A 144179-nucleotide genomic window follows, 5' to 3' on the forward strand; every position below is an offset into this window, starting at 1 on the left:
TGTAATTTGACTATGCTGTTCATGGGAATTTGATGATATCCTTGTGGAAAGCAGTGGAATTTTACTGTAAACGATGTCTTTGTGGGTGCAGAGCTGGTAATAGCCTGTGGAAGTTTTGAATTATTTCTGCAATTTTCTGTAGAAAATTCTTTTCACATTTGGCCATGAATGCGCCTTATTTTCATCCTGCAGATTATGAATTCTAGTCTCTCAAATTTCTCTCAAGATCATTGCCCAGGGTCTGCATCCTATGATCTTGCTTTGTGAAGGGTCTTAGAGCCTACCGGGCTCCAAATGTGACACGGAGTGCGTCCTCCTAACCAAAACTGGTGTTTTCAATCATGAAATGCAATGGAAAGGAGGAACTAGAACTCTTAGAGGGGAACTGTACAAAACTTTTCATACATGCTGTTCTGCATCTTCTCTCTACTTGTTTCTGCTTTATTTGATATTTTATTTTATTTTTTTCTTTTAATAAGACATATTTTATTGAATCACCGTGGAAAAAAAATTACAAAGCTTTCAGGTTAAGTCACAGTCAAATACTGATTAAACCCCATCCCTTCACCAGTGCATATGTTCCACCACCAAGAACCCCAATAAACCCCCCTCCACCCCACTCCCCATCTAAGTAGCTAATGATATTCCCTTTATTCTCTATATATTTTGAGTGCATTCCATATTTCCATACAGAACTCACTATTATTGTTTGGAAATTTTCCCCAACAATCAGGCCTGCTGAATAGGCATCATCTAATAATGTCTAATAATTTCTCTTCATTGCTGAGAGTGAAGACTTTGATAGCGGCCACGTGGTTTTGGGTTTCTAATATTTTAGCTCAGTTCACAGTCAAAATGGATGGCTGCAAGAATCCGCTCTGGTGCCAAAATGGGTTAGGAGACCTCAGGATCACAGTCTTTAGGTGCAGAGGGTCTGTTTCTCGTGCCGCAGCTCCGGATCATCTCTGGGCGGAAGGCGTGCTGGGAACGCCCCCCCCTCCCAGGACCACCTACAGGCTACGTCACTAAAGAAATTTTTTTATCTTTGATTTTATCTTTGATATTTTTTTATCTTTGATTTTTCTGTCATCTTTCTGCCTGTCTTGAGGGTGGTCCCTCAACAAGGGAATTGTTTTCAAACCAGACAACCTCAGGTGTCAAGCACCTGGACGGCTTCTTGCAACGCAGACCACAGAGCTTCTCGTCCAGAGTTCTAACTCATTAGGTCCAGGGTGAACTCAAGGATTTTGGTTTCTAATGAACTCCCAGGTGAGACCGAGGCTGTGGTCCCTGGCTGCCCGGATCAAAGGACTGTGCTCTCTCATTTGAATATATTCATTTATCATTTACTCAGTATTTATCAAGACATTAATGAGCCAGAAAGTGTCTTAAACACTGCATCACCCTACCCTCAGCAGAGCCAACTTTAATGACTGGTACTTAGTGAGCCATTAATAAATTGCCTAAATGACTTATGTTTCCCCGAGTCAAGTCTCACTAGCCTGCAAGTGCCAAGCTTTTGTTAATAAGACTGAACCAAGCTGTCCTGACTCTTACCCCTTCCTGTGTAAAACAATCTCTAGCACTTCTCCAAAGAGGTACTTACTTTTTGCCCATGGAATGCCAGGTCTTATCATCAATGTGCTCCTAATATGGTAGATTTGGGTACCACGGACTAGATTCTCAGGGGTCTGTTTTTATCAAATTTATTTTTATTTCAATGCTGTGATCCACAAAATAATTTATAATACAGTTGCTTCAAGCATATAATGTTCCCAAACCAAGCCCACCACCAGTGTGTCCTTTCCCCCCACCAGTGCCCCCAGTTCCCTCCTACTCCCAGGCTGCCTGTTTGGCAGACATATGACAAATTTATTCCACATTGCTTGCTCCAACAAAACTTAAAAGGAACGGCAAATGGAATTGTCAGAAAACAAATCGATAGAAGTCAACTTTTGATGATTGATTTCTATCTGATTTAACCTATGTGAATTGGTAAATTCAAAGAATTTAATAAAATATAATATGATTCTTATTCTCATGAACAAAAATAAGTTTTCAACTTTGGCATCAAAAATATATTGCATTGGAGCTGAAGCGATAGCATAGCGGGTAGGGCATTTGCCTTGCATGCGGCCGATCAGGGTTCAATTTCCATCATCTTATATGGTCCCTCAAGCACTGCCAGGAGTAATTCCTGAGTGCATGAGCCAGGAGTAACCCCTGTGCATTGCCAGGTGTGACCCAAAGAAGCAAAAAAAATTATATATATATATATATATATATATATATATAGCATCAAATTTTATTTTGTACTTGGATCTTGTGGAAATAATCGGAATTTCCTGTCATAATTGTTTTATACTTCTGTGCCAATATATTTTAGATTTTCATGACATATGTAAAACTTACAAATGTAAAATTTAGTAAGAGTGAAGTTACTAAATTAAGAAAATTTACACAGGGAAATCTGAATAGGACTATACAAGTACAGAGGGCTTTATCCTAAGAGAGGGAATATTGGTTTTATATTAGAAAGTAGTATATTATAGATACTGCGTAGGCGTCCACATTATTAAGTAAAAGATTTCAAAAACCCTCTATGGATATAAAAAGAACTTATCAGACATAGAATAATTGATATAAAGGGGATGTTAATTCATTGTTAAAAATCTTTGCATAGCTTATCTTGGGAAACTTATTGCTGACACAATTATTTCTGCTGTAACCTAATACGGGAATTGTACATTCCACACTAGGGGAATGTCTACCAGTGATCCCCACTGGGAAGCAGATGATGGAATGCTCCCTGACCATGGATCATATTTCCTTGCTTGGAAAACAAAGCATGCAGCTGGTGCCTCCAGATCTCATACAACATCAGGACTGTTTGCTGCTGTTCTTCCTTGGGATGAGTCGGTGGGCAGCGTAGGCGGAACTAACACATCCTGTCTTTTCTAATCAAGCTTCTCTATCAGGTCAATAGCCAGTGTGCAGATAATGTCTGCACCCCAACTGCTTGTCAGATAGGCTGCAAGTGTCTGAATCACAGAGGGGAACAAAACAGTCTCAAAATTATTAGATATAAATTTAAAAAAAAATCTCAATTTCCCTGTCTCCATTTCTTGCATTTATGTTTTTAGTTATAATTTAAAAACATTTCCAAGACATTTGGTTTAATCCAATGTCGTCAGAATCAGTTCTTTCCTTTATGTATATATTTTTTGGGGGGTATTTTGTTTTGTTTTGTTCAAATCAGGCGATGCTCAGGGATTACTTCTGGTTTTGCACCCTTGAATTAATCCTGGTGGTACTTGGGGAACTATATGGAATACCTTGGCTTGAACCCAGGTTGGCCATGTGCAAGGCAAGTGCCCTACCTGCTGTACTATCTCTCCAGCCTCCTCCTTTATGTACATTCAAAATGGACTGGAGAGAAAGCACAGTGGGACATGCTTGCATGCTGCAGTCCTGGACCTGGCTTCTATCCTGAGCACTGCATGTGGTCCCCGGAGGAATGCCAAGAATTTTCCCTGAGAACAGAACCAGGAGTAATCCCCGACACCACAGGATGTGGTGCCCCCAAACAAAAATATATTCTAGACTTATTCTTTCTGCCTATACAATAAGTTAGGTAAGAAGAGGTCATTTGTAGATCTGATCTTCTGCAAGAAATCCAAGGATTGAGGCATTTTAAACTCATCTTTACTTTTCAACACAGGCTGAAAAACAGTGTTCATGGGTGGTTCTGTCCTAAGCCAAGAATGATAGAAGACCAGTGTATTTATCCCAGCTTCTCCCAAATGTGTGGCCTGGAAGAGGAACAGGGCAGATTGTACTGGGACCTTCATTATCCAGAGTCTACATGACAAAGTTTAGAGATCTAGACTGTCCAGGACTTTAGAGAAGAAACTTTCTGGGAAGCCTCTGAATTACCTAATTCTTCTTTAATCCCACGATGACTCCATGAATTTTGGGATTGTAGAATATAAAACTCATATTGTCCTAAAAGGTATATGTTATCTTACTATCCAGGAATGGAATAATAATCATGTAAATGTGTCATTTCAAGTAAATGTGAAATTTACTATTATGCTTTTTTCCCCCCTGCTAATAATGATATTCTCTGTCGTGCAAGCATTGCTTAATTTCTGGTCACATGACAAACTACTATAATGCAAACACTATTTGAAATAAGCAGAATAAAAGTCTTTAAGGACTTTGTGTAAGTAATATTTATATGTAAGTAATTAAATGTTGCATTAAAGAACACATATTTGGGACTGGAGAGAGAGTACAGTAGGTAGGGTGCCAGCCTTGCCTTGTCGGCAACCCACCCTGATTTGATCCCTGCTATCCCATATGGTTCCCTGAGCCCCACCTAAGCATTCCTTTGCAGCCTAGAGTAATCCACAAACACTGCTGGGGTGACCCCAAACCAACAAAAACCCAACAAATTTATTTTCCTTTATTTTGTAGCTATAAATTAGATGACATTGTTATATTAACATTTATAGCAGTGATGTAGAGTCACAACCGAAGAAACACACATGTTTCCATAAAATATAACAAACTAGCTAGAACTTCTTCTCTATAAAGTTTCAAAGACAGGTAAAATAAGAGCATGACTTAAGAAAATCCTTAGTGCTAGTTAAACACCTTTATGACAACATTTCCAAGACAATAAGACAAGTTAAGCCCTGCTCAGTGGCAGATGGGCTGTTCAGGTGCTTCTTTAATATAGAATGGAGAATAAAAGCATTAGCAAGTGTTATATGGCAAGCAGGTAAAAGGTCACACTGCAGAGCCTGTGTTAGAGTCAGGAATACAGTTCTCGGAGGGTTGATCCTCGAGGTGAGCAGTGGAGTGAGTTAGGGACCCTGTGGACGGATCTCCTTCTGCACAGAAGGAGGAAAGTGCATCTGAAGAGCCATCATAGGTAACAATTCTGGGTCACCAACAGCAAGACGATCTGAATACTTAGGTTTTCAGTTACTTCTAGAAACTTTCTAGATTTCTTCTTATTTTCCTAATGGCTCTTGGGAAGTGTGTGAGCTCGAGTCATGGCCAACAGTAAACTTGATGGGAAGGGGGAATGAGGAGCCCGTGGGGATGGGAAATTTGGGATCCTACTGACTGAGCTGATCCCAGGATTTTCCTAACTGAAGGAGAAATAGCCTTTGTCACTTGGATCTTATCATCAGAAGCTTTCAAGGACTTTAACTTCATTGCCGAATGAACCTAAATAAGACTTAGCATTTAACTGCATAAAGGAACTCATTTGCTTCTAAAATGAGCCATTTATATTTTAGGAGAGCGAATTATAACTTTTCATATTAGTTTATTTCTTTAACTGAATTCCTGAGCTCCACCTCAGAGTAAAATCTTCAAGGGAGATAGGTTGAATTTAAGGATCTCTATGCTTATATTTTTTCATAATATAATTAATTTTTATTGTTATGGGGGGTTCACACCTCGAAGTGCTAAATTATAGAAACCAAACCTGTGGTATCTGTACTATCTTCATTCTTAAACTTTTTGCTTTCTTCAGTTTTAGTTTGGACTGGAGTGATAGCACAGCAGGTAGGGTGTTTGCCTTGCATGCGGCCAACCTGGGTTCTATTCCTCCTCCTCTCTTGGAGAGCCCGGCAAGCTACCTAGAGTATCCCACCTGCAGGGCAGATCCTGGCAAGCTACCTGTAGTATATTCGATATGCCAAAAACAGTAACAAGTCTCACAATGGAGACATTACTGGTGCCTGCTCGATTAAGTCAACGAGCAATGGGATGACAGTGCTATAGTGCAGTTTTAATTTAGGCACTATGATTTACAGTACTATTAATGATAGAGTTTTATGCAGTGCCCTAACACCACAGCCACCACCAGCGTTCATTTCCCTCTATTATAGTCTAAAGTCCCCTCCCACCCCCACCCCTACACTTTGGGATCCTCAGTTTTGGAGACTGATTCCCAGGGTCTGTTGTCAATGGCCACTTGTTATTCCTTTGCCATATTTCTTTCACATCCACATATGGTATTTGACCCTTTCCCTCTTCACTCAAAATTATATCCTCTGGTTCCTCCAAGTATCAGTGAATTACATGTTTTCATCTGTGTATGTCTAGCTATCTATTTATCTAATCTATTTATCTAATCTATCTATCTATCTAATCTATCACATTTCTATATTTACTCATCTGTTCTTAGACACTTAGGTTGTTTCTAAATCTTGACTGCCATGATCAACCAGTATTGCTACAAATGTAGGTGTGCAAATATTTTAGAAATAGTACTTTTGGGGTCTCTGGGGATAGATGCCAAGAAGTGGAATTGCTGGGTCAGGGAAAGTTCAATTGTTAATTTTTTATTGAAAACTTTCTATACTATTTCTGCAGAGATTGAAATAGATGGCATTTCACCCAGCAGTGTATGTTGGCTCCTTTATTCCCCTGCCAACGTCAGTTGGTCAGTTGTTTCTACTCTTCCTGATGAATACCACTCTCATTACTGTGAGGTGATATGTCACTGATATTTTGATTTACATTTCTCTGATGATAATAACGAAGAGCCCTTTTTCATACTTACTTGCCATTTGTGGGACTTATTTGAGGAAATGTCTGTTTAGTGCTTCTCCCTGTTTTTGGTATTTTTTGCTGTTAAGTTTTGTGAGTGATTCCTAGATTTTTCTATGTTAGTCTCTTATTGGACGTGTGAATATTTTCTCCTAGACTATAAGGGTAAGCTTTAACCTTAGTATCTTATATTTAAATAACTAAAACATCATAATTACTCCCCAAAACACTGCTGGTATGGCCATGTTGGTCCCCAGAATCACTAGGCACCTTACCTGGCCCAAACACTGAAATGTTGGGTTTATCCCATCAGTACAATTGTCACTGGCTTGGTCCCTGGAACTTGAGCATTACTTGGGAGCCCTCCCCAAATTCACTACTCTACTGCATTTCTATATCAAGGATAATTGTATATATAATATAGAAATAATATAAAATCAACACTTTGCTTATCGAAGTCTTTCAATTGTTATTAAAGAAGATATCTGGGGAAGTACAAAAATCATTCATATAAACAGCTAGCTAATTATATCCCAAGATAAACATATTTTTTAAATAAATACCATATAATTCAACAAATTTGGGGTATGGTGCTGCCAGCAGGTCAACCTGTACCTGTGGGACGAGTGCATCAACAGCCTGATGGTGCCTTCAGACTTCCAGATACCCCAAAATTGCCGCTGTGCCTTTAGCCAGATCCCAACAACTTAGGGCCAAGTTTACCAAGAAATTAAATGGCCAAAAGTTAGGTATATAGGAGACACACTCACAAACCACCTCGGGCTTAGCTATTTAAGTTCACCTCTTGGAGAGCCTGGCAAGCTATGGAGGATATCCCGTCCACATGGCAGAGCCTGGCAAGTTACCCAGGATGTATTCTATATGCCCCAAACAGTAACAACAGTGTGTTCTTCATGTTCCTGAAGCGAGAAGACACCATTGGGCTACATTAGCATGCGACAGGAACAAATGGAGATGTTATTGGCACCTGCTCGAGCAATCAATGAGCAACAGGATGACAGTGATACAGTGATAGGTCAACAAACAAAACACTAAGCCTACTCTCTTCTCTTGTTATTTTCCATCATTTTCCCCTCTCTTTCTTCATAAAGATATGAGACAATTCTCCTGGTTTTTATTTAAAGAACATTAAAGCACGAATTCAAAGAGGTGAATGCACCTCTACAAACACTGCAGCATTATTTACAATAACCAGGAGTTGGGAGTGATGTATATACCTTTGCTTAGATAAATGAATAAACATGTGCTATGACACACAATGGAATACTACTCAGCTATAAAACGATGACATATTGCCATCCACAACAATAAAAATGGATTTGATGAAATTAAGTGAAATTAATCAGAGGAAAAAAGATAAGACACGCCATAATCTTGTGCAGAAGCTAAAGAAAGAAAAATCAATCAAACCAATCAAAATCTTAGAGTTTGGTGGTTAGATGAGCAATTACATGTTATGTTTAGAAGTCATATGATGGCAATAAATTTCCAAACTGCTACTCATTTGAAAAAAATACTTAATTTTTTCTAGAAGGAAATTAAAGTTCTCTTTGGAGTCTCAAGGTACCTGTTGGTAGAAAACACTTTTCTGTTCAGGAGCAAAAGATGGCAAGTATTTCCACATTCTAAAATGTGGAGTCACCTTGCTGAGGGAAGTCGGTCTCTGCTTTGGGTATCTGCTGCTTTCTGCACAAATCTCGTGCTAGTATCTTTTGGATCATGTGTGAACTCAACATACAGACCCAAAGGAAAAATTCAGCCTGGAGGTTGTTTTCCACCAGGCCTAAGAGAACCGCCTGAGGAACCCAGGTGACCCCAACAGAACTGTGGACAGTGGAAAGTCACTGAAGGCCCAGCAGAGACACTGACACTGATTCCTGCATTCTTTTTCTTTTTTCTTTTCTTTCTTTTTCTTTTTTCTTTTTTTTTTTTGCTTTTTGGGTCACACCAGCAGTGCACGGGGATTATTCCTGGCTCATGCACTCAGGAATTACTCCTGGCAGTGCTCAAGGGATCATGTGGGATGCTGGGACTTGAACCCGGGTCAGCCGTGTGCAAGGCAAATGCCCTACCTGCTGTGTTATTGCTCTAGCCCCTCAACAGTGCATTCTTTTAAAAAAGATTTTTAAAAAATTGAATCTCTGTGAGATAGAGCATTACAAAATTGTTTGTGATTGCATTTCAGTCATACAATGTTCCAACACCCCCCCTCCACCAGTGTAATTTCCCAGCACCAGTGTCCCTAGTTTCCTTCCTACCCCTTCAAGCCACCCTACCCCAGCCTGCCTCTATGGCAGGCACCTCTCCTCCCTCCCTTCCCCGACCCCATATCTTTCCCTCTCTCATTTTAGGAATTGTGGTTTGTGCAGATGCTGAAAGGCTATCATGTATATCCTTTTACCTGCTTTCAAGACTTAGTTCTTGTCCAACGTGATCATTTCCAATTAGTATTGTTATAATGGATCCTTTTACAACCCTCCATCTCCCACACCTTTGACCAAGCACTCCTTCTGGCCCTATACAGTGCATTCTTCAGTCTGCACCAATCCTTCCCACTGGAGAAGAGTCTGATCATATGTCTCCTATTTGCAAAAAGAGGCTTTTTGCAAATAGGAGACATATTGAGGGTGGGCAAGCAGGGCAGTCAATGAAACTTAACTCACAACTTTTATTCAATTCTTAAACATGTTCTGCTGAAACAAGGATTTTTTTTGTTTTTTGTTTTTTTGTTTTGTGATCGCTATCAGAGACTTCTCATTATAACACAGCCTCAGACTAAAATTTACTTTTAATTTTTAAAAGTCAAAAGATCTTAAAGGAGTCAATCCAATTAATACTCGAAACATACTAAATTATAAAAGCCGCAATAAGAGTCCAACTCCACCAAGATTTTCTTTCAAGAAGTTATCTTTTATTACTAAAAATAATAATTATATGCTCATGTGCTTAAGAGGGACGAAAAAAAGATGTTGGCTTTGGTGCGTGAATTCTGAAGTTTCCCTCAACTTTCTTTGGTATCTCTGAGCCACTGTCAACATTAGAATTGTTCTTTTTCCCTCCTTCATGGGGGCAGCTATGTTAGAAAGAAAAGGTGGACAGTGCCAAAGACTTCTATGGTAATTTTTGGCATTTTATTCCTTGGAAATTTATTCCCTACATATAGATTTTATTTTCATTGCAAAACGTAGTCGTTTTTCAGATTTGCAAACTAATCACTTACCTGCCCGTCACATTACAACCTTCTTATTGGTTAAAACAAATCCTGTCCCTGCTTGCCTACCTGCCCGCTGAGTTCATTTCCCAGAGCCGCAGAGAGACTCAGCCCCAGTGAGACCCAGAGGTCCTCACCCCCTGCCTTTGTGCCAGGACTTGCAAACTTCCTAAGCCAATCACTAAGCACCTTTAAAATCCCCCCTCCAATCAGGGACGGCCCACGACTTCTTTTTGTGAGCTGTCGCATCCGAGCAACTGCACACACACTATAAATGTCTTTTCCTATCTCTGTGCACTCCTATCTCCCTGCTCTCTGCTCTGGTCCTCTTTGTTGTTAACCCTTTCTTCTCCTTATGAACTTTGTGGGCCTTCTCAGAAGTGGCGGGAGACAAAAGCTCCTTTGTAGATGGTCAAGACGGTGAGGTGAGTTGGAGCCCCCAGAAGCACGGTGCTCTGATCCCGACTTGTGGGATGGGGTAGAGGGGCGACGACATTCCTCTCACCAGGTATTTATTCAGCCACCCTTAAGTAAACACTCAGTTCACGAAGGTCCGGAGACCAACTGATATTTCTGCGTCTATTTCTAAACAGGACACTAGAGGGCTCCCAGGGGTTAAAAATAAGCAGAAAAATGATTTGAATGAAAACTGCTGCCTTACGGCATTGTTTCTCCAGCATTTCAAAATAAAGTTTATTTTTTTAACTACTAAAAAAATAGAACCTTGCACATTTTAGAACTGGCTTAGCAATAGTTTACAAGTAAGCATTGTGCTTTGCAATCAGGTTTCAAGGGAGCTTTTTAAAACTCAGTTGAAATATTTGAAATGTGGAACACTCTTGAGCATGAAATATGTTCTACTTACATGCCTCAGCCTTTAAAAGTTCTTTGCATTAGAGTCAGGGATTACATTCTTCCTGGAGCCGAGCGTGGGGCCAGCTGAGTGAGTAAGGTTGCTTCCGAACTCTTCTGTTTTTCTTCTTAATCATATGAAATTGTTTTAAAAAATCGAGTTAGAGATCCTTTTGTTTCTTTCAGCTGACTTTGGTGGAAAGAAAAGAAATGAAAAGCAGTTGCATCTGTTATTGTGTGTGTGTGTGTGTGTGTGTGTGTGTGTGTGTGTGTGTGTGTGTGCCTATAACTGCTTCTAGGATACATGCGTATTATGGTTTCATAGTCTGGCAAGTCTTAGTACAAAATAATGGAACATATTATGAAGCAAAAATTGTACCATCGATTAAGAGAATATGTTTCTAAATTTGAATGTCACTACTCTGAATTAACTTGAATGTTAAAACTTCTGCTCAATTAGCTCGTCCAGGAAATTAAAAAATATAGAATAGTTGTACTTTAAAAAATGCTATGCATCTTAAATCATTTCTGCATTTCATATAAACGACAAACCTCAATTTGTTCCATTTTAATGCTTTTCCTTCTGAATCAGATGGCTGGACTTAACAAGTTGTATTCTTGAATATTGTGGCTTGTTCTCTCTAATGTAAAGAGAACATCAAATCTGTACATCTATCATTTGTCTTTTTCTTTTTCTGGCAACTCGGAAAAAGTCAGTGTCCATGTGTATGAAAGGAAAGGGTTACTTTTTATTTCCCCTCTTTTGTACTGAGAGGAACTGAAGTCGTTTGAGATTGTGACTCAGTTTAATTCTGTTTCCATTCATTCGCAGAAACCAGCCACACTTCTATTGGGGGAGGCTGGCCGGCGTTTGAAGCATTTCTTGGGGGAGTGTATCTGCGGGGCGGCATCAACTCCATCCCCAACCTGCATTCCTACCTCCACCCGTTGTGGACCGACACCCAAGCGAAGGCGACAGCCGGGGATCCAGGAAGCCATGCATCATGTCAGCTGGAGCCTACAGCCGACTCTAAACTCTCTTCAACATGTGGATGCGGCCGAGAGATGACCTGTCCAGACAAGCCAGGGCAGCTCATTAACTGGTTCATCTGCTCCCTGTGTGTGCCGCGGGCGCGCAAACTCTGGAGCAGCAGGCGTCCAAGAACCCGGAGGAACCTTTTGCTGGGCACTGCCTGTGCCATCTACCTGGGCTTCCTGGTGAGCCAGGTGGGGCGCTCCTCTCTCCAGCACCGACGGGCAGCAGAAAAGGGGCTGCCCAAGCTCAGCGACCCCAACGCTGAGCCCCCCTTCCCAGAGATCCCCTTAGACGGGACCCTTGCCCCTCCCGAGGCCCAGGGCAATGAGTCCACGCTGCAGCCCAACGTGGTGTACATTACCCTACGCTCCAAGCGCCGCAAGCCCTCCAACATCCGGGGCACGGTGAGACCCAAGCGCAGGAAGAAGTATGCAGTGGGGTCTCCGCTCCCTGGGCAGGTGCTGATGGACCCATCTCTCCCGCTGCAGGATGCTGCGAGGGGCGCTGAGGCCGAAATGCGTGGGTACGCCCAGGGAGGAAACCCTGGGGCCAAGCCCGGGGAACCACCCTGGAGGCTGCTCCGGGGTCCTGGAGGGCCGGGTGGGGGCTCAGATCTGCAACCTGCCAAGGTCAAGGAGAGCAACATCAGGATCTACAGCGAGAGCGCCCCCGCGTGGCTGAGCAAAGAAGACCTCCGCAGAATGCGCCTCTTGGCCGACGGGGCGGTGGCGGGGTTCCAGGCAGTGTCCTCCACGAGTGGAGTGCTCTTGCTGGTGCTGGAGCCCGGCGCCGCTGGCCCCGGGCCCGCCTGTGGGCCTAGTAGCCCCTGCGGACTGCTCAAGCAGCCTTTGGACTTGAGTGAGGTGTTTGCCTTCCACCTGGACAGGATCCTGGGCCTCAACCGCACGCTGCCTTCCGTGAGCCGGAAATCAGAGTTCATCCAAGGTAACGGGGCGTCCCAGGCTTTGTTCTTTGCAGCTGTTGGGAACCGGGGTGGATTTTCTTCTTTCTCCCGCTCCTTCTTTACGGAGTCGTTTTCTCCACCCACGGCTCCCATTTGGCCAGCGTCGGCGTGTCTTGCCAGACGCTTGGCATTCTTGACTTTCCCAGCCCTGGGAGGGCACGAGCGTCCCAGGAGATGCCCGGGGTTCCACTTGCAAAAAAAGTTAGGCCACGCCGTGTAATCTTTGCTCTCCGCTTCCCTCGCTGCACTTCCAATGGCTTATTAAATCTAATTAAAGCCAATGGCAATTTGCATGATGGGGAGAGGAAGCCCGGCGGAAGAACGGAGCTTGCTGACAGTCAAGCATATTATTAGATAGGTTACTGTGGAAGTGAGTGGAAGTTTGTTTGTTGGAAAATTTCAGAAGTTAAAGGGAAGTGGCTTATTTTTTCTTCCACAGATGGAATCTTTTTGAGGCCCAAGTCAGACCATTAGATTCTACCCCATGAACATATATATATATACACACACATATACATATATATGTATATATATATGTGTGTGTGTGTATACACACATATATAATTTTATTTACAGTGGCTTCATTTCCTTCACTTTGCAAAGAAAATGAGGCAAAGCAAAGATATTCTGTTCTTTTCAGTTGCCCCAACTGGCTGCATGGTTTCGTCCAGTCCATAGCTGGTTTATAGAACCTGGTTTCCAAGATCTCTCAGGTGCTACTTTTGGGCAGAGTTTAGGGTATGTGGTCAATCATTGGAGTACAAGCGCTGGTCTGTGCTCCTGTTCTTGCCATATATAGATACTTTCCGATTCTCGATGCTAGATGCTACCCCAGGCTTTAAATACAAATCAGGAGGGGGGCGGGGTCACTGGTTTGCGTTTAAATACAAAATATTCTGAGAAGTTGCTTTTGTAGATCTAGGTTGTCTCCACAGGTCAACAGAACCCCCAAGAAATGATCAATGAGAGGCTTATTCCCTCACACCCGAAAGGCTAGTACTTTAGGCAGTTATCACTGAGTCTGAACTAAAGAGGAGTAAAAACTCTTGGCTGAGAATCAGTTACATTTCCAAAGACTTCAGTATTCAAATGTTGTCTTAGACTCGGGTGATTCTGGGTGTAAGCGTGATTTGCTTACAGAGATTTCATTTTCTTGACTTACCCTGGTGCATGCCTGAGTGCTTCAGATTCACAGCTATGTTTTGACGCCTTAAGCTCACAAAGCAGTCTACCTTGATTATGCTGATGTGAGAAAGCCTCTCAAACATTTCACTGAACCTCTGGAAAAATCTAATTTTTACTGGTGCTTACGATTTGCTAAGGATTATAGTAATTACTTCATGCATTCATATCTGCATTGATTGCTATGGATCATATATTGTTGTTCAGGAATCAGTATTTTTATTCCTTTTAATGGATACAAAATAACAGGCTATTTAAGCAAAGGAATTAGCTTCAACTCCCAGACTAGTAGCCAAGTTGGGTTTCAAATCTAGGTGAACCCAATTGGAACAACTGAGTTTTAGCATCTTTTATCTTTTATGTTTGATTTTTTGGGCCACACCCGGGGGTGTTCATGGCTTACTCCTGGCTCCAAAGGAATGCTCAGGGGTCACTCCTGGTGGGGTTCAGGGGAACATATAGGTCCATATAGGACCATGTCTCAAACCCGGGTTGAATGTGAGCAAGGAGAGTATCCTACCAGCTGTACTATCTCTCTAGTTCCTTAACTCTCAAAAACTGAGGCATAGATAAAGAAGATATTAGTGACCATTGAGACCACAGCCATACTATGAAGCTGTACTGGGCAGAGAGAGGTACAGGGCGAAACTTGTGATTCTGTATCACTGCACTTCAGGTCTTAATTGCCTTTGAGAAGAGAACATAAACACTTGAATACATTCTGAGGGTTGAGACTCTAATAGGTCCATTGGATTTCTCTCGGATAATCCTGATTGCTGTTGGAAAAATAAAGCAGTGACTTGGAACCCAGTTCTGGAAGTGAAATACTTAGGTTTGAATTAACTAACCTTGTGTCCTGAGAATGTTGTGGTATCTATGCTTGAGTTCCCTCAGCTCTAAAATGACAATATTACTCACCATATTAATTTGTTGCTAGTTAATACAGGGAGAAAACATAGACCTAGAGCTCTTCACAGAGAAAACAAGTATTATTTATTTTTGTTGCTTACACTAAGCACCTGATGTACCATTTAACTGAGTTACTCACCTAGTTTCCAAGCCTTACAATCATTCCTCTGTCTGAGAGAACTCTAAAACCAGCTCTTTTGCAGCTAAGTTAAAATTTTTGGTAGCTGGACCCATAGAAGATGTTTTATTTTGTAACCACAATAACCGTTGTCTTGGGAAATAAATGAAAAGACTGTACTTAACTTGAAAGACAATTTATATTCCCAGTATAGTCCTGTACAATTCAATTCTGAAATGTTCTTTTGGATGTAAGTGATGACAGAAAGAAATCAACAAAGTCATATAGATAAGATGCTCAATATGGTGAATTAAATATTCATTGCAAAAATATCAGACTTTTTGTTTTTATGTCTTCTCATATGTAACTAGTCATAAAACCAGGTGAATGTTCTTAGGACTCTCTGAGATAATTTATAATATTCCTAAAAACATAACTCTACTCAAATAACCAATTATGCTGATGAAAAGTGAATAAACAACCTCTTGTTATGGTCAATATATGTACAGAGAGAGAAATCTCTATCTCTGTCTTTATGGAGAGAGAGTCACAGGTGTTGTTCAATTATTCTGTTACTAATATTTTCCTGCTTGGAACACTTTTTTCTTTGATTTCCATGGAAATCTACCTTTTTCCTGTGGGAACTTCCAATTTTCTTTTGGTTCAAACATCCACCTATGGATGTGATCTATCTTATTTAATTTTCTAGTAGCTATTTCTGGCTCATTCTCTATCATATCTTGGTATTATAAATGCTTGTTTAATGATCTGCACCTTCCCATTATCCTCAAGGTCTGTGAAAGCAGAAGTTTCCTCTAGTTCTTGTTGTTATTCTAAATCTTGGGGTAATCTGGCACCTGATAAGTGTTTTATATAAATATATTTAAAGAAATGTAGGTATTATATTCAAACTGTCTCACAGATTCTAAACAATAGACCTATATATGCTTCCAGTGCCCAATATTCAGAACAAATGCTATTGTTTTTAGCTCTATATTTAATCTTGGAAAATCTCATAGAAAACTTTTTGTGTAGGTAAATAAAAATTTTCTTAGCAATTTATGTATTATGTCCATGATAATGCTTGTGGGACTTATGTTTGTGGAGACAATCAAGGGGTCTGTTAGCCTGATGCTATCATGAGATTTGGTAACTAGTATTTTGTAGGAGGAACAATAGAATTTAGTTTAGGTTCATAGTTCATATTTCTCTGAAAGTCTTGTTTTTATAGCTCCTTCCTTCCTTCCTTCCTTCCTTCCTTCCTTCCTTCCTTCCTTCCTTCCTTCCTTCCTTCCTTCCTTCCTTCCTTCCTTCCTTCCTTCCTTCCTTCTTCCCTCCCTCCCTCCCTCCCTCCCTTATTTCCTTCCTCCCTTTCTTCCTCCCTCCCTTTGTCCCTGCCTCCTTTCCTCCTTTCCCTCCTTCTTTACTTCTACCTTCTTCCCTCCCTCCCTCCCTTCCTTCCTCCCTCCCTTCATCCCTGCCTCCTTTCCTCCTTTCCCTCCTTCCTTACTTCTCCCTCCCTCCCTCCCTTCCTTCCTCCCTCCCTTCCTCCCTGCCTCCTTTCCTCCTTTCCCTCCTTCCTTACTTCTCCCTCCCTCCCTTCCTTCCTCCCTCCCTTCCTCCCTGCCTCCTTTCCTCCTTTCCTTCCTTCCTTCCTTCTCCCTCCCTCCCTTCCTTCCTCTTTCCCTCCCTCCTCCCTCCCTCCCTTCCTCCCTCCCTCCCTCCCTCCTTTTTCTCTCTTTCTTTCTCTCTCTCTTTCTTTCTTTCTTTCTTTCTTTCTTTCTTTCTTTCTTTCTTTCTTTCTTTCTTTCTTTCTTTCTTTCTTTCTTTCTTTCTTCTCTTTCTTTCTCTCTTTCTTTCTTTCTTTCTTTCTTTCTCTCATTTTCTTTCTTTTTTTTGAATGCAAAAACAGCAAGACTCTTCACAATTCTAAGAGTAATGTTAATGTTATTCTATACCAGACACAATTTTAAATACTACGTATATATATAATTACCTCATTAAATATTCATAAATTTTTGTGAGTTGGGTACCCTATGGAAACATTTTATGGATATGCAAGCAGAGATCCAGAGTAATTAGGTATCTTGCTCAGTTATATAACTGCCTGGGTATAAAAAGGATAAATGAAAACAAAAGGAGATGTAATACAGGATCAGATGATATTATTCAAGTGATCCAGCTTTCTAGAAGAAGCTTTATGTTGATTCCATGCAAAGACAAATATCCTAATTATACATCTTATCTTTGGGTTAGTTGTTTATTTTTAATTAGTATAGCTGATGGAGGTGATCCTATCAGCATAGAACCTCTAGTTCAGACTTTATTCGGTACTGATCTTGGTAAATTGTAGGTGATTAGCCTAGAATACTAATACGTGTGTGTGTTTGTGTGTTTGTGTGTGTGTGTGTGTGTGTGTGTGTGTAATCAGGGGATTTACTGGCTTCATACTATATGCCAGGCCATTTTCTGACAAGTGTTTCTCCAAAGCTAACCCAGTACTGGACAGGTCTGCCTGGAGAGAAGTTAGGCAGTTAGGCTGTGATTAGGTGTGTATGTGGGGGGGGAGGGGAGGTGCAGGGAAGGGGGGCCTGCGGGCGCCAGTAGTCTCCCATTGCCAAATCCAGCAATTATCACTGGAACAGATTTTCATCCTATGCATACATGTGTGGGAAATGCAAACACAGTTGAAATATAATATCAAATGAATTTTTCACAACAGTTTTGCAGTAATTAAAATGTTAGTTGTGGATTGTATAAAGAAATTGGCGATGCGCAAAAGAAACAGCACAGGTGTAAGGCACTTTCCTTACACACACAGCCAAGCCCAGTTCAATTCCCTTGGCACTTCCTATGGCTCCCCAAGCACTGCCATGAGTGATGTCTGAGTACACAATCAGGAGTAAGTCTGAGTACCAGAGTGTGCCCAATCTAACCCCACCTCTTAAAAAATCTAGTGTGGTATATCAGAGTGTCTATGCCACACTTTCTGTTATTTATCTGCAATGTCATTCAAAATTCTACAGAACAGAAAGTAATGATATTTTAAATACAAGTATCCTGAAGTTCATTGCGGTTATAAAATTTGCTATAAAATAACAACTAGTTAGCAGGAGAACTGGAAATTATACCCAGTTCTTTCTGATAAAGCTTTCTCAGGTCTCATCTCACCAAAACCACCTCTTGAATAAGACTTGATATAATTAAAGCATTGTGACAACCTGGGATAATTTTAGCAAACTAGAATTTTTTTTTCCCCAGCAAACTGGGAATATTTTTCCCCAGCAAACTGGGAAAATTTTAGCCTGGCAATTTCTGATTTACAGCTATGTGAATATTTTCATTCATTTCTTTTCTGAAATCAACATTTTAATTTGACACACTTATTATGGGCTGGAGCGATAGCACAGTGGTTGGGTGTTCGCCTTTCATGCGGCCGACCCATGTTTGATTCCTCCGCCCCTCTCGGAGAGCCCGGCAAGCTACCGAGAGTATCAAGCCCGAGGGGCAGAGCCTAGCAAGCTACCCATGCGTATTGGATATGCCAAAAACAGTAACTATAAGTCTCTCAATGAGAGATGTTACTGGTGCCCGCTCGAACAAATCGATGAGCAACGGGATGACAGTGACAGTGACACTTATTATGCCCAGTAAGCATTGACACACCACTCTGAACACTACTGCAAGTTTCTTTTCCTTTTAATTGAGGTATCATGATTTGAAGTGGTATTGCTATTAATGTCTTAAACATGCAATGTTACTGCATCACACCCACAGAGAGCGTGCTAATATCCCTCCAAAGCTGGGTATTTTTCTAAATGCCAAAGATACTTATCATATTTTATTGCATTACCATGCTAATCATATGTGTGCATACACAACTGAACATATTTGTATGTTTTCTTCCAACCTATCCTTATTCGAGTGGCAAATTGTCTCAGAGGTCATCAGATATTATGGGATGTTTAGATCACTGCTTAATAAAATGTTTGAAGATGCTTATTTAAGATGAGGCAAACAGGGGCCGGAGCCATAGTACAGTGGGTAGGGTGTTAGCCTGGCATGCGGCTGACCTGGGTTCAATCCCCGGCATCCCATATGGTCCCCCAACCACTGCCAGGAGTAATTCCTGAGTGCAGAGCCAGGAGTAACCACTGAGCATCTCTGGGTGTGACCAAAAAGAAAAAAACAAAGAGATGAGGCAAACAGACCATGTCCATGTAAAAGTCCAGAACCTAAGAAGTCTGAGGTCTCCTGTGATCTTCAGTTAAGCAGCCTCGCCCAAGCTCCCCCGGCAGTTTGCACAGTGATGTAAAGGAATCCCCAGCGACAACAGTTTGGTCACATTTAAGCATTGTGCCATTTTTCATTCCCAGCATGGAAGATGCATTATGTATGCTTTATTTTTAGGATGCTGCTTTGTTGCCACCAAGCTGTCATACTGAATTAAGGTAGTCCGGTTCCAGGAATTCTGTATGTCAAGGCTGCATGGATGACAAACTGCAGGCACCCCACCAACTTCCATTTAAATTCATTGTCGATCCCAGGTTGCTCACTGTTTTCCAACTTGTGTTCCCGTGTCTTATTATAAAGTAGAAGAGAGACACTGTGTATTTTCCACTGTCTTTTTGAGTCCATGAGTACAACACGGAGTTGCTGGTCTGATGGAGCAGTTTCGAGAACAATGGGACGGTAGCTGTGTTGTTTTATGTGATTTCAGACTCTGGGGTCAGCACAGAGGCGTGTTGTAAAGAGCTATGAGAGTACTTGCCCCATAACCTGGAACCATCAGAATCCTTGACATTTGGGGCCGCTATGCAAACTTAGCCAAATGTTTATTTGGGCTTCTAAGCATCCTGTCTTAGTTTTTAAAAAGTCAAAAGGGGAAGTACATTGAGTTCTTGATCAGGAAATCTTTCTGGACATTTCTTCACAATCAGATTAAGTTTATCAGCTTAATGAATGAAGCTTAATGCTTTCATTCATCAGGGACCAAAGTTTTGTCGAGCATCCTCATTAAGCAGCGTTCATCTCGTCTTCGTGTCTGTTACCACGAGCCTTCATAGACGAGGAAGGTTCTGGGCGCCTTGTCCGCCACAGCTCTGAAACTCGGCTCCTGCTTTCTCACATGGCTGGATAGAAAGAATGAGGAGTAGCTGCCACAGTGCTCACAGGGTAAAGTGGGTATGCCTTGGGTTTGTGCAATCTGTTTCTTTCTACAGGATCACATTTATCTTTTTTCTTTTAAGAAATATGTCTTGAGCACCTGCTAAGGGCCAGCCACTTAGCAGATGTTACAGGTTGCATCAATGAACCAAACAGCTGAGAATCCCTCCCCCGCTGTGGACCCAATGCTAGTGGGCCCTGTGAGGCCTTTGGAATTACTGTCACTGATTGTAGGATTGTCTCTGGACCCACTGAGCTCATGATCATGTCCTCTTCATCAGCACTGGAGTTGTTGCCATCTATGGATTTGGTTAAAGACCAAACAGGTGAATAAGGACCAGAGCACCCGCTCTTGCCTTGGAAAATGGGCAAATGTTAGTCAGGTTAACTGTAATCAGGAGCACTTGGTTTGCAGTGTGAGGGGCTTGACAGCAGAGGGTTGAGCCTCCAGTTCACAGAGGAGTGGGGCGTGGCCCAGCCAGCATGCTGGTCAGCTAGGGCTGCCAGGATAACATGCACAGACTCGTGGCTTAAAAAACAGCATGAATTTAATCACAGTTCTGAAGGCTGAAAATCAAGGTGCTCCTAGCATTAGTTTCTATTGAGGTCTCTCTCCTTAGCCGGCAGGTACCTCCTCTTGGCCTGATGTAGCCCTTTCTTTATGTGTGTTCACCTTGGTGACAATCTCTATGCCCTAATTTCTTCATTTAAGACACAAATCAAGGTGGATCAGGCCATATTGTTACAGCCCCATGTTACCATAATTCCTGGCTTAACGGCCCTATCTCCAAGTATCTGAGGTTCTGGTGGGTGTTTAATACATCACCTTGGTGGGATTGGTGTTGGAACATTGAATGTGTATAACAAATCATCATGAACAACTTTGTAGAACCATTAAATAAAAAAGTAAATAAAACATCACCTTATGAATTTTGCTCCACAATTTAACTCATGGATACTGATAATCTAAACCCTGGAGTTTGAATCCTAATAATATGACTTACTAGCAGTGTGGACTGGAGCAATAGCACAGCGAGTAGGGCGTTTGCCTTGCATGTGGCTGACCCGGGTTCAATTCTCCCATCCCTTTAGGAGAGCCTGGCAAGCTACCAAGAGCATCCTGCCCATACGGCAGAGACTGGAAAGCTACCCATGGCATATTTGATATACCCAAAACAGTAACAACAAGTCTCACAATGGATACGCTAGTGGTGCCTGCTCGAACAAATCAATAAACAATGGGACAACAGTGCTACAGTGCCACTAGCAGTGTGACCTGGAATAATTAACTTTACTCTGTGGAACATATTTCTTCATTAGAGTATTAGGAGTGACAAGACTAATGAACAATAGTGATGATAACAATATTAGCTCATAGAGTTGTGAACATTAAGTTATTTGGCAAGTATTAAATGTTTTACAGCATAGTCTAACACATTTATTAATGCTACCCTTATTTCATTCATTTTCCTGGCTAGTATAGTTCTTTGCAATGGGTTTTCTTACATGTTCTTAGTTTTTTTTTCTAGATAGTTGTTTACCTGAACCAAGTACACAGTCCCACAAACGGTCATTTAGAAAAAGTACTTGTAGTTGACAGTGCCTTACTGATGCCTCACCTTTGTGGCATGCTAAGCATATAAAAAGTCATTAGTTTTCTAAATTTTATGCAGGCTTGATAGTCTTAAATGTATTTTCCAGGAAAAAAAAATTGTGCTCTAGCTTGTGTGTTAGTGTCTAACCTGGAGTGTTCTAGGCTAATCATACGTGCATGTGGCAAAGTGCTTTCCTCACTGCCTTGAGTCAGAGTGTTTCACTGCTCCTCTTCTCATGACAGTCATATGGAATCAGGAGGAAGGAGAGGTGTCTTTCTACCACACATGCTTTCATGATTTTAGTGTCTCATAGAACATGGGTACGTGGGAATGGTAGGACTATGGTAAAGTAAAATATGAGCATGGGAAGCTCTGTGTTCCCTAGATCTCTTACATATTTCTAGATTTCTTCTCACTTCATTTGGAGCAGTATTTGTCAATGATTACCCACCCATGACCTCTTCCAACCTTGTTTCATTTTTTTTCACTCTGCCCAGATAAGCTGGATGGGTCCCTAGTTTTATGGTATGCCACCCCTCACCCCCATTCACATGATTTTCATCTATGGCACCCCTGGAATATCCTGGGACCCCGTTGAGAAAAACTAAAACTAGGATGTTATGGTTGCTAAAATTTTATTCTGTGTCCATTGGATCCTAAAGGGTATCACTGTATCACTCTCATCCCATTGATCATTGATTTGCTTGAGCGGACACCAATAATGTCTCCATTTGTCCCAGCCCTGAGATTTTAGCAGTCTTTCCTTACTCATTCTTCCCAATGGTACCGCATTGGGGGCTCTTTCAGGTCAGGGGAATGAGACCCATCATTGTTACTGTATTTGGCATATCGAATATGCCACAGGGAGCTTCCCAGGCTCTGCCAAGCTTGCCAGGCTCTGCCCCTAAAGGTTATATGGATGAAAATTTAGGAATTATGAAAACTTTGCTTATTCATTAATTCACATCTCAAAACTTTTGAATGTTTTCTTTGGTTGCAAGCATTGTGTCAGGAGTTGGAGAACCAACTATGATCGGGAAATAATCTCTGTTCTCACTGGGTTTTCAGCTTAGAGGACAGGAGATGGCTAAGCCAACCCAGCAGAGCAGAAGGAAATGATGAAAGCCTCAATGGAGATATTTTTAGGAGGCCCTGGAGGCACGGAAAGGGGGAAATGAGCTCAGAATGTGTATGTAGGAGGGTGGGTGGGGAGACTATGAAGAACTTTGGAAGAGCTAATGCTGGAATTGGTAGTTAAAAGTGTTCGTGGGTGGAGTGAGACATGAGGTGGTTGGAGAAGGGGAATAACTGAAAAGTTGCAGCTGCAGTCTGTGTTTGTCAAACTATGAAGGGTTCTGAGAAAAAGATGAGAGGTGGGAGATTTTGGGGGGTGAAGTGGTGAGATAAAGCTGTGGCAAATGCCTTTAGAGCCTCTAAGGAATTAGAATCTTATCTTGAAGAGAATGGGGATCCTGGCGGAGTCTAAAGGAGAGGAATGACATATGAGCTTTGCTCTCTGGGAAGATTACTCTGGCCAGGAATTCATGATCCTTCATGTACATTAATAAACATTAAATTGCACAGGATGGGCTCACTCTGATGTGATCAAAATTTCCTTTGAAAAATGTGTTTGTGGAGGCAGGAACATGACTTTCCTTGGTCACTGCCCTTTGTAGACAAGTTGATTCTTGTTTCTGCTGTTGTTTTAATGAAATACAGAGAGAGAAGCATCTGGGAGTTTGCTTCCATATAGTGGAAGTCAGGGTAGCCCTAGGAAGCAGAAGATCCTGTCCCATAGAACAAAGAAGGACACTTGTTTTTTAAACTAAAACTGACAGCTTAGGTTGCTAAAGTAGCTTGTGGTGGCAGAGGTCACAGACTTGCCCCTTCCTGCCTCCTTAGCTTCACACATCTCTTTTTTTTTTCTTTTTGGGTCACACCCAGCACTGCACAAGGGTTACTCTTGGCTCTGCACTCAGGAATTACTTCTGGCCGGTGCTCAGGGGACCATATGGGATGCTGGGAATCGAACCTCGGTCTGCGCGTGCAAGGCAAACGCCCTACCCGCTGTGCGGGCTCCAGCCCCTTCAAACATCTCTTGAGGAAATTTGGGGATGCTTTTAACTCAGCCTAGAGACCTAGAGAAAAACAAGCTGTGAAGTGAAAAATAGTTTGCTAAATAAATAAGTACATCTATAAATTTTGGCTTGAGAAATGTATTTTTAAACACTCATCATTCTTGAAGTCACCCCTATACCCAGCAGTAGGTTGGTAGCATAAAAACTCCACGAATGAAATTAATTTTTTCCCCTTTTGCTCTTTCCTTCTTTTCTTTTCCCTTTTGGCCATAAAACACCTAATGTAAGCTTGAGAGTTCTGTATTTGACTAGATTTTCACATAGCTCGATGGGGCAGAATGGAAAATATCTGTTTTTGAAATGTGGGGCAGTATTTCTCAATCAGGAGCTGTATGGATCCCTTTCGGGCTCCCAGAATATTCCAAGGGGATGATGGGTAAAAATGATGTAAGTGGAGGCCCAGGGCATAAGACTATGGAAGCAGCCATTAGGAAGGGGATTACAAGGAGACTAGGTTGTAAGGGGAGCTCCACTGGAAAATTCGGAGAAATACTGCCTAGAGAACTTGATGCCTTAGTCAGTTTGGCCGAAGGACTTGGCTTAAGTCCTACAGAGACCAAGGATGAAGTCAATAATAGAATCAACACTTGTGACTTGTTTTCTACCCCACCCAATATTTTCAGCTCCTTTTCAGCAAAGGTTCTTCTCGTTAACTATGGCATTTCACCACATAACTATTTCTGTGCCCCAGAATTTCTTCATTTCTTGGCTCTACCCCCTGAGAGTTCAGTCTTTATTTTAGACCTTCACTTGTTTCCTCCAGTTATTCCACAGGCTGAGTTTCTACTTGATTGTCACTCTGTGAATGTAGTTGGGTTCTACTATACTGAGATGGGACTGAGGTCTAACATGACCTTCCTTCCCAGTCTGCCTTACTCTGACTTTGTTTCAAGATACATGTTAGCCTGTTGAGGATGATTTTAAGTGCCTATATTTTGAGTAAGTGAAGTAATGAATTTTGTTGACACAGACATAGGTTTAAACCGGGTTCATGTCTACTTACATGTTGATCTTTTGGTGATAAATGATGTAAACTTATAGTATTGATAAACACAATAAGGTATTCTGAGTGCATTTCCTCTTCCTTATGAATTTATAAGTAGTACTATTTTTCCTTTATGGTTTTTTTTCCAACAGAAAATCATTAGTCATTAATTTCAGGGAGTACAAAGCCACATAGATTTCCCGTATGAAGGAGTCAAGTGACCCTAATCACTGCGCTGTTCAAGGGTCAACTGTCAGCTAATTGTAACTTTATTTTTAAGTAAGGGCCACACCTAGTATCGTTTGGAGAGCCTACAGCTACTGAAGTTATGCTTCAGAATCACCAAGATTCTTTCTGGTGGTGCCTGGGGAACACACGATATCAGAGACCAAACTCAAGCACCACAATTACCAGACAGGTACTCTTTCATGAGAACCATACTGGGGTCCCACTGAATATAAACCTCTGAGCGGAAGTCAAAGTCCTTCTTCCCACAAAAAGATCACATGATCTGACATTCTTACTAACTTGTTCTCTAGATCAAGGCCAAGCCAAGAATGTTCACTGGCTTTTTCATTTCCATCGAATACTTTGAATGGCCCAAACCCAATGGCAATTGGCCCTGTAGGAAAGGGGACAGAGCTACTTAAGGGATGATTAACTCTGTACCTGCTATGCTGTAATTGGAGTTGAAACAACATGAGCAATTACCTAGTAGCAAAGAGAAAGCAGCCGCATCCAACTTCCCTTCAGTACAGTGTCAGTGTGGGCAGTTACAAATGAAACCTGTCAGAATGCTGTCCCCTGACAGACGTGCATCTCAAAACTTGATTGGCCTTTGTTTTTTATTTTTAATGGATTTTGTTGAGTTGTTTTTAATGAAAGCCTCTGAGCTCTGCTGTCACTTTTCTTTCTGTCTTGTTTGCAAGCTCTCTTGGAACATGGCCTGTGTAGGACTTTTTGATTTTAGAGCTCAGCACATTTATTTATTTTTGCTCAGTGGCAAATGCAGTTTGACACTCCCAGCTCCTGACAAATCCAGTCAGCCCATGCTTGAAATGGCAGGATATTTAATATATCTAAGCAAAGGAGATTGCGCGTGGCACTCATTCTTTGCTAAGTTTTGCATTCACTTTTTCAAAAAATATGTCCTCTGTGCTTCTGAATAAAGAACAACGTGGGAGAACATAAACATTCAGGGAAAATATTCATTTTTTTTTTATAAAGAGGAAGCTTTCCTGCAAGTCTCATTTTTAAAAGACAGCTGTGTAACCTTTAATTCACACGAACACCCACACACATCTCTTAAAGCCTGCTTCTTCACCGTTCTGACAGTTCGAATTTTATCTCTTCACTGTTAAGATTTCTCCAGAGAGTACAGTACTGCATCATTTTGACAAACTTGAATGTGAAGAGATGAATGTTCCTCATCTCTGAAACACTTCACAGCAAGTTGCTTTAACCGGTTGCCTTTGCTCAGAGGTTACATGTTGTCCCGCCATCCTTTTAGATATATCAACGTTCATTTGGTTATTATAAAAGCCAGATTTTATAAAATGGTGCGTTCTTATAGTTGGGCTGTGAGAACTGAGAAGCTGGAGCCACGTGGAACACCCGGAGGAACGCAGGGATTCTCCGCGGCAGCAGGGGAACTGCTCAGCTCCTCAGAAACCGTTCCCCAGCCTGGCCCGCCTGAGCATGCTGCGCGGCCGCCTTTCCTCTGCAGTTCCCGGAAGGTGCTTCCTGACAGGTGCTGGGTACCAGCCGGATAACATGGCGGTGCTCTATGTGTAGCATTCAAAATCCTTCTCTGGATAAGGATGCTGGGAAAAAATACAGGATGTTGGAGCAAAGCAGATAATTCCCCGCAACGGAAAGCTTCCATTAGCAGATTGGAAACAATTTTGGAAACAGTAATATAAGAAGGATGCTGTCCAAAACGATGGGCGGGAGTAGACCAAGAGGAAGTAAGATACAGGATACTTCGAGATTACCGCAGGCGTTGGCACCTACAGCCTGTGGGTCAAAGGAAGCTTAATGCCCGCTGTTGTATGGCCGATGAGCTACAGATGTAATTTTTATTTTACTGTTGAAATTTTATCACATTATAGCTTTACATAAATTTCAAGCGTCTATCATTAAAAAATCAATGTGCAGGGGCTGGAGCGATAGCACAGCGGGGAGGGCGTTTGCCTTGCACGCGGCCGACCCAGGTTCGAATCCCAGCATCCCATATGGTCCCCTGAGCACCGCCAGGGGTGATTCCTGAGTGCATGAGCCAGGAGTGACCCCTGTGCATCGCCGGGTGTGACCCAAAAAGCAAAAAAAAAAAAAAAAAAAATCAATGTGCATATTTTCCCCTCCCCCTCCCCTCTCCCGCTTCTCTCTACCTCCCCTCCCTTCCCCTCCTCTCTCCTGTCCCTTCCCCTCTGTTTCCCTTCCCTCCACTTCCATTGTCTTTCCTTCTCTTCCCTTCCTTTCCCCTTGCCTTGCCCTTCCTTTCTATCCCCCATCCTTCTTCTCCTTCCTTTGCCATAACCTCTAGACTTCATCTCTTTGAATTGTTTGCATACTACATGTAGCATTGTCCTTTAGTTGTTCATGGATTTGATTGAGCGGGCACCAATAATGTCTCTATTGTGAGACTTGTTACTGTTTTTGGCATATCGAATACGCCACGGACAGCTTGCCAGGCTCTGCCAAGCGGGCAGGATACTCTCGGTAGCTTGCCGGGCTCTCTGAGAGGGATGGAGGAATCAAACCCGGATCAACTGCATGCAAGGCAAACGCCCTACCAGCTGTGCTATCGAGTGAAATAATATAGCTTATCTTTCTTTGTGATTTTCTTCACTAAACATAATATCCTTTTGGTCCATCCATGTGGTTGCAAATGGTAGTTTCATCCTTATATTTTACAACCGAGTAATATTCCATTATGTGTATATAAAGTATCTTCATCCAAATTCTGCTTAGTTAGATTTAAAATGGTTGAAAAAAAAACTTAGAAGTCTAAAGGTCATTGCAGATGAGTCTGAGCATCATAAAAATTATATTAAATTTCTAAAAATAATTTACATTTTCAGGAATAAAGAAAGGGGATAGGAAAATACCACTGGTAAATAGGAAAATAACAGGATAAACCCATTTCAAGGATATGAGATTCTAGATGTTTGCATTTTCTTAGTTATACATTTAATGTTTTTCTGAAAATGATTTTCCTAAAATGATCTCATCTCCCAAAATGAGATTTATTTTTAATTACTTTTTAAAATAAGAAACAAATGTTCTTCAGGGGAAGAAAAACAGCACAGAAGTTTGTTAAATGTTTCTATAAGTCTTTTCTTTGTTGCTCTGAGGAACTCTTGGCCAGGGGAATTCTCTTGGCTGAGGGAAATGATCTTTCCCTGTCTAGCGCATTGATTTGTGCTGTAGTAACTCAGCGTTAGGTTTCCACTCCCTTTGAACAATTCCTATCTCTAGAATGCAAAGTGCTGGCTCTGTATCACTTTGGACCGAAAGCACTGATAAATAGGTTTTCTTCATGTTTATCTTTAAAAATGTAAAGTACAAGTCTTTGAAAACACTGTCTTCTACTAGCGTTTCTATTTGTGATCTATGCCTGTCTCCCAACTCATGATAAACTGATCTTGGTTTTTTGGTTATTAGAATTTTTTAGGGCTGGAGCGATAGCACAGTGGGTAGGGCATTTGCCTTGCATGCTGCCGACCAGGGTTCAATTCCTCCGTCCTTCTCGGAGAGCCAGGCAAGCTACCAAGAGTATCCCACACGCACGGCAGAGTCTGGCAAGCTCCCAGTTGTGATGCTCAGACTCATCTGAAATGACCTTTAGACTTCTAAGCTTTTTTTTCAACCATTTTAAATCTAACTAAGCAGAATTTGGATGAAGATACTTTATATACACATAATGGAATATTACTCGGTTGTAAAATATAAGGATGAAACTACCATTTGCAACCACATGGATGGACCAAAAGGATATTTCGATATGCCAAAAACAGTAACAAGTCTCACAAGGAAGACATTACTGGTGCCTGCTCGAGCAAATTGATGAACTGTGGGATGACAGTGACAGTGATACAGAATTTTTAGAGTGGTGTAGTATTTTGCATATATACATTAAGATAAATTCATCTGATACCTAAAAAGACAATTAGGTCCCAGTTGCTCCAACTCATTTACTGGTATTAGGAAACAGAAGGCAGAGGAAAAATGTTCAAGGTGAAGTTATTTCATTAGCATGAGTATTTCATTTTCTGTCATTCTCTTAATTGTACATTAATGACTATGGCTGGTTTCCATAGGCAAAGGGATTTTTCATCTACCTTGACCTAAATTGCAAGACTACAAAGAAAAAGATTTTTCTTTTGAGCAAAACTGAAAAAACTAATGATTAAGGGAATGTTATTAAAAATGGGGTCTCTGTAACACCAAATTCAAGAGAGGTTTATGATGGTGGCTGTATTTGAATGAAATGTTTTCTGAATTAGTAAGAACTCTATTAGGAGGCAAAGAAGCAGGGTAGTTAAATAAATGTCTTTAAGAAAAAAGAGTATAGCTATAGATTTAAAACCATTGAGCCTATTTAATAGGGCTTTAAAAAATTCCTGTGATGTGTCTGTACATTCCAGTCATAATTTCAGAGTCTTCTATTGTCCAGGCCTGTCAAGAATGAGTTAAGTGGTTTTTTTGATCTTTGTGACTTTTCCTTTTTTGTTTTCCCAAGAGCACCAATCTGATGTTTGAGATACATGTAGTTAGTCAGTCTCATCTCTCAGTGACATTATTTGGCAGAAAAGATTGTGAGAAGTGATGTTATTAGTGGTCAGTTTTTACTGTTTATGATGGCTTGAATTGGGGCCTGTCATTTTTTTACACAGTTTAGCAGTGACACTTCTAAACAATCATGAATGGAAAAAAAATTGAGTGACAGATTTTTAACAAAAATCATGTGTACATGTAGTTGAAATGACATTCACTGGAATACAGTTTGTGATGCTACTGGTCAATAAATAATTTGTATTCAAAGCACAGTTGTTTCACACACACACACACACACACAAACCACAAAGAAAAATAAAACCCTTTTTGCTTCTCCCACCGCCCCCCCCCACAACCACCACTTGGAGAGTTATATAGTTATACCGACTGGTTTAAGCCATACAATTAGAATTTCATTTTTAAACTTGTAATTTTAAAAATTATTTTTCTTCCTGGCATCAGAATGTGGCCTCTGAAAATCAGACAGTTTTTATTACAAATAAAGAGCAGCTCCACTCAGACATTGAATAGACAATTAATGTCTGGATTTTTTCTTTTTCTGTGGTGGCTGCTTTTAGATGTGGGATAAAACCACATGAACCAGAGGCCATAATTATTGATAGTTAGTTGTCTATTCCTGCCACATCTATAAAGTATCCTTTTTTTAAAAAATGTTTTTTCTTTTATTGTAGAGCAAAGGACTGGAGCGATAGCACAATGGGTAGGGCATTTGCCTTGCACGTGACTGACCCGGGTTCAATTCCTCTGTCCCTCTTGGAGAGCCCGGCAAGCTACCGAGACTATCCTGCCCACATGGCAGAGCCTGGCAAGCTACCTGTGGCATATTCAATATGCCAAAAACAGTAACAAGTCTCACAATGGAGACATTACTGGTGCCCACTTGAGCAAATTGATGAACAACGGGAAGACAGTGCTTCTACAGTGCTACAGTATGTGTAGAGCAAAAACTTTCTGTTGTGTGGCTTCTATCAAGAAGCCCCATAGCTGGAAGACTGCTTCATGAGCAGAGGGGAGAAGGCAGGTGGACTAGAGAAGGGACCACTAAGAAAATGATGGCTGGAGCAATCAGTTGGGATGGGAGATGTGTGCCTAAAGTATATAAAGGACCAAACATGATGACCTCTCAGTATCTGTGTTGTAAGCCATAATGCCCCAAAGTAGAGAGAGAGTATAAGGAATATTGTCTGCCATGGAGGCAGGGGGACGGTGGGAAGGGGGGGTATATTGGTGTTGAGGAATGTACACTGGTGGAGGGATGGGTGTTTGATCATGTGTGATTGTAACTCAAACATGAAAGCTTTTAAATATCTTACAGTGATTCAATAAAATAAAAAAATAAAAAAGTAAAAACAAAATCCATTTAAAATAAAAAAAATCCATCCTCAATGTGGTATAAAAATACTAAAATTTCAGAAGACAAAGGGACCGTAAATTATCTATCCCCTAATCAACTTTTGATTTTTACTGGTGAGTCTTTGAAAGAGTGAAGTAAGTACCTGCCCAAAGTCACACAGTGGGTCAATAGCAAGCTGAAAGTGCTTTTGTTTTTTGTATTCTTCAGATGGCCGCCCATGCCCTGTCATTCTCTGGGACTCCTCTTTGTCTCCAACAAGTAATGACACTCACTCATCTGTTAAGCTCACATGGGGGAACTACCAGAAGCTGCTGAAGCAGAAATGTTGGCAGAATGGTCGAATTCCCAAACCTGAATGGGGATGTACTGAAATACATCACCATGAGTGGTCCAAGATGGCGCTTTTTGACTTTTTGTTACAGGTAAGTTTGTCAAAGCAAATAAGTGATTGACTAAACCTGACTTTGAGTGTACAAATTTGACACGAGCAATTTTCTGATTCTGTAGACTCTATAAAGATAGTGTTGAAGCTCTGATCATTGTATTTAGCAAGTATATACTCTACAAAATGTGTTATTCTTTTGTGGAGTATCCTTTGGGGGAAGTCCTTCAGTCTTTTTATTAATTTTTGAAGATGCAATTCTTCAGTTCTTCAGTGCTGCAGTAGCCATATGCATCATAGCTACAAGTCACTGAGATAAATCATCGTTTCCGGGTCCATAGTCTTAATCCATTTTGGAGGGGAGTAAGATGAAATTTAGTGAGATTAATCCAAGTTCTTACAAACACTCAAGCTGAATCTCGGTCTCCATGAGATCTGTTGATGGTAAAAATTACTATTCTATTTATCATTTCACACTGTTAATATTAAACCTCATCACTTGTAGCCACAGTATCTTTCATTTACAGTATCTTTCAGATGTTTCACTACTGTTAGACATTAGATAATAACAACTGGCCATTTAAATAACTGAGTGACTCAGCATTCTGTAGGTTTCTCTTCTTATTTTCTTCCAATACAAGATCTTCTATCTTTCATTCTGATGTCTTTTCCTTTTTCTGTTTAAAAAGTGAATTTTGTCTTTCTGTTTTTGTGAATCTTGAAATTTAGAACTGCTTAGGGTACTTCAAAAGCATTTTCCTTTAACAAATATGTGAGTGAGACATTTTGGCAAGGGGAAGAAAAATGTAGGAAACCAGTTTAAGGCACAGTCATAGGAACTTTCAAGGGAAAAATGGTTGAGGCAGTCAAAATCAAAGCACCCCAGAGAGGAATGATCTGGGGAGCAGAATATTTGACTTGGCAAAGAGGCAGGGCGGAGTCACCAAATGCTGGTCACTGGTGAGTCCAGCTAAAGGGATTTCTTCTCATTTCCCCATTCAATTAACATCTTAACTCTGAGAAAGGTGAGCTGTCTCCATTTTGTAGTATGGAAATTGAAGCATAATAATATTCTCCATAACTGGGAAGAGCCTGTGCTTTTACCCTACTTGTAAGCTAACAAGTTAACCTTGCATAGCTTCATAGATGCTAGCAAAATATAAAGACTATTAGATCAGAGACAAATGACTCGATCACTCATGGTATGGCAGGTGAGACGAGTGTTATGCTCTGTTCTCCTCAAGTCCCATGGAGTGTAAAGTAGAGAGAGAATATGGGGAATATTGTCTGCCATGGAGGCAGGGGGAGGGTGGGAAGGGGTAGGTAAACCGGGGATATCGGTGGTGGGGAATGTGCACTGGTAGAGGGATGAGTGTTTGATCATTGTGAGATTGTAACCCAAACATGAAAGCTTGTAACTATCTCATGGTGATTCAATAAAATTTTAAAAAAGGAACAACCAAAAATAAAAAAAATAAAAAGAAATAGTCCCATTGGGGTGACAAAAAGCAGGCCTGATAACCAGTGTATAGTGAGTTCTGGTCAATGATGAGGAATCCTAACTTCTTCCAATCTTTCAGAAATTTTGGCTAATGTTACAGTGCATATTTTAAATGTTTTGGTCCAGAAATAGATTTTTTAATAATAAAATGATTTACTAATAGGGAATTAATGAAGGTTCCCAGGGTGTTGTACATAGGGAAACTCACTGTATTGCCCCAGATATTAAGTAACTTGTCACCATATGGGCTGAATTTTCTGAAATGACCAGAGAAAAAGGAGGAAGAAATCTATCATCTGCTTCTGATGTCTAAGAGAGAGAAATGACCTTGAGATTTGTAGCTGATGGTCACAAGTTGGTGCACAGTGAGAGGAGGATAAACCCTCTTAGAAGTTGTACTTAGTGACATTTGTTTTAACTCCAGATTCCTAAATGAAAGCTCAGACTATACTTCATCTTTTTCCTTCCCATTTTTATTGAGGGACATTGCAATATATTGTAGGATACAACCACAGAATAGTAGTGGTAGTATAAAATGGCCATTCTTGTTCCAGTCCAATATTAATTTAGTTGGGAAAAAATAGTACATGAAACAAAAAGGTAAATCCATGTAAGAATGGCTAGCTGAAATTGTCTAAATTCTAATTGTTATAAAATCAGAACAGGGAGAACACTTACAATAAAAGAGATTTTAAAGGAAAATGAGTTTAACTAGGAGTGTAGGCTGCAAAGGATGGAAAATGATAGGAGAAAACTTCAGGGAGAAGTGGAATTAGTGATATTCATATGGTATGTAGGGTATTATAAGTTATTATCTGAAGCAGAATTCTTTAGCAGAGAAGGCATTTAGGGAGAATAGTGATATTCTTGCCAACAAGAGAGACTAGAACCTGGGAAAAAAGAGATGCTTGTTCACTTTGTAACTCTCTTGGTTCATTACTCAGAACAACAAATTCTAGTTGAGCCAATTTTCCTTGATAATGGATTAGCAACTTTTATCATTGTGTCCATTCTCTGTGGCCTTGAGAAAGAATCTGGGTACTGTATTAAGTTTTCAACAAAGTTAAATATGTCAGTTGGAGGGAGAGAGAGAGAGAGCGCGCGCACACATGTGAGAGAGAGAGAAAGAGACAGAGAGACGAAGAGAGACAGAGACACAGAGACAGAGATACAGAGACAGAGACACAGAGACAAAGACAGAGACAGAGCGAAACAGAGACAGAGAGAGACAGAGAGAGAGAGAGAGCACACAGTAGGTAAAATGCTTGCATTGCTCTCTGTAAAGCAGGGTAATCCTCAATACTACATATAGTCCCATGAGATCCACTAGGAGTGAGCCCAGAGTCAGGGATAAGCCTTGAGCATCCCTAGATGTGGTCCAGCCCCCTTTCAAAGTTAAATACTTAAAATTCATAAACTTTAAATTACCTGACAATCACTAAACATTCTCGCGGTGTATCTAAGTAACAAATACAAAACACTAAGATGTTAACATACTTTATCCTCATAAGAATCCTTTAAAGTAGGTATATTATTTTTCCTATTTTAGAAATGAAGAAACCATAACAAAAAGAAATTAAGAAACTTGGTCATGGTCACGTGAACAAAATGCAGTAGATCCTTAAGTCAAACTCAGGAGTTCTAACATAAGAGACAAATTGCTGTGCAGTGCTATCTCTTATGCTTCATTGTCCAATTTTTCAATTAAAATATTTGGGTATGTTTTGTGATATTTAACCCTTTATACATACAGCTATAAAATTGTTGCATTTCCTAAATTTGTTCATAACAAATTTTATTTTAGATAAAGTTTATATTTTTCTAGACATAAGATATGTAAAAGTATATATTTTATATCACTGTATCACTGTCATTTCGTTGCTCATCTATTTGCTTCAGCGGGCACCAGTAATGTCTCCATTGTGAGACTTGTTGTTACTGTTTTTGGCATATCCAATATGCCATGGGTAGCTTGCCAGGCTCTGCCATGTGGGCGAGATACTCTCAGTAGCTTGCTGGACTCTCTGAGAGGGGCGGAGGAATCAAACACCTACCTGCTGTGCTATCACTCCAGTCCAATATTTTAGATATAAAGGAAGAATACATGCCTTACTTAAATGGTGCTTGAAAATGTATGAGTGTATTGCATGGATTTTTGGAACAATCTTAGAAGAGTAATGCCAGAGACAAACTAAAATCACTTGCTTTGTTACAACAAGGCAGAGACGAAAAAATCCAGCAGTTAATTTTCTGTACACAACGTTCTTCCTGTTTCACCAATTTAGCAAATCCACTTTCACAAAGCCTGTGCCATTTTACTGGGCCTGTAAAATGTTTTAGTGGCACAAAAAGTCTTTTATTCTTGAAGTGTGTGGGTATGAAATGCATAGACAAAAATTTATCTCCATGGGAACAATGAGAGTAATGTTCCAGAGAATATTTGTTTTGATCAAATTTATTTCAAGAGATTATACATAATCAGATATAATACAGGAGAAAGTTTTGCGTTGTAGGAAACTTGCTTCTTGACCCAAACATATTATGTATAGTGGTTGTGAACTGAGAATCCATAGCTAACCAGTAACACTTAAATTCCAGCTCTGCCAGTACTAAGTAATTTTTTTGACACTGGAAAGCTACTTAACCTTTCTCTGTTCAGTTTCCTTCCTTGAAGAAATTGTAAAACAGGAAAAAAAATATTGTTTATATATAGTATATTTGAGACAACTACATATTTTTTATTTACACAATGAACTTTGGTTACCTTTGGGTCACAGCTGACAATGGTCAGGGGTTACCCCTGGCTCTTAACTCAGGAATAAGTTCTGGATGTGCTGGGGGACCAAATCGGATACTAGAGATCAAATCCAGATCAGTCACCGAAAAGGCAAATGCCCTACCTGCTGGTATTATCACTCCCGCCCCAAATAATTTACACCCCATGGGGCTGGAGTGGTAGTACAGTGGGTAGGGCACTTGCCTTGCACACAGCTGAGCTGGGTTCGATTCCCAGCATCCCATATGGTCCCCTGAGCACTGCCAGGGGTAATTCCTGAGTGCAGAGCCAGGAGTGACCCCTGTGCATCGCCAGGTGTGACCCAAAAAGTAAAAAACAAAAACAAAAACAAATAATTTATACCCCAAATAATCCCTCCCAATATGTAGAATTCCATAAGTATTACTTAAACAAATTGATATCTGAAATAAGAGTAATATTAAATATTAATATAAAATTTTCATTTATTAAAGTACAAGACAACTTCCAGATTATTTTGTTTTTTGACATTTGCATATTTTATTTTTTTTAATTTTTAAAAAAAAATTTTTGAGTCACCATGTGGAAAGTTACAAAGTTTTCAGGTTTAAGTCTCAGTTATACAATGCTCGAACACCCATCCCTTCACCAGTGCACATATTCCACCACCAAGAATCACAATATAGCTCCACCCCGCACCCCCACACCCCTAGCCCCCCCATGCCCCTAGCCCCCCACCATTAGCCCCCCCCGCCTGTGTAACTAATAAATTTCACTTTACTTTCACTTTGATTGCATTCAATATTTCAACAAAACTCACTATTATTGTTTGGAGAGTCTCTCCCTAAAGTCGGACCTGCTGAAAAGGAAGCATTAGATAATTTGTTTTCCATTGCTGAGAATGAAGAGGCATGAGGTCGAGTGAAAAATTATATATTTTATTCTGACTAGTCTGACTTCTTTAGTAGAGTGAGTTTCTCAAGGGCAATTTTTTTTTTAATCTCATTCACATTTTTTGAGAATTTCTATTAGCAGCAGAGTATCTATAAATGTCGCAGTTACTCAGAAACTTATTTGGTTCATCACAGAGACTATCTCATTATATTATAATGCTAACATGACAAATTTTAAAAGTGATAAAATTGCTGGCAATGAATGTACTTATAGTACAAAATTGTTATAGGAAAAACTTTAGAAGTTTAGAAATTAAAATGGTTAAATGAATATATAATACTTAAGATTTTTGCTATTGAATAGAGTTCTTTCTGCATTTGTGTTTTCAAATAGCACCTACTTATTTAATGAGAAAACAAGAAATGTCTGCATAATGGGGGGGTTATAGTAAAAATGGTTTTAGTATTTTTTTCACTATCAACAGATTGAGCAACACAACTTTTGTTCCATTTGAATTTGGCAGTGTTTTTAGAGCTCTTGTGCTTTCTAAACACTTTAACAGCCTTATGCTGAGGAAAAGATGGATTCAGATGCAATCCTCTTCCTGTTCTCAGCTATTATATACTCTACTGGAAGAACATATAATCATAGCATAAGATTCCAGGAACCATATACTCAATATGTTTAATGTTCTATAGAAATTGAGATGCTATTAGTTCTTGTGGAATTAGAAATAAGAATGTAGATGAAGAATGTGGCACTTTAGAAATGGAAGAACATGCAGGAATCAGATGAGTACAAAATAGCAGGATCTTTATCATCATATTAAAACAATCCAAAAATTCAATGTTAAAGAGTTTTGATATATTATGCACACATATAGACATATGCACACGCATATATAATTGTATATTATGCAGCTGCAAGAAAAGATGAAATTGTGCAGTTTGTGAAATGTGATGAAACTAGGGGCATGGTATCAAGCGAAATAAGGCAGAGAAAGAATGAGTATAAGGTGATCTCATTCTTCTGTGGAATACAGAGAGAAAAAGCAAGGGAATAGACAGTATTGCACCCTGGCCAATGCTTGGCCTTGGCTTACCAAATTTATCAACCAACAGTGGGAGTGGAACAGAGAAAAGAGATTAAGATTGTACTCGAGGTGACATCAGAACAGTGGTGGAGGTTTATGGGCACTTCTGTGGTGATGGGATGTGATTACTTTGTATAGCAATAACATAAAGCTTAGAAGTATTGTCACCATGTTACTTATACTATAATAAAACAAAAACTTTTGAATGAAATAAACAGGAAGGGAGTTCTTTTGGGGGGAAGCTTTGCTTCTAATAAAGGGTGTTGAAAATATTAAAATGTTGACAAAGTGAAAGAATGATGCTTATAAGAAATTTCTTCTCAAGGTAGTTTCTTCAAGCTGATTATAAGTTTCTTCAACATAAAATTATTATTAAAAACAAGTCTCAATTGATATCCACTGGCCCCCAGGAAGGACTTTTTACCTAACTCTTCTCAACTAATTTTGAATGATTTTGTTCCTGCATAGAGTTATATTAAATAAATAGATTTGGGGGCTGCAGGAATAGTATAGGGGTTAAGGCACTTGTGTTGCATGCAACCAACTCTGGTTTGATCTCCATCCCTATGTACAGTCCCCTCAAGCCGCTCCATGAGGGATCCCTGAGTGAAGAGCCAGAGTAAGACCTGAGCAACTAGTGTGTCCCCAAACACTACAAGAAAAATTAATAGATTTTAATAGCGATAGCACAGTGGTTGGGTGTTCGCCTTTCACTCGGCCTACCTGTGTTCGATTCCTCCGCCCCTCTTGGAGAGCCCGGCAAGCTACCAAGAGTATGGAGTCCACACAGCAGAGCCTGGCAAGTAACAATAAGTCTCTCAATGAGAGACGTTACTGGTGCCCGCTCGAGCAAATATATAACCAATATACCAAATATAGTAACAATAACAGGCCTTATCCCCTGATCCTGAAAAGAGCCTCCAAACGTTGGGAAAAATGAATAAGGAAAGGCTGCTAAATCTCAGGGCTGATTTGGGCTGGAATGATAGCACAGCGGGTAGGGCATTTGCCTTGCACAAGGCTGACCCGGGTTCGATTCCCAGCATCCCATAGGGTCCCCTGAGCACCACCAGGGATAATTCCTGAGTGCAGAGCCAGGAGTGACTCCTCTGCATTGCCGGGTGTGACCCAAAAAGAAGAAAAAAAAATCTCAGGGCTGGGACAAATAGAGACATTACTGGCGCCCACTCAGTAAATTGATGAACAATGGGATGACAGTGATACAGAATATATAACCTATTACTTTAAACCACTTCCCCTCTAACTTAATGATATAGTAGTAGCAATAGTAAAGATTGTAACCAAGAATTACCTAAGTACGAGGAATCAATATTTTTATAAAGAATATTTATTTCTTCAAGAACATTCTACATGCTAGAAAAAGAAGGAATCCAAGTCTGACTTCCATGGTAAATTATGTCTTCCAAGTATTCTCTTTATTTTTGGGCCAGAAATGGGGTGGGGTTAGCGGCACACCCAGGAGTTCTCAGGCTTACTCCTGGCTCTGCATTCAGGGATTACTCTGGTGGGGCTCAGGGAATCACATAGGATGCTGGGAATTGAACCTGGGCAGGCTGTGTGCATGGGAAGTGGCCTACCCATCATACTATCCGCACTGTAGCACTGTTGTCCCGTTGCTCATCAATTTGCTCGAGTGGGCACCAGTCACGTCTCCATTGTGAGACTTCTTTTCTTTCTTTCTTTTTTTTTTTTTGCTTTTTGGGTCACACCCAGCAATGCTCAGGGGTTACTCCTGGCTTTGCACTCAGGAATCACCCCTGGCAGTGCTTGGGGGACCATATGGGATGCCAGGGATCGAACCCGGGTCGGCCGTGTGCAAGGCAAATGCCCTACCCTCTGTGCTGTCGCTCCGGCACCCATTGTGAGACTTCTTTTTTTTTTTTTTTGGTTTTTGGGTCACACCCGGCAATGCACAGGGGTTACTCCTGGCTCTTCACTCAGGAATTACCCCTGGCGTTGCTCAGGGGACCATATGGGATGCTGGGATTAGAACCCGGGTCTGCCGCGTGCAAGGCAAACGCCCTACCTGCTGTGCTATCGCTCCAGCCCCCCCCACCATTGTGAGACTTCTTGTTACTGTTTTTGGCATATGGAATATGCCATGGGTAGCTTGCCAGGATCTACCATGTGGGCGGGATACTCTCGGTAGCTTGCCGGTTCTCCGAGAGGGACTGAGGAATCCAACTTGGGTCGGCCATGTGCAAGGCAAAAGCCCTAACCGCTGTGCTATCGCTCCAGTCCAAACAGTAACAACCATAGTATCACTCAGCCACAATTCTCTTCTTCTACCCTGACTGTTCGGTAATCAGTAGACCCTCAGTCTCTCAGAAATTGGTGAAGAAAAATATACGCACAGTTAGGTGCTCCAACAGCAATTGCATTGCGATCCAGCGTTCCAAACACTGGGACTTCCAAAACACCATTGGATTAGTTTGTGTTGGAGAATAGAAACACTGCCAACGTGACCTCTTGCAAAATGTTCATTAGTAAGTCTAAACAGGCAAATGGTATTATTTCTCATTCGTTTACTCCATAACAATGAGGGGTGATATAGTCAGATGATGAGTAGATTCAAGTTGCAGAGAAATCTGGGATTAATTTGGGCAATGTTGGTAGCTAGGCTGGGTTGTCTGAAACTAGAGAACAGAGACTGCCAAAGATAAGAAGGCTTTGAGATCAATATATTTCTGCTCCTTATTGTTTTTTTTTCTGCTCTTTATTGTTGAAAAACTTTCATGGCTTATTGTTCTGGTGAGGAAAAGTTATTCACTAGATGAGAGTCATTTACTAAGGAAAAAGATGCAGGGAGTGTGTCACTATAGGCAGTGTGAGTGAAACACCCCAAACTGGCAAGTATAAAGTTGCTAAGCACTGTGAATGATAGAGCTATGATAGGTGAGGCACGTGTCTTACATGAGGCAGACCCAGGTTTGAAGCCTGGTACTGCAGATGGCCCCTGAGCACATATGTTATACCCCCTCCAAACATACACCAAAAAGTAACAAAAAATAACAGAACACATCCAAGTGCTAAACACTGAGATGCATTATGTTTACTCTAGAATTCTCACTTTGACATTGACATCATTTTTCCTATACATTTTTCACAATTTGCCATTAAGAGAAATCATTTTAGGTATTCATGATGTTTATTAGGGATTTCATTTTCTTCTGAGAGAGAACTGCTCACAATACATGAGCAAGTTGGCATGGACATTTGTTAGTTAATGGGTACTTAAAATATTTTTATTGCTTTCTGTGCATGTTGAGGTGTGTCAAGACAGAGAATGTGACAGGAAAGGACACAGAGATTGTTTCTGATATCTAAGAACATAGAGATGGGTTTTATTTATTTATTTATTTTGGAAGAAGGGGTATAAATGAAATGGGTAAACTTTGCCAAGAAAGTATTTTATCAATTTATCTATATATGTATTTATTTAATTTTTGTCTTTGGAGTCACACCTGGATGTACTCAGAACTTACTCCTGGTTCTGTGCTCAGAACTTACTCCTGGTAGGGCTCTGGGAACCATTTGCAGTGCTGGGGGGGAGGGGCGGTCAAACCTGGTTTGGCCGGATATAAGGCAACTGCCTTACTCATTAAAAAATAATTTTATATGGCATCCTGAGTACTGCCTGGAGTCATTCCTGAGTGCATGAGCCAGGAGTAACCCCTGTGCATCGCCAGATGTGACCCAAACACCAAAAAAAAATAATAATTTTATTAAATAATGATGTAGGACCAAAGTGATGTATAATGGGTAGGTGTTTGCCTTGGATGTGGCCAACCCAGGTCTGATCCTGGCATCCCACGTGGGTATCTCAGATGGTTCCACCCCCCCCCCACTCCCAGTCTGCATAGAAATGATCCCTAAGCGCTGAGTCAGAAGTAATCCCTGAGGACTGCTGGTGTGGCGAAAAAAGAAAATAGTCTTGAATTATTTAATTTAAGATCCACAGGAATTTGATTATTTTATTAACTATCCTATATTAAATTTTTGATATTTTATTCTTAAACAAGTTATAACTGGGTCGAGAGCGCTAATACATCATTTTGAAGCATGTGTAGCTAAATTATAATTTAGTCTAAATAGCTGGTTGTCACTTTAGTCTCTCAGATTTGATGTCTAGAAGCAACTTTGTCACCTTATCATCTATCAGTTTCCCTCTTGGTTTACCTATTTATATTCATGTCGCTACTATACTTAAAATCAGCCAGCTTGAAAATTTTGAGTCATCTTGGGATCTTTCTTTGCTCAGAGCTTTTAATTTAAGTGGCACTAAATCACCTTTTTGTGTTTTACACAAATGTCAAAATTTTGGCTGTTACATCTCTGTCATCATTTTGAATCAGGTGATTATCCATCATTTTGAATCAGATTTTGCATACAGTTTTCACATACTTTGTGAAGAGTATGTCTTTTAGTCTATAGACTGCACCTATGTCTCATTTTCCCCCTATCAATGTACTCACTAAAGAAACCAGATCATTTGTCTTATAGAATTCTAGATTCTGGATTTTGCTGATTGCACTTCTGAAATGCTTTGATACTCACATTTATCTATATTACCCATACAAATACTTTTGAGTTGAAAAGTTTATCAGGTTTAGAGTTAATGAATTTTGTCATTCCTTACAGATTGTGCTGCATTCTTCTACCAGGAGACACATAACAGTTGGTTAATCTTTCTTTTTGTAGTCTTAGCAGCAACTGATGCAGAATATTGATCTATTCGCTCAGGAGACATTGAAATATGGTGATATTGGGGATATTATAATTGCTACCTCATTTATTAGAGAATTTGTTTAAAGAATAATTTCTCTTAATCTCTAATCTAGTTGCCTGGTGGTAAAGTTTATGCAGAAAAAAAAACATTGCTTTTAAGAACCATCATAATTTGGAATTCTCACCCATTCATGGCCTCATCAGCCACATCTCTTTTAGAGAGTAGTTATATATGATGGCTGAGAACTCTACATGTAGCAACACAAGGTTGTATGTGTTGGACTGAAAGGTTGAGTGAGTGTTCTGCACTTGGTTTGTTTGTCAGTTGAAAATGTCCCCACACTCCTTGACACTATATTCACCATAGCAACAATTTTCCTGTTTTTTTTTCCCTATCCAGTACACTCTTACTTGAACATTAGCTCAAATCTCTATGGTTAAGTCCATACAGAAGTTAATACAGCCTTCTATACTACCTTAACAGATTAGCTCATATTCTTCTCTGAACATCTAGTATCATTAAAAAGATTCTGCAAGTTATGCTTCTATAAACCCTACAGGGTTGGGTCACTGGCACTGCTTACAATGTCTCAAGTCCTTCCAGGTATGCTCCTTGTGCACAGAGTCAGGAGTAAGCCCCAACCACAGCTGGTTGTGTTCCAAAAGCAAACCTGAAAACAAATCCTTAAAATTTCATTAAATTCAGAGAGAAATGTCATAGAACACTGTTTATGTAAAATAGACTTGAGTTTAAAATTCAGCTTTTTGAATAGTCTATAATCCTAAGCAATTTTATAATCTTTGAATTTTAGTTTCTTCCTTTCTTTTTTCGTTTTTGGATCACACTTGGCAATGCTCAGGAGTCACTCCTGGCTCTACACTCAGAAATTACTCCTGGCACTGCTCAGGGAGCCATATGGGATGCCAGGGATTGAGCCCAGGTTGGCCAAGTGCAAGACAAACTCCCTACCTGCTGTAATATGTCTCCACTCCCAGATTTTCAACTTTTTTCCCCCAATTTAAATGGAAAGTGATTTTACTACCCCTGGAAATTTGTTGTGAGAATAATATGAAATTATGCACACAAAATAGTTTAACATGGTACCTGGTTGCTATCAGATGGACTCTGTGCCAGGCTGTTTTCACTAGGGATGCCCCAGAGGGGGGCGAGTGAGAGCCCTCCCCACCCCAAGGGACCCAGCCCTGCAGCCGATCTCCACTACCCAACTGCCGCCATGCTCCAGGCCACTTTCCGGACACATTATAAGACACTTCCTACCTATTTTTCATAATTAACACACCATACTTGATGGAGTTCAATCAGTAGGCAACAAATCATAGGCAACAAACCACACACATACCTCTTGGGGAGCCTGGCAAGCTACCGAGAGAATTCCGCCCATGTGGGCAGAGCCTGGTAAGCTACCTGTGGAGTATTCGATATGCCAAAAACAGTAACAATAACAGGTCTCATTCCCCTGGCCCCGAAAGAGCCTCCATTCGTTGGAAAGACGAGTAAGGAGAGGCTGCTAAAGTCTCAGGGCTGGGACGAATGGAGACTCGAGTAAATCGATGAACAACAGGATGACAATGATACAGTGATACAGTGATACCTGGTTTCTATGGTCTGAATATTTGTATGTCCTACACAGTACCCTTCCCCTTAAATTATTCATTCCTCAAATTAATATGTGAATTCTGATCCCAAGGGCAGTAATAATAAGGGTGGCCTTTGAGAGATGGTTAAGTCCTGTGGCCACCATCACCTTAGGGCTTTTATGAGAGAAGCCCAAGAGAGTGTTTAGGTTCTTCTACCTGGTGAGGATACAGAACTTAGTAGTCAGTCCACAGTTTAGAAGAGGATTGATACCAGAATCTGACATCAGTCTTTCAGCTTCCAGATCTATGAGAAATAAAATGATAAAATGTTGCTGTTTTCAAACAACACTGTGTGGTATTTTGTTATAGGAGTTAAAACAGACTGACGATATCAGAGTACTCAGTAGATTAGCACAATTTTCATCTTGGATCACCCAATAGTAACAAATTGAATTTCTTATAAATATTTATTTGGCTGCATTGCTATGATTTGCAGAATCTTGAAGTACTGTGAGCCTTTAGTGGTTGGTCTTTCCTGAATGATCTGCAGTGCCGTGCTGCTGACTAGCTTTTGGTTCTGTAGCAATCATGAGATCACACTAAGGCAATTTCCATGGTGAGTTATTCAGGTCAGGTTAAGGTCACCGTTGAGTGGATAGGGGAACAGCCATGAACGCCTCCTCAACTATTTCCTAACTTCAGAATTCTCCGATGGTAGAATTTGGAAGCTAAATGAGATTTTGTTCTATTTAATGTCTTTATTCCCATCATTGAAACATAAAACCAACCCCAAAGAACAAAGACTGACAGTTAATCTCATGTTTCCACCTTCTAGAATTATTCTGTTAAATACCAGATGCTCTTGCTCAAATGTAGAGTATAAGCTATGAAGAACAGGATCAGACAATTCTCAATGCAAACAAACCATGTGATATGATTGATACAATTAAGAAACTGAGGGGCTAGTGGAAGGAGGGTGATGGGGAAAATCATGATATATTGGTGGAGGGATCTTCAAAACACTGGCAGAGAGATGGAATCTATAAAAGCTAATTATTAAAAAGATTTTTGGTGTTCTGTTTCAGGAATATTCATTTATGAATATGAATACATTAAAAGCTAAAGTCCCCTTTCACCATATACTCATGTCCTCTACTTTAAGAGTCAATCATTCTCATGACATTAATATGCATTTCTGGGCCAGAGAAGAAGTCTAGTGGAGAAGGTGCTTTGCTTTGCACGCAGCTGACCTGAGTTCAATCTCTCACCCCACCAAGCACTGCTAGGAGTCATTCCTGGGCACTCCTGGGTGTGACCAAAAATAAGAAAAAAATTAATAAGCATTTCCTCCATTGAAAATTTGTTTTTTATCTATAATAAGTCAATATCTGTGTGTTTCAAAATTTGCATATGGTACATTTTTTTATGCCTTTAGCTGGGAACAGTTATCGATGGGCAGGGTATAGCCAGTATGGTTTAATGAGACCAGCAATAAGGATATGGTAGGAGGATACGATAGAAGGTCTTGAGAATATAAATTTGTAAGGCTGTGATTAAGAAACTTTCTCTATGGGGGCTGGAACATTGATACGGTGGATAGGGAGTTTGCCTTGTCTGTGGGCGAATTTGAGTTTGATCATCCCCAGCATACCATCTGTTCCCCCAGCACTGCCAGGAGTACTTCCTGAATGCAGAGTCAGGAGTAGCACCTGGTAGTGTGGCCAAAAACATCTTCCCCCAACCCCCAAAACAGATTAGAGCCAGAATCTTGATGTGATGAATGCATGCATTTCTTGGTTTTGTCTACTTCAGCATCGTACAGACGCTTTACTTGGATTCACAAGTGTTTTATTTATGTAGGTTGCTTTCAAACCAGTTATTCTGTCTTTCTGGTCAGCACAGTTAAATATTGTTTTTTATTTTGCTTTATAAAAAAACCCCAAGAATTATATGCATACAGGAAACTGAGCAGAATTTAATTAAACTTAACAGACTTGAAAAATTTCTATGGTTTATCTAGATCATTCTCAGTCAGTCTGTGGGCCTCAGTCATCATTTGGAATTTGTGACTTGGCTCTTGATTCTGACTTAATGTCATTTCCATGCCTGGAAACTATTGCCCTTTGTTTCCAAGTGCAATTCTTTCCCAGATGTCTTCTTGCTGATCCACACATCCAATTCCACTTTAACTGTTCATGGAATACATCCCATTGGTCATTCTGGCTTCTTCAGAATCCTTTATTCATTCCAAAGACAGTCTGATGTAGGGAGTTTGTAAAATCTCCTCCTGCAGGAATTCACCTTCTGTACTGCACCAGCGGGCTAGAGCAATAGTACAGCGGATAGGGCTTTTGCCTTTTGTGAGGCCCACCCGGGTTTGATTCCTCTGCCCCTCTCAGAGAGCCCGGCAAGCTACCGAGAGTATCCCACCCGCATGGCAGAGCTTGGCAAGCTACCCGTGGCGTATTCAATATGCCAAAAACAGTAACAACAAGTCTTACAATGGAGATGTTACTCGTGCCTGCTCGAGCAAATCGATGAGCAACGGGACCACAGTGCTACAGTGCTACTGCACCATCATTCAGAGAAATTGGCCTTCTTTGAAAATATTAACAAAATCAGAGTAGAATTTTATTGACACTTATTTTAAATGGGAAATAGTTTCACTTTTACGGCCCCTAAAAGGAATGTATGTCTGCTACTAAAAATTGCTACAAGAATATGACAAAATGGAGAAAGTAAATACAAAAGCACTGAGCTATGATTCTCTTTTTGGAACTTTGACATCATTGCTGTAAACTGAATTTTATAGACCCCAATCTTTCCCTTTACAGAATTCAAATATTGGTTTGATTTTTCATGGAAACAACTCCGAAGAGAAAGAGTGCTATAAATACATTGACCCTCCTTATTTTATCATAGAGGCAGAACATTAGTTACCTGATCTCCACAAGAAAGTGTTTCTGGGCTGGAGAGATAGTACACTGGACAGGACACTTGCTTTTTATGTGACTATGCTTTGATCCCCCGCATAGTCTATGATTTTTCTAGCACCACCAGCAGTGATCCGTGAGCACAAAGCCAGGAATAAGTCCTGAGAATTTCCGGGTGTGGTACAGAAAATAAAAGCAGAATGAGTGGATACTGACCCCCTTCCTACTGAAATTTTGTGTCTCAAAGCGTTTGCTTCCTGTTAAGGAGCATACTTATTCCTCAGCCTCTGCCTGCCACTTGAAAGACTTTAAAATTTTACGTTCTTTGACCCCTACTGGTATCGCATTTTTCTCCAAGATGCCTGGCATTGATTATGCATGTGTTTAATTTGCATAAACATGACCTAGTAAATAGATTAACATATGTCTTTGTTCTTGTGCCAGTCTGAATTAAAGCAGAAAGTGTTTGGTTGAATAAATTTATATTTATAAACTTAACTTGCTAAGTGACAAGCAAATGAACATTTCTGGGTCAATTCTAATTTGATTATTACTCAACATCATAATATATGTCATTTTTTTTAACATTGCCATGGGATATTTGTTTATTTGTTTGCTTAATTTTGGGGTCACATCCGGCTATCCACAGGGGTTACTCCTGGCTCATGCATTCAGGAATTACTCCTTCAGTGCTCGGGGGACCATGTGGGATACTGGGAATTGAACCTAGGTCACCCGTATGCAAGGCAAACACCCTACCTGCTGTTCTATGACTCCAGCCCCCGCCATGCACTATTTAGATTCAGTTGGAATCTAAATTTAAATTTAGCTTCAGCATACTATTTATAATAAAATACTATTTATTTTCAATAAATAATAGGCTCCAGCTTCCCTCCCCACCCCGAGCAGAGCTCCGGGTGGCTGAAGACCACTGGAACTTAGCTACAGCCATGCTCGAGGCCCCTCTCCACATGTTCTGACAGGCCTCATGAAGGTACCGGCAGAGGAACCCAGGTGTGTGTAATCCCATCAATGGCCAACATCCAGAGAGAGACTTAAAAGCAAGCTCTCAGAAGTGATATCTTTAGCCTACTTCTTCCTCTAGGAGAAACTGGCAATCTTCTGAGAGTTTCCTGCCCACATGGGACAGCCTTGCAAGCTTCCCATGGTGTATTCATATGCTAAATCCAGTAACAAGCTGGATCTCAATCCCCTGACCCTAAAGAGCCCCCAGTGCAACATAGTTAGGAGGGCCGAGTCGAGATGGACTTCTAAGATGTCAGGGAAAGGACGAAATGAGATGTTATTGAGCCCGCCTGAGAAATCGATGATTAACGGGATTTCGTGATCATTCGTGAGTATGCTTCAATACTTAATTTAATTGTATCCCTTAAGAGATTAGGGATTTGAGAGAGTCTGTTGATTTTGTCCTTAAATTTTTTTAATTTAAGGATTGTTTAGGGGCTGGAGCAATAATTGCCTTCATGCAACCGACATGGATTTGATCCCCAGAATCCCATATGGTTCCCCATTGTATCATGAGGGAGTAATCCCTGACCACTGCTAGGCGTTGCTCCAAAACCAAGCGAAAAAACCAACATAAATTATTGTTTAACACTTTTTTTGAGCTAGATTTGGGGACAGGTTTCCTCACTAATCATCTGCCTTTATACTAAGAAGCTCTGAAGTACTTGAAGTGCTGAGGATTCAACTCAGGGCCTCACAGATGCAAGGCTCATGCTGTAGTGCTAAGCCACATCCTTGAATCATAGACAATTTGAAACCAACTATTAACTGCTGCATTTTAGAAAAACAGTTGATCTAAGCATTGTACTTTCAGAAAATCTATAGATATCAAATGAGGAAGCCAACGAAAAGTTATCTTGATATTTTCATCAGGCCCCAAATATTTTTACAGATTACTTTAAAAAAAACTCCTTTTCTCTACAACATAGATTCAGAAATGGTTGAGAGCCGGATTGTATGGATTTTATTGATCGTGTATTCTTCTAATCGTGCAGAAGTTGTTGATGATGTATCCAAATAACAAGAAATATACAGAACATAAAATAATGCCACTGTAAGCCCAGAGATATAGCATATGGTGTCTTTTATATTGCAAGTGGCCAACCTAGGTTTGTTTGATCCCTAGAACCACATAAAGTCTACTGAGCACTTCCAAGAGTTATCCCTGAGTACAGAGTCAGAAGTAACCTCAGGAGTAAAGCCTGAGCACTATTGGGTGTGCCCCCAAACTAATAAAGATATCACTATGGTCAAATTGAAGGGGCTGAATTGGACAGAGACTTCTAAGGCTCATGTTTGAGAATTCATGGGGACAAAATGACTTTTTTAATAATGTAGAGAGAATTTTGGCCTTTTTACACTGTGTTGATATTTGAAATAAGGATGAATCTCTTGGTGTTTTAATAATAATCAAAGCTGACACCAAAATAAATTCAATAGCATCCTGTTCTTCATTGTCTCTTTACTCACATTCACTTATTAGATATCCTTGCTAAATCAGTAAAAACTAGTTTTCTTGGACTGTTCCTATACCTTTATTTCTTTTTTCTTTTTTTTTGCTTTTTGGGTCACACCCAACGATGCTCAGGGGTTACTCCTGGGTCTGTGCTCAGGAACTGCTCCTGGCTGTGCTCGGTGGACCATATGAGATACTGGGAATCAAACCCGGCTCGGCCGCATGCAAGGCAAATGCCCTACCCGCTGTGCTATCTTTCCATCCCCCTCCTATATCTTTCTAAAAGTTTGTGGGATATAATCGGAAGAATACCTAAAACGTTTTCTATTACATCCCATAGTGTAGGGGTTATCTTGAGGAATGCCAGTCATATCAGTATTCTTCCACCTTTTACTGATCTTCTGAGCTTGCTTTCTTCCTGTGGCCTCTTTGTCTTACCCTTGGCCCTCTAGTCTTGTGTAATCCTTCCCTCTCCCACCCTCAAGCCTGTGATTTATGAGATTTTTCTCCTGTGACCATATGGAACATCCTAGGGGCCCGCAAAGAACCATATGGCCCCTAGCTGAGAGCACTGACTTAGGTGTTTGTTTAAATTATGAGCTGAACAAAAAGTGTTTTATTAAAGTATTTTAGCTTGAAAGAAAAACAATTTTATAGAAATTTCCTTTAGAACTGTGTCAGCGTGCAACAAATGTGGCAATGTTCCAGTTTAGAAGGGCTTACCAGCTGTGCTTGGGAGTCCAAGGTCCACTCTTGGTGATTTTGGATCTGGTGTTGTTCGGACTGATGTTGAGGTCCTTAAGTCTGTTAATGCAATGCCGCCTGGTCCTGGTGATCTTGGGACAGGAAAAGATCAGGACCACCACCAGGTGATGCGTAGGAACCACCAAGGCTGCCACTTGTGTACATTAAGGCCAGCTGATGCCAGGACTATAACTTGGGGGTCTCTCATATGCAATGTAGTCTTTATACCACTTTGAATAATCTTCCCTGCACAAATGTTCAAAATTTGAGCACATCCATAACCCTATCCAGTGTTAAATCATTAATGTTGGTGTCTCATTTTGTTCCAAGAAGGCATTTCAAAACTACTTATACTAAGGTTGTCTTACTCCTAACTTCAATTGTTATTGCTTAATATAAATTCCATATTATCAGTCAGATTTTCATAACACGTGAAATTGTTTGTTTTCTTAGTCTGAGTGCTCTATAGAAATCTTTGCAGGAATATGGGCATGCCTGTGGTGGGGACAATTTCCGTGTAACTCTGCTTGTGCAGATTATAGAACATGAATTTTCTTTATCTAAAAATAGATTATCACTTGCCTGGTGATGTTCTTCAGACTTTCTGTGGCAGAATGATATTGAGTTTCTGGTACTTTTTCCGAGGTGCAGCACATAAATTCTAAACTTGACATCTATAGAAATAGAACAGGCACTTGGTAGTATTTGACTATTTTTACTTATACATAAATAAATACCTTTGTGTTCTTATAATTCAGTAATGTGGAAAAAATAAGATTCTGTGTTAAGTGGACATGGGTCTTTTTAAAAATGGAATTTCAGAGTAATAACTGCTATTTACAGATTTACAGTACAGGAGCACAGGGGAGTTGATGCCCATTGTGTATGTGTGTGTGTGTTTGTGTGTGTGTTACATATATAAAACTGTTTTTACTTTGTCATGATCATCACTGCTCTGCTAGTCACATTTGCTTGCATACTAATTTACCAGGCATCTGTTACCATGGCAACACAGAACAAGACTGGATTCTATTATTTTATGCAGTGAAAATTCCTAAGTGATACAAGTGCAGACTGGTGAAAATACTTTTGTTTTTGTTTCATACTCGACCAACATAAGAGGCTAGGTCTTTATCAATGAGTACCATGGGGATTATGAAATTTCTCAGAGCTCTTGTGAGTGATCCGGGCTTCCTCCACACTGTCATTAAGATATAGAGATTCAAGTCTAGTTCCATTGGAAACTATATACTGGTTGACACGGAGACAGATGAGTGTAGGATTTCTTTGTGTGAGTTATTAGTTGACAGGCAAAGAGACCCACATGTTTTTGTATTTCTCTGTGCTTGGGGTACAGTTGATGATGGTAGCAGTTGTCACCGTTACTTTTTTTTCTGCATTTTGAAATTACATTATTGCTGAAGACAGTCTTTTCCCTTGCATACATTTTCTAAATACAAATATGTCCAAGAAGTAATTGGAATCTAAAGGAATCTTGTAGAGAACTGCTAATTATAGAAAAGACTGTCCTACTTTGTCATATGTTTGTACATTTATCAACTGTGAATGACATGCAAGGTGTTAAAGCAAACTTTGTCAGATAGAAGAACTCATAATCCATAATTAGTGAAACTAAACTCACTCCAAGAAGCCAAGCAAGATCAAATGGCAAGCACAAACAATTTTATCATTCACCCATTTACTCCACATCATTCATTGGGTATTACTTTAAGAATCCTGCTTACCATGTTATTATTTTTTTCCTTTCTGACAGAAGATATGATTTTGGAGGTGATTTGTAATAGAAGGCAACTGACAACTGTCAATGTGAATCTTTAAAAAAAAAAACGTCTTGAGTGCCTAGTTCTAATAGGGCCCTAATTGATTTACTTTGGTTGCTTGTTAAATTTCATTCATCATAAATACATTGTTTTGCATAATTCAGACTTTTTCTCTAAAAATGCAGTTTTTCTTGATGTAGGTGCAAGTATCAACTGTTTCAGCTACTAAAAACAGCTTGAAAAGAGAAGGTGAGAACCTTAAGAAAGTGACTTACAAAACCAGACACACACACACACACACACACACACACACACACACACACACACACACACACACACACCCCTTTGCAGAGGGTCAGGAAAACAGAGGTAGAAACATTTATGGAGTGATCCAATTTAATTGAAAGAAAAGAAAAATGGGTACATAAGGGAAATTTCTTCTTTGTCATAAAACATCTTATTTTACTTTATTCAACTTTGAAGTATATTCTCTGTTGGTTCCCCTAAAGTTCTATTCATTTGAAAGAAATTCTCTTAAACCTTTTTTATTGAGTCACCGTGAGGTACACAGTTACAAAGCTGTTCATGATTGGGTTTCAGTCATGCAATGATCCAATACCCATCCCTCCACCAGTGTCCATTTCCCGCCACTGATGACCCCACTTTCCCTTCCATCACCCGCCCTTCCCCAGCCCCTCTATGGCTCTATGACAGGCACTTTCCTTCTCTCCCTCCCTCTCTCTCTTTCTCGTTCCTTCTGGGCTGTATGGTCTGCAACACAGATACAGAGAGGTTATAAGGTTTGTTCCTTTACCTACATTCAGCACGCAGTTCCTATCTAGAGTGACAATTTCAAATATCTTTCTCATAATGATCCCTTCTCTATCCCAACTACCTTCTCCCCAGCAGTTGAGGCAGGCTTCTAACCCTGGACTAATAATCATCCTTGCCCTTGAGTCTACTGTCCTTATGTATTAGTCTCATATTATGTTTTTCCATATTCCAAAACCGAGTGCAAACATTCTATGTCTGTCCTTTTTTGACTCATTTCATTCAGCATGATACTCTCCATTTCATGTCTTTCTATTTATAAGCAAATTTCATTACTTCATTTTTCCTAACTGATGCATAGTATCCCATTATGTAGATGTACATAGATTCTTTAACCAGTCGTTCTTAACCAGTTCTCAGGAACATGGGTTGTTTCCAGATTCTAGCTATTGTGAATAGTGCTGCGATAAATAGACATGCAGATAGCATTTCTGCAGTGTGTTTTTGGGACCCAGGGTATATTCCAGAAGTGGTATTGCCATATCATATGGAAGGTCAATTTCTAGTTTTTTTGAGGAATGCCCATATTGTTTTCCAAAAGGCTGGACTAGTAGTCATCCACACCAACAATGAAGGAGAGTCCCTGTCTCCCCAAATCCATGCCAGCACTGGATACTCTTTTTTTTTTATTTTTTTTTATTTTATTGAATCACTGTGAATAAAGTTACAAAGCTTTCAGGTTTAAGTCTCAGTCATATAATGATCAATCCCCCATCCCTTCACCGGTGCACATGTTCCATCCACCACCAAGAATCCCAAATATACCCCCTCCCACGCCAACCCCCCAACTGAGTGGCTAATGATCTTCACTTTATTCTCTCTATAGTTTGAATACATCCAAGATTTCAACAGAGAACTCACTATTTTTATTTGGAATTTTCCCCCAACAATCAAACCTGCTGAAAAGTCATCATTTGATCATTTGTTTTCTATTGCTGAGAATGAAGATTATATGAGCTTGCGCGTGGCTGCTGTCTTTGGATTTCTGATATTTTAGCTTAGTTCACAGTCTAGATGCATTTCTATAAGAAGCTGCTGGGTGCCAAAATGGGTTAGTAGACCTCCAGGATCATAGTCTTTAAGGAGCAGAGGGGGCTGTTTCGTGCCTACTCTTGTTCTTTTTAATGTGTGCCAGTCTCTGTGGTATAAGATTATATCTCTCTGTTGTTTTGATTTGCATCTCCCTGGTGATTAGCAATGTAGAGCATTTTAATGTGTCTTCTGGTCATTTGTATTTCTTTCAAGTAGTCAAAGACACAAACATTACCAAAAGGAATACAAATTCTGTTGTCTTAACCTGATTCTCTGGTCACTTATCTTTTACCCTTCTTTCAACTTTAAATGAGATAAGGTTAAAACTTTCAGACATATATGACTTGTATATGTGTGCAGGGGGTGGGTTAGGGGCCATACCCATTGGCACTCAGGGCTTACGCCTATCTCTTTTCTCAGGGATCACTCATGGTATGCTCAGGAAGACCCTAATCAGTCCCAGAGATCAAACTGGGGTTGGTTGTATGCAAGGCAAACACCTTAACTCTCATTCAATCTTTCCAGTTCTAGATGATTTTCCACATAGGCACAATACACTTATTCTCTTATTCATCTTTGGTTTTGACTCACTGCCTTAATAGGGGCCCCTTTGATGGCCTAATCTTGGATGATACTACTCAAAATGCTGTCCAAGAAGCTGGGGGTGACAGTTCATACTAATTTATGATAAATACAAAAGTTTTTGTAAGTATTTATAAATGTTGATAGAAGTTTGGAAGAGAAATGTTATCATTTAGTAGATATTTAATTAATTGGTTTTTAAAATTTTTTGGGGGGTGCTACACCCAATGATGCTCAGGAGTTACTCCTGGTGGTGCTTGGGGGACCATATGGGATGCTGGAGATTGAACCCAGGTCAGCCGCGTGCAAAGCAAATGCCCTACCCACTGTACTATCGCTCTGGCCCTGATATTTAATTTTTATGAAAACTTTTTTGCAGAATTGAGTTTAAATCCAGAGCCTTAGACATGCAAAGCTATTGCTCTACCACTGTGCAATATCCATGGCCCAATATTTGGTATTTGTTTGTTTTATCTAATGATAAGTTATCTGTATCATTTTTGAAAACAAAACAACATTCCACATACATTATATGGTGAAGGAAAAGTGAAAACCATTAATGTTTCACTACAGACAGTTTGAAACCCACTGGAATCAGGTTCTTGTTTCCTTTAAGATGTTTTTTGAATTCTTCCCTTCATGCTGTTGCCCGTTTTTGCTTTCTTAAGTTAATACTGCCTAAGTCAACTGTAATATCTCCCTCTTCGTGAGTTTTTCCCTAACCTGCTCCACAAAAGTTTTGTGCATTTTTGCTAAAACATTATAATAAGTATTTATTGAATGCAGAATCATTAATCATACTTTATAAGTATACCTAAATTTCTGCAGTACTATCACAAAGATGACAGTTGAGAGATACCATCACTTGGCTAAGAGCATGAACTGTGAGGTCACAGGTAATCTGTAACTTTAGTTCTGTTTGTTGTGATTTATGAGCAAAGATTTCTAGGGAAGTCAGCTAGCTTCTTTATTTTCTAGTTTATCCAATTGTACTGTGAGAACATAGATATCTTAAGATTGTTCTGAGGATGAAAGAAAATAACAGATGGAAGAAACATGAGTGTAAAATTCCTGGCACATGTTACATGGATAATATTAGAAACCATTTAAGTAATTTTTATTGCCTTGATATTTTATTTCCTAAGATATAATTATTAATTTTGTTGCAATGTTTGAGGGACAATAATATGTGAAGGAAAACTAACATAATAGCTTTGAAAGAGTTTTATTTTGGGGGCGGGGGTGGGGAGTGCTACATCCAGCAGTGCTCTGGGCTTACTCCTGGATCTTCACTCAGGAATCAATCCTGGTGGTGCTCAGGAGACCAAATTGGGTGCCAAGGAGATAAAACCCAGGTTGACTACATGCAAGGCAAGTGATCTATCCACTGTGCTATTTCTCCAGCCCTGATAGACTTATGTTTTGAAGACAGATATTGGATGAATTTTATGTCGAAGGGTAGGCATCATTGGATTTTCTGAAGGTTTTTACTGAATTTTGGAGAGCATGTCTGAACAATAAAGACATCCTAGATAGGTGTAGTAAGCATTTGAGTCACTTAAAAGATTTTTTTCAGGCAAAACTTACAGTACCAAAAAAAAAAAATTGAATTTACAAAAGCTTTAGGATAGCAGAAATATATCTAAAAATATCGACCAACTCCCCCAAGGTTGGCTGGAACACTTGAATTTTTCTGAGTATAATTTTATCTATGTAAACATTTATCTAGGACTGGAGCAGTAGCAGTCCTAGTGAGTAGGGCATTTGCCTTGCACGCTGCTGACCCAGGTTCGTTTCCTCTGTCCCTCTCGGAGAGCCCGGCAATCTACCGAGAGTATCCTGCCCACACAGCAGAGCCTGGCAAGCTCCCCGTAGCATATCTATATGCCAAAAACAGTAACAAGTCTCACAATGGAGATATTACTGGTGCCTGCTTGAGCAAATTGATGAACAATGGGATGGCAGTACAACAGCGACAGATAAGCATTTAAAAGATACATTTTCTGAAGAGGAAAGAGTGGCTTTTATTAAAAATGACTGTTGGCAATAATTTTCACAGGCAGAATACTAGTTTGGTAAATGATTTTTCTTGCTTTAAAGTGTGAAAAGGCTGTGAATTTGAAGAAGCTATAAGTGATGAGAGTTCATAATGCTTAACTGACAAAATTTGAACATCAGAGCCTTCTTTTCAGCATAATTAACAAAGCACAGAGACACAGGTACAAACTACAATGCTCAATAATTCAATGATTTTTTGGGGGGGTCCTACTTGACAGTGTTCAGGGGCTACTCCCAGCTCTGTGCTCAGAGGCCGCTCTCTATGTGACCTCAGGAATCACACTCCCTGCAGTGCTTGGGATCAAACTGGACCTCCAATATGCAAAAGATGCTCTCTGTCCATTGAATGGACACTCTGCCCTTAAGTGATTGTTCTTATGTACAGAGTCAATACACATTTTAAAATCAGATTATGAGTTAATGGTTATCGAGAATATGTTTTATGAACCCGTAAAATATGGCAACTATTAAAAGCAAGAGAAATGTAATAAAATATGTAAGTAACTTAAATTTACACTGACTTTAAAAGGTGGAGTTATGATTACATGAACAAATAAATTTTAAAAAGTTGAATGTGAAATTAAAAAGAAGACTATGACCAACAATCTTTATAAAACTAAGGAATGAGATTTCTGAGCTACTTTAACCATTTCTAGACAAAGGCAATGACACAGGCATAATTTAATGTAGTTGGAGAATAGGGAAAACAAAGTACAACCCAGATTGCCTGAGGCTCTACAATCCAATTCTATTTATGTTACTTGTTGTTGTTGTTTTGGGATTTGGGTCACACCCAGGCCCAAGGGTCAAGGCATACTCATGACTTGTGCTCAGGGGCCCTTCTTGGAAGTGCTCAGCACACCATATGGGGTGCTGGGGATTGAACCCTGGTTTGATACAGGCAAGGCAAGCGCCTTATCCACTGTACTATCCCTCCAACCCCTCCCAATTTTTCTTTTAAAGGTAGAAGTAGAATCTTATTCATTCACACATATACATTAATATACACACAACACTTAACAATTAATATACACATAAAAATGTGCATAGACCTGAGAATAAGGAGTAATAAACTCCTTTCTAGAAGAGAAGTTCAACTGACTTCTAGCGTCCACACCTATTTTCAATAATAAGTATTGTTAGTCTTGCATGGCCTAGCAAGTCTATTGGAGAAGTGGTGAAGTCATAGACTGTTGAAGACTGTTGAGTGATTCAAAATTAGATTAGGCAAAGCATGTTAAAAATACACCATAGGAAACAATCCAATGTTGGGAAGGCAATAAAAAGATGACCTAAATTGGTCTTTCCTACCTCAAACTTTCCATGCTTTCTCATAGATTAAAAATAGAAAACCAAAAGTCCTGAAGGTTAAGGCCTCCACTCAAAAGTGCTATTTAACATTAGTTTACAGAATACTCATGACTTTGTTATAAAAACAATAGACTTGAAGCTAGATCCTTGTCCTTTCCCCATTACTATATAATCAAGGTTACTAACAATAAAGAGAAAGAGAAAAAAAAAGCAACAAAAATTTGGGGGGCTGGAGTGATAACATAGGGGGTAGGGTGTTTGCCTTGCACGTGGCTGACCCAGGTTTGATTCCCAGCATCCCATATGGTCCCCTGAACACTGCCAGGGGTAATTCCTGAGTGCAGAGCCAAGAGTGACCCTTGTGCATCTATGGGTGTGACCCCCATGCCAAAAAAAAAAGCAACAAGAGAAAGAGAGTTTAGGGTTCAGAGCAGTATTTAAGAAGTAGTTAGATTTGTTAAGGGTTAACTTTAAAACATTTATACAAGACAATAAACCTTGATATTATTGTCAAACTTAAACAAGATTTACTTTTATTCCTGCTAAGTAATTATAATAAAAATTAATAGAGATACTTTTAGATTTTCTAATTTATACAATAAAGTAATATTAGATGTAAAACAGCTTCTAGAAGAATTATGTTTTATGTTCTCCCTAACCCTGACTTAAATTAATTAGTTGGCTATCAGATGCAATTTCTTTTATATCATCTGCTTTCTTTTATATTCAAAGGCAGTCAAGGCACTACATAAAATCAATAAAATCCTTTCAGAAGAAAGGACTTAATAAATTTCTATAATATCTTAATTTATACTTTAGAAGATTGATTTTGGGTGGAAGTTGACAGTGGTAGTGGGATTGGTGCTGGAATATTGTGTGTCTGAAACCTAACTATTAGTAAATTTGTAACCAGTGTGCCTTAATAAGTTAAGAAAAATTATTTTTGATGTATTTTGGTTCATACACAATGGCACATTTGAGCATTTGAGTTGCTGTGCTTGGGGGAGCAAATGGTTTTGCAAGGGATTGCAAGGCAAGTAACTTAACTATCTGTAATATCTCTCCATCCCCCCCAATTTATGCTTAAAAAATGCTGTCCTATATGGGGCTGGAGCAATAGCACAGCGGGTAGAGCGTTTGCCTTGCACACGGCCGACCTGGGTTAGATTCCCAGCATCCCATATGGTCTCCTGAGCACCACCAGGGGTAATTCCTGAGTGCAGAGCCAGGAGTAACCCCTGTGCATCGCTGGGTGTGACCCAAAAAGCAAAACAAACAAACAAACAAACAAAAATAGTCCTACAGTCACTTGCTTGGGACACTGCTCTTGACCTTTGGGAAGTTTTTAAATTATCAGATCTCTCTCTCTCTCTCTCTCTCTCTCTCTCTCTCTCTCTCACACACACACACACACACACACACACACATACACACACACACACACACACACACACACACTAACTAGTGGTGTTAACTCCCATCCCTGGAGTCCTTCCATTTATGAACATTTGGATAAACCATGGGTGAAATATGTGGTGCCACCAGTCAGCTGGCTAGACCCAATCTTATCAGAGCCCCCTCTTATCTCTGCATTGTCTCTAGACCAGAAGTGCGTGTACTATGAGCTGTCCACATACTTTGTGACTCACCATTTGCCCATGTCCCCAGGTGACTGCTATTTTATAGTCTTCTACTTCTAAGGTTCAGGCAACTTTCTGTTTTGTTTTGCTCTGTTTGTTTTGGGGCCACACCTGGAGATACTCAGGGATTACTTCTGGCTCTGAGCTCAGGAATTACTCCTGATGGTGCTCGAGGGACCTTATGGGTTGTTGGGGATAGAACCCGGGTCAGCTGTGTGCAAGGCAAACACTCGACCAGCTGTACTATTCTCTCTAGCCTCCAAGCTAAATTCTTTTCTAATTCTTGATCTTTAAAATATTTTGTTTAATACAAAAAGCATTTACATGGTGGAGGTCGGGGGTGGGGGGTAAAAAAATATAAATAGCTAAAATTTAACTAAGTTACTTTTAACAGTCTGTCCATTCTGGAGTTCTCCACATTCCAATTGGGGACCATAAATTTTCTTCCTTTAACTTGAGAGACTTGCTCTCTGTTTCTCCTCTGGTATTTTTGATAGAATTATTTTATTTCAATAAAATACAAATAAATAAAACAGTTAAATTTCTATTTTCCTTGAAAATTTGTTTTGAGGCAAACAGCTCATGTTATGTGTGCATAGTTAGTAGGAATAACTGTTTTCATTTTTTTAGTATCTTTTTTATTGAGTTTTTATATGGAAATTGAGAGCTGGAAGGTGTACTAACATCTTTTTATTTAAAGTTTTTTTTTTAAATTTTCATAAAGTTGTTGACAATAATGTATTACATTCAGTATTTTGACACCAGTTCTACCATTGTTATACCTTCCCACCATCATTATTTTAAATTTTCCCGCTACCACTTAAACCAGTGGAAGAGGCAGATGCTAGATAATTTGTCTTGTATTGCCTGTTATGGATAGCATAAAATGTCATGTGGCTGCAAGGTGGCTGTGCTTGCTCCTGGAATTCTACAATTTGAGATAACTAGGTTCTGGAGAAATCTGTGCAAATTTCACTGCAGAGCTATTCCTCATTTTTGAGGCGTGGAGTTTGTCGCCACTGTTCCCACACACCTTTTCATTGGGTTCTGGAAGTTGGGGGCAGCTGGGATTCTTAGGGTGCAGGTTGAGGGATGACACCTGTTCCCATCTGTGGTACTCCCATGAAATCGGCCGGGCACAAGGTTCAGAAGCATCTCTGCAGTGAGCTGCTTGGTTCTGAGATTCTTTTGTGTGTCTCTGGATCATGGCTGTTCAGGAGCTTAAATAGCAGCTGGAGGCACTTTGTCGGTGTGACATCCAGAGTCCCATAGGGTTGGGGAGATGAGAAGGACTGGCCCATCCCTTATCCCTAGAGACCTGGAGTTTGCAGTCACTGATCCCACATACCTGGGCTTTTCATTGGTGTACCAACATCTTAACCAACATTTCACTCATTGCAAAGTGAATTGTGCATTCTTATTATGTAGGCAATTAAACAGAGAGCTGTAAAGAAATTACACAAGGTCACAAAGCTAGTAAACTGGAGAGTAGAGACTTATCTTTAATGTATCTAATTCCTCACTTCAGGCTTTAATTTATTTTGATTAATTGATTAATCAATATTATTTCTGTCCTTCCCTGAAAGAGATGGGAATAATTTTCCCCTTTCTATGTAATCCCTCCTCCCTCCCCCTTTGATGTTTGTTGGGCAGAACACAACCAGCAAAACTCAGAATTTATCACTGATTCTAGGCTCAAAGATCACTCTTGCTGTGTTTGGGGAACTGGATCCAGTGGTCAAGGGACCAAATGTGGTGCCAGGAAACAAACCCAGGTTGTTTGTGTGCAAAAACAATAGTTTCCACTGTACTATCTCTTTGGCCCCGATTTTCTTCAGCTATAAGAGATAGAGTCTTATTCTCATAATAAGCTTCATTATGCTGAACAGTTTGCTCATTCTGTTCATTTATTTATACTGTATTCATAGCTTTTCTATGAGCTGGACTTTAAGCGATCATTTTTGAATTCCACAATTCCACATCTCTTCAATATGTGTGATTTCTGATTAGATACGGAAGTATAAAAGCTCATAGAGTTTAGGAGATGTAGTAAAGTTCAGGACCAGTGGGAGAACTGAGGTTTTTCTGTAACCCAACCTGAGGGACAAAACTGGGTATAAACTCCAGCTATGTAAAAAGTACAGTGGTTCCCTTCTTCCATCATGAATAAAGACTCTCAGCCATGATCATAAAGATGGCATCCGTGGGAACTTTGAATGTTAAGGGTGGACTCGCCTAGCTTGGATGTCAACTTTGGATCTGTTAGAAGAAACTGGAAGTGCTTGTAACCATAACTTAGTCAGAAGGATATAAACCTTGGACTTGTTCTGAGAGTTGCCTTTAATTACAAGAACATGGCTCCTTTAAATTCTGGCAGACCTGCTATTTAAAAAGCCCCAGTTCTCTGGAAATCTTCTAACTTCTTCCAGTTTTGTTTTGACTTAGATTTTGTTTCTGTTTTCCATTTTTAGATTTATAATCGCTTAGATACAAATTGCTGTGGATTCAGACCTCGGAGGGAAGATGACTGCGTGCAGAATGGACTAAGGCCAAAATGTGACGAACAGGATTCGGTTGCTCTAGCGCATATTATCCAGAAAAAGCATGACCCAAGGCATTTGGTCTTTATAGACAATAAAGGTTTCTTTGACAGAAGTGAAGATAACCTAAACTTCAAGTTGTTAGAAGGCATCAAAGAGTAAGTTATACAATGTAATAGTCTCTGCAGGAGGGTAAATAAGGTTTTACCTAAATAAGGTTTTAAGAAAGGGTAAGGTTTTAAGAAAACACACTCTAAATGCCATGCATTTAAAGTCTGAAAGGAATAACAAATTTGAGGACTGGAAATAAGGGCCATCAAGGTGAAAGACACGTTGGAAAAACAGAAGCATAATGCAGAGAAGGTGTGACTGTCACCAAGCCATGTCACCTTCAAAGCTCCTGGTACATTTCACATGCCTCATGTCACTTGGCCCTCACTACGAAAATTCAAGTGGGTTATTCTGGAAGTATGCAGGGCTCTCGGGAATAAGAGCTGGCAGTGCAGGGATAAGCAGGTAGCAAATGCTGTCTTTAGGCAAGGGACAGCACATGGACACTAATGGTCATGCAGGTATTGGCATGGCAGAATGTCCAGAGACATTATAAACTCAAGTGATTTTTATGGACTGACAAATCAGTGTTAAGTGCAATTTCAAGGATAGTCAGCTATCACACTCAGGTCAAAAGATTTTTAGCATTTGAAAATCCTTCCGGGAAATATACATTTTGAGGGAAGTTATCTAACATCTGAAAGGGTGACTTATGGGGTTTGGTTTAGAAAAGACATATCTATGTTCAAGAGTGATAAGAGTTCAAGGAGACCTTGAAAAGTTTGAGATATTTGGCAAGATCAATGAGAATGCAGATTAGAAAGAATAATATAAAAGTAAAGAAGGCATCTAGCTCGTATGATGTCGACATGCACTACTTGGCAATTGCACGGTTAAGCTTACATTTATTTGAAAATAAAGCAAACCCAGACAATGTGGCTGAATCCCAGCCACACAGTCCGAACTATCTCCTACAGTGTTCATGTTTTCTTACATCACTCTTGTTAATAATACTCTAAGAATAATTCAGTGGCTCTTACTACGTATTTCAAGTGCCCATAAATTAGGTAATGTGGATTTTATGTATTTTTAACACCAGCTACCATGGTGTTAAACTCTTCCTTCAAGAGTTTCATGAGATACAATATCAAGTGCATTAGCTGTGTGTTGACCTGTTATTGTCTGTTCTTCCATCTGTTTGGGAATTGGAGGCAAACTTGAGGCACATTGTCTAAGGAAAATTTACATAAGGGAAACTTTATATACCAAAAGCATCACATCACAAGTTCATAGTACAGGATTTTCTTAAATTCCTAAATTCCTTTTTGAGGAGTTACTGAAAAATAGAGTCTGGTCATCCCATATTCTGATATAAACAAGAATACTATTTTATTAATTTTTTTTCAAAGATAATTTAACTTGAAACCCATTATAAGGAGTAATGAGTATAAATTAAATATACTTTGGATATATAATTCTCACATTGAAGGGCAAAAAGTGAAGGCTTTGCTAGTCTGATTTATGCATTGAACATTTCTTCTCATTAATATTGTGCAATGACTAGTACTTTTTGATTTTCCTTTATGTACATGATTAGTTACTAGGGAGATTGATGGTTTTAACAGTTCTATCTCATTCTCCACAAATAAATTAGTTGAAGGGTCACAAAATTTATACAACACGGATTATTAATACTTCACAGAGCAAAAACATACCTAATGTTAGTCATTAAATTATGTAGTACATCTAAAGTGAGCTCACAGGCTTGTTGTCAGCATAACTTAATGACATTACTTCATACCAGCCTCATTAAACACATCCAGTGTTTAGCCTTTGGCTTCTCTCTACCTCAGAAGTCCTGTGCTCGGACCAGGGTCCCTGACATTTAGGCGTCCCCAACTTGCTCCACTGAAACTTGGAAAAGTGTTCAGAAGTTCTGAAATTTCTGGAACAAAATAAAATTTCTGGAACAAAATAAAATGTTGAACAAATATATGCTGTTGCTTTGGATTTTGAGACACAAGTGTTTTTTACTTGAATATTGCTACTAAATTCTATGTTTTCACTTGTATCACTTGTCATTCCATTGATCTTCGATTTGCTCGAGCGAGCGCCAGTAACGTTTCCATTTGTCCCTGTTGCGTGCTAGTGTTTTATTCTATGTTTACTAGCATTTTTATTAAAATTGGATGAAATCATATTTGAAATTCAGCAAAATATTGCCTATGATTTTGAACCTGGAACTATATTAAATGCTTCAAATAATGCATGTCCTGGACCACTCACTTTACATTTTCTAACAAAAGACAAGCCACATATACCTTTTTAAAGGGTAATTTAGTGACTACCCTTTAAGTTGGCCTTAGATGCTCCAGGAGGCATTCACTGTGGAATGTCCTGACTTTCAAACTGGATCTTAAAAAATGTATTCGAAAACAAGTTAGCATTCTGGATTAATACAAAAACCTCATCTTAGGAGAGTTCCTGGTAAAATCTGAATCAGAAACAATTATATCTTTATTTGGGTATTGCACATTATTCCATTTTAGTAGGTACATTTTGGATTATTCACATTAACCTACATAGGAAGAGTGATTTATTGAAATGTCAGCGTTTTGTAGTTATATGCATAAAAATGCCACATTGACATTTATGAGGATATAACTCTATAGAACAGAGAGTGGTTTAAATGGGTGAAATGGAATTTAAGATACAGTAAAATGCTTTTGTCTGGGCTAACAGATTCCGTTTTAACTCTGTTCTCTCTTTGCCAACATAACATGATCTTAAGTAAGATATTAGTGTGCCAAGTTTTGAATAGCAGAGAAAATTCAATTCAATTCCTTTGAAACATTCTCCTGTTGTGTTATTAAGAAAGGTGTCAGATTGACAGTGACAAAAACGTTTTAATTTTAAAGCTATCATTTGAAGGTGTGATTTATGCCAGATTAATGAAGGGTAGAACAGTTGGGTAAAGTGTAATATTTCCAAGCAGTTACTAAGAATGATATATCATTTTATCTTTTCAGGTTTCCCGAATCTGCAATTTCTGTTTTGAAGAGCCAGCACTTGAGGCAGAAACTTCTTCAGTCTCTGTTTCTTGATAAAGTTTACTGGGAAAGTCAAGGAGGTAGACAAGGAATTGAAAAGCTGATTGATGTAATAGAGCAGAGAGCCAAAATTCTTCTTACCTACATCAATGCACATGGGGTGAAAGTCTTACCTATGAATGAATAACAAAAGGGTTTTCTGGCTAGCATACTTATATGTTTTTGTTTTTGTTCTGGAAATCTGACACATCACGTCCTCTTAGGAATGAGGTAAAGTAGATGAATATATAAGTGAATTTAACTGAGTATGTGTGACGGTCCCGAGCACTGAAAGTAGACTTAAAAGCTTTAACAAGTATAGTGATCAAAAATAGTTGTTTATATTTCACTCTCATTATGCTGCGGGAGTCTAGCTTCTATTTACAGGGGGGTTTCGATTACTATTCAAGCTAGTGTTGCTGAAATATTTCATGTGAAAAAGAGATTCTGCTTCCATTTATTATTATAGTTTAGGCCATTTTGGCAGATTGTGGCCAAATTCTGATAGTTCTTGGTGCTGGTTTGTCACTAATTGTTAAAATATAGCAGTCCAAACATTACTCAGTGACAATTCCGTATTGGACTGTAAATATGACATGTATAAGCTTCAGCACCTACAGTATGCTAAGTAGACTTGGCAGATTATTTGTAAAACCACTTGTTTGTGTTTTTTTTTACATGTCTATGTATCTATATCACTGTCATCCCATTGCTCATCGATTTGCTAGAGTGGGCACCAGTAACATCTCCATTGTGAGACTTGTTGTTACTGTTTTTGGCATATCGAATATGCCACGGGTAGCTTGCCAGGCTCTGCTGTGCAAGCGAGATACTCTTGGTGGCTTGCCAGGCTCTCCAAGAGGGATGGAGGAATCGAATCTGGGTAGGCCGCATGCAAGGCAAATGCCTTACCTACTGTGCTATTGCTCTAGCCCTAGTCTATATATGATTATTTGATTCTGTGCTGAAAATACCATAATTTTGTTGGCTTTTGGACCATGACCAGCAATGGTCAGTGGTAACTCCTGGCTCTATGCGCAGGACCACTTCTGGTAGTGCTCTGAGGACCATATGAGATGTCAGTGATCAAACCTGGGTCAACTGTATGCATGGTAAGAAACCGACTGTTGTGCTATCTTTCCAGCACCTCTGTGTGTATACTGCAAGAATCACTTTTACTGAACTTTGAGAAATTAATTGGTTGCCAATATGGATATCATCCAAAGCTGACTATGTGTATGGTATTAGTTTGTTTTCTCAGTTTTTGTCCAGTTTCTACCTAGAAGCTTAGAAAGTAAACAACATGAAGCTAACAAGTTCCTACGTAAAACTACATCATATAGTATCTTTTATTTTTAATTGATATTTAAAATTTTTTTAAATTAGTGAATCACTGTGAGGTACAGTTAGAGACTTACAAACGTTCATGCTTGTGTTTCAGTCATACAATGATTGAGTACCCATCGCTCCACCAGTGCTCATTCTCCACCACCAATGATCCCAGCATCCCTCCCACCACCCCCACCCTGTCCCCCTCACCCAAGCCCACCTCTGTGGCAGGGCATAATGGATTCTTTTTTAAATGCTTTTTTTCTTAACAAAGAATATACCATAATTTCTACAGTTGTTTTAAATGTTAGTGTTCTTCTTCTGTTCATTTAATCTGATTTGATTGATATTGCCCAGATATTGACAATAGGATCAGATATTGACTGAGTTTAAAAATATTGTCAGGTTTATTCCAGTATGAGAAGTATGGGCAAAAATAAATTAAACCATGTTTTATAAAATTTCCTCCATGAAAACACATGACTAGCTCTAAAATAGCAAAGTGGAATATCATTAACTCTTATTATCCCCAAACTCCCTCTACCAAATTTTTAATTATGTAGAAGGACATGGATATATAGTACTAAGCACTATACTGAGACTTTATGTCTTTAGAATGTCACTATGATAATCATATATGCTAGATATTCACATAAAATTCTAATGTCTAGAGAATATGATCATTATCCTGCAAACCCCACTCTATCCTTATCTAAAGGCTGACTTACTGACTTCTTTCCCTGAAAGTTTCAAGGCAGTTTAAAATATTGATAATACATATTCTAGTATCTATTTTTAGTTCTTAATTTTGGTAAACTATACCCCCTTTCCATGTTCTGTGGCTAACTCTGTATCATTGAAAATCAGAACAATTTAAAAACATTATAATAAAGAGCTGGAGAGATGGTACAGTGGGTGAGGTGCCTAACTTACACGCAGTCACCCAGGTTTTAATCCATAGCATCCCATGTGATCCTCTGAGTCTTATCAGGATTGATTCCTGAGTGCAGAGCCAGGAGTAAGCTGAGCACTGACAGGTATGCTCCCCGAAACCAAAATAAAGGTATTATAATGCATTATAATGATACCTGATACCCAAATTTTGAATATATGTGAAAACATATGTTCAAATTTATACAAATTTATGAAATTGGAAAGCCATAATCGCATGTCAGTACTAGAAGATGGAGTCAGGAAAGAGAAATCATTTGTCATCGGATTATTAATTCTCTTGGGTCCCTGGTAGCACCTTTATTCAGTGAGCTCATCATTGATATTTGGACCAATTTTATCTCTTCAAATGTTTTGTTTATAGACTGCAGTGTCTCCCTCTAGTCCAATATAACCAGAATATTGCAGTGTTCAGATTCTCTTGAGCCTTCTTGTTCATCTGGACAGCTCCCTTCTCCCCTATCCTGCCTATTGAATTAACATTTCTTTCATTGGTTGTTGTTTTGGGGTCTCCCTAGTACTGTTCAGGAGGCCTTTAGGTGCTCCTCCTAGAGATTCTCAGCCATGTGGGTCCGCCATTCCATTCAAGAGCCAGGGTGCTGCTCTGGCCTCGTGGTGCTGGGACACCTACAGGTGCTGAGGGCCTCCAGCGCTGCTCCCAGTGATGCTCGGGGGGCCATGCTGTCCCAAAACTTCTGCCTTACCATCTGCCCTATAGCTCCAGCCCCTGAGTTAGCATCTTCATGAGAAGTCTGCTAAAAGGAACTTGGAGACCCAAATTACACTTTGACTAAGGTACTGACTTGAAATAACTCTGTCAAATTGTCTAACAACTTGTCTTGTCAAGGTATCATCACACCTAGCTTTATCAAGGTAGCATATTTCCATTTGAACATGCTTTTCAGGAATTATGCACTTTGTATCCGACTTTGGGATATTGGGGGTGGGATCCTTAAAAGTGAGATTAAATTTTTGTGCCTCAAGATACACTACTTTGGTGAAGCTTGGGTCAGTTTATGGGAGAGCCTATGTGAATCGGAATTTATTACCTTCAGTTATTCCAAAGGGCTTAATAATAAATGATAGGACCAGCAACACATGCTTAGTTTAATCATTTTTTCTTTTTTGCAGAGTATTTTCTTAGTATAATCAGTGAATAATTCATGCTATGTTATTTTTTGCATAAGAGATAACTAAAGGCCAGGCTCTTAATTCTAGCAAACAATGCTTTATTTTTTTTCTCCTGCTGAAATAATTAGAATACTCAGTGCATTTCAGATGATCTCAGATTATTCTGTGGTTTGGTTCACATAAGCATATTAGGTGATAAATTTATGATAATTTATAATGATAAATTTAAAATAGAACAACTGTCTTCGCAGCCATCCAAATGCCTTTTCTTGTGTGATTTATTTTTGTGAAGTTGATGTTACTAAAATGAATACTTATCTTAAAATCTGTAATAAAATATTGGAAAATATGTTTGTGCACCTTTTCTTTGCTTTCTTTTTATTTTGAAATGGCTCCCTTTGCAGAAGTGAAATGTAAGAGATGTTTGCTATCTTCCCTTTGCTACAAGAAGCCACTGGGGGCTGGGGAGAGAGCTCAGAGGTCCAGAGTGCATAATCCTCGGTGATGCCTCTGGAAGGAGTGGGACCCTCTGTAGCGCAGAGGCTCTGAGCACAGAAAGTGACCCCAAAACCAAAACTCTAAAACAAAAACAACTGAACAGCAAAAAATCTTATTGAATTGACATTTTGTTTCCTTTGCGTGGGGGGAGTTTTACCATTATGTAATTTTTTTTTTCATAACATAAAAATTAAGTTCACGGTCAGAGCAATAGTACAGCTGCTTGGGCGTTTGCCTTGCATGCAGCTGACCTGGGTTCGATCTCTGGCATCCCATATGGTTCCCCAAGCACCGCCAGGAGTAACTCCTGAGTGCAGAGCCAAGAGTAGCCCCTGAGCATCGCTGGGTGTGACCCCCCCAAAAAATATATATAGCTCATTAGGTATTTAAGAGATTTATCAACATAGAAACATGCCTTAGATTTCTCTTAATGATATTTGTAACCTCTGGTCATTTAGTTAGATTTTATTTGCGAGCCACACTCTGAAGTGCTGAGCGACTACTCTTAGTAGTGTCTGGGGGAACAGGTGATGTTGGGGATTGAACCTGGGCCTCCTATATGCAGAATCGACACTTAGCCCAAAGAGCTGTTTCTTTGGCCCTTGTAACCTATGACTTTCTATCATGCTTTATTTATTCTTCTGTATTTTTATAATAAATCATCTTCATTGACCAAAATAATATACCTGTATATGAATTTAAACCTTGTTTTATGAAATTCTCATGTATAATCTTAGCATTGAACAAAGGAAGGAACATTTCAGGCACTGGTCTCAAAGTACAGAAATTGTCCAAGGATTAAAGAGGCTAAAAATTCTTTAAAAAAGAAATGTCATTAGGATTTAATGATTTACATTTATTAAAAAATAATTAGAATCGTCATAAATGTTAAAGGGAATCTAGGAAATACCCAGAAGGTAAGTTTTAATTCAGTGGTACTTAAGGGCATGGGTCACTCACTGGGGTCTGGCCAGCAGCACAGTGTGATGGTTCCTTACTCAGCGTGGCAGAGCTGGGGCCCCACAGCACTGCTGGGAATCAATGTCACATATTCTCTACCCCTTTCATCTTTTTTTTTCCAAAGAAATATTCATTCAGAATTATGGGAAAACAAAACATTAAAGCATAGAAATACATTGAACAAAAGCATCTTGTTTGTTCTGAAATCTTGAAAAAAAAAAAAACCCCAAACTTGTTTCTACTTACCTGAGGTAGATTTCGGTGGGCACTGTTTCAGGGAACCTCCATTTTTCCCAGAAGTGACCTTCTAGTTTCGGTGACAGGCTCCCCAGCGGGCCTGCCCAACCTCAGGTTATTTGTCTCTAATCTTTAAATTGAGAATGGTCCATCTCTCAAACAGAGCTTAGGATATAAAATCAATGAGGACTTTCAGCACGGGGGGAGGGGAAGTGTCAGTATTCTCCCCCTTTCATCTTTGTCATCTTTGGCTCATTTTTTTAGTGTCCTTTCAGTGCAATGCTGGGCTTCACACTAAACTTTCTATTAAATGGGCTATTGCGGGTAGGGGATTTGCCTTGCGTGTGGCCAACCCAGGTTTGATTCCTCCGCCCCTCTTGGAGAGCCCAGCAAGCTACCGAGAATATCCTGCCTGCACGGCAAAGTCTGGCAAGCTACCCGTGGCATATTCGATATGCCAAAACCAGTAACAACAACTCTCACAATGGAGACGCTACTGGTGCCCACTTGAGCAAATCGATGAGCAACGGGATGACAGTGACAGTGATACAGTGATTTAATTATGTTGTAGGATTGAGGTTAACTTGTAGGTTTTTATTCCATAAAGTCGCAATTATTTTTATCTGGTAGAATAGACAACTCTCACAATGGTCATGGTTATAGTTTACTACTGTATTGGACATTAACCAGTTTTGATTTTTTTTTAAATCTAGGCTAAAAATATTATCCTAGGGTTGCTCACATGTTTTTAGCTTTTCAAGTACTCTTTGAAATGGCTTTCCCATCTCACTGGTTCTTTTGTTGATTATTTGAGTAAAATATTTCATATGTGTGCATTTCCACTTCTATAGTAATCTGCTTTCTCTTTCTGAAAATTTTACTATAGTAAACTATTGATCACAAAATCCTCTATTACTTGCTTGAGAGTCATGATTCAAACTTTTTGGACATTTTTCTTTTGAAGAGGTAAGCACACATTTATGCTCAGGGTTTAGTCTTGGCTCTGGGGGTCATCACTGGGTGCTGCTCAAGAGACACATGTGGTACCAGGGAGGTGGTGCCCTGAATGGCAATATACAAGGCAAGGTAGTACAGCCTTCATTGCTGTATTAACTCTCTTATTCTTTTTATATGTTCCTTTAAAAATCTTTCAAAACATATTTACATAATGTAAGAGCTAAATGGCTCCTTGTAGCCAGCTTTTCAACACCCTTATCTTCTGCATGATAAAACTGAGGCTTGCTGAAAAATATACATACTGACCCCAATTGGCATAAACGGTTCATGTAGCACCTTAAGTGCCAGAAGTTATTTAGAAACTTTGTGAGCCAGCACTTCTCAGAGACCAGTTACGACAACAATAAAGTGATAAGCATTGCCTTTATAACCTTAGATATTTTACATTAGTGTGTTCATGTGTATTAATCATTTAAAGTCACAGAGTGTGTGTATATAATTGCAGAGTGCAGAAGTAGAATGAATAATCTCCTGAAAACGTTTGATAATGCATTGTACAGTCTATTATCTACTGTGTACCCTGCTCTGTAAGAGATCACTTGGATATGCAAGTTAAAAAGTAACACTTTATATTAGTCACCAAGTGAGGCTCATAATTAGATCAAATGTGGTATCTAGTAGAAAATGTTGAGCAAGGCATTTCTTTTCCTTTTTTGTTTTGGATTATAGGCCACACCCTGTGGTACTCAGGGGCCACTCCTACCTCAATACTTGAGCAAAACTCTCATGATCCTGAGACCTCATGTAGTGCTGGGAGTAGAATGCGGACCTCAGGTATACAAAGCACACACACCTCCCGGGAGTTCTTACCCAGCCCATACAAAGTGTTTCTTTTGAGTAATGTCCCCAAATAAATTTCTAAGATAGAAAAAAAATTCTTATATTCGCTAATATCTGATCTATTGTTAATTGACCTCTAATGTATTGTTGACATGAATATTTAAAATGACAATTTGGAGTCATTTTTTGTGACAGAACAGATAGATGTATTTGTTGTAACATGTCCCAAGGACGAATTCTAACTGGTCCAGCCTTTTTGGAAAACAATGTGGGAATTCCTTAAAAAACTAGAAATTGAGCTTCCATATAATCCAGCAATACCACTCTGGGAATATATCCCGAGGGTGCAAAAAAGCATGGTAGAGGAGTTATAATCCCGGCGGCCGCACATGTGCGGCCTCTCCGCTGCTGCACCACCATGGCCCCGGAGGCCAGCTAAACTACTTTGGGCACCAGCAGCTTCTTGCAGAAATGTCTCTAGACTGTGAACGGAGCCACGGCCGCCATCTTATGACAACCACAAAAGGGAGGTACAAGCCTTCAGTGATGCAATTTCTGGCAGAAATTTCCCTGGGCTTAGTTACTAAAATACAGAAATCCAAAACCTCATATCTCTTCATTGTCAAGACCTCATATCTCTTCATTGTCAGCAATGGAAAACAAATTATCAAATGCTTCCTTTTCAACAGGTCTGACTTTGGGGGGGGAGAGGGCTAAACATAGTCAAGGGGTAAGCATTTGCCTTGCCTGCAGCCAACGCCAGTTCAATAGCTGGGAATGAATAAGGTCCCAGGAGCACCCACCAGCAGGGATCCCTAAGCACAAAGCCAGAAGTTAACCCTGTGCACGGATGGATTTTTGGGTGGTCATTTTTAAAAAGAATTCTGTCTTTCTAAGTCTCTGGCCTCCCATATTCAGAACTTTTGTTTTATAGTATATTTTTAGAAAGTAAAAGTGGGATATAATATTATATTCCTTAGCAAGATCTTCTCTTAATATATTTAGATTTTTTAATTGAATCATCATGAGATAAAGCATTAAGAAGTTGTTGATGATTGCGTTTCAGTCATACAATGTTTCAAGACCCATCACTCCACCAGCCTTTAACACATTTTAAAAGTTTTGTTTTAAATCCAAACCTGAATTCTGGAAAGATTATGTATTAAGATATTTTATTCACTGATTCAACGTGAGAGATCATTTATTTTTGTAAAATAATATTTTCAGCCTATGCTCTCTGTTCCATATTCACCACTGCCCACTTACTCAATTAGAAAATAAAATCTTATGCATGTAGATGGATATTTTTAGTCAGCTGATTCCCCTGATATACAAAAGACTCCAACTAGTCACTTATTTTATAGATTTTTATTAGATGTATTCTATTTTAGAGGAGGGAAAATTAATGAGTGAGATTTTCTGCCAGTAGTTTTCTGGGCATGTGATCATAATTCTCTTGCCTTTTATAAAACAATTTCCTAAAGTAATTAAGGAACCTTCCCCAAAGAAAGTATTTTCTTGCCATTTATACAAAAATAATTGATAACCCATTCTTATTGTTCCTGTGTCCTATGAGAGAAATTTTGATCGACTTTGCTTCTTTTTTAACTTTTACCTTTGCTCATTCAAACTCGGCTGTATTAAGAGGAAATAGGTGCTTTCCCTCACGTTAAGCTCACTAGTCTGTTTGTAAAGGGGCTTTGCTCTAAGTAAAATCTGACTTGGAAATTTTGTCAGCAGACTGTTTTGCAGTCTACAAATGAACACTGTAAGCGAAGGAAGTCACAGAAATCCTTTCTGACCAACAACACTGCATATAGTTTAGTCAGTTCAACACTTCTTTTTTAAAAAATATGTTCTTTTACTCTCTTGGGTCTAAAATGCACTGAGATGATTGTTGAAAAAGTGCACATTTAGGTGCTTTTTAAGGAAAGTAGCATACATCTTCTTTCTTAAAAAGTAATCGGTGCTTCTTAGCAGTGTTTATCAAGATTTCTAAAGCTTTTAAGTCAAAGAATTAAAAAAAAACGAAAAAAATAGGAGAAGGAGGAGGAAGAGGAGAAGGAAGAGGAGGAAGAAGAAGAAGGAGGAGAAAGAGAAGAAGAAAGATGAAGGAGAAGAATAATAAAGAGAAGGAGAAGGAGAGGGAGAAGGAGAAGAATAAAGAGAAGTAGAAGGAGAAGGAGAAGAATAAAGAGAAGTAGAAGGAGAGGGAGAAGGAGAAGAAAGGAGAAGGAGAAGGAGAAGAAGGAGAAAGAGAAAAAGGAGAAGGAGAATAATGAAGGAGAAGGAGAAGGAGAGGAAGAGAGAGGGAGAAGAAGAAGGAGGAGGAAGAGGAGGAGAAGAAAATAAGAAGGAGGAGGAAGAGGAGGAGGAGGAGAAAAAGAAGAAAAGAAGAAGAAGGAGAAGAAAAGAAGAAGAAAAGAAGGAAGAAAAAAGGAGAAAGAAAGAAGAAAAAGAAGACTACTCTTGTCAGTGGTTCGAATCACACACTACTGATGACCAAGCTTTTCTTATTTCTAAAAGCATACTGGGCTGCAGATAGGGACTAGTCCTAAAGGAGACCAAGACAGCTGTGATCCTGTAAGATGTGCCAACAATTTCCTTAGCTCCAGGACACTAGACATTATTTGGCTCAGAAAAGAGCCCTACATTATTGGCTCAAATCTTGTTTTGTATCCTCAATTCAAGCCCTCAGGAATATTAAAAATTGAGTTCAACATTTTTTTAAACATGATTGTACTTTGAAAAGAAAATAGCTGTTATTCAGAGAGCCTCTTTAACTCGCTGAGAGTACATTAGGCTTGAATGTGTAATATTAAGCTCTTCCTTAGAGACTAATGAAATTGGTTAGAACTTCTCTGAGGAGAGACTCGTATTTTTAATGGAAGGTAACAAATATCAGTTAAAGTATAGCACTTTCCCAAGAGTTTTAGTTGTGATAGTAACAATTTTGTTTACTAACGGTATTGTTCATTTCTAATACTTTTTGAGCACTACAATTTACAATATTGTTAACTAAAGGGTTTTATGCATACAGTGTTCCAAAACGACATCCACAAAACCACTACAACACCACATCCCCCAGATGTGTGCACCAACAGTATCAGCTTCCCCCACCACCTAAAAGTCCTTTACCCACCATTCCTGTCTCTGTCCTTCCCTAACCAGACCTTTGGTAAACCCAGTTCCATAACCAGTTTCAGGACCTGTTGCATTTGATATTTGTTATTAGAATATTATCTTATGTATCCTAATACCCTATTATACTTTATACTAATATGCTTTATATATACAAATATATTTATGTATACTATTATATTTTATGAATACTACTATGTATATTAATATATACAATGTACTACTATTCTTCACTGGTGTATTATTTCTTTATGTCTTGTATATGAAAAGGTCAGTCTGTGTTGGTCCCTCTGCTGACTTCACTTCAGGATATCCTTCAGTCCCATCGACATAGTGGAAAATTACGTGATGTTTTTTCTTGTAACCTTCGATGGCTTCATTGTGTGTATGTAAATTTGTGTATGTCATCCAGTTGCTCATCAGTTTGCTTGAGCGGCCACCAGTAACGTCTCCATTTTGAGATTTGTTGTTACTGTTTTGGGCATATTGAATATGCCACAGATAGCTTGCCAGGCTCTGCCATGCGGGTGAGATACTCTCTGTAGCTTGCTGAGCTCTCCAAGAGGAGTGAAGGAATCAAACCCGGGTGGGCCACGTGCAAGACAAATGCCCTGCCACTGTGCTATCGCTCCAATTTATGTATATGTATAAATAAATTTATGCATATGTATATGCATACATATATATCAGTTTCCTTATCTAGTCATCAATTCTTGGATACTAAGGTTGTTTCCAGATTTTACTAATTATGAATATTGCTGCAATGGACATAGGAATCAAATGTCAAAAAACTGCTTTGGGATTTTCAGGGTAGATGCTGATTAGAATGTCTGCATCATATGGAAGTTCATATGGGGCTGAGATCTCCAAGCCTGCTCGGATCAGGATTGAGCCTCTTTTGCCCAGATCCTCCATTTTCCAGTAGCTGGGGGGTCACATCCAGAAACTGCTCCCTGCGCCGTGTAATCTCATCAATGGCCAACATCCAGAGACTATAAAACCAAGCTCTCAGAAGAGAGGAACGCAGAATCTCTTGCCCCCGTGCCTGACATCTTATAGCTTAGTTCTCCCTCTCGGAGAACCTGGCAAGCTACCGAGAGTTTCCTGCCCACATGGGAGAGCCTGGCAAGCTCCCATGGCATATTCATATGCCAAAACCAGTAACAATGCTGCGTCTCATTGCCCTGACCCTGAAAGAACCTCCAATTCAGCACTGTTGGGAAGGACGAGTAAAGAGAGACTTATAAGATCTCAGGGCTAGGATGATTGGTGATGTTTCTGAGATCACTCGAGAAAATCGATGATCAATGTAATGATAATGATGATTATGATGGAAGTTCAGTTCTTACTTGTTTTCAGAAGTGATGATATTGTTTCCACAATACCACCAAAAGATGATGATTTCTTTGTTCCCACATCTGTGCTAACACCAATTGCTTTGTTCTTGTTTATGTATGCCTATCTTACTGGTAGGAAGTGGAATCTCATTGCTGTTTTGATTTATATTTCATGATAAGTGATAAGATGATAGGTGATAAAGAGCACTTTTTCGTGTACCCATTGGGCATCATCTGTCTTCTTTAAGAAAGGGTTAATAAATGGCATAGTAGAATACTTATAAAACCCTAAGTACTCAACCAAACAACTCATTGAGACTATGCTTTGCTTTTACCGTTGGTTGTTGGATGGGTTATATAAGGTGTTCCACAGCCACGAGGGCCATAACTAAAAGTGTTGTGGTTCACCAAGGTTATATTGGTGATGCTTTGGGTCCTGTGTGATCCCAGGCTTTGAACTCAGAACTTTCCATATGTGAGCATACCCTCTCCTACTCGAATTATTTCCCGGATCCGTGTTTCAAGAAGAGTGACACAACAGCTTTCTGAATAAAAATTCATAATAAAGGACCTAAATGCTTAATTAAGTCTTATATTAGCCCAGATTATCCACAAAATGTCAGTAATTGGGAGAACCAAAAATTACACCAGAAATTCAAAATATCCCCTGAAAGGCAAAATAATTTTCAAGCTGGGAAATATTACTTTAGACTGTTTATTTAAAAGTCCTTCAAAAGGAACAAATGTCTATATTTTTCTTCTCTCTTGCTTAGTTTAATAAGACTTTCTCTTTCAAATTCCTTCTATGAGATCTTTTGCCACATATATTAATATTAATCAGAGTGCAGAAATGATTAATCAGATGATTTGGGAAAAGGGGTAATTGAAAGAAGCCACATGAGAGTCAGGAGGAAAGATGTCTGAAGTAAAAATTTAAATGAAGATTAAGTTTAGGAGCAAAAGACAAACTAAATAAACAGGAAAAAAAATTGGAATGGTTAGTGATCGGAGGCAAAAGCATTTTAAAGGCTGCACTTTGTATCAGGACCCAGTAATTATACTGATTAAGATGTATGAGATATAAAGAAGTAATATTTACATCAAATCCCTAATAACCCTACAGAAACTCCTTGACAAAGGCTACAGATGTGGAGGAACTAGAGTTCCTCCACATCTGTAGATGCTAGAGTGAAGAATAGTTGCAAAGTTTCTTAGGGTGGAATCATTCAACATAATACAGATAAACAATTAATAGTGGAGAAAGAGAAGGCATGGCAGAATATCAATAGGAAAGCACTGTCGTCCCATTGTTCATTGATTTGCTTGAGCGAGCACTGGTAATGTCTCCATTGTGAGACTTGTTGTTACTGTTTTTGGCAGTCAAATTCTCCATGGGAAACTTGCCAGGCTCTGCTGTGCAGGCGGGATACTCTCGGTAGCTTGCTGGGCTCTCTGAGAGGATGGAGGAATCAAACCTGGGTCGGCTGCATGCAAGGCAAATGCCCTACCCACTGTGCTATCGCTCCCGTCAATAGGATAGACTAATTAATGATGTAGTTACAAAATACCATCAACTTTCAGTAGTTTTGAGCAATACTGATGAAATTCTCTCAGCATGTCCATCCCTGCTCCACCAGCACTCCTTGTATTTTTGATTTTGGGGCCACATCAATGATGGTCATGGTTACTCCTGGATCTCCACTCAAGAATTATACCTGGTGGTGCTCAGAGAACCATACGGGATGCCAGGGATCAAACCCAGGTTGACTGCATGCAAGACAAGCACCTTACCCGCTGTACTATTGCTCAGGTCCCTCTTTCATGTTTTTTTTTTTAAATTTAAATTTTATTGAATCACCATGTGGAGGGTTGCATAGTTCTCAGGATTATGTCAGGTATACAATACTCAAACATCCTTCCCTTCACCCGTGCCCATATTCCATCACCAACCACCCCATGTTTTTAAAGAGAGTTTGCTTGTTATAAACATCAGGACACCTAAGTGTAAAATAAGTGTACGGTAAAAAGGTAGACACCTAAACTGAAGGGTGGACACAAAAAATGTGCCCGAGTGAAAGGAAGCTTGAAGAGGTAACAATTCCACTCCTAACTCCCTGAATTCTAAAATTAAGGAGCAATTAAAAGTTATCTGTTGAATGAGATAGGTGATTATAGCAGGTGGTAACTGGTACATGGTGAATCTGATTATCTTTAAGAAATATACTAAAGTCAATCAAATAATCCTCTTCCTTGAAGAATTATCCTCACTATCTCGCCACATATTTCACTTTAGTCCTCTTTGATAGTTTCAGTGATGTGTGTGTGTATTTGTGTGTGAGTATGTGTATGTGTGTGATGTACATTGGAAAAATAGTCTCTTTTTCAATACAGCTTACTGTCATCATTGAGCTTCAACATAAAACCCCTGACTCAAGTGGGCCTGTCAGAAAATGACCCTTAAAATTTCAGAAGTAATCAAAAATAAAAGCACAAATTCCACATGAGACAGCAACATGATTCCTACACATTGATCTGAAGAGTACAAACACTAACTCAAAAAGATACTTGCACCCCTGTGTTCACAGCAGCATCATGGAATAACTAAAACAGAACCATTCTGAAGCCTGTTAACACATGCCTGAGAAAAGAAGGGTTGGAATACATATGTAGTAGAATAAATCCATCATTCGAAATAGCAAATTGTTTATTTTGTGATAAAATAGATGGAAGTTGAGGTTAGTACACTAAGCAAAGTTAGAAAATTAGAGATAATTATAGGATAGTTTTACTCAAATGTGAAAAGATCATTAAAACAGGGTTTTAGGGGATTGCACTACCAGCCAAGAGTGAAACCTAGCACCATATTGGAAGGAGCCCCCAGACACAGCTTGGTGTGGCCCAAAATAGCTACAATAGCAAAAATGAGTTGCTAAGGAAGCAATGGGAAGTTCCTGGGGGGTTGGACATATAGTCTGCTATATGAACCTATATGGTGTGCATGTTGCCATCCCACTGAGCTCTTTGATAAATGTTTTATTTAGAGAAATGTAAGGACAGTCAGAGAGCGTGAGAAAGTACACACCTCAGGTTGTAACACAGGCAAAAGAGTATGCGCTAAAGAGCTCAGTTTAAGAATTCCCACCCAGGGACCAGAAAAATGGTAAGGTGGCTAAGGTGCTTGTCTGCATGCAGATGACCTTGGTTTGAGTTCTGGAACCTCATTTCATCCCCCAAGCCCCGTCAGGAGTGATTCTTGAGCAGAGAACCAAAAGTAAGTCCTGAGCATTGCCTGATGGAGCCCCCAAAGAAACACTTGTGTCACTTGTATGTATCACTTGTCATTCTGTTGATCTTCGATTTGCTTGAGCAGGCTCCAGTAACTTCTCCATTCATCCCTGTTGTATGCTAGTGTAGCCCAATGATATCTGCTCGCTCCAGGAACAGGAAGAGCCTCAAACCGTTCATTCAGGGTTTTGACGAAGAAGTCTGACCCCTCTCATTCGTGGGCAGCCATGTGGTCTTTTGACGTCCCGTGAAATCATCAGTAACAGCTCTAGTTCAGCGGTCATCTCCAAATTGCATTACATGTCCAGCCCATCTGATTTTTGACGCCTTGGCAAACAAGACAGCGTCCCTGATTCTTGATCGTCGATGGAGATTGGAACTCCAGATTCCTTCTCTCACTTGAGTGAAACATGATATTCCAAGCATAGCTCTTTCTATTTCTCTTTGGGATAATCAAATAGTATTCTCATCCTGTTTTCACAGGGCCCAGGTCTCTGAGGCATATATTAGTGCAGGAAGAATGATGGAGTCAAAAATACATGCCTGGAGCTGGAGGTTCTTTGTCCTCTTAACCATTTCTTTGACGCTCTTGAAGGCGTTTTATGCTACTCTCTTTCTCCTGTGCAGTTCTGGCGCCAAGTCGTTCCTCATGTTGAGTTCTCGACCCAGGTACACATAGCTGCTGCATTTGGAGATGTTCGTTCCATTGAGAGCAAATGGAACATCAGGGACTGTTTCATTTTTCACAAACACTGTTTTGCTGATATTCAGCTGTACTCCGATCTTTCTAAACTTGCTGTCGAAGTCAACCAGCATTTGTGTCCCTTGGCTAATGTTTGGTGTTATTAGAATGATGTCATCAGCAAAGAGGAGGTCATGTAGTTTCCAACTATCTATCTTCACTCCTATTCCTTCCCATTCCAGTCGTCACATGACATCTCGAGAGTGGCACTGGAGAGTTTCTGTGAAATGGTATCACCCTGCCGAATGCCTCTCTTTATGTCAATAATCTCTTCCTTGTGGGATGGTGAGATCCTGTTGGTGAATCTGTAATACAGCTCAAGGAGGATCTTGATGTACTGAGTTTGAACACCCTGTTTGGCTAGGGCTTCGATGACTGCTTCAGTCTCAACAGAATCAAAGGCCTTCTTTATATCAATGAACGTTAGACAGAGCAGCATCTTGAACTCTCACGAAACTTCAGTGAGCTTGGCCACTGTGTGGATATGGTCGATTGTCCTGAATCCTTTTCGAACCCAGCTTGCTCGCATGGTTGTCTTTAGTCTAGTGTTCTGCCTACTCTATTCAGGATGACTCAAGTGAACAACTTGTAGATGACAGATAACAGGCAGATTGGGTGATAGTTGCTAATGTCATGGATGTCTCCCTTCTTGTACAACAGAACGATCCTGCTGGTTTTCCATTGGGACGGAACCTTGCATTCGGACAGGTAGCATGTGAAGAGCGGAGCCAGTGTATTGACGAGTACTGGTGGCAGATTCTTCAGGTATTTGGGTCTGACCTTGCCTGGACTAGGTGCTGTATGCATCTTTATACTGAAAAAATGGCGTGTTGGATTTTGGAAGGGAGGACGTTGGGGACGACATATCCATCCTGCGGAATTTGGTATGTGGGCAGGTGGATGTAGTATCAGAGAGATCTGAGTAGAAGTCATGAATAATCCTCTCCATTGCCTTTCTTGAAGATGTGATAGATCTTCACATCAGGAAATCTGAGGGCAGTCATCTTGGTCTTGTAGTTGACGAAGGACAGGTAAGCATTGCAAATAATTTTCCCGGCTTCTGTCGCATCAGCCAACACTGCTGCTCTTCTCTCTTTGAGGCCTTCCTTTATTGTTTCTCTGAACAACTTTGCAAGCTTGGACGTTAGCTTGTGGTTGCCTGAGGCTCCCAAACAAACAAGCAAACAAAAAAGTGAACCACTTACTAAAAGTTCTTCACAGTGAGTTTGAGTATATATGAATAAGATTAGAGAAGACACGGATACATAATTTAAGAAGTTCTAGAAATTACATAGGCATAAGATAATCAAGGAATGAGGTAAGATGTTTCTAATTTGAGAATATTTTTATGTGTAATTTGCCACATATTTTAAGATTCAAAGAGGATTAAACTAAACTTTTTGAAAATACATTATTGGAAGGAAACATGAAAAGAAATTCTAGAAACTGTAAAATAGGCAGTTTTGGGTTTAAATATATATTTTTTGAGCTGCAGGATAGTTTTTGTTAAATACCAATAGTTTTTATAAAAATTCCTTACTAAAGAGTTTTATTCACACCAGAGAAAGTCATTTGTGTTTGTAGTATTAGTAAAAGGGTAGAATAATGGATGGACAGATAGAGAATATTTACAGAGAATATAGGCAGAGAATAGTAAACCTGGATAAGAAGCTTTTTTATTCTTATTGAACACACCATTTCTTTAAATGATGTTTTAAAACAATGGTGTTTTAAAAAAAATGTTTTAAAACAAAGGCAGACACATAGATAAGTGAACCATAACAGAGAACCTCAAAAGAAACTCACACATAAAATAGCATCTAAATTTTGACAAAGGATTCAAGATTACACAGTGGAGCAAGGACATTTGAGAATCACATGTAAAAAACTAAAAGTAAGCCCTTATCTAGATAACAACAACACAAATATTAATTAAAAGAATCAACATTCACATTATAATGTCATTTACCTAAATAAAAAATAGACTTAAAATCATCATCATCATCATCATCATCATCATCATCATCATCATCATCATCATCCCATTGATTGTCGATTTTCTCTAGCAGTCTCAGTAATGTCTCCATTCGTCCTAGCCCTGGGATTTTAGCAGCCTCTCTTTACTCATCCTTCCCACTGGTGTTACATTGGAGGCTCTTTCAGGGTCAGGGGAATGAGACCCATCATTGGTACTGTTTTGGCATATGAATACGCCACAGGGAGCTTGCCAGACTCTCCCATGAGGGCAGGAAACTCTCGTTAGCTTGCCAGGTTCTCCGAGAGGGAGAGCTAGGCTATAAGATGTCACGTGGCCGGGACTTGGTTTTATAGTCTCTTAAGGTTGGTTGTTGATGGAATTACACAGTGCAGGGCCGTTTTTGGGTGTGACGACCTAATTGCCTAACTACTGGAAAATGGGGGATCTGGGTGGAAGAGTCCCAGTCCCGATCCAAGCAGGCTTGGAGATCTCAGCCCTGGTGCCCACACACCTGGGTTCCTCTGCCAGTTCCTTCATGCATGAGGCTCATCCAAACATGTGGAGAGGGGCCTTGAGTATGGCTCTGGCTGGGATCCAGAGGTTTTCGGCTGTGAGGACTCTGCTCAAGGTGGGGAGGGAAACTCAACCCACCCCTCCAAGGGGCCCCGGTGAAGACAGCCAGGGGCAGGGGCAAGAGACTTAAAATAGACTTAAAAATATAAACCCACGGAATACTATGCAGCTGTTAGAAGAGATGAAGTCATAAAATTTGCTTATAAATGGATAGACATGGAAAGCATCATGCTAAGTGAAATGAGTCAGAAAGAGAGGGGCAGACAAAGAAGAACTGCACTCATTTGTGGAGTATAGAATAACATCACATGAGGCTGACACCCAAGGACAGTAGACACAAAGGCCAGGAGGATTGCCTCATAGCTGGAAGACTGCTTCATGAGCAGAGGGGAGAAGGCAGATGGAACAGAGAAGGGATAACCAAGAAACTGGTGCCTGGAGGAATCAGTCAGGATGGGAGATGTGTGCTGAAAGTAGATAATGGACCAAACATGATGACCTCTCAGTGTCTGTGTTGCAAGCCATAGTGTCCCAAAGTAGAGAGAGAGTATGGGGAATATTGTCTGCCATGGAGGCAGGGGGAGGGTGGGTAGGGGGGTACATTGGTGGTGGGGACTGTGCACTGGTGGAGGAATTGGTGTTTGGTCATTGTGTGATTGTAACCCAAACATGAAAGCTTGTAACTATCTCAGTTATTCAATAAAATTAAAAATATATATATAAACCCACATAATACATAAAAGAAAACATTGTTATATAGACAAAGAAGATAAAAGTAAGAGTAAACAAATGGAATTAAGTACCTTTACATAGTCAAAGAAAGTCATTCTACTTAATAGAAGATATTTTCAAGTCAGACATCCAATGCATTGTTAATATCGAGCTACATAAATAACTTATTAAATTCAACAAACAACAAAAACGATCTGATTAAAAATGGACAAAGATGAACTGGAGCAATAATATAATGAGTAAGATTATTACATGCAGCCAACCTGAGTTTTATCATCAGCATCCCATATGGTTGCTTGAGTACAGCCAGGAGTGATTCCTGAGTGCAGAGTCAGGTGTATCCACTGAGGATTACCAAGTATGGCCCCAAAACAAAATGAAAAACAAAACAAAAATGGAGAATCTAATCACTTCTCTAAAGAAGAGGCATTATATGATGTTATTTATTATTAGGAAATGCGAATCATAGCAAAAACCAGATATTTCTTTCTATCTATGAGAATGGTTATTATCTGAAAGATAAGAAACAATAAGTGTTGGAGCAGAGGTAGGGAGAAGGAAACTCATATTTTGTGGGAATATAGATATTCATATTATAGAAAGTACTATCATAGTTGCTCAAAAAATTAAAAAAATATATTTGATTCTTGGTACCATATGTTGTCTCCCAAGCACAAGGATGACCCCTGGGTACAGATTCAGGAATAGCTCTTGAGCACCATTGGATATGGCCCAATTTCTACACCTCATACTACTACTACTACTACTACTACTAGAAACCATGCAGTATGTTTCCATTTATCATTAGAATACAAGGACACAAATTTAGGGAGATGCCAACACCCCATATTTATTGCTGCGTTTTGTATAATAGCCAAGAGCTTGAAACAACCTCAGTGCCTATTGGCAGAGGAATGGATAAGGAAGATGTGATTATCTTTTCATATATTGCACAGTGGAATACTACTTGGCTATAAAAGCATGAAGTTTTGTTATTTTCAGCAACATAGATAAACTAGCAGTTAGTTTGCTAGAAAGAAGTCAGCAGAGAAAGATTGACTTTGTATAATTTAAATAGTGTGTGGTACATAGAAAAATAAATGAACTATTAACTAGAAACACATTTTTACACTTGAAGACTAGCGGTTATCCAAAGGAGGCTGGATGAGGAGGTAGATAAGAGCTAAAAGAGGGACGTACAGTGGAGAATAGAATTTGACTTTTTCCCAAAAACACTGGTTTTGCTCAATGGCCTACTCCTGAATTGGTGCTTGGAGGTCATGCCTAGCAATGTTGGGAGACCATGCAGTTCTGGGATTCAAATTCAGGGACATAGAGGCCATGTACACTAGTGCTTAGTGTTAATTTCACATCCCCAGAATTGGACCTTTTTTTTTTTGGCTTTTTGGGTCACACTCGGCGATGCACAGGGGTTACTCCTGGCTCATGCCCTCAGGAATTAACTCCTGGCGGTGCTCAGGGGACCATATGGGATGCTGGGAATCGAACCTGGGTCAGCTGCATGTAAGACAAATGCCCTACCCGCTGTGTTATTGCTCCAGCCCCAGAATTGGACTTTTCATGGTAAATTTAATAAAATAAATACAGGTACTGATTTATAATGAATGATTCACAGCAAAATCTTACTTGTTCCAAAACAATGTTACTTAAATTTTATAAATTGCTTCTAAAGAATTTGTTTGCTAATTTTATTTTCTAAAACTTTATTTAGTCTTTCATATAGAACAAGCTTTTCCCAGTGCCCATTATTTAGCTAGTTAACATTTTAGGTCTGGGGAAAAAGCAGAGATTAAAAAAAAGTGAACAAGACTTTTCTTTATCAGCTTTATTTATCTAAGTTTGTTGATGATTAAATTGCAAAAATTAATGTCTATGAAAATATGTATCACAGAAATTAAGCAAAGACATTAAGCAGAGTTTTTTTTAACCATAAGAAATCCATAAATCAAATGGATCTTACACCACTTCCTAAATTTCTCTCTCTGCTCTTTAACTGTTCCTCTTAATAAAGCCCAAAAAATGCTTTTCAGCTATTTTGTGTACATAACAAGACTCTTGGAAAAATACATGGCATATCCTTCAAAATAGCTCCAGCCAATTAATGGCGGCTAATAGCGTTATCATTTTATTAACTGGAGTTTTGTGTTTTTCCTTTATTTTATATTCTTCAGTTTTATCTGTGGTAGACAAAACGACCCTTATAAATCATGACAAAGAGTACAACGTTTGGTTTTTTGCCAATCTTGGTAGTGTGCTTCCAAGTAAAGAAAAAAGTTCACAAATCAATATTTAAATAGCATATTTGGCAAAAGTTTCTGTCCTAAAGGAAATGGATGACCTTTTTTTTGAAGAGAAAGAGTAATGGGAACCAGGCAGCAGAGTTCAGAAAGCCATCCTCTGCATGCCTGCTTCCCTTTGTTGAACATAATCTCCTTCAAGCGTGTTCCACATCTCTGATCTTTCTTCATTATTAGCAGAACTCTTTGGCTCTCTTTCTATTTTGTTTTAAAATGCTTTGCAGAGTTGCTGCCTTCATTTTTTTCTTTCTCAAAGTCTCTTCAATACAATGCCATTTCTGTCTATTAGAACTATGTTTCTGCAACATGCAGCATTTCAGGTTTCTAAAGAGGATTGCTTTTTGCAAAACTGTTGACTTCTTTCTTCTCTGGCACCCAGATACACAGTCTTTATGATGTTGCTCTATTGTCATACTTCTCTCATTTCCATTAAGCTCTGTACCTTTTCACATATGTCACAGCTCTAAAGAAACTCATAGATCTGTTCCTGCTATCTGTGTTAATGACAGCTAAATTAAGTAATTTTTGCCTTTGCTGATTACTTCCACAAACTTCTTGTTTGTTTTATCTTTTAATTCTTTGAAACTTTCTTATATATGCTTCAGATGCCAATTAAGTAAGTTGCAAGAAATGTGGAAAAGCGATAGCATAGAATGATGCAGTAAGTAATCTGATTATTATTTGGTCTTATTGGGCTAACATTTTTCACTTATATTTTGAAAATCATTTCAAAATTTTAGATAGCAATTTTAGATAGTAGTGACATGAAATATGGCCATTCCACAAATTTAATAACAACAGCTACCAATACAATGTCACTGAGAGGCTAACATGCAATGCATCTCAAAAACATTATCTACTGTATCCCTCAGACTCTGTATGACAACTGGCAAAGCAGAAGAGGAAGAATGAGAAAGTTCACCTGTATTTCAGAAATGAATAGGAAGTGACCAAATGGATACATATTTAATTTTTCTAGACTTCAAAAATGCTGTTAATAATTAGGTCACACCAACTTCCTATGCCTACACTGTCCTCTTTCTGTCAAAGGAACTTGCTTCTCTAAGAGAACTGAAAATTTTGATACACTCTGAGATAAACTGCATCCATTATGGCGAGGTGTTTAAATGGGAAAATGAACTAATAGATTACTGATAGAGATCAGAGTAAGTGTTCACATTTCCAATCTTTCTTCCATGTCTGGTTCTACTGCTATCTACCATGTGAGATAATCATTTTGAACGCTCCCCAGTATTGGTATCTAATATTTCATGGTGTTATCATATTGGTTGGGCCTCCTGTTTGGGCTTGATGATTCACATGAGACAAAGATATTTAAACTCTTTTTTGCTATCTCAATCAATTTCTCATGCCGCTGAGTTACAGAATAAGAATATATGAAAAACAAATACCTCTTTCTGTTTCTAAGCCTTGATAAGCATTTTTATTGACATATTTGGGGATCCCCCCGCCAAAAAAAAATCTATGTAAAGCCATCCCTTACAGCTGATGTCAGTTGGAACAAGGACTCTGAGGCTGCTAGCATGTGGAAGCTGGGAAGGAGGACAAAGCCTCTTAAAATTAAAGCTTTTTCTTCTTTATTCCTTTGTGTTGTTTTTGTGGAGGACTGAATTTGTTTGCAAGTACCTTTGAGAATAAAGCTTCAGTCTGTTGTTGAATGTTTTACAACAAAGATAAAAACAAACAAAAAACTCATTTAAAATCACAAAATCATTTCTGCTAGAAAAAAAAGTCTTCTTCACTTAGAGTCATATGAAAAGTCTTGTTTTATGACCGAAACGTTATACGATTTTATACCATTGATTTTATTGAAACTTATTTTCTCTTCACATTCTTTATTGCTAGTTGTGGGAGTGACGACACCTTTATGAATGGCAAGTCCTCATTATCAGCGCTGTAATCCAGTACCTATTTTGTTGGGCTCATAATAAGTTTTGGGCCTTTATATTGAGAATTGTTATTAATACAGATGAAGAGGTATAAAGACAGAGGAGATGTGAAAATGTCCATTTGGAGGCATGGACAGCTCTGGAGGAACTCTGGGACTTCATTCAAAAGAAAGGAAAACTCTTTGTGAAGTCATTCCATCATGAGCATGGGTCTCCATCAGAGTTTATAATCAATAAGGGTCTCTGAGACCAGGCCACAGACAGTCGTATAAAAGTAATGGTGCCAGTCCAGTTCAATATGTTTTGGGAAGATGAAGTACTATGTTAAGATATTGTGTGCTCATCCAAAAGAACAAAAGCAACCGCTGTTGGAGAGGATGTGGGGAAAAAGGGACCCTTCTTCACTGCTGGTGGGAATGCCGACTGGTTCAGCCCTTCTGGAAAACAATTTGGACGACTCTCAAAAAATTAGATATTGAATTCCCATTTGACCCAGCAATACCACTGCTGGGAATATATCCCAGAGAGGCAAAAAAGTACAATCGAAACAACATCTGCACATGTATGTTCATCGCAGCACTGTTTACAATAGCCAGAATCTGGAAAAAACCCGAATGCCCCAGAACGGATGACTGGTTGAGGAAACTTTGGTACATCTATACAATGGAATACTATGCAGCTGTTAGAAAAAAGGAGGTCAAGAATTTTGTAGTTAAGTGGATGGGCATGAAAAGTTTCATGCTGAGTGAAATGAGTCAGAAAGAGAGAGACAGACATAGAAAGATTGCACTCATCTATGGTATATAGAATAACAGAGTGGGAGACTAACACCCAAGAACTGTAGAAATAAGTACCAGGAGGTTGACTCCATGGCTTCGAAGCTGGCCTCACGTTCCGGGGAAAGGTCAACTCAGAGAAGCGATCACCAACTACATTGTAGTCGAAGGCCATGTGGGGGAAGGGAGTTGCAGGCTGAATGAGGGCAAGAGACTGAGCACAGCGGCCACTCAACACCTTTATTGCAAACCACAACAGCTAATTAGAGAGAGAAAACAGAAGGGAATGCCTTGCCACGGTGGCAGGGTGGGGTGGGGGGGAGATGGGATTGGGGAGGGTGGGAGGGACACTGGGTTTACGGGTGGTGGAGAATGGGCACTGGTGAAGGGATGGGTTCCCAAACTTTGTATGAGGGAAGTATAAGCACAAAAGTGTATAAATCTGTAACTGTACCCTCACGGTGATTCTCTAATTAAAAATAAATAAATTAAAAAAAAAAGATATTGTGTGCTTTTTTTTTTTTATAAAGCCAATAGACTTTCTCAAATCCATTTTCTGACATAGCATACAAATGAGGAAAGAAACCCTTCCCCAAGAATGGTTAGCACAAAAGCACTTTATACGATACTATTGTTGGAAAATAAACTGCCACATTTCTATCAATACATGAATTTTTCTAATAATGGCTTTATTCTTATGCCTTTTTTGTCATTAAAAAATGGACTCAAAGCATCTAGCTAAGGAAGTAAATTCTCTAGCTATGAAAATATAGAAGCTGAATACTTAAGACTTATATTGTGGACCATAGAAAGGGAACTAAGAAAACATTATTCTACAGATCTTTATTAGTGAAAACAGGATCTCATGAAGCAATATGTATATGTGGGGGTGGGTGGCGCCAGTAGGAAGGTAGGGATTGGCACATCACCAGGACTAGGATAAGCAAAATGTAAGGACATCAATGGTCATGTGGATGAGTCTAGTGTTGCATTCATAGAAAAGTTTTGCCAATTTTAAAGCTGATTTTGGAATGCATACCTAATTTTATACATATATGTAAATGTAGGACTTCCCTTAAAAAATGAAAATATAACCTGTGATTGGAAGTTATAGGAAGCCTAATTTCATTCCAATTTAAGAAACTTCCTTGCAATCAGAGCTATTCAGAAATTCTCAGCTTCTCAGGAAGTTTGAGTCGAGATTGGTGAATCTATTTTTGCTTGGGGTGAGGTGACGGATTCTAAATTTGTTATTGTAATTTTTATTTGTTTAATCAAATTTTATCATTTTACCATAGGTATACAGTACTATAAAATTTCAAGAGTATAGATTCACAAATTTGTATGTGTACATATTGCAGTGCACCCACCAACAAAGTTCTTGTACTACCACAATATCAAAATTACCACTTTATTCAGCCTCCCTCTGATACATATGATATATAATATATAAACTTATTTATGTATGAGTTTGTACATATTATATCCTCCAAACTTTAGATCACCATTTCACAATTTTGTGATCACATGAAAAGATGCATGTCCTGTAGGATACACATAGGAAAGGGAACTTGAGATAAGAGAAAATTTAGGGATCTTAAAGAAGGTGTATATACAAAATGAGTGGGACTACTGTGGGTACAGTACCTGTGATTTTAGTGCTATTACTTAAGATTATTTATTTATTAAATAAAATATTTACTGAGAGCCTAAGTAATACACCATAGTTTATAAATCTCTTCCTGGCTGAAGCTTAAGTTCCTAGGGAAAGCTTCCATTTTCCCTAGAAAGCAGATGGTAAATAAAACAACAATGATAAAGTTGAAAGATCATTAGAGGTAAGGTGAAATTAGAGAAAATTAAATGTTAATATATGGGTTGCCATTTAAAATTGCATAAAGGGGAAAGAACATTGAGAATGTAATGTTAAAGAAGTGATTGAAAGTCTCAAAGATCAGAGTCACACAAATATTTGGAAAGAGAGTATTTGAAACCCAGGGAACATCCATTGCAGAGCATCTAGGTGACAGTGGCCTTGGGTATTCCAAGAGGGACAAAATAGCTCTCATGACTGGGAGAAAAGACATCGGGGAATATTTGAAAGAGAGAGCATCAGAGAAGTTAAGAAGGTCTTGAGATACATGAAAAAGAAGAATCGTTAGTACCTTAAAGACTTGCTTGTATAGTACTTATCCAAACCAAGAGGAAACTCAGGAAAATCTTCAAGTTGTCTCCTGTAAATTGTGGAATAATTTACTAAATAGGTTACACATTTCAGAAGTATCTATCACTGTAGCTGACTTTGAATATTATGAGCAATCATAATTAACATTTCAACTGTAAGCAATATTGCTTTATAATTTTCCTAATGAATCTTCCTAACCGGATGTTTGTTCCTGAGGGCTTCATGAATTCGCAAAACATCTAATGTGAATTTCTAGTTCACTCTATAGCAGAATGTTTTTTCTTTGGCAAAGAGAAGAGCCAAATTGAAAGAATCATTCTTTTTTATTTCTGGCCCTAAAGACAGAACCTCCCTGGACTTTAATGAAAAAAGTTCCTCTGAAGTTGAAGGGGATGTTTCAGTGCAGACCTGGTGGGAAGCTGCGGGCAGTTCTCTTCCAACACAAAGACCAAATTGTGGAGTAAATTGAGGTTATTGTGTTTTCTATCAAGGATTCTTACTCTATGTTTAGTGGATGATAAAAAATCCCCAAGGCACCACTTTGTTTTGTGTTCTGCGTACCTTTCTCTTCCTGCCGGTCTCTCCCTTCCTTTCTCATGACTTTTTTCATGACTTTTGGGGGTGGGTGCAGAATGTGAGCAACACCAAGGCTTCTGGTCAGGGCTTACTCCTGGCTCAGTGCTCAGGAGGCCAAATTGGTAGACAGGATTGGAATTGGGGTTCACCAAAAGCAAGGCAAGCTCTCGACCCTGTACAGCCTCTCTCCCAGCCCTGTTTTTTTTTTTTTAATTGAATCACCATGTAGAAAGTTACAAAGCTTTCAGGCTTAAGTCTCAGTTACACAATGCTCAAGCACCCATCCCTTCACCAGTGCACACATTCCACCTGTGTATCTCTTCTGTTTCTGTTTCTGTTTAGGCATTCCACCCAGCTATGCTCAGGGATCACTCAGGGTGAGCACATATGGGGGATCACAAGGCAAGTGTCATAGCCCCTATGCTCTGTAGCTGCCCCTCTTCGATGACTTTTGAGAAATTGATACGAATTTAACAACATCCGTATCTGGATCTTCTCTACCTCTCCTCTGTAACTTGCCTACTAGACAAACAGTTGGACAAACCAACCGTTCAAGCCCGCAAAATACAGACACCAAATCAAATAAGCGGGACTAGAGAAGAGAGCAAACCAAAAACAGCAGATATCTCCCTGAAACTCAAAACTCCAACACCAGCGGGGGAGAGAGCAACAGTCAGAGGTACTCTGCTGGGGTCCCTTTGAAGCACTCGGCCAAAATGAGAGGCTAATGGGTGGAGATGGATCAAGGAGGAAATACAGAAATCTGCCCATGAATCCTCGGTGCCAGCTATATATTAGATGGACATAGGATCTGGTTCTCAGCTCACAAATGTGAAGCAAGAACCAGTGAGATACAGTGCTGAGAGGTGGGAAAATGACACGATTGTACACAGATTTGCAGAAATTACGAAGTAAATCAAGTCAGTGTTTAAGAAACGGCACCTGTGAAAAACAGAAGAAAAAGATCAAGTGGCTCCCCTAAAAATTGCCGCTAGGCATTCCATGAGCTGAGGAACCTCTGCAAAATATTAGTTTAATTTGGGTTGATAGTTTTAGTTTATGAAATGCCTCCTTGTTAAACATTTTATTGGCCCCATATATTTTTTTAACTTTTTAGGAATACAGCCAATTATTTCTCAGCCAAACTGGAGAAAACAAGTTTCCCTTCAGTCTGGGCAAGTATAATGAAATGAGGTAATAACATTGTGCCGCCTCTGCCGGTAGCCTGGGAGCAGGTAGCAGCCTCCAACCCTCCAGGGCCCGGAGGAGAGGAAGAGAACCAGGCCAGCTGTGGAATGAAGCACTTCCCCTGGTCTCTGGGACCAGAGGTAATCCGCAGCCTCCGAATTCCGAATTTAGTAGCAGGAAATCAAGATTGCACTTGGCTCTTGACCAATTGACATGCTCACCGGATTTTCATCTGAGGGTTTTCCCTACTCACTCTCCAAACAGGGAGATTGATTTAGAAACCTAGAAATTAACCTGGAAGTTCACAAACAAGCTGCACAAAACGTGACAAAGTGCTGGAATTGCATGCGAGTTTTAAGCCATTTGGATAAGTCCGTTGATTCCCAAAAGCTGCTGCAGAATTTTATTCTGCTTTTATTTCTTTTCCTCTGTGGTTTGTTGCAGATGCAATGGTTTGGATGGGGAGGGGGTATGCTTTGCTGGTCGTGCTCTGCACACTGGCTGTGGAGAAGGGATCCCAATAAGGACAGTGCTACTCGGATTGTACGCAACATAGGGGACAGTGGTGTCAGGGATCATATTTGTGATATCATGCCTGTCAGGTAAGGGATCTACTACACACCTACATCCTTGGGCCCAAGAATTATTGTTAATGAAATCAGACAAATCATTTCATGGACTTTAGTTTGGACTCCTCGATAATAAGCTTGTTATTGTGTTCATTTTGTTTTTCTTCTGTTGAGGATTTGTTGCATGGACGTTCGTGCGGTCGGAGGCGCTGAGATAAGGCACGCGGAAGAAATGTCTTGATTGGAGAACTAAGGCTCTCTCTGGCTCTTAGCAAAAGCAGAGGGCCTCGTGGATCTCCTTTTATTGATCATGGCACTTCCAAAGGGCGCAATACATTGACGTCACCAAAGGCACCAAAAGATATTACAGGAAGAACATTGAGGCAACATTATTTCCTTGTATCTGCAGGCCAGTAATCTAGGCCCCCTGGAAAGAAGATACAAAACCAAAACTGAAACCTTCCTTTGGCTGAAAGCATTCAGATTTACATCCCAAAGACCAGGCTGGGCTGCCACAGGAAATCTACATGTCAATTACAAACTAGGCAGCACCTGAAATCTACATCCCAAAGACTAGGCTGGGCCAGAGCCTGGAATCTACAATGTCAAGTCAGGCCTGGCTAGTGTCTAAGATCTGCATGTCAAAGACCAGCCAGGCTTCTGTGAGAAAAGGAAAACTGCCTCTGAAATTATTTTCTGAAGGCAGCTGAAAAGGGGAAAATATTCCTGTCTGCAGTACAGTGTCCCCAACAAGGATTAACTCAGTACACTGAGGAAACATCTAATAAACAGCATCAGCATGGTATTTCCTTTGGTATTGATTTTGTCTTGATAAAGCAATACTTCAACAAAAAAATTATTATTGTTTTGAGGGCCACATCCTGTGGTGCTCAGGAGTGACACCTAGTGGCACTGAGGAGACTTTATGTGGTGCCAGGTGTCAAACTTGGGTTGGCCACATGCATAGCAAGTGCCCTAACATTGTTCTTTCTTGGCTCCCAGTGAGGCAAGTGCTCCAACCATTGGATTACCACCCTTCCCCACTTTTTTTTTTCTCTTTGGGTCACATCCAGCATTGTTCAGGGGTTACTCCTGGCTCTGCACTCAGGAATTACTCCTGGCGGTGCTTGGGGGACTATATGGGATACCGGGGGATTGAACCCAGGTCGGGCAAGGCAAATGCCCTACCTGCTGTGCTATCACTCCGGCCCACCCTTCCCCACTTTTATCACTCCTTTCGCTGGGATCTTGATAGCTGCAAAAAAATAGTGTATTTCTTTTAGCAATTTAATAAAAATGCATTACTATTGTGATTTGTCCTTGTTTCTCAGTGTAAATCGACTGTTTTGTGACGTGGGTTTAATCATATTAAAAATTTATTTAAGCTCAAAAACAGATAAAACTTCTGAAACATTTCATGAAGCTGGCACTCCCTGATCACTTTAACTTAATTACAAAGCTGTTCAATAAAATTTTCTAATTCTAAGTGAGACCCTCAATAAAAAACAAATCAGAATAAATGCAGCGGGGCTGCCTGCCTCCCGCCTGTGCTGACCCTGCATCTCTGAATTCAGGGCAACGCTGGGGCAACATCATTGGCTCTTGTGGTTCTTCTCCATCCCTCATTTTATGCAATTTTCTTCATCTGTCACTTACTGCATTTATTTTTCAGATTTCTCTGACCTTGGAGTATTCATTTTTATTCCTTCTAGATAACAGCACCAATCCACATCTGTTTCTGCACTTGCTAATACAAAGTTATTTGCCAAGAACAGTACAGATTTCTCCACATTTTGCTAAGAACAATAACAACCCCCCTGAGCAAAACAGCTTCACGGAATGAGGGTATTTTGCCACTAAAAATAATTCTTAAAATGGTCACTAGAACCACCTCTATAAATTTTACACTTGCTTCTTGTTTGGGCATAGAAACACTCTCAACTTCCCTTTTCAGAGGAGTCTGCATTCGAGTTTTAAAAATTTCCAGAGTGGTGATCAAAACAGTAATATTTCAGTCGTGCTTTCTCATTTAGGTTGGCATCATGATTCTCTGTAGGGAGTGAAAAGCACTTTATTTGTGCATATATCTTTCTTCTAATGCTCCTCCGGAGTACATGTGCCTGCAGGGTGATTCGTATTTTGTACACCCACCAGCATTTTGGGAGTGACCTGTTTCAGCAAGATAGATAAAGAGGTGGCCTCTGTCTGCAGGTTAAAAAAATAATGTGTGCAGTCAATGCTTAAAATTTTTTTTAAACATCTTCAAAAGCTGTCTGGTCACCCTTCTTATTGATTAAGAAAGATCAAAGGAGCTTGAGGGAGGTTCAAGAAGTCGCAGCAGATTGTTTGATTTCTTTTATTATAGATTACCATCATCATGTGACAATACTGACATCTTTGATGCTTCTTATTTTTTTTCTTGACCTCATTTCACCTCCAGAGAGAGTTGCCGTGGGACACGTTGTCTAGCTCAGTGCCTCTCTGTTCACACAACTGCAGAAAAAGCTCTACAAACAATATTTTACACTTTCAAATTCCAGGAAGCAAACGAGACACTTTGTTAGAAATCCTATCCTTGCAAAGAAAAAAAAAAAGGAAATTAACTCTAGCCAAATTAGTGCTTTTGCAACTTTAGAGAAAATTATATAAAAAGTCTCTTACTAAACTTTATATATCATATCCCTCCATTGGAGAAATAGTGGTTCAAAATTCACATGAAATATAAGACAAAAACAAATAATAAGATTTGGCATGTCAATCACACATCGATTTTTCCATAGTTTCAAATGAGTTGTTCATAAATCCATTAATCTTAAATTATGTCAGTTTGCCAAAAGCATCTCACTTATGTGAAAGTTTGTGTAAAAAATAAATTTATGCAAGCTGCTTTATCACTTCTTCCTTTCTCATTGCATCATGACATTATTTGTTTCAGGCATGCATCATTGGACATCAACACCCAGAGGACAGAGTGATGGTACAGAGAGAGGGTGGGCATTTGCTTTGCATGAAGCTGACCCAGATTCCATCTCTGGCACTCTGTGCATTCGTACGGAGTGAAGCCTTCCAGGAGTAATCCTTGAGTGAAGAGTCAGGAGTAAGTCTTGAGTATGACAAAAACAAAACAAAACAATATGGCCCAAAACAAAAACAACAATGGCAACAAAAAAGAAAATCAACACTTGAACATAATTGATTATTTATTGAGGACAAGTAATCAACTAGGACTAGAGAGATAGCTCAATTGGTAGAGCATGGGTCTAACCTGGGCAAGGCCCTGAGTTCAGTCTCACTACATGGCCCAAACTCTGTCACACCAATACTGGCCACTGTGTAGTATCCGGCATTAAGTGGGTGTGCATAGATGGCCTCTATCAAAAAAGAAAATGTAAAAAACAACAACTGAATTTTCTTTTACTCCACTCTAAAATCATTGCATTCTATTTGATATACTTCAGGATACTGGGCTTGACAGGAATAATACTGATGTTGAAAAAATGATCCCCTAAATTTAAGTGAATGAGCACTTTCCCCAATTTCTTAATGCAAAAGCCAATCAGTATCAATTAATTTTTAGTAAAATCACTGCTGGGCTATATATTACAAAGAAGCTGAGAAAGTAAATCCTGCATGTGATATCATTTAGCAATTCTTTAGCATAAACAATGGATCCTATTTAAGAAAAATTCTGTTGAACACAAGTTTCTGATTACACGGATGTTTAAAACAAAATTTTAACAGCAAATAAGTCATTCAGTACATACCTTGCTTAAGTTCTGTGCATTGTGGGGCTTAGGTTTCACTAAAATCTCTTCTAGAGTAGAACTGTGTGTGTGTGTGTGTGTGTGTGTGTGTGTGTGTGTGTGTGTGTGTGTGTGTGTGTTAGGAAAGACTGTCGTTTCAAGGGTTGGCAGATTTCAGCAAAAAAAATCTTAAGAATAACTTCAAAGTCTTCCATTGTAATGAATCTTCCCTAATGGTTTTCCAAAAACCACAATCTGACTTAAATACAATATATAGTAATTAAAATTACTTTTTTGGGAAAGAGAAAAATAGAAAATCAATCATATTCTCACTGTTAATGTTTTTCTGTGTTTTTTTTTCCAATTTTGTTAGTGCTTATTGCTCATGCTTCCAATGAATTATTTAATATGTTTTTTTCCTTGTAAGTGGTAATAGACCTACAGAACATTTCTTAAATATGTATTTTGTATGCATTGTCCTATGGTATCTGCAAAAAATACCCATGAGCTAGGTGCTATTTATAACATCAGTTGTATAGCCATAGAAATTTCAGGAGGGATAATACAGGCTAAGTAATTTATTTAAGATCACATATTAGTAAATTTCAATGTTTGTCTTTGGACCCAGGAGACAAGACTTTATAGATTTTGATTTGAATACCTGGTTTATTGTAGGAGCTAAGTTATTTTTAAAAAATTTATATGGTTTAAAAATAAAATTGTGTGGCAATTTCCAGGAAAAAGCTTCACCATATTTTCCTTTTAAAGATATGAATTATTGGCTCCATGCTACTTTTTGTAAATTGACTATGCTGTTCAAATTATTGTTCTAATTCTTCTAATTAAAGTATGGTTATCAGTTTCCTTAAAGATGATTTGACTTAATATGTAATTATATATTTAACCATTACAATGGGTTGAAGTGGATTGCTTTACCTTTAAAATGGATGAGATTGTCCTTTCTGATCTGTTTTAGTTCTCCCTCCTTTTATTGTGGTAGCTAGATTAATAAATAATTCTATTTAATGCTACAAAGATGTTACCATACTGTGAAATAATTCTCTTTGATTTAAAAAAGAGATTAAATCAAAATTAATCATGGTTCTTTTAAAATTTATTCCTGCAAGTATAAAGCCACTGATAGCTCTGATTTCTGATTATAAAGAAAAAGAAAATCAAAGAAACTACCAGTGAACTGTAGTGAAGAAGGTGTAACCGACCCTTGCTCCCCAGAAAAAGCCAATCTGAATTTTTATTGTGTAGTTTCAAGGGCATAAATCATTATTTAATTAAGAGTATTGTTGTTCAGGGGCCGGAGCGATAGCACAGCGGGTAGGGCGTTTGCCTTGCATGCGGCCGACCTGGGTTCGATCCCCGGCATCCCATATGGTCCCCCAAGCACCGCCAGGAGTAATTCCTGAGTGCAAAGCCAGGAGTAACCCCTGTGCATCGCCGGGTGTGACCCAAAAAGCAAAAAAAAAAAAAAGAGTATTGTTGTTCAATGTATATTTTTTATATTAAGACTAGACATTAGTAATTGCCCAAAGAAACCTTTTATTGTTTTTTTGGTCAAATTAAAATGCTGAGAACTAAAAGAACTGCGTGGAGAAAGTTAAGTTTGAGATTGTGTCTGAAAAAGGATTTGACTTTTCTGTTTTATTTATTAAACAGAATAAAGAGTGATAACAGTGTATACTCTCCATATTGGAATATTATAATTCGCATCTAGATTTTTTTTTAATAAAAGCAGAGGAAAGGTTTCCTCTTCCAAGCAGAATTGGGAGCCGTCATTTTCATATAGACTATAATCAAGGAGAGTAACAATTGAAATGATAATACTTTGTAAATATTTGTGTGAACTACAATATACTAATGAATTAGATAAAATTAGAGTAAATGAGTACCTTGCACAACTGGAAATATCTAGTTCCTTTAAGAAGGTTCACTTTAAGAAACAACCTCTCTTAGACTAGAGTACAGCAGGTAAGGTGCTTGCCTGACCTGGCTTTCCCCATAGAATTATTCCCCTGAGCCCTGCCAGGAGTGATCCCTGAGCATAGAGCCAGGAGTACTTAAGCCCTGAGTATAGACAGGTGTGACTCAAAAACCAAAACACACAAACAAAAAAAGCATTTCTGGATTTTATCTTTCTTCTATGAACATAGTGAAATCTACTTGGTCTTTCTTTTTCATAGTTATAGCATTTTTATTAACTTTCTTGTTCTCAGTATGATACTCTAAGATTGCAAGGTTATAACAGAGGTGCTTACAAAATGGCAGTTGATAAAGTGTCTATTGAATGAGATTTAGAGGAACCAGGGGTAACCAGATAATGGAGTAAAAGGAATACAATCTTTATATGAGCAATAAATTAAACATGGTATTGAAATAAGAAGTATATGTTTTATACTTTAGCAGTCAGTATTTGGCCTGAACATTTCCTAGTTTTCTCTCAAGATTTTGAATTGTGATATAGGATTTAATTGTAAAAAGAAAAACAGAACCTAATCACTTAAATTCTATAAAATATTCAGATAATCAAAGCTAAGTGGAAACTTGGCTTAACAAATTTTAAAATAGCCTTTACAGTCTTTAATTGATAAGGTTATATTTTTAATTCAGTGGAGTTCCACGGAAGTTATATTGCAACCTTAAAACCCTAGTGCTTATGATTTGCCCTTATTTGGAAATAGGGATTTTGTAGATTCAATCGAATTAAGATAAGGTCATCATCATGCACTGGAATCCCATGTGACTGGGATTTTTATTTGAAAAAAAAAAAAGAAAAAAATCAAATTTAGGTGCAGGTGCTGGTGGAAGGAAATGCCATAGGAAGACAGAGCAGAGACTGGTGTGTGAGACGTATTGCAAGCTGGGTAAAAGCCAGGCATGGTATCTGGCTGTCACCAGGACAAGGAGACAGGTGGGAACAGGTTCTCCCTCGGAGACCTCAGAAGGAACCAACTCACTAATGCCTTGGATTTGGACTTCTAGTTCAGGGACACAATCAGATAATGAATTCCTGTTGTTTTAATCCACTCTGTGATCATTTGTTAGGACAGCCCTAGAAACTAATATAGACAGGACACTTCTTCCATGTAATTTTGTCTTGGATGACAGACCTAAAATACATCTAGGTAATAAAGAGGAGATCAGGAAAGCAGTTAAATATTTTCTTTCTAAATTGAGGGAGACAGAATGCTGAGAAATGTGTGGCCTTGAGCTAAATGTTCTCACTAACCGCTGGGGAGGGAGCAGATTTATTTGTCTCTGTACTTAGTAGCTCATGAAAGTTGCCGGCAGAGTCCACAATCTGTGTTGTTTTGAAGATTGCTCTACTTTTATAGTGAAAACAATGTTGAAGTATAACTATTCCAAAACCTAAAGTGAGGAATTCTGGTTAGTTTTAGATTCAGATACATGCATTTGGGTTCATGAGGGCAAACCACAAATCTCAATAAGCTAAGCATGAAGGCTTCCTAGCATGACTAATTAGCTTTCTTAACAAATATATGGCCTATAATTTTATACTTACTGATAATGACTGCTAGGATTATTTTACCTACCACCTCTCCAGAAAATCAGGGGGCAAGTTCAAAGTATTATATGAATTTTTTTAAATGCCATAGTTAAAGATAGAAGGTAGTCAACAAATTAACCAAGTGTTATGTATGTAAGTAAGTACTAGTGCTATATCCTCTCCTTGCTTTGAAGGGGGAAAAAAAAAGCATAACCTCCATGTTTCAGCCACTTAATGTGCAATACAAATATGTATTGGGAGTAATTGACTGACTCTCAGGCAATCTCCATTCATTTCATTTTCATTTGTTTCTTTGGCTTTTGGAAAAAAACCCAGATATGCTCAGAGCTTGCACCTGTAGCTATGCTCAACGATCACTCCTGCTGGTACTCAGAGACCATATGCTATGGCAGGGATTGAACCACGGTCAGCTGGATGCAAGGTAAGTGCCGTACCTGCTGTGCAATCCTCTCTAACCTTCTCCACTCATTTTTACACTCTTTAGAATACTGGGCAACTTACTCTTTCTATGCCTCATTTATTTATTCATATAATGAGGATCACCATAGTTACTACAGTATACACTAAAGGAGTTATGTTAAATTAAGTGCTTGACACAGTATTAGTGCTTACTAAATAGTGACTCATTTTATTACTCATAGCACTTGGAAAATTGGTTTGGAAAACATTAACATCAGCAACAATTAGAGAATACTATGGAATACTATTCTAAGAAGCATAATTTAATCTTAATATATATATATATATGCCATTGTTGGAGTTCATTGTTTTAATCTTTATAACAGAGTTAGAGCCATTATTCTATGCCAGGAAAGGAGAGCTTGCTATCAGACTGTTGAGAGAAGCAGTCTGAGTGAAAAAAAATGCAATATTTTTCTTACAACTTGCTTTTTACTAAAGACTTGAGGTTGGTGAAATGAAGAGAACTGGGATCATGGTTTGGGAAGAAGTGAACAGTTTGGGGTAGAGGTGGTATGGGAAAATTGTACACATAAAACCTACCAGTACCACTATTGCAAAACCTAGGGCTAAAGTAAAAGAAATTATTTTGATTGCTATTGTCTCTTTGTGGGCACACACCCAGTGGTGCTCATAGCTTTCTTATGAGGTGCCAGGGATCAAATCTGGTTCAAGCACATGCAAAGCAAGTGCCCTACTCCCTATACTGTTTCCCCAACCCCCACTCCCACCCCCACCAAATTAAAAACGTATGAAAGAGTAGAATACCAAAATTTAAGTTAACAATTCTAAGCTGTATTATTAAGAATAGGAAGCCCACCCAAATTTATTCAGGTCCTAATTCTCAGATTCTGTGAGTATGTAATAACACCTGGCAAAAGAGATATTGTGCATGTGATAAATTAAGGATCTTCTAGTTGAGAGTATATTGGACTATCTAGGTGGGTACAAACTAATTGCACAAGGATTCTAAAAGCATGTATTTAAAGGAAGATGTGAGTAATAAAGAATGGTCAGGAAGAAAAGTTTATGGCTTTATGTTTATGGAGATAAAGCGAAAAAAAACTTCTGAATTTAGAACTGTAAAGAATCAAATTGTGTTGTGTTAACCATTATATTTGGGGTAGTATGTAACAACAGCAAAAGAAAGTGAACTCATTATTTTTGCACATCACTAAAATAATATGAGGATTGTTTAAAATAAAGAACATTTATTATGCTCTCTAGTTTTCTTTCTTTCTTTCTTTCTTTCTTTCTTTCTTTCTTTCTTTCTTTCTTTCTTTCTTTCTTTCTTTCTTTCTTTCTTTCTTTCTTTCTTTCTTTCTTTCTTTCTTTCTTTCTTTCTCTCTCTCTCTCTCTCTCTCTCCCTCCCTCCCTCCCTCCCTCCCTCCCTCCCTCCCTCCCTCTCTCTCTCTCTCTCTCTCTCTCTCTTCTTTCTTTCTTTCTTTCTTTCTTTCTTTCTTTCTTTCTTTCTTTCTTTCTTTCTTTCTTTCTTTCTTTCTTTCTTTCTTTCTTTCTTTCTTTCTTTCTTTCTTTCTTCCTTTCTTTCTTTCTTCCTTTCTTTCCCTCCCTTTTGGGTCATAACTACCTATGCACAGGGGTTACCCTGGCTTTGCACTCAGGAATTACTCCTGGCAGTGCTCTGGGGACCATATCGGATGCTGTGAATCGAACCTGGGTTAGCCGTGTGCAAAGCAAATGCCCTACCCGCTGTACTATCACTTCAGCTCCTCTTTCTTTTTTCTTTCTTTGGCTTTGGGACCACACCCAGAAGTGTGGGCAGTAATCCCTGAGTACAAAGCCAGGACTAAGCCTGAGCACAGCCAGGTATGAACCCCAAACAAAACAAAAGCATATGAAAAATTTCCTATATGATCTTATCAAAAGATACGGAATTAGAAAGTATTATCATCTGTTCTTTCTCATGTGATATTTTTCCACCTTAAAATCAGGAGATAACATGTTTGCTCTTACTGATTCCATTCAACATACAGGGGAAACAGGTGAGAAAAATAAGAATAATTAAATTGGAAAAAATAAATTAAACTGTTTTTCATTTTTTAAAAAATTTTTATTTGTGAATCACTGTGAGGTAGTTACAAACTTATGACCATCCAATATGGTCCCCAGAGCACCGCCAGGAGTAATTCCTGAGTGCAGAGCCAGGAGTAACCCCTGTGCATAGGTAGTTATGACCCAAGAAGCCAACGTTTGCATTTCATGTTTGCATTTCATTTAAATTCCTCCACCAGTGCCCATTCTCCTCCACCAATGTTTCCAGTATCCCTCCCAGCACCCCCACTTCAACCCCTACCACCCCACCCTGCCTCTGTTGTAGGGCATTCCCTTTTTTCTCTCTCCTGTTGGTTGTTGTAGTTTGCAATAGAGGTATTGAGCGGCCATCATGTTCGGTCTATAGTCTACTTTTAGCACGCAGCTTTCAACCCAAGTGGGTCCTCCCAAACATTCTCTACTAGGTGTTCCCTTCTCTATCTCAGCTGCCTTTCCCCCAACTGTTTTTCAAAAAAAGTACTAAGTGGGGCACTTATCTTGCATACCATCATTAGCACTGTGATTCCTGGACCCTCAACTCATGGTTTCCTGAGCACCAGTGGGAATAGTCCATTTCCCACACACACAAAAAAGTGACCATATTAGGATAGTACTGAAACCTTTGATAAAACATCAAAGGTTAAATCATCAACGATTAAATCTTCTTCTAGATCAGAATTTTGAATTTCCCATTCTCTTATGAGAATTCAAGATACCCATCTCTTCTTCAGAGATTGCTTTGCATATTTTGTCTCTCCTGATATTTTTAAAAAACCTCTCTTGACTCTTATTCTGACAATATTATCATGGAAATCCACTTCTGCTAACACTAGATATTCTTTGGGGGAAAAAAGCTAAAGGCAATGGTTGGTAATAGTCGCATATTTTAAATCCACTCAATAAATATCTTTTAGATGAAGAAATTTATCACTTACTATACAGAGCTTAAAAGTCTGCTTTTGACAAACCTTTAAAAATATGTTTCCAATATTTATACAATCTTAGAATAACAAACTCAACTTTAATATGAACTACCTATTAATAGTACTAAATGCATGATCTTTGTAATTAATAAAAAATTACCCTGATTGTATTGAACACAGTAAAATAATGACAAGGTTAAAGGTAAGCTATTTCCTAATTCAAGTCCTTGTGTTTTATTTGCTTTGTGATTAATGCCATAAAGATCAAAATAAACTATAAAATCCTATCTGCTTATAAATAGTATAGATGAGACTCCTGTGAGGAACCGTGAAAAATGTTTTAGTTCACTTAATTTATGTAGGGGCATTACAGATGAGCTAGGCAATAGGGAAAATTGCACAGTGTGTCAACACAAGTAATGCATTCTTTATATTCTGCCCTCTCAAACACAGAAAAGGGAATACTGGTTAGAAAAGCCTAAGAAAGAGCAAAGTAATTGTAGCAATTCTCCTGTCCAGAAAGGCTGTGTTGGCTGCACAAAACAGCCTAGCAATTTTCTCTCCATTAAATTAAGGAGGTGGTAAGTTTAAAGCACAGTAGTGATTATTTAATACAGCCTAAAAGTAAAAGAGTCAAATAATATGTAATAAGAGGCCTGAAATAATACCTTTCATTTCTTGTATCTACAGCCTAACATGTAAACAAGATATCTTCAAAAGAAATTTAGTTTCATAAGCTATTTTTAGGGAATGCTACTAAATATATAAACAACATACCAAAAGCTTATGGTGGTTTTATTCAACCACAATCAGTCATTTTAAATACATAGGGAAAGGAGCAAAATCTAAAATTTTACCAGTATGGTCTACACCTTAAGAAACCTGGGAGTATGAATCCCTCCACCAGTGCCCATTTTCCACCACCAGTGGTCCCAGCGTGGAGGGATGTGTACTCGATCATTGTATGACTGAAACACATATTTTCCCCCTTAAAATCAGGAGATAACATGATTTTATCTGTACCCCATGGTGTTTCACTAATAATAAACAAACAAATGAATAAACAAATAAAAATAAAATAAACTTTTAAAAAAGAAATCGGGAGTGGCAACTTGAGAAAGTACAGGGGTAGGACGAGGGGGTAAGACGTTATTTTTGCATGTGATTTATCAAGATATGACCCCAGAACCGGATATGGTTCCTTAGCAGTGATTCCCCGGGGGGTAAACTCTGAGTACAGAGCCAAGAGTAAGCCCTGAGCACAGCCAGGTGTGACTCCAAAATAAATAAAATAACCCCAAATGGAGGTGTTATTTCATACAGCAAGTCATTAAGGTTCCAATACTTGTGATGCTTTGCTATGCGATGTTGTTACTTATTATTTCTTTGTTGGCAAATAAAATACAATTTTAAATGAAATTGTATGCAGCCATTAATCTTAAAATGTGATTCCCTACCCAGGCAATTTCAGGCAGGCATGATGTGGCTTCAGACCTAAAAAAAATTGCCTCCATTTTGGGCTTTCAGTGTCACCATGGAAACTTACTGAGTTAAGTATTATTAATGATTGGTGACCCTCGTTGATCCAAACATTTGATGAAATAAATCCCCTTAGAACCCAAGTTTGTGAAAATTTCATAATCCTCTCCACTTTAGTTTAATTGTAGTTAGTTTCTTAGATTAATTAGCAATGTGATTCTATTTTGTTTCACCTGTTGCAGTTTGCTCTTTGCAGATTCCTCTTCGTATTTGAAGCACGTTTGTGGTTGTCGTGAATGGCTGTTGTGGTCTGTTTTTAAAATGAATGTTTCTGTCTGATATTTGGTTAGCACGAAACTGAAAACAGACAAATGTGCTTCCAACATTACTCTGTCTAAAGTGATCCCCTATTTCTAAAAATATCCTGAAAGAATTAATTCTCCTTTCATTTATTATAACAAAATTTTAAATGAAATTAATAGAGCAGGTATTCTTATTTGGACTGGTGTGATAGCATAGTGGGTAAGGCGTTTGTCTTGCACGAGTCCAACCCAAGTTCGATTCTTCCGTCCCTCTCGAAGAACCTGGCAAGCTACCAGAGGTATCTCGCCCCCGTGGCAGAGCCTGGCAAGCTACCCATGGCATATCCCATATGCCAAAAACAGTAACAAGAAGTCTCACAATGGAGACATTCCTGGTGCCCACTCGAGCAAATAGATGAACAACGGGAAGATAGTGCTATTGTGCTATTCTTATTTATAAATAATAATAACAATATTTAAGCTTCACTAATTTATATTTATTTTATTATTTTAGCATGTTTAATTAGCTATATATGTTTATATGTGTGTGTATATATACATACACATATTTAGAATTGTATATAAAACTATAGGACTATTTTGATAGATTTGACAATAGTATTATAACCGTAACACTTTAGCACCTAGCATTAGAAAATAGGACACTAATAATGTAACATTTAACTAGAAATTTTTGAAAATTATTCTTAGCAAGTTTCAATAGTACAGACTCCATTAAACTTGTGACAAAATTGGATTAGTTAATAATTATTTAATGACCATGAGAAAAATGGTGATAGCAAATTAATAATGTACATTTTCCCCTAGGAAATGTTTGCATTTGAGAGATATAATTATTTCTATGTTTCAACGGAATATTTTTGTTCAATAATTTATTGATTATTTCTGAATCCAACATAATTTAAAGGCAATTTCAGTGGCTAAAGCTCTCTTTCTTTTATTTTGGATGGTACTTTTGGGGAGTCTGAAGCCACACCAGGCTGTAGTCAGGGCACACCCTTTGCTGTGTCCAGGATCACTCCTGGCAGTCTTTGGGTATAAGGGATCAAGTGTGGTGATGAGGATTGAATCTGAGCCAGTGCAGGGTTCAAGTGACTGATCTACCTGCTATACTATTTCTCAGATTCTAGATTGTGTTTCTCTATGAGAACGGCCTCTATAAAGTTTATTTATTCTTTTTAATTGCTTTTTGTGTGTATGTGAAGTAAGATAGTTTCTATTAAACAAAACTTACTTAGAAAGATATGGGGGAAGGAAAAGGAAAAGGAATATGTGTTCAAGAGAAAATGCAGGCTTCAGAGGCATGCCTAAAGCTATATTTTAATTGACAACATATGACTAACTTAAAAGTAATGTCAACCCTTAATGCAGAACCTTTACTACTTAACCCTAATAGAATGTTAAATTATAGTCAATATAATTTATATGACAAAAATAAATAATAACAAGACAATATGCTTTTAAAACAATGCCATTTTCTCTTTTAAAGGTAACATTCCTGGAAAGAACCACATAGAAAATATAGGAAAAAGGAAAAAAAACATTCATTGGCTAACTAACAATAGGGTTTGATATCATGAAAACTTTTGCAGTTCCAAGAAGACCTTGGCATTTAGACAATGACAATATTGTTTGGGTAGAAGTCATTTTTAAAATGACGCTGACTTTTCCCTACCCTGCTATGTAATTTCCTCCTGAATGTCTGTGTGGAAAGATTAACAGTGTTGTCAACACCAGCTACATGTCTGAATCATAAAAACCTGAAGTTGGCTGGATATCATAACAGGAAATAAATGCAATTTCTACAAAGCAGTGTTGTTCTAACATACAGATCCTGCAGATCTATAGGAATATAAATTTTGTTTTTAATATAGAAGTCCTTTCAGAGTGGCAGGTAAATTAAAATATTTTGAAAAATATTAAGTTTTAGAAGAAAGTGGCATTAACTCTCTGACTATAATCAGTCTCTTAATATCATAGTTTTTAATCTATGAAAATAAAAACTCAGAATTTCATTGTTTATACATATTATTTCTAAAGCACACATTTAAATTTTCACCCCCCCATAGATCACCATATTTCTATTAAGATTGTTATTAAAAGGCAGAATTTTAAAATTTTTTTTATTTTTGGGTCACACCCTGCCATGCATTGGTGTTACTCCTGGCTCTGCACTCAGGAATTACTCCTGGTGGTGCTCAGGGGACCATATGGGATGCTGGGAATCGGACCGGGTTGGTCGGTGCAAGTCAAACGTCCGACCCGCTGTGCTATCACTCCAGCTCAAGGGTAGAAATTTTTTATAAAAATTGTAAATTTTCCAATAGCAGAGACTTGAAAACTACAGTCTGACATACAATAAGTGTTTAAGATATGTTTGTGAATGAGTGAATTAAGCTTCAGTTTTAATTGCTGAGTTTCAAAAGGTTAAAAATAAATAATCATCTTTTACTTAGTTACTAAGTAATAGTATTTTTATGTTAAAATAGTATAATAATCTTCACTGTCACTGTCACTGTCATCCCATTGCTCATCGATTTGTTCGAGTAGGCACCAGTAATGTCTCTCATTGTGAGACTCATTGTTACTGCTTTTGGCATATCAAATACACTGCAGGTAGCTTGCCAGGCTCTGCCCAGCGGGCGCGATGCTCTCGGCAGCTTGCTGGGCTCTCCGAGAGGGGAGGAGGAATCAAACATGGGTCGGCTGCGTGAAAGGCAAAATAAATTTCCTTAAACTTAAAGTGGGGTGTTCGGGAGGTAACCCAAGAGATACACAAAGATTAAAAATAGGTGGTAGAGCAGTTCCCACTTCTTAGCACCTACCCCCAAAATATAAAAAAAATTTGCAAAGATATATCCATCTCTATTCATTACAGCACTTACTACAATAGCCAGGATATGGAAACTACCCAAAATGTCCAACGCCAAGTGAATGGATGAAGAAGTTGTGGTATATATACATAGTGGATTACTAGTAGCCATAAGAAAAGATGAAATCATGCAGTTCACTGTAAGCCTAAAGGAACTGGAGCTTGTCACATTACTCAAAGTAAGCCAGAGGGAGAATGACACATACTGGATGTTATCATATAACAGAGGTATGTAGAGTAACAGAACAAGGGTCTGGAAGGTGTCAAACAATGACAAACTTGATTCTGTGTAGACTTGAGTAGGCCAAGGAAGAAGAGTGTGGGGACGGGTGCATGAATGAGAAGGTGGATTGGTGACCATATAAGACCATTGGTCAAAGGTGTTGGACATTTATTCCGGTATGTAGAAGTTGGATAACTATGTACATCAGAGTCATAAGAGTCAACACTAGTGTAAGCATATGACATATACTATAATAAGTAAATTTTTTTTAAAAATCACAAATTTTCTAAGAAGACTGGGTGGGAGATGGAGGGAACCATGGTCGCTGGAGAAAAGGTGAAGGATGCTGGGTCCTGGTGGTAGATTTAGAGCCGGATTACTAAATACTTGAAACTTTGTTATCAACAGCTTTGCAAATCATAGTACCAACATATATTAATTTTTTTTTCAAAAAGTAAAAAAGTGGTTGGTGGGGTAATGGATGTCGGCTGTGGGGGCTGGGTCCCTTGGGGCAGGGATGGGCCTCGACTGTCCCCCTCTGGGGCGCCCCAAGTGAAAACAGCCTGGCTCAAAGTCCTTCCCACAGTCCTTACATATGTAGAGACTGTTTCCAACTCCAATATCAATTTTCCTGTGATTTGAAGGCTTGAGGGCATAATGTAGGCCTTCCCACATTGCTGACATATGTAAGTTTTCTTTCCATTATGAATATTACTATGTGTCATAAGGAGTAAGTGAATGTGTTCCCTCAGTTCTTACATATATAAAGGGTGGCCCGAATTCATTTCAAAGATGGTAACAGTGATTTTATTCTAAGGTTCTCTGCTCCAACTCCCTGGAACAGGTGCATGCCCAGAACTGCATGATGTTCATGTGAACATGAGACTGTGTGACTGAGCACGCTAGATTCTCAGAGCGGGAAGGACAAATTAGGAGAAACACATGACCTGAGGCCTGAGACATTTGTATTCATCAGGGTACATACATAACCAGCACACCTGGGTTCCACTAATGCCTGTCAGGGGTGAATTTGGAGCACAGAGCCAAAAAGAAGGCCTGAGCACCTCCACTGTAGCACAAAAATAAACATGAAAGAAAACAAAGTGCAGGATGGAGTAACAGGACAGCAGGTCCATGGACAACGGGTAAGGCTGACGATCCCCACTGTCCCTTACAGTTTCTCAAGCACTGCCAATGGAAAACATGCGTACAGAGCCTGAAATAACCTGACAATCACTGGGTATGGCTCCTCCCCTTCAGCACCTTCCAAAAAAAAAAAAAACAAATTAGTCTAATCAGCATTGGAACCCTGGCACACCATACGGTCCCCCAGTCCTGACAGGAGTGATCCTTGATTACCACAATGTGGCCCATTCAAATCAACAAAATAAACAAAACAGTGGCCTCAAAGAGAGAACCAATCAGTCAGGCCAGGAACCACATCCCCCTTCTCCCTCTTGAAACAATCTGAGATTATCGGCTCATGAAGCTTGTGCAACTTGTCACTGCCCGGCATCATCCTGTCACTCTGCTGCTAAGATAGTGTGGCAGAGGGCATGTCACCATCTCCTGCCTTTGTTTTTCCTGCGGATCAGGAGGAGGCTCCATGCAAAGACCTGAGTGTGTTGTGACCCAGCTGCCTCTAGGGACAGGATCTCTTGAGGCCTAAGGGGTGGACACCGCAGCTCTGCCTGAGCCCCGGGACTCCAGCCCTGGCCCCACAGGAATGTCCCTAAGGCTAGGGACTAACACTCAGTTCAGGAGCTCCCACGCAGAGGCGGCCCCGCAGGTCCCAGTGACCACAGGCCCATGGGGGCAGCCACAGGAACTCAGGGTGGACAAACCTTCAGCTGCCCTCTTGCAGAGTGGAAGGGGACATGGGCCTTGGCACTCTCTTCCAGGGATCAAGGTCACTTCTGGGCTCGGGTGAACCCCAGGCAGTCCCAACTCTGACCCACGGAACCTGGACCCATCTTGGTCGTGATTTACTGTAATCCTGAATCAGCACAAGAGCCTTATCCAGCGCTCATTCCTGTTGTGCAGGAATAGTTCTGAAAACCATGTAAATGGTGCGTTGTATCACAACTTTCCAAATATCCAGGGTGTTTACTATGACCATGATGTTGCGTGTGTCTGACAACTGGAATTTCTGGAGTGAGTCTACTTTTAAACCATGAATAGAATATCTTAGGGACTGGGCTGGTAATACAGCAGATAAGATACTCAGCTTGCACTTGGCTGCCCCAGGTTCAATACACTAGCACGTATATGGGCCCCTGACTCTTACCAGAAATGACCCCTGAACTCAGAGTCGGGAATAAGCCGCGGACAATGAAGGGTGTTTACCCAAAATACTACAACTTCAAAAGGTAACTCTAATTAAATGAAACAACAACAACAAAAAATTCTCAAGTGTGCATTCTTAGCTGCCAACCCAGGTCACCAGACGTGAAGAATAGTGAGTCCGTAGTTCCCATGGTATGACACGTTCGGTGTTCAGTCTCTCCAAAGAAACAAAGACATGGGGACTATAATTACCACACCATATTTGATGTGTTCAGACAGTAGGCAACAAATCATAGAAACTGATATATATGTATACCTCTCGGAGAGCCCGAAAAGCTACCTAGAGTATCCCGCCCTCACGGGCAGAGCTTGGCAAGCTCCCCATGGCATATTCCATATGCAAAAAGCAGTAACAATAGGTCTCATTCCCCTGACCCTGAAAAAGCCTCCAATAATTGGGAAAGACGAGTAAGGAGAGGATGCTAAAATCTCAGGGCTGGCAAAAAGAGAGAGCAAGCAAATCGGAATGCCCTGCCCCAGAGGCAGGCTGGAGTGAAGGGGACAGAGTGGGGGTGGTGGGAGGGATGCTGGGACCATTGGTGGTAGAAAATGGGCGCTGGTGGAGGGATGGGTACTCGATCATTGTATGACTGAAATGTAAGCATGAAAACCTGTAAGTCTGTAACTTTCTCTCATGGTGATTCACTAATTAATTAATTAAATAAATAAATAAATAAAGTCTCAGGACTGGGAGGAATAAAGACATTACTGATGCCCGCTTGAGTGAATCCACAAGCAACAGGATGACAGTGACAGTGACAGTGAAAAGTGGTAGGGGAGGGAATGGAGAGTGGACAGTCCTACTGTAGGAGAGGCTGTTGGGTCACAGGGACTGTCCACCACTTCCTGGGACTCCTCCTCTCTTTAGGAATAGCAGGAGGGCAGCAGGCTTGGGCCTGTCAGACACTCCAGGAAGGGGCCTTCAGGGGGATCCCAGAGGTTTGTTTTCCATGGAGAGTTAGGACTGTCCCCTCTGGCCCCAATTTCTCAGCGAGGCAGTAGTATTTGACTTTCTCAGAGCAGATAGAACTCCATTCTCATTGTTCTCTTCTTGGTTGAAATTCACTAAATTGACCTTCATAAAGCACTGGGGACTGGAGGTGGGCAGCGGATACCTGGTACGTGGGAGACCCAGGTTAGATCCCAAGCACCATGTTAGGTCCTTCATCACCCCCCAGGGTGTGGCCTTAAAACACAACAAGTTCTTCCTTCTCATTCTCCTTAAGAAATGTGTTTACATTAAGTTATTTTTCTAAATAAGGATCTTTATTATGGCATATACCCATGGCGTATTCGATATGCCAAAAACAGTAACAAGTCTCACAATGGATGTTACTGGTGCCCAATCCAGCAAATCGATGAGCAACAGAATGGCAGTGATACAGTGATTATGGCATAGGATGCAAGTGTCTCTAAGAAGGGCTGATCTGAAGAGGCAATTAGCTTTACTGATTAATCTTGAATTGAACGATTACTGTGGTGGATTTGAAGCATCCTGCCATCTAACCTCTCAGATTTAGTGAATTTCAACTGTCTGTCACAGAACTCCTTCGTATACAGCTTCTCAATTGCTTGGCATTAAGTTTCTTTTAGATTTTTGACAGGAAGAGAAAAAAGAGGGAATACACCAACATTTAATCTTATTTTTCCCTATGGTTTACATAGTAAAGTAATTTTGGTTACTGTTGGAAAGATAGTAACCAACTATAAAGAATTTTCATAGTCAATCATTCCTTCCTTCATGCAACTGTGTTTTAAATGCTAAATTAACACTGCAGGAAAGCTGCATAACTGACCCTACAAGCCAGGGTTGAGAATAATAAAAATTGAAAGCATTCAACTGGCAACAAATCAATTATTGCAACAATTTGCTTTTACTTGAGAGAATGCAAGCAATCTTAGGCATGAGTTAGTATTTTTAAAGTCCGGTTATAATAAGCTTCTTTCAATGCTAGGCTCAATTAAGAAATTAAAATTCTGTAGAAAGGAACAAGAATGACAACTCTCATTTCATTTCAAACACGAATAAGTGCATTGCCTTCTTCCCCTCCCCCCATACAAGTATGTTAAATGAGATAATAAAGTTGAATTTATTTATTTATTTTAATTTTTTAATTGAATAAATCACATCCCTTCACCAGTGTACATTTTTCCACCACCAATGTCCCGAATTTTTCTCCCCTCACCCCATTCCAGCCTGCCTTTATGGCAGGCATTTTTCTTCTTTCTCTCTCTCTCTCTCTTTGTGTCTCTTTCTCTGTCTCTGTCTCTTTCTCTCTTTCTCTCCCTTTCTCTTTTACATATTAAAAAGAAGAACGAAGAACCAAAATCTGGAAAAACAAAACATGAAGAGGAAAGAATTTTGGAATAAAATCTAGTGATTTCCCAATTGTCCTTTTTCTGATGATGAAATTTAAGCTCAAAATGGTTCATTTCACAAGAATATATATGAGAGTGAAAGCAATAAATATGAAAATAAATTTCAGAGACGGTCACCTATCTGCAGCAAAGAGAAAATATGCACAAGTACCCACTTATTGAACAAGTGTCACAGACCAATGGTCAAAACATAAGGAAGTTTACTTAATCACTGTTGATCTTTCCTACAGAAATTATTATTAACACATTAGCAGTGTGTCAAATTTATTAGTAATGAGAATATCTAGTAGGACTGAGGTGAAGTTTTCTAAATGGTCCTCAGCAGCAAAATGTGATAGATGTTGTCAAAATAAAACATTGATCTTGATCTTGATTGACCAAGTTTCAACATCTTATAAATTGCTTTATTATTTCTATCTTTCTCTCTCATACATATACACAAAGATTACTGTTTCATCTGAACCGTTTAAAAGTGGGTTGCATGTTATGCTTGTTTATGTCTTACTAGTGCAATATTCATCTCATAAAAGCAAAAATGTTCTCTTTAGAAGCCATGCTAAGGGGCTAGAGAGATAGCACAGCAGATAATGAGCTGGCCTTGCATGTGGTGACCCGGGTTTGAGACCCGGCACCCCATAAAGTTCCCCAAGCACTGCCAGAAATTATTCATAAGCACAGAGTCAAGAATAAGCCCTAAGAATTGCCATATGTTATCCAAACACACAAAAAATAAATAAGCAAAATAAAGTCACACTACAGTTAACGAAGTCAGGAAACAGCACTTCAGTGTAGCAATCAACATTTTGGTCTAATATCTGTTTCTTCCCTGGGCATAGTGGAATCGTTTCTATTTTATTCTTTCTTTGACTGCCTTAAGCAGAAAATATGTTTTCATTTCCTTATATCACATTGTCTTGTACATTGTGTTAAACATAAACAGAAGTTAAATTTTAAATAAAACAATTTTTGTAGATTTAGAAATATTTTTATTTTTTACATATTTCCCATCCTGGGCTAGAGAACATATACTTTTCAATTACATGTTAATGTAAGACTGATAATGGCATTCATAAGCGTAATTTTCTCTTTTAGCATTATCGTAGCTTCCCCCTAGTGATCAAACAAGCACTGCCTTGTCTTTTCTCAGGACCAAATGAAGCAAGGTGGGTGGCATCTCAGTGCCATTGCCTCTTTGCCACGAGATAGTAGAAACTAAAAGCACATTAGACCGAACTTCCATTCAGGACTCAAGTTCCATAGTTTCAGGAAGAATAGGTATGGCATTCTCATCAAATGGGGAAGCCATGACTGGGACTATCTCCAACTCTGTTCATGGTACATAGGAACATAGGAGACGTATCTTCTTATCCCTAAGGTACTTTTCAGAAAAGCCTGAGTCCCATAGTTTGTCAGAAACTTGTTCCAGACCTTATTTCTTCCTTGAAAATAGTTCGTTCAATTGCCCTAAGTTGACTATATTTCCACCATTTCTGTATTTCCACCATTTCTGTGTGAAGGGGTGTGTGTGTGTGTGTGTGTGTGTGTGTGTGTGTGTGTGTGTGTGTGTGTATGTGGTGTTTGGCCACATCTGGTGGTGCTCAGGACTTACTCACTTACTCTTGGCTCTGCATTCAGGGATCATTCCTGGCAGGGCTAGGGGGACCATATGGGATGTTTGAGATCCAGCGTGGGTAGGTCGGCACTCTACCTCCTGTACGTTTGCTGAGCCCCTTCTGCGTGGCCCCTTAAGCTATGACCCAAGCCCATTGAACTCCTCACCTATTCTGGACAATACTTCTGTTGCCACGTTTATAATGTACACAATGGTGCGAGCATCTCAGGACCTAACTGTAGTGCAGTTTAGATTATGCTTTCAATAAAAAGGAAGAACATTCAACTTCTAATCTGAGTTTCATTTGCAACTAATTTTCTATGTAATCATTTGGCCCCTAAGAGTATATCTCTGTATTTACAAAATAAATATATCACTAGCTCCTCTAGGACCTTTTGAAAATTTGAAATAAATAGGCATGCTAAACACGGTGAAAATATTGGAAAGCTTATGTTGTACAAACACAACTAAATTTTCCACTCTAAATTAGTTTTATGTAGTTTAAAAGAGAAGACAGTGATCTCTTTTAGTAAATATAATATGCTAAACCTTAAAATTATTGTTGTATTTAAGAACTTTTCCAAGAAATTCACTTGTATCACTATTTCCAAGAAATACTTATCAATAAATGGTTTCTCTGTAATTCCTGTGTATCCTTTAATTACCTATATATGTTAATTTAACTGGACTTAGAGAAATTTTTTATAAATTTTATATATATAAATATACATTTATAAATATATAAAATGTTTATAAATTATATTATATTTAGAGAACATATATTTTTATAAATATATATACACCAAAAGATTTCTATTTGTTACAGAAAGTGACAGTACCAGGATGAAGAAATAGAAAGAATAGTATAAAATCAATGTATGTTTTGTGTTTATTATTACCACTCATAATCAAATTACCAAGACAATGTTTTTGTATACCATGTAACTGCAAAGAAAATTAAAATACTTTCAGAAGATAATTTAAAATGTAAGCATTGAGTTTTTGTTCATTTCTTATACTTTTTTTAGTATTTGTTAAAACTTGGAGAATAAAATGTAAAATCGGATAATTTTTAAGTATTTTACATTCAAAATGTTTATTGATTAAATCTCTCTCTGAAAAAGAAAGTGTACAAGTTATGAGAGGAGATGAAAAATCTTCATTCTCTAAGAGCATCCTTTTAACTCAAGTATGCTGTCTTTAAATATATACTCATTAATGCATTCACTCATTTATACAAGTATGGTGCAATAAATAATTTAATAATTTAGTTGAAGCTTATTGAATCAAGTCCAAACTAGTGATTTACTGAACACCAGTCATAAAAATTTATTTTATCTATTTAATTCTGAGTTTCCAAAGTAGTGCTCAGGAGCTCTCCTGGGAATTCTCAGCCAACTCGACTGGTAGTCAAATGCAAGGACTGAAGGACATTGCTGCATGAGGCCATGCTCCAGAATCACGTGACCTGCAGATAGAACAGGGACTGGAAACATGCAAGACCATCGCCTTGACACTTGTATTGTCTCACTCACATCCTTGAACATAGTTTTTTGTAACTGTATTGAAAAGTTTCCCTTCTCTTAAATTGCCATCCACTATTTTATCATATATTTATCCTTCTCATACATCCAAATAACAACTAGAATTAGATTAAATAACTGATGTTCTATATTTTGGTCAAGTCTTTGTAATAGATCAGAACATAATTTGTGAGAGAAAAAGCCTCTTTTCCAGTTCTACTATTTATAAGCACTATGTATCATAGCGGAAAGGAAGATGAATACATAGTCATAAAATATTAAGTAAAAAATATCAGATGGATGTATTTGTCACGGTGATTCAAGGACATCTCCGTCATAAAACGCACATGGCTGATGAGATTTGGTGCTTTGAATGATATTTGATCCTTACTCTGCTTTTAGCTGCAAGTAGGTTTGGGTGGGGTAGTCAAATCTCCACACCCTAAATCTCATCTGCCTCTCGCTTTTGTTAATGAAGTTTCATCTGAACATTACCACACTTACTCATTCACCTGATGTCTGTGACTACTTCTGTATTACAAGGGCAGTTGAAAACATATGACAGAGACCACAGTGGCCCACAAAATCTAAAGTAATTGCTGCATGGTCCTTCATAGAAGACACTTGCTGACACCTGAAATAGATCACGCAGCTAAAAATCAAACCCAGCAATAGCTCTTCTCATCTCCCTTCTTTGTGAAAGAAGAATAAATAGTGATTCATTCCCATTTATCTGGTTCTGTTTTCATTTCTTGTTGATTTTAATATGTGCAAAAGTTGAGAATAACGTGTTTCGAACTAATCTATCGAAACACATGGGGGTATTTCCTTCAAAGTACTTCCTTTTGAAAATATTACCCACATTAATGATGTCTCCATAAATTCTATAAATGCAAATACAAATTATATTACCAGTTATGGTGCATGTTTGTAATTGTTTTCTGGATAAAGAAAATTTTAAAAGAATTCTTTGCTAACTTTTTAAGAATAGTCTTTTTTTCTTTTTAGTTGAATATGCTGTGTAGTTGTATCTTCTTAATAATTCTACTTCTCTGTTAACCAAAACTAGAGAAGTGTAACTCTGTGTTATTTCTTTCCCCTTGCTGCCTATCTTCCACTCCTATACAGTTCCTAAGAGCACAGTGGGGAATATTTCTGTTTCGAAACAATGTAATTAAACTAAAATCACGGAGAGGTAGTAGCGGGCTAAGGTATGTATGCCTTGTTTGGATCAGTCTGGGAGGTGGCCAGGCCACTCTCACCCTTCAGGGCTGGAGCAGCCCCGCCTCCGGCTTAGCGTTAAACCTGTAACCCAATTGGCCGCTAGTGGCCGTTACCGCCCCAGAAGCCTCCTGAGCATTGCTTGGGAAAGCAAAAACAAAATGAACTATTATCTGATTCCTGAAGAAACATCATCGTTGATGGCTCCATCCATTCTAGATTCTGCTCTAGGACTCTCAACTACAGTTCTGAAATGTTTGTAAGATCATTGCAAGATAGAATTTGGCCCTGTCAGTTAAGGTAGGCAGAGAGGCTTAGGTGAGAAAGTGTCCTCAAATTCAATACTGAGAGCCTTTTGAGTGTACGTTGATAGAAGGGACTGAGAGGTTACCAAAGAGCAATGAATAATGGCATTTTAGTAACCATTTGAATGAACGGACTTACAATTAAAGTGCATATCTGAATGAAAATACTCCAGGGAGAGACAGGAAATGGAAACTTTTCTTGCTGGTAAGGTGCTTGTTCTGAAATCTTGCCAGCACATCTGCTGCTCAGTACATTTGACATTGTCATGAGGAATTCTTGGAGACCCTTACCATCTAGGAATCTGTGGAAATATGGATTTTAAATGAAATTTTGACTTAACAAAACCAAAACTTTGCTTCAAAGAATTTATTATTGCAGCTATTATATGAGCCTGGAGTTGTAGTATAGAAAAGAAATTGCTATTCTTGTAAATAAAATGATTTTGACATATAGCACAGTTATTATTGCAACTTTGCTTTTAATAGTAGTTCTGCTATTGTAGGACATGCCCAATCAGAGCTAAAGCCATTTGGTGTCGACCTTCGAACAGTTTGTCTTTTCCTAGGAAATAATTCAAGTTCAAGTTCAAGGAAATATTGGAAATGGAAACTGAGGACTAGCATGCACTTAGGAATCAGAATGCAAACAGAACCTGAAAATGATTTGAGTATGACAATCAGTTTATTAAAAGTAAGTGTATATACTCAAGCAGAGTGCAAAGATATTGCAGATATAACGACTTCTACAAAAGCTTCTAAGTTATATAGCTATAGAAATGGGTAAATTAATAATAGAATAGTCATGATATTTCAAGGATGAGGAAATATTTGATTTCCCAGAGTCAAGTGACCACCCAGATTCTAAGTTTTTACAGTCAATTTCAATTCCTGGGGTGCCATGACAGCTACAAACTGTGGGTGTGATCTTTACTTGGCACATGATGATAACGTATATAATGAAGTTGGAAGTCATCCATTGGTCATTTGGTCCTACTGTTTTGAATTGTCTTGATTCCAACTGATCTTAGACTCTTGTGGATCTCAGAAATCGTTGTTTTCATCCTTTGCGATGTTCAGCAACTAAAACACATGAACTTTGGCAAAAGGATATAAGTTTCCCAGCACTGTGTATGATAATAAAATAGAGACAGGGTCAACGACTGTGATAGCATTGGGGTATGCATAATCACACACACACGCACACGCACACACGCACACATGCACGCACACACCCGCACTCAAGTGCACACACTCCTAGAATTAACTCTGGGAGCAGGTATTAGCTTAACCCTTGTTCTTGTCCTTTCCTCAGAAATAATTTTCTTGAGGAGAATAAGATATTAAATGTAATCAGGAAAGAAAAAATGTGAACACCCAGCAGGGGTTTAAGTGGGGAGCTAATTTAAGAGAGAGGAATAGAAACAGATAACCTATGGCATATCTTAAATTGGAATACCATTGGCAGCCTTTTTCCTCTTTATTTATTTTTTATATAAAATATTAGAGAGGAGGCTATGTGTTTCCAATAAGTTGGCATTTATGATCTTGGCCTACACAATTACCTTACTTCATCACCACTAAAGTGCAAATGACCCTCACCCCTTCATGCCCCTGTGTCACCTCTAGTCTACTTACTCTCCCCCACTCTGGTGCTCTCAGTTGGTTCTTCAGTACAAACCCAGGGTTTGTCATCAAGTGATATTGCTATACATTTACTTTGCTTCCCTCTTCAATGTAGATGGCTGAGATCATCCCGTTCTTGTCCCACTCTCTTATTTCACTCAACATGGTACCCTCTGGTTGCATCTAACTTGAAGCATTTAGCATGATTTCATTTTTTTTCTTGTGGCTGCATTCACTGTGCATATGCATACCACAAATTCTTTACCCATTTGCCTGTCATTGGATGTTTAGATTTCTTTCAAACCCTATTTTACTACATCTTTCAATGAACAAAGTGTGCACTACATATTTTGGATTAGTGATTTTTATATTAAGGATGAAGTGGGAGAGATGCAAAAATGTGGAATCACTGGGTCATATGGTAGCTTTTTTCTTAGTTTATTTGAGAAATTTGCATAACATTTTCAGTAGAGGCTGTACCAGACAATATTCCCACCAGCAGTGAAGTCCATCTTATCATCTATATATTTCACTGTTCATATATTTGGTGTATAATTACTGTATCACTGTATCACTATTATCCCATTGCTTATCGATTTGCTTGAGCAGGCACCAGTTACATCTCCATTGTGAGGCTGTTGTTACTATTTTTGGCGTATCGACTATACTACGGGTAGCTTGCCAGGCTTTGCCGTGCTGGTGGGATACTCTGGGTAGCTTGCTTGGCTCTCTGAGTGGGACGGAGGAATGGAACCCAGGTCAGCTGCATGCAAGGCAAATGCCCTACCCGCTGTGCTATTGCTCCAGCCCTGGTGTATAATATTATTAATTTTTGTTATGAGATATAAGGTCAATGCATTTAGTTCCAAAAAAGTTATTTCTTACAACTGTTCAAATCTCTTTTATCCACCTCAGCAGCATTTATGGTTTACCTAATGTTCATATTATATGCTTCCAAAATTTATTTCTAGATATATTTTTGTTTTATTTTAAATAGACACATCTTTTAATAGGTAGCTTTACAAAGGATTGGCGATTTCCATATATCTTATTTCCAAACTGTTTTAAAGCATATTGTCATAGTTTTTTAGCTGATTTAAAATTTTTTTCTCCTTCAAAAGTCTAAAACACAATTTAATTTATTATAAGTTGTATTAAAATGCATCATTAAATCAATATAATAATTTAATTTTGTATGTATATATGTATACAATTGCCCTTGTCCTTTCAAAGAACAATGTTAATCCAAAGTGTTCAAGGGAGACTGACTCTTTGGTTGGAGGCAAGACACCTCTGCTTTAGTAGAAGCCAATACTCTTATTCATTTGAAACATCAAGGACCCTTAAGAATCATGTTAAATCTACTTTGTGATCTATAAAAGGAATTACAAAGGAAGAATGACAGAAAAATAGTTTATAGCCTGTTTTGTTGGAAATCTAAAATGAAAATTTGAGGCCTATTGTTCAGAGAAATCATTTATTCCAATATATTACTGCTAGCTGACATTGTACTTGATCCATCCAATGCTTTTATGGAGATTTGCAAGGAGATTAAATAGGCTTTCACATTTTCTTGCACAACATATGTTCTGTAGCACATGATTCAAGAAGAAAGTGAGTTTTAAGTCTAACAGGCTATAATTGGTTATAATGCTACAGATTCCTCTGGTGGATCTGGGCAAGTCCATCTGAAAACTAGAAAGAATTTACCCTTCTAGATGTTATTTAGAGCACTTGTGATTTGTGAGGAGTGGCCAAAATACCAAGGCTCCCAGATATATGGGAGACACTTATACCTACACTAATAGACAATGTGATTTTTAAATTTTTGTAGTGCCAGGTATTAAACCCAGGACATCGCACACAGATGAAGTGCTATTCTCTACCACTGAGCCACAGCCCTAGTTTTCTGAGTAATTTTAAGGGGTCAAAGTTTGCAATAGAGGAAGTAACTTCAGATGTGGAGACAACAATAGAATTAGAAATCTTTATAATTCTAATTAGAAAATAGAAAAATAGAAAAGGAACAATAGAAACTGAACTTGTTTTACAATGTCATGATACATTTTTGAAAACTTATCATGTTTATCGTGTTTCCTCCTTTAGATAAGTAAAGAAAATTTTTCTTAGAATGAAATATATTCTTTCTTAGAATGAAAGCTACTCTTAGACTTTGAAAGAACTATCTAGAATTATGAATGAAGCTATATTATCAATAAAATGCTATCCAATATCACTCATACTCTAGAGAAATATTTTGTAGAGCGACAAATTAATGGATTTGATAAATTTCATTGTCTTATTTAGAGAAATAACCATCATCACTCCAAACTTCAAAACCACCATGCAATTAGAAGAGCAATTTCAATTTTCAGGCAATGTGCTCCATCAGTGAAAATCATTATGATTTGTTGAATTCGTCAGATAATGGTTTGCATTTTTCATCAATAAAATATTTAAATAAAAGGATGTACATTGATTATTTTAGACTTACACTATTACACTTTTGATGGATTGCAGCATAGGGTAACTGTAACATTTATATGCATTAGAAACTAAAAAAAGTTATTTTGCTCTCTTTATTATGATATTGGCTTTATTGAAATCATCTGGATTTCACAGTACCCCTGAGTGTGCCTATAATTAATTATGTCAACTATTTGCTAGATAGTTGATTTCTTTTCAGTATGTATGAAAATTTCCATGTAATTTTCATTGTCTTTTAATATTCAAATTCATATAAATTGGTATTCTGATAATCATTTTTGTGCATTCGAATAAAGCTGCATTAATATTTCAGTGAGCTCTTGGATTATCTGTTATTTTCATACTTTCATAGTAATTCCACAAGAAGAGAATGATCTCTACTTAGACTTTCTGTTTTGCTATTGTTTTAGAGATCTAGAGCCTTCTGACTATTTTCTAAAGAGTGCTTTTCTTAAGAAATTTGAACATAATTAATTGGATTCTAATCACATTTTGCTTACATGTTTGCTAGAAATCCTTGTAAAACTGTTTAAACTCCTGATTTGGGGAAATGCATTTTTATTCTTTGTTTTTATTAGAGGGCCATACCTGGTATAATAATTGACTTTTATAGTGCTTGAATGCTGCTTATGCTTTCAGATTCCAAGAGTAGCTAAATTGAATTTTTGCAGAGAATTCTGAGAATAAACCAATTTTCCTGACACATAGTCATTTTATCCACCTTGGTAACAGTGTGAATGGGTAATCGTCTTTGGTACAACCCAAAAATTAAAGTGAATTTTTCGTTTTTTTTTTCCCTTATATATTGCAAGCTTGCTATTGTGATTTGGTTATGTAAAGGTTTAACACTAGGATAAAAATGAGAAATAGAGGGCTAAGTGATTTGTATTGCTTTCACCCATAACTACTTATTTATTTTTTACTTACAACTGCTGCATGGAAGTTATACTGACTTTTTTATATTCACTTATAACAATTATTGAGCTAAGGTACTATTCCCTATGTTTCTGTGCTATTCTCCAATGGACGGTATAAGGCTAACCACACAGTATAAACGGTATAAACACATGTTTATACTTGTTTTACATTAAAATCTCACATGAACATCATAAATTCATATGCTAAGTAGTAATATTATGGCAGGCATCTCAAAGATATCTGCTCCAAATTCCTGTCAACATGTTGCATGGCAGGGAGAGAGGGTAGGGTTTTTGCCGGGTGGAGGGAAGGTGTAGGATTGTTAGGCCACACCAACAAAGCTTAGGGCTTACTCCTGGCTTTGTGCTGAGAAATCAGTATTGGTGGGCTCAGGGGATCATCTGGGGTGCTAGATCTAAACCTGGATTTACCAGCAAAAGCCTTATTTGCTGTACTATTTCTCCTGCTTCAGGGAGGGTAATTTTGAAGCTGGCTCTAAGAAACTAAGAATTGAATTCAATATACAAACATGCACAGCAGAGCCTAGCAAGCTACCCATGGCATATTCAATATGCCAAAAACAGTAACAAGAAGTCTCACAATGGAGATATTACTGGTGGCCGCTGGAGCAAATCGGTAAATAACAGGACGACAGTGATACAGTGCTACATACAAACCTGAGGACATGTTTGGTCAGGAATGGTTGAAAATTTTGAGACTCTCTGCCTTGTCTTTACCTAAAGAATAACCGTGGTGAGTGGCGGTGCTAATAAAAATCTTGATTTGCAGATAAAACAAAAGTGTTTTCAAAAAGAGCAGTCCAAGAAGGGTTTTATTGATGGCTTTGGAGCCCACCTTTCTGTAAATATCCATTTCTAAGAAGGTGCTTCCCTGTTTCCATTTTCTCTAAAATCAGCTTCTTGTGACATGGAAACAAGATGGGGTTTGAGGGATGAGAGCCTGTCATATTTCAGTTTGGTAGGTGGGTTCTCATGGGGTCCTGGTGACTCTTGACTGATTGACACCTGAACAGCAGTGGGAGAGAATTTCACAGTTACATTTTCTAAAGAAACTCAGCATGGGATCAAGTTTCAGATAGATCTTGGAGGGTAAATGTGGAAGAGCAAGGCAGAAGGACAGAGCTAACCTTTTTTGGAAGCTACTTTACAAACTTGAAAGCTAGAGCAAGGCTACAAGCCAAGAAATGCAGGCAGCTTCTTCAGTTAAACTAGAAAAGGCAACACAAAAGATCCTCCTCTAAGAGCTCGCTCGAAAGGCTTTCGCTCTGTCAATAACTTAATTTTAGCCCAGTGTAATTCATTTTGAATTCTGAACTCCTGAACTGTATGATAAATTAGCATTGATATAAGCTGTTACGTTTATGGCAATTTGTTCCCACAGAAATAGAAAATAGTTATAATTAATTATCCTTATTTGGCGGTATTGGAAGAAAAGATTAATACCTTGTCTCAGGTTACCAGACTTTCACGGGTAGAAGTGGAAATTGACCCTGAAATTAATCTGACTCCATAGATTGCATTATTACTTTTACTTTAAGGCACTGTAGCACTGTAGCACTGTCCTCCGGTTGTTCATCAACTTGCTCGAGCAAGCACCAGTAACGTCTCCATTGTGACATTTGTTGTTACTGTTTTTGGCATATCGAATACGCCATGGGTAACAAATTTCATTTTTTTTTTTGCTTTTGGGTCACACCCTTCGATGCACAGGGGTTACTCGTGGCTCTGCACTCAGGAAAGATCCCTGGTGGTGCCCAGGGGACCATATGGGATGCTGGGAATTGAACATGGGTTATCCGCATGCAGGCAAATGCCCTACCCACTGTGCTATTGCTCCAGGCCCGATTTAATGCAAATTTCTTATGTTTTCAATTACCTCCAGTAAAAGTCACCCTTAATTTAATATAATTTTATAAGTTTTGACTAATATCTATAATCAGGGACCAAAACAAATGAACAAGAGAACGTTTTCTTAACCCAAATACATCCATGATTTTGTCAGCTGCAGATCATCTTATTAATGAAATACTAGCTGTGTGCAAATAGTTTGGCAATTAATCTTCACTGAAGTGATTATAAAAGTGGGAGAAATGTATAAAACAATTATTTAAGAGCACTGGGAATAGATTAAATTCTTTCCCCAAAATGTGCTTTTTTTTTTCTCAGTTAAGAGTAGCAGAACCTCCAGCTAGCTCTCTGAAAATGATCAAATGTCCACCTGACATAATTGCAAAGACTTTAGTCTTACAAGTAGTGGTGGATGCAAAAGGTCCACAGCTTTGCTACCAAAGGGGGTAGATTTATTCAATTCATAGTATGACACAAGAACCCCCACTTTGAAGATTAAAAGTGAGAACGGATTCATTCGGTAACAAACTGAAAGAGCTTTCAGCCAGATATTCAATGGAGAGATTCTGGAAATAAAGGCGCCTTGGATGTACTGACATAGAGGTAGAGAGAGAGTAAAATGATAAAGACACTTGACGTGCATGTAGTTGATGCTGGTTTGCGCCCTAGCACTTCATGAGATCCTCCCCTGAACATTGTCAGGAATAGATTCTCTGAGCACTGCCAGCGTGGTCTACCACCATCCCTATCTTTCTCCATAAATGGAGGTACTGAGAATAAGATATAAGTTCATGTCTACTAGTTTCCTGAAGATCTGTGTGTGAACAAGAAGAATCCCATAGAACCCCTGGCCCCCAACTCTCACTGAAATAAATGAAAGAGCAGAATACTTAATAAGACATAAGAACAGGCTGCAAATTTGAATTCATGTCTGAAACAAATGAACTAATAGTGGTTAAGAAGGATTATATATTATATATATGTATATATATTATATATATACAAAGTATTTGAGCAAAATATGTGTTGAAATCACTGTCTTTTCTGAATAGCATCTAAGAAACAAGGCAAAAAATAAATTAATGAACAAAAACAAAAAACTTGAATATGGAGTGTTCATGTAATTTCTGATTCCATAAGATGGAGTGTATAATTCTACAGTTCTACTTTTCTAAAAAGTTCTATACCCCTCTGTAAAATTAAAAGATGGTTTAGTTAATACTGCTATACTAGGAAATCTAAAATGTACACTTTTGAAGTGAAACTTTTAAGAAATTTAAAGGAATAGGAAAAATATGTGCTGGAGTGATAGCGCAGCAGGTAGGGCGTTCGCCTTGCATCCCTGTATGCAATGGACCTGGGTCTGGTTCCTCCACCCCTCTTGGAGAGCCCGGCAAGCTACCGAGAGTATCTCACCTGTACTGCAGAGCCTGGCAAGCTATCCGTGGTGTATTAGATATGCCAAAAACAGTAAAAACAAGTCTCACAATGGAGACCTTACTGGTGCCTGCTCAAGCAAATCGATGACAATGGGATGATAGTGACAGTGACAGTAAAAATATGACTTATAGAAGAGAAAGTAGTCTACGTAAATAGACTGAGTGGATCTAGGTGTTGGATTAATCAAGGTCTTAAACTGATTCAATTTAAGTATGTTCAGTGAAATAAAATAATTCTGTGCAAAAAATGTATATTAGGGCTATGATGAGTTAATAAATAAAAAATTTCAGGAGAAAATATAAACTGAAAGAAAATAAATGTTATATTAAAAAAAACTACAAAAACTGGGGCTAGAGAGATAGTAGAGCAGGTTAGACATTTGCCTTACATACAAAAACTGGGTTCTATCCCAGGTACCCATATGGTTCCTTAGCAAAGCAAGAAATAATTCCTGAATGCAGAGTCAGGAGTAACTTCGGAGCATCACTAGGTGTGACCTCAAAACAAACAAATAAATAAAAAGTTGCAAAAACTAAAATGAGGGTCTCATCAATAGAGACTGAGCTCAAAAGAATTAAATGAACTGAGTCATAAGTCTGAGTAAGAAAAATAGAAAATAATAATAATAATAATAATAATAATAAACTAGGAGGACAGCTCAGAAGCTCAGAGCTCTCTTTGTCCTGCGGGACAGTGTCACGCATCCTAACTATACATTTCAACTTCCTTAGATCTCCAACAAGGAGGCAGAACCAGCTATAGAAAAAGAAGATGAAATAATGCCCCTAAATTTGCCAAATTTGATAAAATATAAAATTCCACAAATCCAAAAACTCAATGAAATCTATATTAGTTAAATGTAAAAAGAATAATACCTCTTTACACTGCTAGAAGTCAAAGGCAATTGAGAATCTCAAAGGAAGCAAAAAAATTATTTTCAACAATATTGACAGCTGATTTCTAAGTGGAGACAACTTAGGACAAAGCTAGAACCAAGAAATATTTAAAAATATGTGTGCATAAAGACTATATATAAGTGAAAATCTACAGAGAAATTAATATAATAAAAATGTTTATCACAAAGGAAAGCAGTAAAGAGACACAGATAAAAAAAGATATAATATAGAAAAATATAGTAAGAAAGTAAATCCTAACATTTATATTTGTATCTTAAATATAACATTAGTTTATATTTAATTAAAAGTCCAACTAAAAGGTAAAAATTAACAAGCAAAATAAGAAAAGAACCCTAACCTATACTTTAAGAAATACTTTATATCTGAAAGCTTGAAATGGATTCAAATAATTCTAAGCACATTCTTCAACCACACAAAATTAAACAGAAAATAAACAACAGAAAGAAGCCCACAGTCAAAGGAAAATTTGTAACTCTAAAATTTTAGAATAGAAATAAAAAATGATCTAAACTCTATAATTTCAACTTACTCCTTAAGAAGCTAGGAAATCAAGACTAGAAAAGTCAAAGACAAATAAGAGAATGATGGAAATAATAAAATCAAGGTGGAAATTAACAGAAGAGGAAATAGAAAAATGTGAGAAAAATCAATGATACTGAAAATTAGTTCTCTGTAAATATATACACAGTATATATATAGCTAGACTGGTAGTACTAAAGGACCTAAAAGCAGGGGAAGAGAAAAAATCAAATAGGGATGTTAACCTTGCTCTCATTTTGCCAGAGATGGAAACAGAAAATAGAACTCCTAAGAGAAACTTGGAAATCCAAGATGTCAGGCCATCAGTAACTCATGTTTTATTTGGAACACCAGAAAATGTCAGACTAACAGATATTCGTCATGCTATGACATAGAAGCAGTAGAATGAAAATGGCTTCTAGATAGTCAGTAAAAAAGAGGTGTGACACTATCCCTAGACCCACTCAATACTGAGGACTTTCCAAAGAGCATCTTCATATTCTTCAAGTGCCGTAAGAAGGCTTTTGAGTGTAAAGAAATGGGTTTGATTTCTGGCATAGCATATGGTCCCCCATGCACAGACAGGAGTAATTCCAGAGTAACCCCTGAGCATTGATGGGTGTGGCCCACAAAATAAAGCAAACAGATGATTAGGAAAACATTTTACATATATGTATGTACATATATATGAGTATATATATATTTTTTCCTCAGATTGTACAGGTAGAAATTATATCTAAATTGACTAATTTCGTTATTTACCCCCAAATCATACCATTTTCTTAATGAACTGTTTAACATTAGGCAAACATATTTAAGCACAAGCTCTTCCTGTGTACTTGTGATGGGACTTAGCAAAGCCCTTGAACCTCTAGGAGTTTCATCTGTAAAGCAGTATTAATTTCTCTGCGCGCACTCTTAGTTATAAAAAAAAAATAGTGTTGTTCTGATACCTAAATTGCAGGAAGGTCATGAAACCTGCTTGAAAAATGTTCATAAGTGTTGTAAAATATAATTTATTTGATACTAAATTATTGCCTGTTTGTAACAGCCTTATTGTTTTTCTTGTTGAGTTTAACTTTTCTTCTAGTTAGCAAAATTTTTAAAAGCTTTAAAATGAGTAAAGGAATTTACTTTTTACAATTATTTTTAAAACAAAAACTCTAGGACTTATTTGCTTTTATTGTATTGTAAAATTTTCTTTTCATAAGGTTTTTCTATACCTACCAGAAATTTCTCGTTTCTGAAATTTGTACATTGGTCTTACATTGATAGGTTCTTCTTTAACTCCTGAAAACCTCTATCAGAAAATTCATACTAAAATGCATGTGCTTAACCAGGCCCTTAAGTGAGAGTCAGGGAGAGATGTGGGTGCAGTAGGTCGTGGGATTATTACTTAGTAGGGATCAAAGTTTTAATAGTACTTTATCCAACCTTCAAATATTTTCTTTTAATAATCCTTGATAAGTCTTGAGCATCTATATTGTCAGACGGTATTTTAAAACATGTAAATACTCTCCAGGTCAGAGCCTCTGATGTGTGGGAGGAAGCATTCTGGAATGTCAGACAACAGTTAGCCCATGGGTGGGAGGTCAGTCTGGTCAGCCTGTCACCCTTGCATTATATCACAAAGAAAATGGTTCACTGTCTTTAAGACCAGTTAGCATATAAAAAACTCTGCCCTCTACCCCTCATTAATCTTTCTTGATTGTTAATATCGAAAAGATGCTCATTATGAAATAAAATTTAATAAAAGTTTAAATTTCAGCACTCAGCAGATAGTTCTTTGCTGTTTTATCCTCAGAAGTTAGATTTCAGAGACATTTGACTGGATTATGTAAAATTCATATTTATAGTACTCTTCGATTCTTATATAGTCTTTATATAAACTTGTACTTTGCTTATGAACAAATTACTGGATATATGACTTTCAACCTTAGGTTATCCTAGAAGTCCCAGCCATAGGGTAGGTGAGTTAACCCTGAAGATGACAGCAGAGGTGATTAGCTTTAACAAAACATAATGCTGATTATAAAGTATCAAGATGATTTTGATCTATACCCATGTTTGAGAAGTATAACTATTTAAGAGGTATAAAATCTTTAAGAAATTTTGGTTTTGCATGTAAATTTATTAGCATATGTTATTATTTATAAAATACACATGGATTAACTCACTTCTAAGTACAAGGTAATTTTACTGATACTGTTATATTTACATTATTGTTATTATTTTTATTTGGTTTTAGGGCCCACACTGGTAGTGCTCAGGACTTACACCTGGCTATGCATGCAGTGATCACTACTGGCAGTCTCAGGGGATGGTATAAATTCCTGGGGACCTGGGTCAGCTGCATGCAGGGCAAGCACCCTACCTACTGTGCTATCACTCTGTCCCATATATTCATTATTTTAGTAAGTTCTTTTCAGAGGTGATATTGGGTAGATAAAATATTGCACAGAGAGCCACATCTGAATGCAACAGAGAGTCTTGGTACTTATGCCCCAAGAAATAACTTCAACAGCGATTATTTAAAAATTAAGCAGACCTTGTCACATTCCATTTCTAAAATATCAACACAATGGTTTTGCTGTGGATCTGGGAAGCAGCAAGGAAAGGAGGTGAAGAGTGGACAGAACTATTCTATTTTCTTATTATAGACCTTCTATTCTGCACCCTAGGGTGCCAATAGAAATAACTGAAAATATCCTACATTCCTCAGAAAGTTCAGAGATTCTGAAAATTTGCTTGTCAATTTTGGAAGGAACTGGGGGTCCCAATCAAGACTTCATATTCCTGCAAGGCAAAGCGCTGTTGGTCCTTCAATCCTCCCTTCTGCTTGTCAAACGCAGGTGTCTTGAGAGAAGAGACATAAATGGGGACAAAGGACTGAGGTTGTGCTTCAGAGAGCCTTATCACATCTCTTTACTGCTTTGGGTGCCAGAATATTAGGGGGATTTTTCTTCTAAACAGATTTTTAAACTGATGGTAGAGTAGGGACAACATGACACTTAATATGTCAAAACTCTTAGCATTGCCATTTACTTTCTCAGCCCAATGTCAGCATACCATTGCCCAACTTCCACTTGAAACTCAGGATTCTTTGTCTAAGTTGATTTTTTCAACTCTCAGAAAGAAGGAGGAATCCTTTCCCCAAGAGATGGTGGGCGAGGTCACCAGTCAGGAGCAGGGGAACTTGAGATGTTATCACTCCCTCCTCAGGTCTAAAAGATAAAAGATAGCAACTTAGAAATTAAGAAAAAAATTCACAAAGAACTCCTTTGCTTTTTATAAATTCTAAAATCAAGGATTTCATGTGAAAAAAGGAAGTCACAACTGTTTGATTCAACTGTTAAACATTTGAATATATATTTTTGGTTTAGTCTCTGATCAACAGAGATCCTGAAAGGTTAAATAAATTATGCCATATTACATAACTGGCCAATTGCATAATGTTTCTTGAGAATCATTCAAAATATAAACAGTGCCTTGACATCATTGACAAAAATATAGTAGAGTCTTCATGGAATCCTGCTTTTCTCTATCATTTATGGTCTTTTACTAAGGCCAAAGGGTCTTAACTTCCTTTTCAGAAACAGCTGAGAGTTCGGATCTGAATGTTCCTTTGTTGATTGTCTCCACAGTACAAGAGCCATCATCTTTAGATGACATGAACCATATTCCTTTCCTATGTATTTTTTCTGACCTAGATTATTTTTAATTTTTTGTAATTTAAAGAACCATGATTTACAATGTTATTGATAGTTGGCTTTTAGGCATACAATATTTCAACACCAATTTCACCACCACTGTCAGCTTCTCTCCATCAGTGTTCCCATGCTCCAGCCCGCCACCCCTACCCCCACCCCCACCTCCTTGACAAGCACATTGCAGAGATCTGTCTGTGGTTGTAAATTAGGTTTCGTGTTTTCAGTGTTGTTAAGTTCTGTGCTTTGAAAGAGTCCTGGATGACACCACGGCACCAGAGATCCCTCTGGGTCCCATACTGAGTGAATTCTCTGTGGCAACCCAGATGGGGCAGGTGCAGTCTCCCCGCCTACTCCATATAGAATCTGGGTGTCCAAGAGCTCTCACAAACAAGGCCCAGGTATGCGGGTACCAGGACTATATCTCCAGGCCGCATGGTGGCAGAGGCGCCGGACGGTCCCTCTTTGGCTCTCTCCCCACTCTGCAGCCCAGCTGTCATGTCCACAAGCTTCCGCCGGGTGCCACCTTGGCACACTAACAGCACTGCTCCAGAAACTCCCAACTGAATCCCAAAATGGATTAGTGCCCTAGAGAGATGTCTCTGGAACCCAACCATCTACAATTTAGGATCTCAGAAGTGTGTGACCACAAAGAGGCCATATGAACTCCTATGATATAGAAAATGAGCAATAGAGAATAAATTATCTACCGTCTGCCACTGGCAGGCAGGCTTGATAGTGATGGGAAAATTCACGCAAGACATAATGCCCCAATGTAGAGAGAGAGTATTGGGGAAATTGTCTGCCCTTGAGGCAGGGTTAGGACTAGGACTGGAGGATGGGGGGATACTAGGGACATTCGTGGTGGAAAATGTGCACTGATGGAGGATGGGTGTTGATCATTTTATGGCTGAATCTAAAATATAAAAGCTTTGTAACTGTATCTCATGGTGTGGTGATTCAATAAAATTTAAAATAATACAATAAAAAAGTTTTTAAAAAGCCTGCGGCTATATCACTTTCACACACCACTGTTATAACTGAGGTCCCTGACTCCTCTTCCCCTATTACTTCCCTTTCTCATTTTCTTCACTTCCTCTTGATTTCTTTCCTTCTCTGTTCTCCCTATACTCTAGGGACAAGGCTGATTTAGGCATCTCCCCCTTGTTACATGGCATTTCTTAATCTAGATTATTTTTTATTTTAGATTATTTTAAAAAGAAAAATGAAGTTCATATAAAAATAGGGTATTATTGTTGTTTCCGAAAGAAAATTTGCTTACAAAACAGATTTATGGTGTTTAATAAAATATCATTTTAATCATAAATTTATGGTACTTTGCTCACCAAACAGTTGACCTATAGGCTCCCTGGGAGAAAGTCTGATAAGATCTGAGGAAAGAAGTAAACACAGAATAAAGAAGTGTCATCTAGAATAAATAGAAGAATTCAGTAATGCAGCGTATTGATCCAATTCACTTAGACAGAGTTAATTTACCGGTTAATTAAAATGGAAGTGAATACTGAAAAGTTTAATAGTTAATATATATATATATACATATATATATATATATTTTCTTTTATTAGTTCACCATGTGGAAAGTTACAAAGCTTTCAGGTTTAAGTCTCAGTTATACAATGCTCAAACACCCGTCCCTTCACCAGTGCACATATTCCACCACCTATATATATTTTTTGAGTGATTGTTCTGGGCCACACCTGACTGGTGGTTCTCAGGAATCACTCCTAGCAAGCTCAAGGGTCATTGTTGTATGAAAATATATATTTTGAAGAGGTATAAATTATAGCCCTAAGACAAATAATAAAATGTAAACTAATGGTATCGTCACACACAAAAAATTAATGAATGAGTCATACTCCTTGGGTGATTGTTAACTAGAGTGTTGCTTGGAAGACTAGTTTCGGGCTTTATTAGGAATGTTAGGAGTTGGACTATCTCCTGTTTAGAAAGGTGACAGTACATGGATTCCTGGGGACTATAAAATGCTGGAGATGGAACTCTTGACTTCCCAAATGTGACTCATGTCTCACAACCCTTTGAGCTATCTCCCCCATCCCTTATTCCTGATTTTTCAAGCTTTCCATTTGTCAGTGACACATAACCTTTTGTCTGAATTATTAACTAACAAAATCGCATGTTATAATTTTACCATGAGACCAAGAGAAAAGAGTGAGAGGTAGTAATATAAAATACTAATGAATAATACTAATTATTATGACAGCCTAGAATACTGGCCACGAATATTGATCTCTGATTCTTTGTCTTGTATAAAAACATTTCTTCTCTCTCTTCTGTAGAAATAAGTTTTCCTAGATTTCTCAGTGTTCCTGCAAAAACCCCTGACTTTCTGAGACATGGATAAGTGCAGGATATAATGATAGGAAATATTTGCTCTTGCTTTCCCTAGAAGCATTTTAGTTTTCAAATATCACAAGGATTAGGTTTGTGCCATTTGGATGAGGTTATTAGGTTAAGACCTAAGGTGCGAGAAAGACTGGAGAAATCTGTGTAGGTATTACATTCCAGAATCTATGAAGTCCAGATCCAAGCAATGTCTATAGCGCACGAAAGGAGGAGGTAAGGATTACTTATCTGGCCCTTGGAAAAACATTTGCTTTAAAAATGTTTAGGGTGAGAATACAGGATCTTGGCCATTTCCTCTCAAAGGAGAAAAAGTCATCATCTTTCTTTTTTCAAGAGAAGGTAAACAGCTGCCTCTCTACGTTCCATAAACAGAGGAAATTCATTGTTCTCCATTCCTTCCTCAAGACAGACTTTGATGTTTGAGTGGGCAGGATAGTTTACCTTATTTTCCTCCTGTCACCACTGAGTTAAGATTCAATGGCTAGGATCCAAAGGTCTACACTCGCTTATTTAGTGAACTAATGACAATCTGTTTCTGAGACAGAACATTACCCCATCATTTGTGATTGCCAATATGTTAATTGACATAAAGTTAATAAAGATCAATAACAACATCAACAATAACAGTAATGATAATAATAATAATAATAATAATAATAATAATAATAATAATAAAGATCTGGTACTTCTTTACGAAAAACAACACCAAAGATGAATTTAGTTCTAGTATCAGCTCAAGTTCTATGATATGTGCAATTCTCTTCACCTCAGGAGTGAAGATGGGATTTTCTACACATGGTTCAGATGCAACCCCACTGAGTTCAAAGATATATTGTAGTACTGTAGCATTGTTGTCCCATTGTTCATCGATTTGCTCAAGTGGGCACCAGTAACATCTCCATTGTGATACTTCCTGTTACTGTCTTTGGCATATGGAATACGCCACAGGTAGCTTGCCAGCCTCTGCCATACGGGCGGGATACTCTCAGTAGCTTGCCGGGCTCTCTGAGAGGGACGGAGGAATCAAACCCGGGTCGGCCTCTTGCAAGGCAAATGCCCTATCCACTGTGCTATCGCTACAGCCCTAATATATCCAGAGATATATTAGGAAGACAAAAAGTGATTTACTTTTCATATACAATATGCAATCACAAGTCAGCTTTAGGACAACCACAATGAACATTTTGATTTGCGAAGGGAAAAAATGGATACCCCACAGCCAGCTCTTCTAGGCACTGGGGATGAGCTGCTGGTAAACAAATTTCCCTGCAGACCCTTTGCCCCGCTGTAGCCATTCCACTGCCAGTTCCACTGCAACTTGATAGCAAATCAATAGAGGGACACACGAACAGGTCAGTAAAGAGATGAATTTAATGGTAGCAAGCCAACAGGTCAGAAGATGACAGATGCATGCCTTCAAGGTAACCATCTGCCCTCCACTGTCAGAGTTGTTGTTGTTTTTTTAACTTAAGTCAAGAATGTGATTTACAGAGTTATTCATAGTTGAATTTCAGGCATAAAATGCTCAAACACCAACCTCACTACTCATGGCTTTTGTACAGTAAAAGAGCAGGGGTGTTTTTTAAGAAAGGATGACCAGAAGGTACCAGGAAGAGAAAGAACAAAATTTTGTCATAAGTTGATCTCCTGGCGCTCCATCTTATCTGCGTACATAAGCAAAACAAGGGGTACGTTTGGGTAGAAAAGAAAAAACTGAAACCTTTAAGCTTTGGGTGGGGGGAGGTAATGAAAACCTTCACTAGATACATTTTTTTGGACTAATTTCACTTCTACCCCTATGCTAGGGTTCACTCCTGATTCTGTGTTCAGGGATCACTTCTGGCAAGGCTGAGAGGAGTATATCTGGTATGGAGCATTAAACCTGGGTCAACTGTGGGCAAAGAAATAACTTTATTTATTGTACTAACTCTCCATTACGAGAAAAAAATTTTTTGAGTTTGTAGTGCAGTGATAAAGTTAAAATTTTAACTCCATGGGGGCTGGAGCAATAGCACAATGGGTAGGGCATTTAAATGCCTTGCATGTAGCCAACTAGGGTTTGATTCCCAGCATTCCCATATGGTCTTCTGAGCACTGCCAGGAGTAATTACTGAATGAATGAGCCAGGAGTATTCTCTGTGCAACACTAGGTGTGACCTAGAAAGCAAAAATAAAAAAAGAAATAACTAACATACGCAAATACTTAGATACCAGTCATTACTCTTTTTTTTTTTTTTTTTTTTTGCTTTTTGGGTCACACCCAGCGATGCTCAGGGGTTACTCCTGGCTTTGCACTCAGAAATTACTCCTGGCAGTGCTTGGGGGACCATATGGGATGCCGGGGATCGAACCCGGGTCAGCCGCGTGCAAGGCAAACACCCTACCCGCTGTGCTATCGCTCCGGCCCCTCAGTCATTACTCTTAACCCTGGTTAGATTGAATTCTCCCAGAGAATCATGCTCAAGTCTAATTTTTCCAGTATTTATGTACGTATTTACAAATATAAATAGTTAAATAATGCTAACTTTTTCAATAAAGATGAGACAATGAATGATTTTATTTCTTTTTTAATCAATTGCATATCCTGGGACATGGATAGTTGAGTAGGTGAGCACATGATTTGTATGTGGGATATCTGGTTTTCATCCCTAGTGTTGCATAGTCCCCCGAGTACTACAGAGAGTCCTAGAATGGCCCCTAAAGCCAACAAGAAAACAAATCAACAAAAAGAAACACCCTTATGTTGCCTATAAGATTTTCTGTAACAGTTTAGAGAAAACTAATTTGGTCTTCTTTGTTTGTTAATTTCATGCATATATGCCTGTTGTTGGGGGAAGTAGCTACACAAAAGATGTAGCATGCAAATTATGTTTTTGTTTACGCCGATTTGTCAGTTATATTATTTAGCACTGTCTTCCCTTTGTTCGAGCAGGCATTAGTAATGTCTCCATTGTGAGACTTGTTACTGTTTTTGGCAAATCGAATACAGGCCACCGGTAGCTTGCTAGGTTCTACCTTGCGGGTGGGATACTCGTGGTAGCTTGCCAGGGCTCTCCAAGATGGATGGAGGAATCAAACCCAGGTCGGCCGCTTGCACGGCAAACGCCCAACCCGCTGTGCTATTGCTCCAATTGCTGGTTATTTAACCAAGAGATGTAGGGAACTTGGGTGACATGGAAGTGATGGAGATAACTAAGAAGTATTACTGCCTTCCACCTTGACTCACCTTGATTATTCAAATGCATGGAAGGATTATATTGGTAAATTATGCCAGAAGTATATACTAGCCCAGATGCTAGTGTCCCACCAACCCCACCGGGGAGTCATTCAACTGTGCCTGAATTCCACTTGATCTACATGTCAAGAGAACTGGTCCTACTACTAGCATACACAGAAATCTATCGAGTCAGGCTGGGGCAAGGGATTGCTATTTTCAGAAAGTAGAAAATTAGTCCTTAACCTCTGCTCAGGTTTTCCATAATTTTTCTTCAGAAAACAGAATTTCAAGGGGAGATGTATCACTGTATCACTGTCATCCCATTGCTCATCGATTTTCTCGAGCGGGCACCAGTAATGCCTGCATTGTGAGACTTGTTACTGTTTTTGGCATATTAAATCCGCCACGGGGAGCTTGCCAGGCTCTGCCATGCGGGTGAGATACTCTCAGTAGCTTGCTGGGCTCTCCAAGAGGGGCGGAGGAATCAAACCTGGGTCGGCCTCATGCAAGGCGATCGCCCTACCCGCTGTGCTATATGGGGTGAGGGGAGAGTGCAAGGGAGAAGGAGAGAGAGAGAGAGACATGTTCAAGAGAGCACAGGGTTCCAGAGGAAAGAAAGTTGAGCATCCCCACCTCTGGTTGAAATGTGGGTGAAGCTCCAAGAGAGCATGCATGCCACTTCCCTTCACAACGGTGGTTTTAATAATACAAGACTTTTTGCAAATTTCTTTTACCTTGAGTTTTCTGTGTAGCCAAGGACTTTATTCTAGGGAAAGGATCTTGAACTCTTGCTAGCCTTTTTTTATACTTTTAGCAGTCTCTTGTTTCTCTTGAAGCTTCTCCTTTTCTAAGGGGGTCCACCATTCTCTGGATAGTGCCATCTTTTCAGTATCTGGTTGGTGTCTGACTACTTTAGGGATGGTAGCTTGGAAGTTTCTTTAAATCACTTTTTGGATTATTACTTTAAAAAACAGCAGATAGGGCATTTGCCTTGCATGCGGCCAACCCAGGTTCGATTCCTCCGTCCCTCTCGGAGATCCTGGCAAGCTACTGAGAGTAGCTTGCCAGCACGGCAGAGCCTGGCAAGCTACCGGTGGTGTATTCCATATGCCGAAAACAGTAACAACAAGTCTCACAATGGAGACGTTACTGGTGCCCGATCGAACAAATCAATGAGCAACGGGGATGACAGTGAGTGACAATGACTTAAAAAAAGTCTCATTACCAAGACCCCTCCTGTTTGTCTGTAACACAATAAAAAAATAAGTGTTATCTTGCCATACAACAAAATCTCAGTGATTTTGATCTAGTAATTTTAATTTTAATATTTTAGCAATTTTTCCTTTTCTTGTCAAGGTTATAATATGCAGCTGCTAACAGATGGATTGTCAGCTAATATTTTAATTTAGTCATGATTTGTTTAAAGTCAAAGTTCAAAAACTATTATCCTATTCTTAAGAAGGTAGATTCTAGATACAGATTTTACCACACAATGTTATAATTTCAACCTCAATTTTTGCTTGATGAACATCCCCTATTCTCTAGGGAAAGCCTATAAAAACTAGCATTATTTTCCTATTCATTTAAAATGAGTACAATAGTTCAAACTCATAGAAGTTACTATCATACAGCAGTATTTTTGTAGACTATGACTCCTACAGAAGGTCAAATTCCTTACATTCCAAAGCCATGTGTAGTAACCCTTTATAACCCTTTACTCACAAAAGAATGATTTTTCTTAATTCATCAAATTTCATTGGACTTACAATAGTGGGAACCTCTATTATGCACAAGGAAGGCTTAACAAGATGAAGGGGTTGTCAGCGAAAAATGATGAAGTCTCAATTGTATACAAGATACACATACTCCAAGATAGAATGCATTCCATAAAAGTCCTGAAAGAATATTCTTTGCATGTTTTGGTGCCATAAGGGAGGGGGAATGACACCAGGCAGCACTCAAGGCTTTATCCTGACTCTGTGCTCAGTGATCATTCCTGGAGGGCTTAGGGGATTGTATGGGGTGTCAGGGATCAAACCATGGCTGGCCAGGTGCAAGACAAGGGCCCTGTTGCCTTGTCCCTCAAGGATCACCGTGAGTAGTGACTAGGGGGCCATGTACGGTGCAGAGGATCACACCCGGGGTAGTAGCATGCAAGGCAAGTTTCTTACTCACTGTGCTATCTCTCTAGCCCTCTCCTTTAAATTAATCTTTAATATAATTTTGTACTTATTTAGACACATTGGAAAATAATTCCTGACTATTAAAATAGTTCCATTTGATTTAAAACAGTAAACAGAATTAAAAAATGCTTACTGGCTTTAAAATCCTTGTGGTACTTGGTAGAGCAAATGGGATGCTAGGGATTGAACCAAGACATCATCTCTCTGGCTTCTGATTTTAAATATAGTGTTCATACAATGAATAATAATAATACTAAGAAATATTTGGTAAAATATGAAAATACAGAAGGATTATAGAGAAAAACTTTACTAGAGAATTTAATTGATGATCATTTACAAATCAAACAAAACTGAAATGCTTTGTTAATAAATATAATTGTTTTATAAATTCAATGATCATTTACGTGAAGGGCATTATGATGAACCACTGATGGATTCTAAGTAAAAACCTCATTTGTACAAAAAATATTTATATTTATTATATGAATGTAATGGCAAACTACTGTATAGGACTGATTTCATTCAGAGCAAATACCGAAGCTTAGTGCAAATCTTTATGTAAAGTGTTTCTTGAAACAGTATTTATAACAAATAAAATGAATCTTTTCCCCTGGACATAGATTAAATGCCAGATAACGGGGGGAAAGATAAGTAAGGTGGAACGCTATAATGTGAACATTTAAATTATCTACATATTTTAAGTATTTTTAGCAAGCATACAGAAAAATAAGTTATAGAACTTTAAGAGCAAAATTATTATAATTATAGATTTCTAATTTTAGTTCACCAGTCACTATATCACTGTATCACTGTCATCCCATTGCTCATCGATTTGCTCGAGTGGGCACCAGTAACGTCTCCATCATGAGACTTGTTGTTACTGTTTTTGGCATAAGGAATAGGCCACGGGTAGTTTTCTGGGCTCTGCTGTGCAGTGGGATACTCTCGGTAGCTTGCTGGGCTCTCCAAGAGGGGCGGAGGAATCAAACCAGGGTCGGTCATGTGCAAGTCAAACGCCTTACCTGCTGCGCTATCGCTCCAGCCCAGTTCACCAGTCACTTAGTAATATTATCATATAGCCAATAATCACTTAATTGTGTTCAATTTTATAATACAGTTCAGTGACTATCTTGGTTTCACACATTTAACCACTGATTTCTTTTCCACTTTCCCAGGAATGAGTTTCAAACATTATTCTGAAACAAGGGAATCATGTGTGAAGTTGAAAAAGAGAAAGAGTCTGTGTTCCTCCATAAAGTTTAAGAAGGCTTATTGATAAAAAGTGAGGAAATGTGCAAAAAGTTGTTAAGCTGAAATAATAAAGACTAGTTATAGATTCATTTTGTACAATAAAACATGCCAGATAATTAATATTCAAATGTACTCTTCACTACAAGATTAAAAATCAAGTAGATATTTACATTATTATGAAACTGATTAAGCACAGTATGTTAAAATTTTCTTGAGTCTATTAAAAACATTATTGATTTGAAAATTTTCTCTTAGGGTTGACCCTTGTGTCATTTCAATTTGCAGTACTTGTGTAATGATATGTTTATAAAAGATGCTTAATTAATTGTGTTTTATTTGTGATTTATAAATATTGAATTAGTTATAATATTTAAATTTAAAAACAAATCTTCAATGCCAACAGTACATACATACTTTCACAAGAATAATAGTAAAACTGCATATCTATTCTCATGCCTCAAGCTTAGCACTTACTTAGTGGGCATTACTTCTATTATATGTGTGATTCCCCTTATTTTCAGAATGAAGATTATACTTGCCCTGTTTGTTACTCTTTAACACAGAACTTTAGCAAAGTCCAATTATAAGACAGACCAAAGTATATTTTCTTACATAAATGGAATATTACATAAAACTAAGCACTATGTAAAACATCAAGTATCTATGGAAATGACATTTCTTAAAACTGACATATGAAACCTGTCAAATGTAGTCAGCTTCTAATCAAATCTATAAGTTCTATATCTTTTTTGGGGGGGGTCACACCCAGCGATGCTCAGGGGTTACTCTTCCTCTGCATTCAGGAATTCCTCCTGGCAGTGCTTAGGGGACCATAAGGGATGCTGGGAATCAAATCCTGGTAGATCCCGTGCAAGGCAAACGTCCTACCTGCGGTGCTTATGCTCCAGCCCCATAAGTTCTATATCTTTGGGGATTGTTTTAGTTGTTTTTTTGGGGGGGTTGTTTGTTTCTAGGCCACATGTGGTGGTATTCAGAGCTAATTCCTGAATCTGCACTCATGGATCACTCCTGGCAGTGCTCAGGGGACCAAATGCAGTAATGTAATCAGCCATGAGCAAGGAAATTATTATTATATTTGCATATTATATAAATTATTATTATACTTATATATTATATACAGTGTATTATCTGATTCCATGAGCTATGTCAGGAGCGACCCCTGAGGAAAGAACCAGGAGCATCCCATGAGCACCGCTGTGCGTGCCCCAACCTCCACTTCTGCCTTCTAAAAAAACCCTCTATCTCTTCTGCAGCATGACCTGCTGACCACAGGTATCAATATCAAATATCCTTCATCTTCAGGTTTCACACAACCTAATAGTGTATTCCTTGAACTCAGGTTTTGCTATCTTGAAAGGATCTTGGTGAATCTAAGAACTTATTGATATCATAATTAAGATTGACACCTATAATTCAGAGATCTAAACCTCTTTTTTCTTTCTGTTCTCACTTGGTCATTTGATAAGACCTTTTTTGGAAAAATCCCAAAGCCTATTTTAGAGTAAGTTCTTGGACTGCTCAGAGTTTTTAGAGAAACTGAGTCCAGATTCAGAGAACTTGAGCTTCCTAGAGGGTTCTGAAGTCTTGTTTCCTGTATTCTAAGAATTCAGTAGGGCTTTGGAATTTATCAAGATCTTATATATTCACTTTATTTCCAGAGTTGATTGTAGTCTTCATTCTTGAAATTGATTTCTCCAAATTCAAACATGATTTCTTTTTTTTTCTTTCCACTAAATAAATATCTAATCTTTTTGAATTTTGGCAGAACTGTCCTCTGGTAGGGCATAACAGAAAGGGAATCCTAATAATTGCTTGTTAAACAGATTTTAATTCATCCTTATTTAGTACTTCTTTAACCTAAAACCAAGTTATAGTCCTTAGTTATTTATTTGCATGAATATTTTGCACTCAACATACTAATGGGCAAACAACAAGAATTCATCAATGAAATCAATGAACTACTTTTTTTTTTCTTTTTTGGGTCACACCTGGCTATGCACAGGGGTTATTCCTGGCTCTGCACTCAGGAATTCCTCCTGGCGGTGCTCAGGGGACTATATGGGATGCTGGGATTCGAACCCGGGTCGGTCACATGAAAGGCAAATGTCCTATGCTCTGTGCTATCCATCCAGCCCCATTGAACTACTTTTTGAGAGTGTTTGTTATGCTAATATTCAAATAAGGGACAATAATATAGTGTAATTGAAAGCAACTATGAGGATTCAGTAGTTCCCTCGAGTATAGTGAGTACGAATCTACCATATGGACATCTTTAACATCCAGAAACCTCACTGACATTTTCTTTTCTTGTTCATAGTTTGGTATGCGAGTTTCAAAGTCTTTAATTATATTTTGAGTGGAATTTTAGGGTGCATCATTAGAAATTTACATTAAAACTACTATATTTTCCTGGCCATCTTACTCTTCAATTATTTCTTTATGGACATCGTTGGACATTGCTTGAAGCTATTTAGGCAACAATAATAAAATTTCACTTGAAGATAATAAACCTACTATATTTTCCTGGCCATCTTACTGTTCAATTATTTCTTCATGGACATCGTTGGACATTGCTTGAAGCTGTTTAGGCAACAATAATAAAATTTCACTTGAAGAGGAATGGTGGTTATGAATTCGAATACAGTCTCAAAATTGTTTGTCAGTTTTTGTAACTTTGGAACCAATCATAAGTAACTGTAATGGACTAAATGTTGCTGCCAAAAGTTGTATGTTGAAGCCCTAATTCCCAATGCTGGTGTGTGTGCAAGGTATTAGATTACCTCTTAGGTGTAGAGTAATCGTAATTGAATGAATACCATTAAGAAGAGGAAAATGAAAATATTTTTGCTAAATATAGGTCTCACTTTCTCTGTCTCTCTACATGCAATGAAGACAGGTCTTAAAAGTATATAGTGAGAAGCCAGCCATCTGCAAAAGGCCAGAAATAAAATATTCATCAACAACTGAAATTGCCAACACTTCTTTATTCCCAGTCTTCAGTTCTATGAGAAAGAAAAAAATTTAAAATCACTCATTGTAATATTTTGAGTGAAATTTTATTATTTCTGCCTAAACAGTTTCAAGCAATGGCCAACTCTGCCCATGAATAAACTAATTATAAAATAAACTCTTCTAATATTTCCTACTATTCCTAGCTCCTTGGCAGAGCGTCTTGTGCTGGACTTTCAGAGATAAACAGTTAACCATGAGAAACATCTGGTGATTAATTCTAAGTGGATTATTTACTCTGAAAACTAGGCTAAAGAGAGAAGTAGGGGAAAATATTTTTGACTTGACTCAGTATTTTACTGGAGTCAAGGGATTGACTACATATATTCATTATTGGGGCATAACTTTTAAATGAAAGGAAAATAAACTTAAATGTACAACATGATGATTTGATATATGTGTATGTTATATAAAGATTAACTCATTTAAAAGTTAATTAAAATATCCATCACTTCACATATCTATATTT

General features: G+C 38.6%; 1 protein-coding gene across 1 annotated transcript; it reads left to right on the top strand.

Annotated features, from left to right (window-relative positions):
- The first annotated feature begins 11503 nt into the window (after window positions 1–11503).
- Window positions 11504–68711, top strand: GASK1B (golgi associated kinase 1B). The gene is made up of 4 exons (XM_004606152.2): window positions 11504–12638; window positions 31112–31326; window positions 61743–61969; window positions 64892–68711. The coding sequence occupies exons 1-4, from the start codon at window positions 11723–11725 to the stop codon at window positions 65097–65099; spliced, it is 1566 nt and encodes a 521-aa protein (XP_004606209.2). The 5' UTR covers window positions 11504–11722; the 3' UTR covers window positions 65100–68711.
- The last annotated feature ends 75468 nt before the right edge of the window (window positions 68712–144179 follow it).

Source organism: Sorex araneus, chromosome 7 (assembly GCF_027595985.1).
Source record: "Sorex araneus isolate mSorAra2 chromosome 7, mSorAra2.pri, whole genome shotgun sequence".
Taxonomy (NCBI): Eukaryota; Metazoa; Chordata; class Mammalia; order Eulipotyphla; family Soricidae; genus Sorex; species Sorex araneus.

Excerpts from the sequence above, each read along its gene's own strand:
- GASK1B (XM_004606152.2), top strand. The coding sequence starts at position 11,723 with ATGACCTGTCCAGACAAGCCAGGGCAGCTCATTAACTGGTTCATCTGC. Across the intron at positions 31,327-61,742 it reads TTTTTGACTTTTTGTTACAG|ATTTATAATCGCTTAGATAC; the intron begins GTAAGTTTGTCA and ends TTCCATTTTTAG. Across the intron at positions 61,970-64,891 it reads TTGTTAGAAGGCATCAAAGA|GTTTCCCGAATCTGCAATTT; the intron begins GTAAGTTATACA and ends TTATCTTTTCAG.